The sequence below is a fragment of the Pan troglodytes genome, chromosome 17, assembly GCF_028858775.2.
Source record: "Pan troglodytes isolate AG18354 chromosome 17, NHGRI_mPanTro3-v2.0_pri, whole genome shotgun sequence".
NCBI classification, from domain to species: domain Eukaryota; kingdom Metazoa; phylum Chordata; class Mammalia; order Primates; family Hominidae; genus Pan; species Pan troglodytes.
In genome coordinates, this window is record NC_072415.2 from 15,363,092 (window position 1) to 15,507,270 (window position 144,179).

Below are 144,179 nucleotides of genomic sequence, written 5' to 3' on the forward strand. Positions count from 1 at the left end.
TGTGAGGTGAATACACACAACACAAAGAAGTTACTGAGAATTCTTCTGTCTAGCATTCTATGAAGAAATCCCGTTTCCAACGAAGGCCTCAAAGAGGTCCAAATATACACTTGCAGACTTCAAACAGAGTGTTTCCAAACTGTTCTATGAAAACAAAGGATAAACTCTGTGAGCTGAATGCACACATCACAAAGCAGTTTCTGAGAATGATTCTGTCTAGTTTTTATATGAAGATATTTCCTTTTCTACCATTGGCCTCAAATCGCTTGAAATCTTCAATTGCAAATTCCACAAAAAGAGAGTTTCAAATCTGCTCTGTCCAAAGAAAGGTTGAACTCTGTGAGTTGAATACACACAACACAGAGAAGTTACTGGGAATTCTTCTGTCTAGCATTACATGAAGAAATCCTGTTTCCAACGAAGGCCTCAAAGAGGTCCAAATATCCACTTGCAGACTTTACAAAGAGAGTGTTTCCAAACTGTTCTATGAAAAGAAAGGTTAAACCCTGTGAGCTGAACGCACATATCACAATGTAGTTTCTGAGAATGATTCTGTCTAGTTTTTATACGAAGATATTTCCTTTTCTACCAACGGCCTCAAATCGCTTGAAATCTCCACATGCAAATTCCACAAAAAGAGTGTTTCAAATCTACTCTCTCTAAAGGATGATTCAACTCTGTGAGTTGAATACACACAACACGAAGAATTTACAGAGAATTCTTCTGTCTAGCATTCTATGAAGAAATCCCGTTTCCAACGAAGGCCTCAAAGAGGTCCAAATATCCACTTGCAGACTTTACAAACAGAGTGTTTCCCAACTGTTCTATGAAAAGAAAGGTTAAACTCTGTGAGCTGAATGCACACATCACAAAGTAGTTTCTGAGAATGATTCTGTCTGGTTTTTATATGAAGATATTTCCTTTTCTACCATGGGCCTCAAATCGCTTGAAATCTCCAATTGCAAATTCCACAAAAAGAGTGTTTCAAATCTACACTGTCTAAAGGATGGTTTAATTCTGTGAGTTGAATACACACAACACAAAGAATTTACAGAGAATTCTTCTGTCTAGCATTCTATGAAGAAATCCCGTTTCCAACGAAGGCCTCAAAGAGGTCCAAATATCCACTTGCAGAATTTACAAACAGAGTGTTTCCAAACTGCTCTACGAAAACAAAGGATTAACTCTGTGAGCTGAATGCACACATCACAAAGCAGTTTCTGAGAATGATTCTGTCTGGTTTTTATATGAAGATATTTCCTTTTCTACCATGGGCCTCAAATCGCTTGAAATCTCCAATTGCAAATTCCACAAAAAGAGTGTTTCAAATCTACACTGTCTAAAGGATGGTTTAATTCTGTGAGTTGAATACACACAACACAAAGAATTTACAGAGAATTCTTCTGTCTAGCATTCTATGAAGAAATCCCGTTTCCAACGAAGGCCTCAAAGAGGTCCAAATATCCACTTGCAGAATTCACAAACAGAGTGTTTCCAAACTGCTCTACGAAAACAAAGGATTAACTCTGTGAGCTGAATGCACACATCACAAAGCAGTTTCTGAGAATGATTCTGTCTAGTTTTTATACGAAGATATTTCCTTTTCTACCAATGGCCTCAAATCGCTTGAAATCTCCAGTTGCAAATTCCACAAAAAGAGTGTTTCAAATCTACACTGTCTAAAGGATGGTTTAATTCTGTGAGGTGAATACACACAACACAAAGAAGTTACTGAGAATTCTTCTGTCTAGCATTCTATGAAGAAAACCCGTTTCCAACGAAGGACTCAAAGAGGTCCAAATATCCACTTGCAGACTTTTCAAACAGAGTGTTTCCAAACTGTTCTATGAAAACAAAGGATAAACTCTGTGAGCTGAATGCACACATCACAAAGCAGTTTCTGAGAATGATTCTGTCTAGTTTTTATATGAAGATATTTCCTTTTCTACCATTGGCCTCAAATCGCTTGAAATCTTCAATTGCAAATTCCACAAAAAGAGAGTTTCAAATCTGCTCTGTCCAAAGAAAGGTTCAATTCTGTGAGTTGAATACACACAACACAGAGAAGTTACTGGGAATTCTTCTGTCTAGCATTACATGAAGAAATCCCGTTTCCAACGAAGGCCTCAAAGAGGTCCAAATATCCACTTGCAGACTTTACAAACAGAGTGTTTCCAAACTGTTCTATGAAAAGAAAGATTAAACTCTGTGAGGTGAACGCACATATCACAATGCAGTTTCTGAGAATGATTCTGTCTAGTTTTTATACGAAGATGTTTTCTTTTCCATCATTGACCTCAAATCGCCTGAAATCTCCAGTTGCAAATTCCACAAAAAAGAGTTTCAAATCTGCTCGTTCCAAAGAAAGGTTCAACTCTGTGAGTTGAATACACACAACACAGAGAAGTTACTGGGAATTCTTCTGTCTAGCATTACATGAAGAAATCCCGTTTCCAACGAAGGCCTCAAAGAGGTCCAAATATCCACTTGCAGACTTTACAAAGAGAGTGTTTCCAAACTGCTCTATGAAAAGAAAGGTTAAACTCTGTGAGCTGAACGCACATATCACAATGTAGTTCCTGAGAATGATTCTGTCTAGTTTTTATACGAAGATATTTCCTTTTCTACCAATGGCCTCAAATCGCTTGAAATCTCCAGTTGCAAATTCCACAAAAAGAGAGTTTCAAATCTGCTCTGTCCAAAGGAAGGTTCAACTCTGTGAGTTGAATACACACAACACAAAGAAGTTACTGAGAATTCTTCTGTCTAGCATTCTATGAAGAAAACCCGTTTCCAACGAAGGACTCAAAGAGGTCCAAATATCCACTTGCAGACTTTTCAAACAGAGTGTTTCCAAACTGTTCTATGAAAACAAAGGATAAACTCTGTGAGCTGAATGCACACATCACAAAGCAGTTTCTGAGAATGATTCTGTCTAGTTTTTATATGAAGATATTTCCTTTTCTACCATTGGCCTCAAATCGCTTGAAATCTTCAATTGCAAATTCCACAAAAAGAGAGTTTCAAATCTGCTCTGTCCAAAGAAAGGTTTAACTCTGTGAGTTGAATACACACAACACAGAGAAGTTACTGGGAATTCTTCTGTCTAGCATTACATGAAGAAATCCCGTTTCCAACGAAGGCCTCAAAGAGGTCCAAATATCCACTTGCAGACTTTACAAAGAGAGTGTTTCCAAACTGCTCTATGAAAAGAAAGGTTAAACTCTGTGAGCTGAACGCACATATCACAATGTAGTTTCTGAGAATGATTCTGTCTAGTTTTTATACGAAGATATTTCCTTTTCTACCAATGGCCTCAAATCGCTTGAAATCTCCAGTTGCAAATTCCACAAAAAGAGAGTTTCAAATCTGCTCTGTCCAAAGGAAGGTTCAACTCTGTGAGTTGAATACACACAACACAAATAAGTTATTGGGAATTCTTCTGTCTAGCATTCTATGAAGAAATCCCGTTTCCAACGAAGGACTCAAAGAGGTCCAAATATCCACTTGCAGACTTTTCAAACAGAGTGTTTCCAAACTGTTCTATGAAAACAAAGGATAAACTCTGTGAGCTGAATGCACACATCACAAAGCAGTTTCTGAGAATGATTCTGTCTAGTTTTTATATGAAGATATTTCCTTTTCTACCATTGGCCTCAAATCGCTTGAAATCTTCAATTGCAAATTCCACAAAAAGAGAGTTTCAAATCTGCTCTGTCCAAAGAAAGGTTCAATTCTGTGAGTTGAATACACACAACACAGAGAAGTTACTGGGAATTCTTCTGTCTAGCATTACATGAAGAAATCCCGTTTCCAACGAAGGCCTCAAAGAGGTCCAAATATCCACTTGCAGACTTTACAAACAGAGTGTTTCCAAACTGTTCTATGAAAAGAAAGATTAAACTCTGTGAGGTGAACGCACATATCACAATGCAGTTTCTGAGAATGATTCTGTCTAGTTTTTATACGAAGATGTTTTCTTTTCCATCATTGACCTCAAATCGCCTGAAATCTCCAGTTGCAAATTCCACAAAAAGAGAGTTTCAAATCTGCTCGTTCCAAAGAAAGGTTCAACTCTGTGAGTTGAATACACACAACACAGAGAAGTTACTGGGAATTCTTCTGTCTAGCATTACATGAAGAAATCCCGTTTCCAACGAAGGCCTCAAAGAGGTCCAAATATCCACTTGCAGACTTTACAAAGAGAGTGTTTCCAAACTGCTCTATGAAAAGAAAGGTAAAACTCTGTGAGCTGAACGCACATATCACAATGTAGTTCCTGAGAATGATTCTGTCTAGTTTTTATACGAAGATATTTCCTTTTCTACCAATGGCCTCAAATCGCTTGAAATCTCCAGTTGCAAATTCCACAAAAAGAGAGTTTCAAATCTGCTCTGTCCAAAGGAAGGTTCAACTCTGTGAGTTGAATACACACAACACAAAGAAGTTACTGAGAATTCTTCTGTCTAGCATTCTATGAAGAAATCCCATTTCCAACGAAGGACTCAAAGAGGTCCAAATATCCACTTGCAGATTTTTCAAACAGAGTGTTTCCAAACTGTTCTATGAAAACAAAGGATAAACTCTGTGAGCTGAATGCACACATCACAAAGCAGTTTCTGAGAATGATTCTGTCTAGTTTTTATACGAAGATATTTCCTTTTCTAACAACGGCCTCAAATCGCTTGAAATCTCCACATGCAAATTCCACAAAAAGAGTGTTTCAAATCTACTCTGTCTAAAGGATGATTCAACTCTGTGAGTTGAATACACACAACACAAAGAATTTACAGAGAATTCTTCTGTCTAGCATTCTATGAAGAAATCCCGTTTCCAACGAAGGCCTCAAAGAGGTCCAAATATCCACTTGCAGACTTTACAAACAGAGTGTTTCCAAACTGTTCTATGAAAAGAAAGGTTAAACTCTGTGAGCTGAACGCACATATCACAACGCAGTTTCTGAGAATGATTCTGTCTAGTTTTTATACGAAGATATTTGCTTTTCTACCAATGGCCTCAAATCGCTTGAAATCTCCAATTGCAAATTCCACAAAAAGAGTGTTTCAAATCTACACTGTCTAAAGGATGGTTTAATTCTGTGAGGTGAATACACACAACACAAAGAAGTTACTGAGAATTCTTCTGTCTAGCATTCTATGAAGAAATCCCGTTTCCAACGAAGGATTCAAAGAGGTCCAAATATCCACTTGCAGACTTTTCAAACGGAGTGTTTCCAAACTGTTCTATGAAAACAAAGGATAAACTCTGTGAGCTGAATGCAGACATCACAAAGCAGTTTCTGAGAATGATTCTGTCTAGTTTTTATATGAAGATATTTCCTTTTCTACCATTGGCCTCAAATCGCTTGAAATCTTCAATTGCAAATTCCACAAAAAGAGAGTTTCAAATCTGCTCTGTCCAAAGAAAGGTTGAACTCTGTGAGTTGAATACACACAACACAGAGAAGTTACTGGGAATTCTTCTGTCTAGCATTACATGAAGAAATCCCGTTTCCAACGAAGGCCTCAAAGAGGTCCAAATATCCACTTGCAGACTTTACAAAGAGAGTGTTTCCAAACTGATCTATGAAAAGAAAGGTTAAACTCTGTGAGCTGAACGCACATATCACAATGTAGTTTCTGAGAATGATTCTGTCTAGTTTTTATACGAAGATATTACCTTTTCTAACAACGGCCTCAAATCGCTTGAAATCTCCACATGCAAATTCCACAAAAAGAGTGTTTCAAATCTACTCTCTCTAAAGGATGATTCAACTCTGTGAGTTGAATACACACAACACAAAGAATTTACAGAGAATTCTTCTGTCTAGCATTATATGAAGAAATCCCGTTTCCAACGAAGGCCTCAAAGAGGTCCAAATATCCACTTGCAGACTTTAAAAACAGAGTGTTTCCCAACTGTTCTATGAAAAGAAAGGTTAAACTCTGTGAGCTGAATGCACACATCACAAAGCAGTTTCAGAGAATGATTCTGTCTAGTTTTTATATGAAGAGATTCCCTTTTCTACCATTGGCGTCAAATCGCTTGAAATCTTCAATTGCAAATTCTACAAAAAGAGTGTTTCAAATCTACTCTGTCTAAAGGATGATTCAACTCTGTGAGTTGAATACACACAACACAAAGAATTTACAGAGAATTCTTCTGTCTAGCATTACATGAAGAAATCCCGTTTCCAACGAAGGCCTCAAAGAGGTCCAAATATCCACTTGCAGACTTTACAAACAGAGTGTTTCCAAACTGTTCTATGAAAAGAAAGGTTAAACTCTGTGAGGTGAACGCACATATCACAATGCAGTTTCTGAGAATGATTCTGTCTAGTTTTTATACGAAGATGTTTTCTTTTCCATCATTGGCCTCAAATGGCCTGAAATCTCCAGTTGCAAATTCCACAAAAAGAGAGTTTCAAATCTGCTCGGTCCAAAGAAAGGTTCAACTCTGTGAGTTGAATACACACAACACAGAGAAGTTACTGGGAATTCTTCTGTCTAGCATTACATGAAGAAATCCCGTTTCCAACGAAGGCCTCAAAGAGGTCCAAATATCCACTTGCAGACTTTACAAAGAGAGTGTTTCCAAACTGCTCTATGAAAAGAAAGGTTAAACTCTGTGAGCTGAACGCACATATCACAATGTAGTTTCTGAGAATGATTCTGTCTAGTTTTTATACGAAGATATTTCCTTTTCTACCAACGGCCTCAAATCGCTTGAAATCTCCACATGCAAATTCCACAAAAAGAGTGTTTCAAATCTACTCTCTCTAAAGGATGATTCAACTCTGTGAGTTGAATACACACAACACAAAGAATTTACAGAGAATTCTTCTGTCTAGCATTATATGAAGAAATCCCGTTTCCAACGAAGGCCTCAAAGAGGTCCAAATATCCACTTGCAGACTTTACAAACAGAGTGTTTCCCAACTGTTCTATGAAAAGAAAGGTTAAACTCTGTGAGCTGAATGCACACATCACAAAGTAGTTTCTGAGAATGATTCTGTCTGGTTTTTATATGAAGATATTTCCTTTTCTACCATGGGCCTCAAATCGCTTGAAATCTCCAATTGCAAATTCCACAAAAAGAGTGTTTCAAATCTACACTGTCTAAAGGATGGTTTAATTCTGTGAGTTGAATACACACAACACAAAGAATTTACAGAGAATTCTTCTGTCTAGCATTCTATGAAGAAATCCCGTTTCCAACGAAGGCCTCAAAGAGGTCCAAATATCCACTTGCAGAATTTACAAACAGAGTGTTTCCAAACTGCTCTACGAAAACAAAGGATTAACTCTGTGAGCTGAATGCACACATCACAAAGCAGTTTCTGAGAATGATTCTGTCTAGTTTTTATATGAAGATATTTCCTTTTCTACCATTGGCCTCAAATCGCTTGAAATCTTCAATTGCAAATTCTACAAAAAGAGTGTTTCAAATCTACTCTGTCTAAAGGATGATTCAACTCTGTGAGTTGAATACACACAACACAAAGAATTTACAGAGAATTCTTCTGTCTAGCATTATATGAAGAAATCCCGTTTCCAACGAAGGCCTCAAAGAGGTCCAAATATCCACTTGCAGACTTTACAAACAGAGTGTTTCCAAACTGTTCTATGAAAAGAAAGGTTAAACTCTGTGAGCTGAACGCACACATCACAAAGCAGTTTCTGAGAATGATTCTGTCTAGTTTTTATACGATGTTTTCTTTTCCACCATTGGCCTCAAATCGCCTGAAATCTCCAGTTGCAAATTCCACAAAAAGAGAGTTTCAAATCTGCTCTGTCCAAAGAAAGGTTCAACTCTGTGAGTTGAATACACACAACACAGAGAAGTTACTGGGAATTCTTCTGTCTAACATTACATGAAGAAATCCCGTTTCCAACGAAGGCCTCAAAGAGGTCCATATATCCACTTGCAGACTTTACAAAGAGAGTGTTTCCAAACTGCTCTATGAAAAGAAAGGTTAAACTCTGTGAGCTGAACGCACATATCACAATGCAGTTTCTGAGAATGATTCTGTCTAGTTTTTATATGAAGATATTTGCTTTTCTACCAATGGCCTCAAATCGCTTGAAATCTCCAATTGCAAATTCCACAAAAAGAGTGTTTCAAATCTACACTGTCTAAAGGATGGTTTAATTCTGTGAGGTGAATACACACAACACAAAGAAGTTACTGAGAATTCTTCTGTCTAGCATTCTATGAAGAAATCCCGTTTCCAACGAAGGCCTCAAAGAGGTCCAAATATACACTTGCAGACTTCAAACAGAGTGTTTCCAAACTGTTCTATGAAAACAAAGGATAAACTCTGTGAGCTGAATGCACACATCACAAAGCAGTTTCTGAGAATGATTCTGTCTAGTTTTTATATGAAGATATTTCCTTTTCTACCATTGGCCTCAAATCGCTTGAAATCTTCAATTGCAAATTCCACAAAAAGAGAGTTTCAAATCTGCTCTGTCCAAAGAAAGGTTGAACTCTGTGAGTTGAATACACACAACACAGAGAAGTTACTGGGAATTCTTCTGTCTAGCATTACATGAAGAAATCCTGTTTCCAACGAAGGCCTCAAAGAGGTCCAAATATCCACTTGCAGACTTTACAAAGAGAGTGTTTCCAAACTGTTCTATGAAAAGAAAGGTTAAACCCTGTGAGCTGAACGCACATATCACAATGTAGTTTCTGAGAATGATTCTGTCTAGTTTTTATACGAAGATATTTCCTTTTCTACCAACGGCCTCAAATCGCTTGAAATCTCCACATGCAAATTCCACAAAAAGAGTGTTTCAAATCTACTCTCTCTAAAGGATGATTCAACTCTGTGAGTTGAATACACACAACACAAAGAATTTACAGAGAATTCTTCTGTCTAGCATTCTATGAAGAAATCCCGTTTCCAACGAAGGCCTCAAAGAGGTCCAAATATCCACTTGCAGACTTTACAAACAGAGTGTTTCCCAACTGTTCTATGAAAAGAAAGGTTAAACTCTGTGAGCTGAATGCACACATCACAAAGTAGTTTCTGAGAATGATTCTGTCTGGTTTTTATATGAAGATATTTCCTTTTCTACCATGGGCCTCAAATCGCTTGAAATCTCCAATTGCAAATTCCACAAAAAGAGTGTTTCAAATCTACACTGTCTAAAGGATGGTTTAATTCTGTGAGTTGAATACACACAACACAAAGAATTTACAGAGAATTCTTCTGTCTAGCATTCTATGAAGAAATCCCGTTTCCAACGAAGGCCTCAAAGAGGTCCAAATATCCACTTGCAGAATTTACAAACAGAGTGTTTCCAAACTGCTCTACGAAAACAAAGGATTAACTCTGTGAGCTGAATGCACACATCACAAAGCAGTTTCTGAGAATGATTCTGTCTAGTTTTTATATGAAGATATTTCCTTTTCTACCATTGGCCTCAAATCGCTTGAAATCTTCAATTGCAAATTCTACAAAAAGAGTGTTTTAAATCTACTCTGTCTAAAGGATGATTCAACTCTGTGAGTTGAATACACACAACACAAAGAATTTACAGAGAATTCTTCTGTCTAGCATTATATGAAGAAATCCCGTTTCCAACGAAGGCCTCAAAGAGGTCCAAATATCCACTTGCAGACTTTACAAACAGAGTGTTTCCAAACTGTTCTATGAAAAGAAAGGTTAAACTCTGTGAGCTGAACGCACACATCACAAAGAAGTTTCTGAGAATGATTCTGTCTAGTTTTTATACGAAGATGTTTTCTTTTCCACCATTGGCCTCAAATCGCCTGAAATCTCCAGTTGCAAATTCCACAAAAAGAGAGTTTCAAATCTGCTCTGTCCAAAGAAAGGTTCAACTCTGTGAGTTGAATACACACAACACAGAGAAGTTACTGGGAATTCTTCTATCTAACATTACATGAAGAAATCCCGTTTCCAACGAAGGCCTCAAAGAGGTCCATATATCCACTTGCAGACTTTACAAAGAGAGTGTTTCCAAACTGCTCTATGAAAAGAAAGGTTAAACTCTGTGAGCTGAACGCACATATCACAATGCAGTTTCTGAGAATGATTCTGTCTAGTTTTTATATGAAGATATTTGCTTTTCTACCAATGGCCTCAAATCGCTTGAAATCTCCAATTGCAAATTCCACAAAAAGAGTGTTTCAAATCTACACTGTCTAAAGGATGGTTTAATTCTGTGAGGTGAATACACACAACACAAAGAAGTTACTGAGAATTCTTCTGTCTAGCATTCTATGAAGAAATCCCGTTTCCAACGAAGGCCTCAAAGAGGTCCAAATATACACTTGCAGACTTCAAACAGAGTGTTTCCAAACTGTTCTATGAAAACAAAGGATAAACTCTGTGAGCTGAATGCACACATCACAAAGCACTTTCTGAGAATGATTCTGTCTAGTTTTTATATGAAGATATTTCCTTTTCTACCATTGGCCTCAAATCGCTTGAAATCTTCAATTGCAAATTCCACAAAAAGAGAGTTTCAAATCTGCTCTGTCCAAAGAAAGGTTGAACTCTGTGAGTTGAATACACACAACACAGAGAAGTTACTGGGAATTCTTCTGTCTAGCATTACATGAAGAAATCCTGTTTCCAACGAAGGCCTCAAAGAGGTCCAAATATCCACTTGCAGACTTTACAAAGAGAGTGTTTCCAAACTGTTCTATGAAAAGAAAGGTTAAACCCTGTGAGCTGAACGCACATATCACAATGTAGTTTCTGAGAATGATTCTGTCTAGTTTTTATACGAAGATATTTCCTTTTCTACCAACGGCCTCAAATCGCTTGAAATCTCCACATGCAAATTCCACAAAAAGAGTGTTTCAAATCTACTCTCTCTAAAGGATGATTCAACTCTGTGAGTTGAATACACACAACACAAAGAATTTACAGAGAATTCTTCTGTCTAGCATTCTATGAAGAAATCCCGTTTCCAACGAAGGCCTCAAAGAGGTCCAAATATCCACTTGCAGACTTTACAAACAGAGTGTTTCCCAACTGTTCTATGAAAAGAAAGGTTAAACTCTGTGAGCTGAATGCACACATCACAAAGTAGTTTCTGAGAATGATTCTGTCTGGTTTTTATATGAAGATATTTCCTTTTCTACCATGGGCCTCAAATCGCTTGAAATCTCCAATTGCAAATTCCACAAAAAGAGTGTTTCAAATCTACACTGTCTAAAGGATGGTTTAATTCTGTGAGTTGAATACACACAACACAAAGAATTTACAGAGAATTCTTCTGTCTAGCATTCTATGAAGAAATCCCGTTTCCAACGAAGGCCTCAAAGAGGTCCAAATATCCACTTGCAGAATTTACAAACAGAGTGTTTCCAAACTGCTCTACGAAAACAAAGGATTAACTCTGTGAGCTGAATGCACACATCACAAAGCAGTTTCTGAGAATGATTCTGTCTAGTTTTTATATGAAGATATTTCCTTTTCTACCATTGGCCTCAAATCGCTTGAAATCTTCAATTGCAAATTCTACAAAAAGAGTGTTTTAAATCTACTCTGTCTAAAGGATGATTCAACTCTGTGAGTTGAATACACACAACACAAAGAATTTACAGAGAATTCTTCTGTCTAGCATTATATGAAGAAATCCCGTTTCCAACGAAGGCCTCAAAGAGGTCCAAATATCCACTTGCAGACTTTACAAACAGAGTGTTTCCAAACTGTTCTATGAAAAGAAAGGTTAAACTCTGTGAGCTGAACGCACACATCACAAAGAAGTTTCTGAGAATGATTCTGTCTAGTTTTTATACGAAGATGTTTTCTTTTCCACCATTGGCCTCAAATCGCCTGAAATCTCCAGTTGCAAATTCCACAAAAAGAGAGTTTCAAATCTGCTCTGTCCAAAGAAAGGTTCAACTCTGTGAGTTGAATACACACAACACAGAGAAGTTACTGGGAATTCTTCTATCTAACATTACATGAAGAAATCCCGTTTCCAACGAAGGCCTCAAAGAGGTCCATATATCCACTTGCAGACTTTACAAAGAGAGGGTTTCCAAACTGCTCTATGAAAAGAAAGGTTAAACTCTGTGAGCTGAACGCACATATCACAATGCAGTTTCTGAGAATGATTCTGTCTAGTTTTTATATGAAGATATTTGCTTTTCTACCAATGGCCTCAAATCGCTTGAAATCTCCAATTGCAAATTCCACAAAAAGAGTGTTTCAAATCTACACTGTCTAAAGGATGGTTTAATTCTGTGAGGTGAATACACACAACACAAAGAAGTTACTGAGAATTCTTCTGTCTAGCATTCTATGAAGAAATCCCGTTTCCAACGAAGGACTCAAAGAGGTCCAAATATCCACTTGCAGACTTTTCAAACAGAGTGTTTCCAAACTGTTCTATGAAAACAAAGGATAAACTCTGTGAGCTGAATGCACACATCACAAAGCAGTTTCTGAGAATGATTCTGTCTAGTTTTTATATGAAGATATTTCCTTTTCTACCATTGGCCTCAAATCGTTGAAATCTTCAATTGCAAATTCCACAAAAAGAGAGTTTCAAATCTGCTCTGTCCAAAGAAAGGTTCAACTCTGTGAGTTGAATACACACAACACAGAGAAGTTACTGGGAATTCTTCTGTCTAGCATTACATGAAGAAATCCCGTTTCCAACGAAGGCCTCAAAGAGGTCCAAATATCCACTTGCAGACTTTACAAAGAGAGTGTTTCCAAACTGTTCTATGAAAAGAAAGGTTAAACTCTGTGAGCTGAACGCACATATCACAATGTAGTTTCTGAGAATGATTCTGTCTAGTTTTTATACGAAGATATTTCCTTTTCTACCAACGGCCTCAAATCGCTTGAAATCTCCACATGCAAATTCCACAAAAAGAGTGTTTCAAATCTACTCTCTCTAAAGGATGATTCAACTCTGTGAGTTGAATACACACAACACAAAGAATTTACAGAGAATTCTTCTGTCTAGCATTCTATGAAGAAATCCCGTTTCCAACGAAGGCCTCAAAGAGGTCCAAATATCCACTTGCAGACTTTACAAACAGAGTGTTTCCCAACTGTTCTATGAAAAGAAAGGTTAAACTCTGTGAGCTGAATGCACACATCACAAAGTAGTTTCTGAGAATGATTCTGTCTGGTTTTTATATGAAGATATTTCCTTTTCTACCATGGGCCTCAAATCGCTTGAAATCTCCAATTGCAAATTCCACAAAAAGAGTGTTTCAAATCTACACTGTCTAAAGGATGGTTTAATTCTGTGAGTTGAATACACACAACACAAAGAATTTACAGAGAATTCTTCTGTCTAGCATTCTATGAAGAAATCCCGTTTCCAACGAAGGCCTCAAAGAGGTCCAAATATCCACTTGCAGAATTTACAAACAGAGTGTTTCCAAACTGCTCTACGAAAACAAAGGATTAACTCTGTGAGCTGAATGCACACATCACAAAGCAGTTTCTGAGAATGATTCTGTCTAGTTTTTATATGAAGATATTTCCTTTTCTACCATTGGCCTCAAATCGCTTGAAATCTTCAATTGCAAATTCTACAAAAAGAGTGTTTCAAATCTACTCTGTCTAAAGGATGATTCAACTCTGTGAGTTGAATACACACAACACAAAGAATTTACAGAGAATTCTTCTGTCTAGCATTATATGAAGAAATCCCGTTTCCAACGAAGGCCTCAAAGAGGTCCAAATATCCACTTGCAGACTTTACAAACAGAGTGTTTCCAAACTGTTCTATGAAAAGAAAGGTTAAACTCTGTGAGCTGAACGCACACATCACAAAGCAGTTTCTGAGAATGATTCTGTCTAGTTTTTATACGATGTTTTCTTTTCCACCATTGGCCTCAAATCGCCTGAAATCTCCAGTTGCAAATTCCACAAAAAGAGAGTTTCAAATCTGCTCTGTCCAAAGAAAGGTTCAACTCTGTGAGTTGAATACACACAACACAGAGAAGTTACTGGGAATTCTTCTGTCTAACATTACATGAAGAAATCCCGTTTCCAACGAAGGCCTCAAAGAGGTCCATATATCCACTTGCAGACTTTACAAAGAGAGTGTTTCCAAACTGCTCTATGAAAAGAAAGGTTAAACTCTGTGAGCTGAACGCACATATCACAATGTAGTTTCTGAGAATGATTCTGTCTAGTTTTTATACGAAGATATTTCCTTTTCTACCAATGGCCTCAAATCGCTTGAAATCTCCAGTTGCAAATTCCACAAAAAGAGAGTTTCAAATCTGCTCTGTCCAAAGGAAGGTTCAACTCTGTGAGTTGAATACACACAACACAAAGAAGTTATTGGGAATTCTTCTGTCTAGCATTCTATGAAGAAATCCCGTTTCCAACGAAGGCCTCAAAGAGATCCAAATATCCACTTGCAGACTTTACAAACAGAGTGTTTCCAAACTGCTCTATGAAAAGAAAGGTTAAACTCTGTGAGCTGAACGCACATATCACAATGCAGTTTCTGAGAATGATTCTGTCTAGTTTTTATATGAAGATATTTGCTTTTCTACCAATGGCCTCAAATCGCTTGAAATCTCCAATTGCAAATTCCACAAAAAGAGTGTTTCAAATCTACACTGTCTAAAGGATGGTTTAATTCTGTGAGGTGAATACACACAACACAAAGAAGTTACTGAGAATTCTTCTGTCTAGCATTCTATGAAGAAATCCCGTTTCCAACGAAGGATTCAAAGAGGTCCAAATATCCACTTGCAGACTTTTCAAACGGAGTGTTTCCAAACTGTTCTATGAAAACAAAGGATAAACTCTGTGAGCTGAATGCAGACATCACAAAGCAGTTTCTGAGAATGATTCTGTCTAGTTTTTATATGAAGATATTTCCTTTTCTACCATTGGCCTCAAATCGCTTGAAATCTTCAATTGCAAATTCCACAAAAAGAGAGTTTCAAATCTGCTCTGTCCAAAGAAAGGTTGAACTCTGTGAGTTGAATACACACAACACAGAGAAGTTACTGGGAATTCTTCTGTCTAGCATTACATGAAGAAATCCCGTTTCCAACGAAGGCCTCAAAGAGGTCCAAATATCCACTTGCAGACTTTACAAAGAGAGTGTTTCCAAACTGATCTATGAAAAGAAAGGTTAAACTCTGTGAGCTGAACGCACATATCACAATGTAGTTTCTGAGAATGATTCTGTCTAGTTTTTATACGAAGATATTACCTTTTCTAACAACGGCCTCAAATCGCTTGAAATCTCCACATGCAAATTCCACAAAAAGAGTGTTTCAAATCTACTCTCTCTAAAGGATGATTCAACTCTGTGAGTTGAATACACACAACACAGAATTTACAGAGAATTCTTCTGTCTAGCATTATATGAAGAAATCCCGTTTCCAACGAAGGCCTCAAAGAGGTCCAAATATCCACTTGCAGACTTTAAAAACAGAGTGTTTCCCAACTGTTCTATGAAAAGAAAGGTTAAACTCTGTGAGCTGAATGCACACATCACAAAGCAGTTTCAGAGAATGATTCTGTCTAGTTTTTATATGAAGAGATTCCCTTTTCTACCATTGGCGTCAAATCGCTTGAAATCTTCAATTGCAAATTCTACAAAAAGAGTGTTTCAAATCTACTCTGTCTAAAGGATGATTCAACTCTGTGAGTTGAATACACACAACACAAAGAATTTACAGAGAATTCTTCTGTCTAGCATTACATGAAGAAATCCCGTTTCCAACGAAGGCCTCAAAGAGGTCCAAATATCCACTTGCAGACTTTACAAACAGAGTGTTTCCAAACTGTTCTATGAAAAGAAAGGTTAAACTCTGTGAGGTGAACGCACATATCACAATGCAGTTTCTGAGAATGATTCTGTCTAGTTTTTATACGAAGATGTTTTCTTTTCCATCATTGGCCTCAAATGGCCTGAAATCTCCAGTTGCAAATTCCACAAAAAGAGAGTTTCAAATCTGCTCTGTCCAAAGAAAGGTTCAACTCTGTGAGTTGAATACACACAACACAGAGAAGTTACTGGGAATTCTTCTGTCTAGCATTACATGAAGAAATCCCGTTTCCAACGAAGGCCTCAAAGAGGTCCAAATATCCACTTGCAGACTTTACAAAGAGAGTGTTTCCAAACTGCTCTATGAAAAGAAAGGTTAAACTCTGTGAGCTGAATGCACACATCACAAAGTAGTTTCTGAGAATGATTCTGTCTGGTTTTTATATGAAGATATTTCCTTTTCTACCATGGGCCTCAAATCGCTTGAAATCTCCAATTGCAAATTCCACAAAAAGAGTGTTTCAAATCTACACTGTCTAAAGGATGGTTTAATTCTGTGAGTTGAATACACACAACACAAAGAATTTACAGAGAATTCTTCTGTCTAGCATTCTATGAAGAAATCCCGTTTCCAACGAAGGCCTCAAAGAGGTCCAAATATCCACTTGCAGAATTTACAAACAGAGTGTTTCCAAACTGCTCTACGAAAACAAAGGATTAACTCTGTGAGCTGAATGCACACATCACAAAGCAGTTTCTGAGAATGATTCTGTCTAGTTTTTATATGAAGATATTTCCTTTTCTACCATTGGCCTCAAATCGCTTGAAATCTTCAATTGCAAATTCTACAAAAAGAGTGTTTCAAATCTACTCTGTCTAAAGGATGATTCAACTCTGTGAGTTGAATACACACAACACAAAGAATTTACAGAGAATTCTTCTGTCTAGCATTATATGAAGAAATCCCGTTTCCAACGAAGGCCTCAAAGAGGTCCAAATATCCACTTGCAGACTTTACAAACAGAGTGTTTCCAAACTGTTCTATGAAAAGAAAGGTTAAACTCTGTGAGCTGAACGCACACATCACAAAGAAGTTTCTGAGAATGATTCTGTCTAGTTTTTATACGAAGATGTTTTCTTTTCCACCATTGGCCTCAAATCGCCTGAAATCTCCAGTTGCAAATTCCACAAAAAGAGAGTTTCAAATCTGCTCTGTCCAAAGAAAGGTTCAACTCTGTGAGTTGAATACACACAACACAGAGAAGTTACTGGGAATTCTTCTATCTAACATTACATGAAGAAATCCCGTTTCCAACGAAGGCCTCAAAGAGGTCCATATATCCACTTGCAGACTTTACAAAGAGAGTGTTTCCAAACTGCTCTATGAAAAGAAAGGTTAAACTCTGTGAGCTGAACGCACATATCACAATGCAGTTTCTGAGAATGATTCTGTCTAGTTTTTATATGAAGATATTTGCTTTTCTACCAATGGCCTCAAATCGCTTGAAATCTCCAATTGCAAATTCCACAAAAAGAGTGTTTCAAATCTACACTGTCTAAAGGATGGTTTAATTCTGTGAGGTGAATACACACAACACAAAGAAGTTACTGAGAATTCTTCTGTCTAGCATTCTATGAAGAAATCCCGTTTCCAACGAAGGCCTCAAAGAGGTCCAAATATACACTTGCAGACTTCAAACAGAGTGTTTCCAAACTGTTCTATGAAAACAAAGGATAAACTCTGTGAGCTGAATGCACACATCACAAAGCAGTTTCTGAGAATGATTCTGTCTAGTTTTTATATGAAGATATTTCCTTTTCTACCATTGGCCTCAAATCGCTTGAAATCTTCAATTGCAAATTCCACAAAAAGAGAGTTTCAAATCTGCTCTGTCCAAAGAAAGGTTGAACTCTGTGAGTTGAATACACACAACACAGAGAAGTTACTGGGAATTCTTCTGTCTAGCATTACATGAAGAAATCCTGTTTCCAACGAAGGCCTCAAACAGGTCCAAATATCCACTTGCAGACTTTACAAAGAGAGTGTTTCCAAACTGTTCTATGAAAAGAAAGGTTAAACCCTGTGAGCTGAACGCACATATCACAATGTAGTTTCTGAGAATGATTCTGTCTAGTTTTTATACGAAGATATTTCCTTTTCTACCAACGGCCTCAAATCGCTTGAAATCTCCACATGCAAATTCCACAAAAAGAGTGTTTCAAATCTACTCTCTCTAAAGGATGATTCAACTCTGTGAGTTGAATACACACAACACAGAGAAGTTACTGGGAATTCTTCTATCTAACATTACATGAAGAAATCCCGTTTCCAACGAAGGCCTCAAAGAGGTCCATATATCCACTTGCAGACTTTACAAACAGAGTGTTTCCCAACTGTTCTATGAAAAGAAAGGTTAAACTCTGTGAGCTGAATGCACACATCACAAAGTAGTTTCTGAGAATGATTCTGTCTGGTTTTTATATGAAGATATTTCCTTTTCTACCATGGGCCTCAAATCGCTTGAAACCTCCAATTGCAAATTCCACAAAAAGAGTGTTTCAAATCTACACTGTCTAAAGGATGGTTTAATTCTGTGAGTTGAATACACACAACACAAAGAATTTACAGAGAATTCTTCTGTCTAGCATTCTATGAAGAAATCCCGTTTCCAACGAAGGCCTCAAAGAGGTCCAAATATCCACTTGCAGAATTTACAAACAGAGTGTTTCCAAACTGCTCTACGAAAACAAAGGATTAACTCTGTGAGCTGAATGCACACATCACAAAGCAGTTTCTGAGAATGATTCTGTCTAGTTTTTATATGAAGATATTTCCTTTTCTACCATTGGCCTCAAATCGCTTGAAATCTTCAATTGCAAATTCTACAAAAAGAGTGTTTTAAATCTACTCTGTCTAAAGGATGATTCAACTCTGTGAGTTGAATACACACAACACAAAGAATTTACAGAGAATTCTTCTGTCTAGCATTATATGAAGAAATCCCGTTTCCAACGAAGGCCTCAAAGAGGTCCAAATATCCACTTGCAGACTTTACAAACAGAGTGTTTCCAAACTGTTCTATGAAAAGAAAGGTTAAACTCTGTGAGCTGAACGCACACATCACAAAGAAGTTTCTGAGAATGATTCTGTCTAGTTTTTATACGAAGATGTTTTCTTTTCCACCATTGGCCTCAAATCGCCTGAAATCTCCAGTTGCAAATTCCACAAAAAGAGAGTTTCAAATCTGCTCTGTCCAAAGAAAGGTTCAACTCTGTGAGTTGAATACACACAACACAGAGAAGTTACTGGGAATTCTTCTATCTAACATTACATGAAGAAATCCCGTTTCCAACGAAGGCCTCAAAGAGGTCCATATATCCACTTGCAGACTTTACAAAGAGAGGGTTTCCAAACTGCTCTATGAAAAGAAAGGTTAAACTCTGTGAGCTGAACGCACATATCACAATGCAGTTTCTGAGAATGATTCTGTCTAGTTTTTATATGAAGATATTTGCTTTTCTACCAATGGCCTCAAATCGCTTGAAATCTCCAATTGCAAATTCCACAAAAAGAGTGTTTCAAATCTACACTGTCTAAAGGATGGTTTAATTCTGTGAGGTGAATACACACAACACAAAGAAGTTACTGAGAATTCTTCTGTCTAGCATTCTATGAAGAAATCCCGTTTCCAACGAAGGACTCAAAGAGGTCCAAATATCCACTTGCAGACTTTTCAAACAGAGTGTTTCCAAACTGTTCTATGAAAACAAAGGATAAACTCTGTGAGCTGAATGCACACATCACAAAGCAGTTTCTGAGAATGATTCTGTCTAGTTTTTATATGAAGATATTTCCTTTTCTACCATTGGCCTCAAATCGTTGAAATCTTCAATTGCAAATTCCACAAAAAGAGAGTTTCAAATCTGCTCTGTCCAAAGAAAGGTTCAACTCTGTGAGTTGAATACACACAACACAGAGAAGTTACTGGGAATTCTTCTGTCTAGCATTACATGAAGAAATCCCGTTTCCAACGAAGGCCTCAAAGAGGTCCAAATATCCACTTGCAGACTTTACAAAGAGAGTGTTTCCAAACTGTTCTATGAAAAGAAAGGTTAAACTCTGTGAGCTGAACGCACATATCACAATGTAGTTTCTGAGAATGATTCTGTCTAGTTTTTATACGAAGATATTTCCTTTTCTACCAACGGCCTCAAATCGCTTGAAATCTCCACATGCAAATTCCACAAAAAGAGTGTTTCAAATCTACTCTCTCTAAAGGATGATTCAACTCTGTGAGTTGAATACACACAACACAAAGAATTTACAGAGAATTCTTCTGTCTAGCATTCTATGAAGAAATCCCGTTTCCAACGAAGGCCTCAAAGAGGTCCAAATATCCACTTGCAGACTTTACAAACAGAGTGTTTCCCAACTGTTCTATGAAAAGAAAGGTTAAACTCTGTGAGCTGAATGCACACATCACAAAGTAGTTTCTGAGAATGATTCTGTCTGGTTTTTATATGAAGATATTTCCTTTTCTACCATGGGCCTCAAATCGCTTGAAATCTCCAATTGCAAATTCCACAAAAAGAGTGTTTCAAATCTACACTGTCTAAAGGATGGTTTAATTCTGTGAGTTGAATACACACAACACAAAGAATTTACAGAGAATTCTTCTGTCTAGCATTCTATGAAGAAATCCCGTTTCCAACGAAGGCCTCAAAGAGGTCCAAATATCCACTTGCAGAATTTACAAACAGAGTGTTTCCAAACTGCTCTACGAAAACAAAGGATTAACTCTGTGAGCTGAATGCACACATCACAAAGCAGTTTCTGAGAATGATTCTGTCTAGTTTTTATATGAAGATATTTCCTTTTCTACCATTGGCCTCAAATCGCTTGAAATCTTGAATTGCAAATTCTACAAAAAGAGTGTTTCAAATCTACTCTGTCTAAAGGATGATTCAACTCTGTGAGTTGAATACACACAACACAAAGAATTTACAGAGAATTCTTCTGTCTAGCATTCTATGAAGAAATCCCGTTTCCAACGAAGGCCTCAAAGAGGTCCAAATATCCACTTGCAGACTTTACAAACAGAGTGTTTCCAAACTGTTCTATGAAAAGAAAGGTTAAACTCTGTGAGCTGAACGCACATATCACAATGCAGTTTCTGAGAATGATTCTGTCTAGTTTTTATATGAAGATATTTGCTTTTCTACCAATGGCCTCAAATCGCTTGAAATCTCCAATTGCAAATTCCACAAAAAGAGTGTTTCAAATCTACACTGTCTACAGGATGGTTTAATTCTGTGAGGTGAATACACACAACACAAAGAAGTTACTGAGAATTCTTCTGTCTAGCATTCTATGAAGAAATCCCGTTTCCAACGAAGGATTCAAAGAGGTCCAAATATCCACTTGCAGACTTTTCAAACGGAGTGTTTCCAAACTGTTCTATGAAAACAAAGGATAAACTCTGTGAGCTGAATGCAGACATCACAAAGCAGTTTCTGAGAATGATTCTGTCTAGTTTTTATATGAAGATATTTCCTTTTCTACCATTGGCCTCAAATCGCTTGAAATCTTCAATTGCAAATTCCACAAAAAGAGAGTTTCAAATCTGCTCTGTCCAAAGAAAGGTTGAACTCTGTGAGTTGAATACACACAACACAGAGAAGTTACTGGGAATTCTTCTGTCTAGCATTACATGAAGAAATCCCGTTTCCAACGAAGGCCTCAAAGAGGTCCAAATATCCACTTGCAGACTTTACAAAGAGAGTGTTTCCAAACTGATCTATGAAAAGAAAGGTTAAACTCTGTGAGCTGAACGCACATATCACAATGTAGTTTCTGAGAATGATTCTGTCTAGTTTTTATACGAAGATATTACCTTTTCTAACAACGGCCTCAAATCGCTTGAAATCTCCACATGCAAATTCCACAAAAAGAGTGTTTCAAATCTACTCTCTCTAAAGGATGATTCAACTCTGTGAGTTGAATACACACAACACAAAGAATTTACAGAGAATTCTTCTGTCTAGCATTATATGAAGAAATCCCGTTTCCAACGAAGGCCTCAAAGAGGTCCAAATATCCACTTGCAGACTTTAAAAACAGAGTGTTTCCCAACTGTTCTATGAAAAGAAAGGTTAAACTCTGTGAGCTGAATGCACACATCACAAAGCAGTTTCAGAGAATGATTCTGTCTAGTTTTTATATGAAGAGATTCCCTTTTCTACCATTGGCGTCAAATCGCTTGAAATCTTCAATTGCAAATTCTACAAAAAGAGTGTTTCAAATCTACTCTGTCTAAAGGATGATTCAACTCTGTGAGTTGAATACACACAACACAAAGAATTTACAGAGAATTCTTCTGTCTAGCATTACATGAAGAAATCCCGTTTCCAACGAAGGCCTCAAAGAGGTCCAAATATCCACTTGCAGACTTTACAGCAGAGTGTTTCCAAACTGTTCTATGAAAAGAAAGGTTAAACTCTGTGAGGTGAACGCACATATCACAATGCAGTTTCTGAGAATGATTCTGTCTAGTTTTTATACGAAGATGTTTTCTTTTCCATCATTGGCCTCAAATGGCCTGAAATCTCCAGTTGCAAATTCCACAAAAAGAGAGTTTCAAATCTGCTCGGTCCAAAGAAAGGTTCAACTCTGTGAGTTGAATACACACAACACAGAGAAGTTACTGGGAATTCTTCTGTCTAGCATTACATGAAGAAATCCCGTTTCCAACGAAGGCCTCAAAGAGGTCCAAATATCCACTTGCAGACTTTACAAAGAGAGTGTTTCCAAACTGCTCTATGAAAAGAAAGGTTAAACTCTGTGAGCTGAACGCACATATCACAATGTAGTTTCTGAGAATGATTCTGTCTAGTTTTTATACGAAGATATTTCCTTTTCTACCAACGGCCTCAAATCGCTTGAAATCTCCACATGCAAATTCCACAAAAAGAGTGTTTCAAATCTACTCTCTCTAAAGGATGATTCAACTCTGTGAGTTGAATACACACAACACAAATAATTTACAGAGAATTCTTCTGTCTAGCATTATATGAAGAAATCCCGTTTCCAACGAAGGCCTCAAAGAGGTCCAAATATCCACTTGCAGACTTTACAAACAGAGTGTTTCCCAACTGTTCTATGAAAAGAAAGGTTAAACTCTGTGAGCTGAATGCACACATCACAAAGTAGTTTCTGAGAATGATTCTGTCTGGTTTTTATATGAAGATATTTCCTTTTCTACCATGGGCCTCAAATCGCTTGAAATCTCCAATTGCAAATTCCACAAAAAGAGTGTTTCAAATCTACACTGTCTAAAGGATGGTTTAATTCTGTGAGTTGAATACACACAACACAAAGAATTTACAGAGAATTCTTCTGTCTAGCATTCTATGAAGAAATCCCGTTTCCAACGAAGGCCTCAAAGAGGTCCAAATATCCACTTGCAGAATTTACAAACAGAGTGTTTCCAAACTGCTCTACGAAAACAAAGGATTAACTCTGTGAGCTGAATGCACACATCACAAAGCAGTTTCTGAGAATGATTCTGTCTAGTTTTTATATGAAGATATTTCCTTTTCTACCATTGGCCTCAAATCGCTTGAAATCTTGAATTGCAAATTCTACAAAAAGAGTGTTTCAAATCTACTCTGTCTAAAGGATGATTCAACTCTGTGAGTTGAATACACACAACACAAAGAATTTACAGAGAATTCTTCTGTCTAGCATTATATGAAGAAATCCCGTTTCCAACGAAGGCCTCAAAGAGGTCCAAATATCCACTTGCAGACTTTACAAACAGAGTGTTTCCAAACTGTTCTATGAAAAGAAAGGTTAAACTCTGTGAGCTGAACGCACACATCACAAAGCAGTTTCTGAGAATGATTCTGTCTAGTTTTTATACGATGTTTTCTTTTCCACCATTGGCCTCAAATCGCCTGAAATCTCCAGTTGCAAATTCCACAAAAAGAGAGTTTCAAATCTGCTCTGTCCAAAGAAAGGTTCAACTCTGTGAGTTGAATACACACAACACAGAGAAGTTACTGGGAATTCTTCTGTCTAACATTACATGAAGAAATCCCGTTTCCAACGAAGGCCTCAAAGAGGTCCATATATCCACTTGCAGACTTTACAAAGAGAGTGTTTCCAAACTGCTCTATGAAAAGAAAGGTTAAACTCTGTGAGCTGAACGCACATATCACAATGTAGTTTCTGAGAATGATTCTGTCTAGTTTTTATACGAAGATATTTCCTTTTCTACCAATGGCCTCAAATCGCTTGAAATCTCCAGTTGCAAATTCCACAAAAAGAGAGTTTCAAATCTGCTCTGCCAAAGGAAGGTTCAACTCTGTGAGTTGAATACACACAACACAAAGAAGTTATTGGGAATTCTTCTGTCTAGCATTCTATGAAGAAATCCCGTTTCCAACGAAGGCCTCAAAGAGATCCAAATATCCACTTGCAGACTTTACAAACAGAGTGTTTCCAAACTGCTCTATGAAAAGAAAGGTTAAACTCTGTGAGCTGAACGCACATATCACAATGCAGTTTCTGAGAATGATTCTGTCTAGTTTTTATATGAAGATATTTGCTTTTCTACCAATGGCCTCAAATCGCTTGAAATCTCCAATTGCAAATTCCACAAAAAGAGTGTTTCAAATCTACACTGTCTAAAGGATGGTTTAATTCTGTGAGGTGAATACACACAACACAAAGAAGTTACTGAGAATTCTTCTGTCTAGCATTCTATGAAGAAATCCCGTTTCCAACGAAGGATTCAAAGAGGTCCAAATATCCACTTGCAGACTTTTCAAACGGAGTGTTTCCAAACTGTTCTATGAAAACAAAGGATAAACTCTGTGAGCTGAATGCAGACATCACAAAGCAGTTTCTGAGAATGATTCTGTCTAGTTTTTATATGAAGATATTTCCTTTTCTACCATTGGCCTCAAATCGCTTGAAATCTTCAATTGCAAATTCCACAAAAAGAGAGTTTCAAATCTGCTCTGTCCAAAGAAAGGTTGAACTCTGTGAGTTGAATACACACAACACAGAGAAGTTACTGGGAATTCTTCTGTCTAGCATTACATGAAGAAATCCCGTTTCCAACGAAGGCCTCAAAGAGGTCCAAATATCCACTTGCAGACTTTACAAAGAGAGTGTTTCCAAACTGCTCTATGAAAAGAAAGGTTAAACTCTGTGAGCTGAACGCACATATCACAATGTAGTTTCTGAGAATGATTCTGTCTAGTTTTTATACGAAGATATTACCTTTTCTAACAACGGCCTCAAATCGCTTGAAATCTCCACATGCAAATTCCACAAAAAGAGTGTTTCAAATCTACTCTCTCTAAAGGATGATTCAACTCTGTGAGTTGAATACACACAACACAAAGAATTTACAGAGAATTCTTCTGTCTAGCATTATATGAAGAAATCCCGTTTCCAACGAAGGCCTCAAAGAGGTCCAAATATCCACTTGCAGACTTGAAAAACAGAGTGTTTCCCAACTGTTCTATGAAAAGAAAGGTTAAACTCTGTGAGCTGAATGCACACATCACAAAGCAGTTTCAGAGAATGATTCTGTCTAGTTTTTATATGAAGAGATTCCCTTTTCTACCATTGGCGTCAAATCGCTTGAAATCTTCAATTGCAAATTCTACAAAAAGAGTGTTTCAAATCTACTCTGTCTAAAGGATGATTCAACTCTGTGAGTTGAATACACACAACACAAAGAATTTACAGAGAATTCTTCTGTCTAGCATTACATGAAGAAATCCCGTTTCCAACGAAGGCCTCAAAGAGGTCCAAATATCCACTTGCAGACTTTACAAACAGAGTGTTTCCAAACTGTTCTATGAAAAGAAAGGTTAAACTCTGTGAGGTGAACGCACATATCACAATGCAGTTTCTGAGAATGATTCTGTCTAGTTTTTATACGAAGATGTTTTCTTTTCCATCATTGGCCTCAAATGGCCTGAAATCTCCAGTTGCAAATTCCACAAAAAGAGAGTTTCAAATCTGCTCGGTCCAAAGAAAGGTTCAACTCTGTGAGTTGAATACACACAACACAGAGAAGTTACTGGGAATTCTTCTGTCTAGCATTACATGAAGAAATCCCGTTTCCAACGAAGGCCTCAAAGAGGTCCAAATATCCACTTGCAGACTTTACAAAGAGAGTGTTTCCAAACTGCTCTATGAAAAGAAAGGTTAAACTCTGTGAGCTGAACGCACATATCACAATGTAGTTTCTGAGAATGATTCTGTCTAGTTTTTATACGAAGATATTTCCTTTTCTACCAACGGCCTCAAATCGCTTGAAATCTCCACATGCAAATTCCACAAAAAGAGTGTTTCAAATCTACTCTCTCTAAAGGATGATTCAACTCTGTGAGTTGAATACACACAACACAAATAATTTACAGAGAATTCTTCTGTCTAGCATTCTATGAAGAAATCCCGTTTCCAACGAAGGCCTCAAAGAGGTCCAAATATCCACTTGCAGACTTTACAAACAGAGTGTTTCCCAACTGTTCTATGAAAAGAAAGGTTAAACTCTGTGAGCTGAATGCACACATCACAAAGTAGTTTCTGAGAATGATTCTGTCTGGTTTTTATATGAAGATATTTCCTTTTCTACCATGGGCCTCAAATCGCTTGAAATCTCCAATTGCAAATTCCACAAAAAGAGTGTTTCAAATCTACACTGTCTAAAGGATGGTTTAATTCTGTGAGTTGAATACACACAACACAAAGAATTTACAGAGAATTCTTCTGTCTAGCATTCTATGAAGAAATCCCGTTTCCAACGAAGGCCTCAAAGAGGTCCAAATATCCACTTGCAGAATTTACAAACAGAGTGTTTCCAAACTGCTCTACGAAAACAAAGGATTAACTCTGTGAGCTGAATGCACACATCACAAAGCAGTTTCTGAGAATGATTCTGTCTAGTTTTTATATGAAGATATTTCCTTTTCTACCATTGGCCTCAAATCGCTTGAAATCTTGAATTGCAAATTCTACAAAAAGAGTGTTTCAAATCTACTCTGTCTAAAGGATGATTCAACTCTGTGAGTTGAATACACACAACACAAAGAATTTACAGAGAATTCTTCTGTCTAGCATTATATGAAGAAATCCCGTTTCCAACGAAGGCCTCAAAGAGGTCCAAATATCCACTTGCAGACTTTACAAACAGAGTGTTTCCAAACTGTTCTATGAAAAGAAAGGTTAAACTCTGTGAGCTGAACGCACACATCACAAAGCAGTTTCTGAGAATGATTCTGTCTAGTTTTTATACGATGTTTTCTTTTCCACCATTGGCCTCAAATCGCCTGAAATCTCCAGTTGCAAATTCCACAAAAAGAGAGTTTCAAATCTGCTCTGTCCAAAGAAAGGTTCAACTCTGTGAGTTGAATACACACAACACAGAGAAGTTACTGGGAATTCTTCTGTCTAACATTACATGAAGAAATCCCGTTTCCAACGAAGGCCTCAAAGAGGTCCATATATCCACTTGCAGACTTTACAAAGAGAGTGTTTCCAAACTGCTCTATGAAAAGAAAGGTTAAACTCTGTGAGCTGAACGCACATATCACAATGTAGTTTCTGAGAATGATTCTGTCTAGTTTTTATACGAAGATATTTCCTTTTCTACCAATGGCCTCAAATCGCTTGAAATCTCCAGTTGCAAATTCCACAAAAAGAGAGTTTCAAATCTGCTCTGTCCAAAGGAAGGTTCAACTCTGTGAGTTGAATACACACAACACAAAGAAGTTATTGGGAATTCTTCTGTCTAGCATTCTATGAAGAAATCCCGTTTCCAACGAAGGCCTCAAAGAGATCCAAATATCCACTTGCAGACTTTACAAACAGAGTGTTTCCAAACTGCTCTATGAAAAGAAAGGTTAAACTCTGTGAGCTGAACGCACATATCACAATGCAGTTTCTGAGAATGATTCTCTCTAGTTTTTATATGAAGATATTTGCTTTTCTACCAATGGCCTCAAATCGCTTGAAATCTCCAATTGCAAATTCCACAAAAAGAGTGTTTCAAATCTACACTGTCTAAAGGATGGTTTAATTCTGTGAGGTGAATACACACAACACAAAGAAGTTACTGAGAATTCTTCTGTCTAGCATTCTATGAAGAAATCCCGTTTCCAACGAAGGCCTCAAAGAGGTCCAAATATACACTTGCAGACTTTACAAACAGAGTGTTTCCAAACTGTTCTATGAAAAGAAAGGTTAAACTCTGTGAGCTGAACGCACACATCACAAAGAAGTTTCTGAGAATGATTCTGTCTAGTTTTTATACGAAGATGTTTTCTTTTCCACCATTGGCCTCAAATCGCCTGAAATCTCCAGTTGCAAATTCCACAAAAAGAGAGTTTCAAATCTGCTCTGTCCAAAGAAAGGTTCAACTCTGTGAGTTGAATACACACAACACAGAGAAGTTACTGGGAATTCTTCTATCTAACATTACATGAAGAAATCCCGTTTCCAACGAAGGCCTCAAAGAGGTCCATATATCCACTTGCAGACTTTACAAAGAGAGGGTTTCCAAACTGCTCTATGAAAAGAAAGGTTAAACTCTGTGAGCTGAACGCACATATCACAATGCAGTTTCTGAGAATGATTCTGTCTAGTTTTTATACGAAGATATTTCCTTTTCTACCAATGGCCTCAAATCGCTTGAAATCTCCAGTTGCAAATTCCACAAAAAGAGAGTTTCAAATCTGCTCTGTCCAAAGGAAGGTTCAACTCTGTGAGTTGAATACACACAACACAAAGAAGTTACTGAGAATTCTTCTGTCTAGCATTCTATGAAGAAATCCCGTTTCCAACGAAGGCCTCAAAGAGGTCCAAATATCCACTTGCAGACTTTTCAAACAGAGTGTTTCCAAACTGTTCTATGAAAACAAAGGATAAACTCTGTGAGCTGAATGCACACATCACAAAGCAGTTTCTGAGAATGATTCTGTCTAGTTTTTATACGAAGATATTTCCTTTTCTAACAACGGCCTCAAATCGCTTGAAATCTCCACATGCAAATTCCACAAAAAGAGTGTTTCAAATCTACTCTCTCTAAAGGATGATTCAACTCTGTGAGTTGAATACACACAACACAAAGAATTTACAGAGAATTCTTCTGTCTAGCATTATATGAAGAAATCCCGTTTCCAACGAAGGCCTCAAAGAGGTCCAAATATCCACTTGCAGACTTTACAAACAGAGTGTTTCCAAACTGTTCTATGAAAAGAAAGGTTAAACTCTGTGAGCTGAACGCACATATCACAATGCAGTTTCTGAGAATGATTCTGTCTAGTTTTTTTATGAAGATATTTGCTTTTCTACCAATGGCCTCAAATCGCTTGAAATCTCCAATTGCAAATTCCACAAAAAGAGTGTTTCAAATCTACACTGTCTAAAGGATGGTTTAATTCTGTGAGGTGAATACACACAACACAAAGAAGTTACTGAGAATTCTTCTGTCTAGCATTCTATGAAGAAATCCCGTTTCCAACGAAGGACTCAAAGAGGTCCAAATATCCACTTGCAGACTTTTCAAACAGAGTGTTTCCAAACTGTTCTATGAAAACAAAGGATAAACTCTGTGAGCTGAATGCAAACATCACAAAGCAGTTTCTGAGAATGATTCTGTCTAGTTTTTATATGAAGATATTTCCTTTTCTACAATTGGCCTCAAATCGCTTGAAATCTTCAATGGCAAATTCCACAAAAAGAGAGTTTCAAATCTGCTCTGTCCAAAGAAAGGTTGAACTCTGTGAGTTGAATACACACAACACAGAGAAGTTACTGGGAATTCTTCTGTCTAGCATTACATGAAGAAATCCCGTTTCCAACGAAGGCCTCAAAGAGGTCCAAATATCCACTTGCAGACTTTACAAAGAGAGTGTTTCCAAACTGCTCTATGAAAAGAAAGCTTAAACTCTGTGAGCTGAACGCACATATCACAATGTAGTTTCTGAGAACGATTCTGTCTAGTTTTTACACGAAGATATTTCCTTTTCTACCAATGGCCTCAAATCGCTTGAAATCTCCAGTTGCAAATTCCACAAAAAGAGAGTTTCAAATCTGCTCTGTCCAAAGGAAGGTTCAACTCTGTGAGTTGAATACACACAACACAAAGAAGTTACTGGGATTTCTTCTGTCTAGCATTATATGAAGAAATCCCGTTTCCAACGAAGGCCTCAAAGAGGTCCAAATATCCACTTGCAGACTTTACAAAGAGAGTGTTTCCAAACTGCTCTATGAAAAGAAAGCTTAAACTCTGTGAGCTGAACGCACATATCACAATGTAGTTTCTGAGAATGATTCTGTCTAGTTTTTATACGAAGATATTTCCTTTTCTACCAACGGCCTCAGATCGCTTGAAATCTCCACATGCAAATTCCACAAAAAGAGTGTTTCAAATCTACTCTCTCTAAAGGATGATTCAACTCTGTGAGTTGAATACACACAACACAAAGAATTTACAGAGAATTCTTCTGTCTAGCATTCTATGAAGAAATCCCGTTTCCAACGAAGGCCTCAAAGAGGTCCAAATATCCCCTTGCAGACTTTACAAACAGAGTGTTTCCAAACTGTTCTATGAAAAGAAAGGTTAAACTCTGTGAGCTGAACGCACATATCACAATGCAGTTTCTGAGAATGATTCTGTCTAGTTTTTATATGAAGATATTTGCTTTTCTACCAATGGCCTCAAATCTCTTGAAATCTCCACATGCAAATTCCACAAAAAGAGTGTTTCAAATCTACTCTCTCTAAAGGATGATTCAACTCTGTGTGTTGAATACACACAACACAAAGAATTTACAGAGAATTCTTCTGTCTTGCATTCTATGAAGAAATCCCGTTTCCAACGAAGGCCTCAAAGAGGTCCAAATATCCACTTGCAGACTTTACAAACAGAGTGTTTCCCAACTGTTCTATGAAAAGAAAGGTTAAACTCTGTGAGCTGAATGCACACATCACAAAGTAGTTTCTGAGAATGATTCTGTCTGGTTTTTATATGAAGATATTTCTTTTTCTACCATGGGCCTCAAATCGCTTGAAATCTCCAATTGCAAATTCCACAAAAAGAGTGTTTCAAATCTACACTGTCTAAAGGATGGTTTAATTCTGTGAGTTGAATACACACAACACAAAGAATTTACAGAGAATTCTTCTGTCTAGCATTCTATGAAGAAATCCCGTTTCCAACGAAGGCCTCAAAAAGGTCCAAATATCCACTTGCAGAATTTACAAACAGAGTGTTTCCAAACTGCTCTACGAAAACAAAGGATTAACTCTGTGAGCTGAATGCACACATCACAAAGCAGTTTCTGAGAATGATTGTGTCTAGTTTTTATATGAAGATATTTCCTTTTCTACCATTGGCCTCAAATCGCTTGAAATCTTCAATTGCAAATTCCACAAAAAGAGAGTTTCAGATCTGCTCTGTCCAAAGAAAGGTTCAATTCTGTGAGTTGAATACACACAACACAGAGCAGTTACTGGGAATTCTTCTGTCTAGCATTACATGAAGAAAACCCGTTTCCAACGAAGGCCTCAAAGAGGTCCAAATATCCACTTGCAGACTTTACAAACAGAGTGTTTCCAAACTGTTCTATGAAAAGAAAGATTAAACTCTGTGAGGTGAACGCACATATCACAATGCAGTTTCTGAGAATGATTCTGTCTAGTTTTTATACGAAGATGTTTTCTTTTCCATCATTGACCTCAAATCGCCTGAAATCTCCAGTTGCAAATTCCACAAAAAGAGAGTTTCAAATCTGCTCTGTCCAAAGAAAGGTTCAACTCTGTGAGTTGAATACACACAACACTGAGAAGTTACTGGGAATTCTTCTGTCTAGCATTACATGAAGAAATCCCGTTTCCAACGAAGGCCTCAAAGAGGTCCAAATATCCACTTGCAGACTTTACAAAGAGAGTGTTTCCAAACTGCTCTATGAAAAGAAAGGTTAAACTCTGTGAGCTGAACGCACATATCACAATGTAGTTCCTGAGAATGATTCTGTCTAGTTTTTATACGAAGATATTTCCTTTTCTACCAATGGCCTCAAATCGCTTGAAATCTCCAGTTGCAAATTCCACAAAAAGAGAGTTTCAAATCTGCTCTGTCCAAAGGAAGGTTCAACTCTGTGAGTTGAATACACACAACACAAATAAGTTATTGGGAATTCTTCTGTCTAGCATTCTATGAAGAAATCCCGTTTCCAACGAAGGCCTCAAAGAGATCCAAATATCCACTTGCAGACTTTACAAACAGAGTGTTTCCAAACTGCTCTATGAAAAGAAAGGTTAAACTGTGTGAGCTGAACGCACATATCACAATGCAGTTTCTGAGAATGATTCTCTCTAGTTTTTATATGAAGATATTTGCTTTTCTACCAATGGCCTCAAATCGCTTGAAATCTCCAATTGCAAATTCCACAAAAAGAGTGTTTCAAATCTACACTGTCTAAAGGATGGTTTAATTCTGTGAGGTGAATACACACAACACAAAGAAGTTACTGAGAATTCTTCTGTCTAGCATTCTATGAAGAAATCCCGTTTCCAACGAAGGACTCAAAGAGGTCCAAATATCCACTTGCAGACTTTACAAAGAGAGTGTTTCCAAACTGCTCTATGAAAAGAAAGTTTAAACTCTGTGAGCTGAATGCACATATCACAATGTAGTTTCTGAGAATGATTCTGTCTAGTTTTTATACGAAGATATTTCCTTTTCTACCAATGGCCTCAAATCGCTTGAAATCTCCAGTTGCAAATTCCACAAAAAGAGAGTTTCAAATCTGCTCTGTCCAAAGGAAGGTTCAACTCTGTGAGTTGAATACACACAACACAAATAAGTTATTGGGAATTCTTCTGTCTAGCATTCTATGAAGAAATCCCGTTTCCAACGAAGGCCTCAAAGAGATCCAAATATCCACTTGCAGACTTTACAAACAGAGTGTTTCCAAACTGCTCTATGAAAAGAAAGGTTAAACTGTGTGAGCTGAACGCACATATCACAATGCAGTTTCTGAGAATGATTCTCTCTAGTTTTTATATGAAGATATTTGCTTTTCTACCAATGGCCTCAAATCGCTTGAAATCTCCAATTGCAAATTCCACAAAAAGAGTGTTTCAAATCTACACTGTCTAAAGGATGGTTTAATTCTGTGAGGTGAATACACACAACACAAAGAAGTTACTGAGAATTCTTCTGTCTAGCATTCTATGAAGAAATCCCGTTTCCAACGAAGGACTCAAAGAGGTCCAAATATCCACTTGCAGACTTTTCAAACAGAGTGTTTCCAAACTGTTCTATGAAAACAAAGGATAAACTCTGTGAGCTGAATGCACACATCACAAAGCAGTTTCTGAGAATGATTCTGTCTAGTTTTTATATGAAGATATTTCCTTTTCTACCATTGGCCTCAAATCGCTTGAAATCTTCAATTGCAAATTCCACAAAAAGAGAGTTTCAGATCTGCTCTGTCCAAAGAAAGGTTCAATTCTGTGAGTTGAATACACACAACACAGAGCAGTTACTGGGAATTCTTCTGTCTAGCATTACATGAAGAAAACCCGTTTCCAACGAAGGCCTCAAAGAGGTCCAAATATCCACTTGCAGACTTTACAAACAGAGTGTTTCCAAACTGTTCTATGAAAAGAAAGATTAAACTCTGTGAGGTGAACGCACATATCACAATGCAGTTTCTGAGAATGATTCTGTCTAGTTTTTATACGAAGATGTTTTCTTTTCCATCATTGACCTCAAATCGCCTGAAATCTCCAGTTGCAAATTCCACAAAAAGAGAGTTTCAAATCTGCTCGGTCCAAAGAAAGGTTCAACTCTGTGAGTTGAATACACACAACACAGAGAAGTTACTGGGAATTCTTCTGTCTAGCATTACATGAAGAAATCCCGTTTCCAACGAAGGCCTCAAAGAGGTCCAAATATCCACTTGCAGACTTTACAAACAGAGTGTTTCCAAACTGCTCTATGAAAAGAAAGCTTAAACTCTGTGAGCTGAACGCACATATCACAATGTAGTTTCTGAGAATGATTCTGTCTAGTTTTTATACGAAGATATTTCCTTTTCTACCAACGGCCTCAGATCGCTTGAAATCTCCACATGCAAATTCCACAAAAAGAGTGTTTCAAATCTACTCTCTCTAAAGGATGATTCAACTCTGTGAGTTGAATACACACAACACAAAGAATTTACAGAGAATTCTTCTGTCTAGCATTCTATGAAGAAATCCCGTTTCCAACGAAGGCCTCAAAGAGGTCCAAATATCCACTTGCAGACTTTACAAACAGAGTGTTTCCAAACTGTTCTATGAAAAGAAAGGTTAAACTATGTGAGTTGAATGCACACATCACAAAGTAGTTTCTGAGAATGATTCTGTCTGGTTTTTATACGAAGATATTTCCTTTTCTACCATGGGCGTCAAATCTCTTGAAATCTCCAATTGCAAATTCCACAAAAAGAGTGTTTCAAATCTACGCTGTCTAAAGTATGGTTCAATTCTGTGAGTTGAATACACACAACACAAAGAATTTACAGAGAATTCTTCTGTCTAGCATTCTATGAAGAAATCCCTTTTCCAACGAAGGCCTCAAAGAGGTCCAAATATCCACTTGCAGACTTTACAAACAGAGTGTTTCCAAACTGCTCTATGAAAACAAAGGATAAACTCTGTGAGCTGAATGCACACATCACAAAGCAGTTTCAGAGAATGATTCTGTCCAGTTTTTATATGAAGATATTTCCTTTTCTACCATTGGCCTCAAATCGCTTGAAATCTTCAATTGCAAATTCTACAAAAAGAGTGTTTCAAATCTACTCTGTCTAAAGGATGATTCAACTCTGTGAGTTGAATACACACAACACAAAGAATTTACAGAGAATTCTTCTGTCTAGCATTATATGAAGAAATCCCGTTTCCAACGAAGGCCTCAAAGAGGTCCAAATATCCACTTGCAGACTTTACAAAGAGAGTGTTTCCAAAATGTTCTATGAAAAGAAAGGTTAAACTCTGTGAGGTGAACGCACACATCACAAAGCAGTTTCTGCGAATGATTCTGTCTAGTTTTTATACGAAGATATTTCCTTTTCTACCAATGGCCTCAAATCGCTTGAAATCTCCAGTTGTAAATTCCACAAAAAGAGCGTTTCAAATCTGCTCTGTCCAAAGGAAGGTTCAACTCTGTGAGTTGAATACACACAACACAAAGAAGTTACTGAGAATTCTTCTGTCTAGCATTCTATGAAGAAATCCCGTTTCCAACGAAGGCCTCAAAGAGGTCCAAATATCCACTTGCAGACTTTTCAAACAGAGTGTTTCCAAACTGTTCTATGAAAACAAAGGATAAACTCTGTGAGCTGAATGCACACATCACAAAGCAGTTTCTGAGAATGATTCTGTCTAGTTTTTATATGAAGATATTTCCTTTTCTACCATTGGCCTCAAATCGCTTGAAATCTTCAATTGCAAATTCCACAAAAAGAGAGTTTCAGATCTGCTCTGTCCAAAGAAATGTTCAATTCTGTGAGTTGAATACACACAACACAGAGCAGTTACTGGGAATTCTTCTGTCTAGCATTACATGAAGAAATCCCGTTTCCAACGAAGGCCTCAAAGAGGTCCAAATATCCACTTGCAGACTTTACAAACAGAGTGTTTCCAAACTGTTCTATGAAAAGAAAGATTAAACTCTGTGAGGTGAACGCACATATCACAATGCAGTTTCTGAGAATGATTCTGTCTAGTTTTTATACGAAGATGTTTTCTTTTCCATCATTGACCTCAAATCGCCTGAAATCTCCAGTTGCAAATTCCACAAAAAGAGAGTTTCAAATCTGCTCTGTCCAAAGAAAGGTTCAACTCTGTGAGTTGAATACACACAACACAGAGAAGTTACTGGGAATTCTTCTGTCTAGCATTACATGAAGAAATCCCGTTTCCAACGAAGGCCTCAAAGAGGTCCAAATATCCACTTGCAGACTTTACAAAGAGAGTGTTTCCAAACTGTTCTATGAAAAGAAAGGTTAAACTCTGTGAGCTGAACGCACATATCACAATGTAGTTTCTGAGAATGATTCTGTCTAGTTTTTATACGAAGATATTTCCTTTTCTACCAACGGCCTCAAATCGCTTGAAATCTCCACATGCAAATTCCACAAAAAGAGTGTTTCAAATCTACTCTCTCTAAAGGATGATTCAACTCTGTGAGTTGAATACACACAACACAAAGAATTTACAGAGAATTCTTCTGTCTAGCATTCTATGAAGAAATCCCGTTTCCAACGAAGGCCTCAAAGAGGTCCAAATATCCACTTGCAGACTTTACAAACAGAGTGTTTCCCAACTGTTCTATGAAAAGAAAGGTTAAACTCTGTGAGCTGAATGCACACATCACAAAGTAGTTTCTGAGAATGATTCTGTCTGGTTTTTATATGAAGATATTTCCTTTTCTACCATGGGCCTCAAATCGCTTGAAATCTCCAATTGCAAATTCCACAAAAAGAGTGTTTCAAATCTACACTGTCTAAAGGATGGTTTAATTCTGTGAGTTGAATACACACAACACAAAGAATTTACAGAGAATTCTTCTGTCTAGCATTCTATGAAGAAATCCCGTTTCCAACGAAGGCCTCAAAGAGGTCCAAATATCCACTTGCAGAATTTACAAACAGAGTGTTTCCAAACTGCTCTACGAAAACAAAGGATTAACTCTGTGAGCTGAATGCACACATCACAAAGCAGTTTCTGATAATGATTCTGTCTAGTTTTTATATGAAGATATTTCCTTTTCTACCATTGGCCTCAAATCGCTTGAAATCTTCAATTGCAAATTCTACAAAAAGAGTGTTTTAAATCTACTCTGTCTAAAGGATGATTCAACTCTGTGAGTTGAATACACACAACACAAAGAATTTACAGAGAATTCTTCTGTCTAGCATTATATGAAGAAATCCCGTTTCCAACGAAGGCCTCAAAGAGGTCCAAATATCCACTTGCAGACTTTACAAACAGAGTGTTTCCAAACTGTTCTATGAAAAGAAAGGTTAAACTCTGTGAGCTGAACGCACACATCACAAAGAAGTTTCTGAGAATGATTCTGTCTAGTTTTTATACGAAGATGTTTTCTTTTCCACCATTGGCCTCAAATCGCCTGAAATCTCCAGTTGCAAATTCCACAAAAAGAGAGTTTCAAATCTGCTCTGTCCAAAGAAAGGTTCAACTCTGTGAGTTGAATACACACAACACAGAGAAGTTACTGGGAATTCTTCTATCTAACATTACATGAAGAAATCCCGTTTCCAACGAAGGCCTCAAAGAGGTCCATATATCCACTTGCAGACTTTACAAAGAGAGGGTTTCCAAACTGCTCTATGAAAAGAAAGGTTAAACTCTGTGAGCTGAACGCACATATCACAATGCAGTTTCTGAGAATGATTCTGTCTAGTTTTTATACGAAGATATTTCCTTTTCTACCAATGGCCTCAAATCGCTTGAAATCTCCAGTTGCAAATTCCACAAAAAGAGAGTTTCAAATCTGCTCTGTCCAAAGGAAGGTTCAACTCTGTGAGTTGAATACACACAACACAAAGAAGTTACTGAGAATTCTTCTGTCTAGCATTCTATGAAGAAATCCCGTTTCCAACGAAGGCCTCAAAGAGGTCCAAATATCCACTTGCAGACTTTTCAAACAGAGTGTTTCCAAACTGTTCTATGAAAACAAAGGATAAACTCTGTGAGCTGAATGCACACATCACAAAGCAGTTTCTGAGAATGATTCTGTCTAGTTTTTATACGAAGATATTTCCTTTTCTAACAACGGCCTCAAATCGCTTGAAATCTCCACATGCAAATTCCACAAAAAGAGTGTTTCAAATCTACTCTCTCTAAAGGATGATTCAACTCTGTGAGTTGAATACACACAACACAAAGAATTTACAGAGAATTCTTCTGTCTAGCATTATATGAAGAAATCCCGTTTCCAACGAAGGCCTCAAAGAGGTCCAAATATCCACTTGCAGACTTTACAAACAGAGTGTTTCCAAACTGTTCTATGAAAAGAAAGGTTAAACTCTGTGAGCTGAACGCACATATCACAATGCAGTTTCTGAGAATGATTCTGTCTAGTTTTTTTATGAAGATATTTGCTTTTCTACCAATGGCCTCAAATCGCTTGAAATCTCCAATTGCAAATTCCACAAAAAGAGTGTTTCAAATCTACACTGTCTAAAGGATGGTTTAATTCTGTGAGGTGAATACACACAACACAAAGAAGTTACTGAGAATTCTTCTGTCTAGCATTCTATGAAGAAATCCCGTTTCCAACGAAGGACTCAAAGAGGTCCAAATATCCACTTGCAGACTTTTCAAACAGAGTGTTTCCAAACTGTTCTATGAAAACAAAGGATAAACTCTGTGAGCTGAATGCAAACATCACAAAGCAGTTTCTGAGAATGATTCTGTCTAGTTTTTATATGAAGATATTTCCTTTTCTACAATTGGCCTCAAATCGCTTGAAATCTTCAATGGCAAATTCCACAAAAAGAGAGTTTCAAATCTGCTCTGTCCAAAGAAAGGTTGAACTCTGTGAGTTGAATACACACAACACAGAGAAGTTACTGGGAATTCTTCTGTCTAGCATTACATGAAGAAATCCCGTTTCCAACGAAGGCCTCAAAGAGGTCCAAATATCCACTTGCAGACTTTACAAAGAGAGTGTTTCCAAACTGCTCTATGAAAAGAAAGCTTAAACTCTGTGAGCTGAACGCACATATCACAATGTAGTTTCTGAGAATGATTCTGTCTAGTTTTTACACGAAGATATTTCCTTTTCTACCAATGGCCTCAAATCGCTTGAAATCTCCAGTTGCAAATTCCACAAAAAGAGAGTTTCAAATCTGCTCTGTCCAAAGGAAGGTTCAACTCTGTGAGTTGAATACACACAACACAAAGAAGTTACTGGGATTTCTTCTGTCTAGCATTATATGAAGAAATCCCGTTTCCAACGAAGGCCTCAAAGAGGTCCAAATATCCACTTGCAGACTTTACAAAGAGAGTGTTTCCAAACTGCTCTATGAAAAGAAAGCTTAAACTCTGTGAGCTGAACGCACATATCACAATGTAGTTTCTGAGAATGATTCTGTCTAGTTTTTATACGAAGATATTTCCTTTTCTACCAACGGCCTCAGATCGCTTGAAATCTCCACATGCAAATTCCACAAAAAGAGTGTTTCAAATCTACTCTCTCTAAAGGATGATTCAACTCTGTGAGTTGAATACACACAACACAAAGAATTTACAGAGAATTCTTCTGTCTAGCATTCTATGAAGAAATCCCGTTTCCAACGAAGGCCTCAAAGAGGTCCAAATATCCACTTGCAGACTTTACAAACAGAGTGTTTCCAAACTGTTCTATGAAAAGAAAGGTTAAACTCTGTGAGCTGAACGTACATATCACAATGCAGTTTCTGAGAATGATTCTGTCTAGTTTTTATATGAAGATATTTGCTTTTCTACCAATGGCCTCAAATCTCTTGAAACCTCCACATGCAAATTCCACAAAAAGAGTGTTTCAAATCTACTCTCTCTAAAGGATGATTCAACTCTGTGTGTTGAATACACACAACACAAAGAATTTACAGAGAATTCTTCTGTCTTGCATTCTATGAAGAAATCCCGTTTCCAACGAAGGCCTCAAAGAGGTCCAAATATCCACTTGCAGACTTTACAAACAGAGTGTTTCCCAACTGTTCTATGAAAAGAAAGGTTAAACTCTGTGAGCTGAATGCACACATCACAAAGTAGTTTCTGAGAATGATTCTGTCTGGTTTTTATATGAAGATATTTCTTTTTCTACCATGGGCCTCAAATCGCTTGAAATCTCCAATTGCAAATTCCACAAAAAGAGTGTTTCAAATCTACACTGTCTAAAGGATGGTTTAATTCTGTGAGTTGAATACACACAACACAAAGAATTTACAGAGAATTCTTCTGTCTAGCATTCTATGAAGAAATCCCGTTTCCAACGAAGGCCTCAAAAAGGTCCAAATATCCACTTGCAGAATTTACAAACAGAGTGTTTCCAAACTGCTCTACGAAAACAAAGGATTAACTCTGTGAGCTGAATGCACACATCACAAAGCAGTTTCTGAGAATGATTGTGTCTAGTTTTTATATGAAGATATTTCCTTTTCTACCATTGGCCTCAAATCGCTTGAAATCTTCAATTGCAAATTCCACAAAAAGAGAGTTTCAGATCTGCTCTGTCCAAAGAAAGGTTCAATTCTGTGAGTTGAATACACACAACACAGAGCAGTTACTGGGAATTCTTCTGTCTAGCATTACATGAAGAAAACCCGTTTCCAACGAAGGCCTCAAAGAGGTCCAAATATCCACTTGCAGACTTTACAAACAGAGTGTTTCCAAACTGTTCTATGAAAAGAAAGATTAAACTCTGTGAGGTGAACGCACATATCACAATGCAGTTTCTGAGAATGATTCTGTCTAGTTTTTATACGAAGATGTTTTCTTTTCCATCATTGACCTCAAATCGCCTGAAATCTCCAGTTGCAAATTCCACAAAAAGAGAGTTTCAAATCTGCTCGGTCCAAAGAAAGGTTCAACTCTGTGAGTTGAATACACACAACACAGAGAAGTTACTGGGAATTCTTCTGTCTAGCATTACATGAAGAAATCCCGTTTCCAACGAAGGCCTCAAAGAGGTCCAAATATCCACTTGCAGACTTTACAAAGAGAGTGTTTCCAAACTGCTCTATGAAAAGAAAGGTTAAACTCTGTGAGCTGAACGCACATATCACAATGTAGTTCCTGAGAATGATTCTGTCTAGTTTTTATACGAAGATATTTCCTTTTCTACCAATGGCCTCAAATCGCTTGAAATCTCCAGTTGCAAATTCCACAAAAAGAGAGTTTCAAATCTGCTCTGTCCAAAGGAAGGTTCAACTCTGTGAGTTGAATACACACAACACAAATAAGTTATTGGGAATTCTTCTGTCTAGCATTCTATGAAGAAATCCCGTTTCCAACGAAGGCCTCAAAGAGATCCAAATATCCACTTGCAGACTTTACAAACAGAGTGTTTCCAAACTGCTCTATGAAAAGAAAGGTTAAACTGTGTGAGCTGAACGCACATATCACAATGCAGTTTCTGAGAATGATTCTCTCTAGTTTTTATATGAAGATATTTGCTTTTCTACCAATGGCCTCAAATCGCTTGAAATCTCCAATTGCAAATTCCACAAAAAGAGTGTTTCAAATCTACACTGTCTAAAGGATGGTTTAATTCTGTGAGGTGAATACACACAACACAAAGAAGTTACTGAGAATTCTTCTGTCTAGCATTCTATGAAGAAATCCCGTTTCCAACGAAGGACTCAAAGAGGTCCAAATATCCACTTGCAGAATTTACAAACAGAGTGTTTCCAAACTGCTCTACGAAAACAAAGGATTAACTCTGTGAGCTGAATGCACACATCACAAAGCAGTTTCTGAGAATGATTGTGTCTAGTTTTTATATGAAGATATTTCCTTTTCTACCATTGGCCTCAAATCGCTTGAAATCTTCAATTGCAAATTCCACAAAAAGAGAGTTTCAGATCTGCTCTGTCCAAAGAAAGGTTCAATTCTGTGAGTTGAATACACACAACACAGAGCAGTTACTGGGAATTCTTCTGTCTAGCATTACATGAAGAAAACCCGTTTCCAACGAAGGCCTCAAAGAGGTCCAAATATCCACTTGCAGACTTTACAAACAGAGTGTTTCCAAACTGTTCTATGAAAAGAAAGATTAAACTCTGTGAGGTGAACGCACATATCACAATGCAGTTTCTGAGAATGATTCTGTCTAGTTTTTATACGAAGATGTTTTCTTTTCCATCATTGACCTCAAATCGCCTGAAATCTCCAGTTGCAAATTCCACAAAAAGAGAGTTTCAAATCTGCTCGGTCCAAAGAAAGGTTCAACTCTGTGAGTTGAATACACACAACACAGAGAAGTTACTGGGAATTCTTCTGTCTAGCATTACATGAAGAAATCCCGTTTCCAACGAAGGCCTCAAAGAGGTCCAAATATCCACTTGCAGACTTTACAAAGAGAGTGTTTCCAAACTGCTCTATGAAAAGAAAGGTTAAACTCTGTGAGCTGAACGCACATATCACAATGTAGTTCCTGAGAATGATTCTGTCTAGTTTTTATACGAAGATATTTCCTTTTCTACCAATGGCCTCAAATCGCTTGAAATCTCCAGTTGCAAATTCCACAAAAAGAGAGTTTCAAATCTGCTCTGTCCAAAGGAAGGTTCAACTCTGTGAGTTGAATACACACAACACAAATAAGTTATTGGGAATTCTTCTGTCTAGCATTCTATGAAGAAATCCCGTTTCCAACGAAGGCCTCAAAGAGATCCAAATATCCACTTGCAGACTTTACAAACAGAGTGTTTCCAAACTGCTCTATGAAAAGAAAGGTTAAACTGTGTGAGCTGAACGCACATATCACAATGCAGTTTCTGAGAATGATTCTCTCTAGTTTTTATATGAAGATATTTGCTTTTCTACCAATGGCCTCAAATCGCTTGAAATCTCCAATTGCAAATTCCACAAAAAGAGTGTTTCAAATCTACACTGTCTAAAGGATGGTTTAATTCTGTGAGGTGAATACACACAACACAAAGAAGTTACTGAGAATTCTTCTGTCTAGCATTCTATGAAGAAATCCCGTTTCCAACGAAGGACTCAAAGAGGTCCAAATATCCACTTGCAGACTTTACAAAGAGAGTGTTTCCAAACTGCTCTATGAAAAGAAAGTTTAAACTCTGTGAGCTGAATGCACATATCACAATGTAGTTTCTGAGAATGATTCTGTCTAGTTTTTATACGAAGATATTTCCTTTTCTACCAATGGCCTCAAATCGCTTGAAATCTCCAGTTGCAAATTCCACAAAAAGAGAGTTTCAAATCTGCTCTGTCCAAAGGAAGGTTCAACTCTGTGAGTTGAATACACACAACACAAATAAGTTATTGGGAATTCTTCTGTCTAGCATTCTATGAAGAAATCCCGTTTCCAACGAAGGCCTCAAAGAGATCCAAATATCCACTTGCAGACTTTACAAACAGAGTGTTTCCAAACTGCTCTATGAAAAGAAAGGTTAAACTGTGTGAGCTGAACGCACATATCACAATGCAGTTTCTGAGAATGATTCTCTCTAGTTTTTATATGAAGATATTTGCTTTTCTACCAATGGCCTCAAATCGCTTGAAATCTCCAATTGCAAATTCCACAAAAAGAGTGTTTCAAATCTACACTGTCTAAAGGATGGTTTAATTCTGTGAGGTGAATACACACAACACAAAGAAGTTACTGAGAATTCTTCTGTCTAGCATTCTATGAAGAAATCCCGTTTCCAACGAAGGACTCAAAGAGGTCCAAATATCCACTTGCAGACTTTTCAAACAGAGTGTTTCCAAACTGTTCTATGAAAACAAAGGATAAACTCTGTGAGCTGAATGCACACATCACAAAGCAGTTTCTGAGAATGATTCTGTCTAGTTTTTATATGAAGATATTTCCTTTTCTACCATTGGCCTCAAATCGCTTGAAATCTTCAATTGCAAATTCCACAAAAAGAGAGTTTCAGATCTGCTCTGTCCAAAGAAAGGTTCAATTCTGTGAGTTGAATACACACAACACAGAGCAGTTACTGGGAATTCTTCTGTCTAGCATTACATGAAGAAAACCCGTTTCCAACGAAGGCCTCAAAGAGGTCCAAATATCCACTTGCAGACTTTACAAACAGAGTGTTTCCAAACTGTTCTATGAAAAGAAAGATTAAACTCTGTGAGGTGAACGCACATATCACAATGCAGTTTCTGAGAATGATTCTGTCTAGTTTTTATACGAAGATGTTTTCTTTTCCATCATTGACCTCAAATCGCCTGAAATCTCCAGTTGCAAATTCCACAAAAAGAGAGTTTCAAATCTGCTCGGTCCAAAGAAAGGTTCAACTCTGTGAGTTGAATACACACAACACAGAGAAGTTACTGGGAATTCTTCTGTCTAGCATTACATGAAGAAATCCCGTTTCCAACGAAGGCCTCAAAGAGGTCCAAATATCCACTTGCAGACTTTACAAAGAGAGTGTTTCCAAACTGCTCTATGAAAAGAAAGCTTAAACTCTGTGAGCTGAACGCACATATCACAATGTAGTTTCTGAGAATGATTCTGTCTAGTTTTTATACGAAGATATTTCCTTTTCTACCAACGGCCTCAGATCGCTTGAAATCTCCACATGCAAATTCCACAAAAAGAGTGTTTCAAATCTACTCTCTCTAAAGGATGATTCAACTCTGTGAGTTGAATACACACAACACAAAGAATTTACAGAGAATTCTTCTGTCTAGCATTCTATGAAGAAATCCCGTTTCCAACGAAGGCCTCAAAGAGGTCCAAATATCCACTTGCAGACTTTACAAACAGAGTGTTTCCAAACTGTTCTATGAAAAGAAAGGTTAAACTATGTGAGTTGAATGCACACATCACAAAGTAGTTTCTGAGAATGATTCTGTCTGGTTTTTATACGAAGATATTTCCTTTTCTACCATGGGCGTCAAATCTCTTGAAATCTCCAATTGCAAATTCCACAAAAAGAGTGTTTCAAATCTACGCTGTCTAAAGTATGGTTCAATTCTGTGAGTTGAATACACACAACACAAAGAATTTACAGAGAATTCTTCTGTCTAGCATTCTATGAAGAAATCCCTTTTCCAACGAAGGCCTCAAAGAGGTCCAAATATCCACTTGCAGACTTTACAAACAGAGTGTTTCCAAACTGCTCTATGAAAACAAAGGATAAACTCTGTGAGCTGAATGCACACATCACAAAGCAGTTTCAGAGAATGATTCTGTCCAGTTTTTATATGAAGATATTTCCTTTTCTACCATTGGCCTCAAATCGCTTGAAATCTTCAATTGCAAATTCTACAAAAAGAGTGTTTCAAATCTACTCTGTCTAAAGGATGATTCAACTCTGTGAGTTGAATACACACAACACAAAGAATTTACAGAGAATTCTTCTGTCTAGCATTATATGAAGAAATCCCGTTTCCAACGAAGGCCTCAAAGAGGTCCAAATATCCACTTGCAGACTTTACAAAGAGAGTGTTTCCAAAATGTTCTATGAAAAGAAAGGTTAAACTCTGTGAGGTGAACGCACACATCACAAAGCAGTTTCTGCGAATGATTCTGTCTAGTTTTTATACGAAGATATTTCCTTTTCTACCAATGGCCTCAAATCGCTTGAAATCTCCAGTTGTAAATTCCACAAAAAGAGAGTTTCAAATCTGCTCTGTCCAAAGGAAGGTTCAACTCTGTGAGTTGAATACACACAACACAAAGAAGTTACTGAGAATTCTTCTGTCTAGCATTCTATGAAGAAATCCCGTTTCCAACGAAGGCCTCAAAGAGGTCCAAATATCCACTTGCAGACTTTTCAAACAGAGTGTTTCCAAACTGTTCTATGAAAACAAAGGATAAACTCTGTGAGCTGAATGCACACATCACAAAGCAGTTTCTAAGAATGATTCTGTCTAGTTTTTATATGAAGATATTTCCTTTTCTACCATTGGCCTCAAATCGCTTGAAATCTTCAATTGCAAATTCCACAAAAAGAGAGTTTCAGATCTGCTCTGTCCAAAGAAATGTTCAATTCTGTGAGTTGAATACACACAACACAGAGCAGTTACTGGGAATTCTTCTGTCTAGCATTACATGAAGAAATCCCGTTTCCAACGAAGGCCTCAAAGAGGTCCAAATATCCACTTGCAGACTTTACAAACAGAGTGTTTCCAAACTGTTCTATGAAAAGAAAGATTAAACTCTGTGAGGTGAACGCACATATCACAATGCAGTTTCTGAGAATGATTCTGTCTAGTTTTTATACGAAGATGTTTTCTTTTCCATCATTGACCTCAAATCGCCTGAAATCTCCAGTTGCAAATTCCACAAAAAGAGAGTTTCAAATCTGCTCGGTCCAAAGAAAGGTTCAACTCTGTGAGTTGAATACACACAACACAGAGAAGTTACTGGGAATTCTTCTGTCTAGCATTACATGAAGAAATCCCGTTTCCAACGAAGGCCTCAAAGAGGTCCAAATATCCACTTGCAGACTTTACAAAGAGAGTGTTTCCAAACTGCTCTATGAAAAGAAAGGTTAAACTCTGTGAGCTGAACGCACATATCACAATGTAGTTCCTGAGAATGATTCTGTCTAGTTTTTATACGAAGATATTTCCTTTTCTACCAATGGCCTCAAATCGCTTGAAATCTCCAGTTGCAAATTCCACAAAAAGAGAGTTTCAAATCTGCTCTGTCCAAAGGAAGGTTCAACTCTGTGAGTTGAATACACACAACACAAAGAAGTTACTGAGAATTCTTCTGTCCAGCATTCTATGAAGAAATCCCGTTTCCAACGAAGGCCTCAAAGAGGTCCAAATATCCACTTGCAGACTTTTCAAACAGAGTGTTTCCAAACTGTTCTATGAAAACAAAGGATAAACTCTGTGAGCTGAATGCACACATCACAAAGCAGTTTCTGAGAATGATTCTGTCTAGTTTTTATACGAAGATATTTCCTTTTCTAACAACGGCCTCAAATCGCTTGAAATCTCCACATGCAAATTCCACAAAAAGAGTGTTTCAAATCTACTCTCTCTAAAGTTTGATTCAACTCTGTGAGTTGAATACACACAACACAAAGAATTTACAGAGAATTCTTCTGTCTAGCATTATATGAAGAAATCCCGTTTCCAACGAAGGCCTCAAAGAGGTCCAAATATCCACTTGCAGACTTTACAAACAGAGTGTTTCCAAACTGTTCTATGAAAAGAAAGGTTAAACTCTGTGAGCTGAACGCACATATCACAATGCAGTTTCTGAGAATGATTCTGTCTGGTTTTTATATGAAGATATTTGCTTTTCTACCAATGGCCTCAAATCGCTTGAAATCTCCAATTGCAAATTCCACAAAAAGAGTGTTTCAAATCTACACTGTCTAAAGGATGGTTTAATTCTGTGAGGTGAATACACACAACACAAAGAAGTTACTGAGAATTCTTCTGTCTAGCATTCTATGAAGAAATCCCGTTTCCAACGAAGGACTCAAAGAGGTCCAAATATCCACTTGCAGACTTTTCAAACAGAGTGTTTCCAAACTGTTCTATGAAAACAAAGGATAAACTCTGTGAGCTGAATGCAAACATCACAAAGCAGTTTCTGAGAATGATTCTGTCTAGTTTTTATATGAAGATATTTCCTTTTCTACCATTGGCCTCAAATAGCTTGAAATCTTCAATGGCAAATTCCACAAAAAGAGAGTTTCAAATCTGCTCTGTCCAAAGAAAGGTTGAACTCTGTGAGTTGAATACACACAACACAGAGAAGTTACTGGGAATTCTTCTGTCTAGCATTACATGAAGAAATCCCGTTTCCAACGAAGGACTCAAAGAGGTCCAAATATCCACTTGCAGACTTTACAAAGAGAGTGTTTCCAAACTGCTCTATGAAAAGAAAGCTTAAACTCTGTGAGCTGAACGCACATATCACAATGTAGTTTCTGAGAATGATTCTGTCTAATTTTTACAAGAAGATATTTCCTTTTCTACCAATGGCCTCAAATCGGTTGAAATCTCCAGTTGCAAATTCCACAAAAAGAGTGTTTCAAATCTACACTGTCTAAAGGATGGTTTAATTCTGTGAGGTGAATACACACAACACAAAGAAGTTACTGAGAATTCTTCTGTCTAGCATTCTATGAAGAAATCCCGTTTCCAACGAAGGCCTCAAAGAGGTCCAAATATAAACTTGCAGACTTTTCAAACAGAGTGTTTCCAAACTGTTCTATGAAAACAAAGGATAAACTCTGTGAGCTGAATGCACACATCACAAAGCAGTTTCTGAGAATGATTCTGTCTAGTTTTTATATGAAGATATTTCCTTTTCTACCATTGGCCTCAAATCGCTTGAAATCTTCAATTGCAAATTCCACAAAAAGAGAGTTTCAAATCTGCTCTGTCCAAAGAAAGGTTGAACTCTGTGAGTTGAATACACACAACACAGAGAAGTTACTGGGAATTCTTCTGTCTAGCATTCTATGAAGAAATCCCGTTTCCAACGAAGGCCTCAAAGAGGTCCAAATATCCACTTGCAGACTTTACAAAGAGAGTGTTTCCAAACTGCTCTATGAAAAGAAAGGTTAAACTCTGTGAGCTGAACGCACATATCACAATGTAGTTTCTGAGAATGATTCTGTCTAGTTTTTATACGAAGATATTTCCTTTTCTACCAATGGCCTCAAATCGCTTGAAATCTCCAGTTGCAAATTCCACAAAAAGAGAGTTTCAAATCTGCTCTGTCCAAAGGAAGGTTCAACTCTGTGAGTTGAATACACACAACACAAATAAGTTATTGGGAATTCTTCTGTCTAGCATTCTATGAAGAAATCCCGTTTCCAACGAAGGCCTCAAAGAGATCCAAATATCCACTTGCAGACTTTACAAACAGAGTGTTTCCAAACTGCTCTATGAAAAGAAAGGTTAAACTGTGTGAGCTGAACGCACATATCACAATGCAGTTTCTGAGAATGATTCTCTCTAGTTTTTATATGAAGATATTTGCTTTTCTACCAATGGCCTCAAATCGCTTGAAATCTCCAATTGCAAATTCCACAAAAAGAGTGTTTCAAATCTACACTGTCTAAAGGATGGTTTAATTCTGTGAGGTGAATACACACAACACAAAGAAGTTACTGAGAATTCTTCTGTCTAGCATTCTATGAAGAAATCCCGTTTCCAACGAAGGACTCAAAGAGGTCCAAATATCGACTTGCAGACTTTTCAAACAGAGTGTTTCCAAACTGTTCTATGAAAACAAAGGATAAACTCTGTGAGCTGAATGCACACATCACAAAGCAGTTTCTGAGAATGATTCTGTCTAGTTTTTATATGAAGATATTTCCTTTTCTACCATTGGCCTCAAATCGCTTGAAATCTTCAATTGCAAATTCCACAAAAAGAGAGTTTCAGATCTGCTCTGTCCAAAGAAAGGTTCAATTCTGTGAGTTGAATACACACAACACAGAGCAGTTACTGGGAATTCTTCTGTCTAGCATTACATGAAGAAAACCCGTTTCCAACGAAGGCCTCAAAGAGGTCCAAATATCCACTTGCAGACTTTACAAACAGAGTGTTTCCAAACTGTTCTATGAAAAGAAAGATTAAACTCTGTGAGGTGAACGCACATATCACAATGCAGTTTCTGAGAATGATTCTGTCTAGTTTTTATACGAAGATGTTTTCTTTTCCATCATTGACCTCAAATCGCCTGAAATCTCCAGTTGCAAATTCCACAAAAAGAGAGTTTCAAATCTGCTCGGTCCAAAGAAAGGTTCAACTCTGTGAGTTGAATACACACAACACAGAGAAGTTACTGGGAATTCTTCTGTCTAGCATTACATGAAGAAATCCCGTTTCCAACGAAGGCCTCAAAGAGGTCCAAATATCCACTTGCAGACTTTACAAAGAGAGTGTTTCCAAACTGCTCTATGAAAAGAAAGGTTAAACTCTGTGAGCTGAACGCACATATCACAATGTAGTTCCTGAGAATGATTCTGTCTAGTTTTTATACGAAGATATTTCCTTTTCTACCAATGGCCTCAAATCGCTTGAAATCTCCAGTTGCAAATTCCACAAAAAGAGAGTTTCAAATCTGCTCTGTCCAAAGGAAGGTTCAACTCTGTGAGTTGAATACACACAACACAAAGAAGTTACTGAGAATTCTTCTGTCTAGCATTCTATGAAGAAATCCCGTTTCCAACGAAGAACTCAAAGAGGTCCAAATATCCACTTGCAGACTTTTCAAACAGAGTGTTTCCAAACTGTTCTATGAAAACAAAGGATAAACTCTGTGAGCTGAATGCACACATCACAAAGCAGTTTCTGAGAATGATTCTGTCTAGTTTTTATATGAAGATATTTCCTTTTCTACCATTGGCCTCAAATCGCTTGAAATCTTCAATTGCAAATTCCACAAAAAGAGAGTTTCAGATCTGCTCTGTCCAAAGAAAGGTTCAATTCTGTGAGTTGAATACACACAACACAGAGCAGTTACTGGGAATTCTTCTGTCTAGCATTACATGAAGAAAACCCGTTTCCAACGAAGGCCTCAAAGAGGTCCAAATATCCACTTGCAGACTTTACAAACAGAGTGTTTCCAAACTGTTCTATGAAAAGAAAGATTAAACTCTGTGAGGTGAACGCACATATCACAATGCAGTTTCTGAGAATGATTCTGTCTAGTTTTTATACGAAGATGTTTTCTTTTCCATCATTGACCTCAAATCGCCTGTAATCTCCAGTTGCAAATTCCACAAAAAGAGAGTTTCAAATCTGCTCGGTCCAAAGAAAGGTTCAACTCTGTGAGTTGAATACACACAACACAGAGAAGTTACTGGGAATTCTTCTGTCTAGCATTACATGAAGAAATCCCGTTTCCAACGAAGGCCTCAAAGAGGTCCAAATATCCACTTGCAGACTTTACAAAGAGAGTGTTTCCAAACTGCTCTATGAAAAGAAAGGTTAAACTCTGTGAGCTGAACGCACATATCACAATGTAGTTCCTGAGAATGATTCTGTCTAGTTTTTATACGAAGATATTTCCTTTTCTACCAATGGCCTCAAATCGCTTGAAATCTCCAGTTGCAAATTCCACAAAAAGAGAGTTTCAAATCTGCTCTGTCCAAAGGAAGGTTCAACTCTGTGAGTTGAATACACACAACACAAAGAAGTTACTGAGAATTCTTCTGTCTAGCATTCTATGAAGAAATCCCGTTTCCAACGAAGAACTCAAAGAGGTCCAAATATCCACTTGCAGACTTTTCAAACAGAGTGTTTCCAAACTGTTCTATGAAAACAAAGGATAAACTCTGTGAGCTGAATGCACACATCACAAAGCAGTTTCTGAGAATGATTCTGTCTAGTTTTTATATGAAGATATTTCCTTTTCTACCATTGGCCTCAAATCGCTTGAAATCTTCAATTGCAAATTGCACAAAAAGAGAGTTTCAGATCTGCCCTGTCCAAAGAAAGGTTCAATTCTGTGAGTTGAATACACACAACACAGAGCAGTTACTGGGAATTCTTCTGTCTAGCATTACATGAAGAAATCCCGTTTCCAACGAAGGCCTCAAAGAGGTCCAAATATCCACTTGCAGACTTTACAAACAGAGTGTTTCCAAACTGTTCTATGAAAAGAAAGATTAAACTCTGTGAGGTGAACGCACATATCACAAAGCAGTTTCTGAGAATGATTCTGTCTAGTTTTTATACGAAGATGTTTTCTTTTCCATCATTGACCTCAAATCGCCTGAAATCTCCAGTTGCAAATTCCACAAAAAGAGAGTTTCAAATCTGCTCTGTCCAAAGGAAGGTTCAGCTCTGTGAGTTGCATACACACAACACAAAGAAGTTATTGGGAATTCTTCTGTCTAGCATTCTATGAAGAAATCCCGTTTCCAACGAAGGCCTCAAAGAGATCGAAATATCCACTTGCAGACTTTACAAACAGAGTGTTTCCAAACTGCTCTATGAAAAGAAAGGTTAAACTCTGTGAGCTGAACGCACATATCACAATGCAGTTTCTGAGAATGATTCTCTCTAGTTTTTATATGAAGATATTTGCTTTTCTACCAATGGCCTCAAATCGCTTGAAATCTCCAATTGCAAATTCCACAAAAAGAGTGTTTCAAATCGACACTGTCTAAAGGATGGTTTAATTCTGTGAGGTGAATACACACAACACAAAGAAGTTACTGAGAATTCTTCTGTCTAGCATTCTATGAAGAAATCCCGTTTCCAACGAAGGCCTCAAAGAGGTCCAAATATAAACTTGCAGACTTTTCAAACAGAGTGTTTCCAAACTGTTCTATGAAAACAAAGGATAAACTCTGTGAGCTGAATGCACACATCACAAAGCAGTTTCTGAGAATGATTCTGTCTAGTTTTTATATGAAGATATTTCCTTTTCTACCATTGGCCTCAAATCGCTTGAAATCTTCAATTGCAAATTCCACAAAAAGAGAGTTTCAAATCTGCTCTGTCCAAAGAAAGGTTGAACTCTGTGAGTTGAATACACACAACACAGAGAAGTTACTGGGAATTCTTCTGTCTAGCATTACATGAAGAAATCCCGTTTCCAACGAAGGCCTCAAAGAGGTCCAAATATCCACTTGCAGACTTTACAAAGAGAGTGTTTCCAAACTGCTCTATGAAAAGAAAGGTTAAACTCTGTGAGCTGAACGCACATATCACAATGTAGTTTCTGAGAATGATTCTGTCTAGTTTTTATACGAAGATATTTCCTTTTCTACCAATGGCCTCAAATCGCTTGAAATCTCCAGTTGCAAATTCCACAAAAAGAGAGTTTCAAATCTGCTCTGTCCAAAGGAAGGTTCAACTCTGTGAGTTGAATACACACAACACAAATAAGTTATTGGGAATTCTTCTGTCTAGCATTCTATGAAGAAATCCCGTTTCCAACGAAGGCCTCAAAGAGATCCAAATATCCACTTGCAGACTTTACAAACAGAGTGTTTCCAAACTGCTCTATGAAAAGAAAGGTTAAACTGTGTGAGCTGAACGCACATATCACAATGCAGTTTCTGAGAATGATTCTCTCTAGTTTTTATATGAAGATATTTGCTTTTCTACCAATGGACTCAAATCGCTTGAAATCTCCAATTGCAAATTCCACAAAAAGAGTGTTTCAAATCTACACTGTCTAAAGGATGGTTTAATTCTGTGAGGTGAATACACACAACACAAAGAAGTTACTGAGAATTCTTCTGTCTAGCATTCTATGAAGAAATCCCGTTTCCAACGAAGGACTCAAAGAGGTCCAAATATCCACTTGCAGACTTTTCAAACAGAGTGTTTCCAAACTGTTCTATGAAAACAAAGGATAAACTCTGTGAGCTGAATGCACACATCACAAAGCAGTTTCTGAGAATGATTCTGTCTAGTTTTTATATGAAGATATTTCCTTTTCTACCATTGGCCTCAAATCGCTTGAAATCTTCAATTGCAAATTCCACAAAAAGAGAGTTTCAGATCTGCCCTGTCCAAAGAAAGGTTCAATTCTGTGAGTTGAATACACACAACACAGAGCAGTTACTGGGAATTCTTCTGTCTAGCATTACATGAAGAAATCCCGTTTCCAACGAAGGCCTCAAAGAGGTCCAAATATCCACTTGCAGACTTTACAAACAGAGTGTTTCCAAACTGTTCTATGAAAAGAAAGATTAAACTCTGTGAGGTGAACGCACATATCACAATGCAGTTTCTGAGAATGATTCTGTCTAGTTTTTATACGAAGATGTTTTCTTTTCCATCATTGACCTCAAATCGCCTGAAATCTCCAGTTGCAAATTCCACAAAAAGAGAGTTTCAAATCTGCTCTGCCCAAAGGAAGGTTCAGCTCTGTGAGTTGCATACACACAACACAAAGAAGTTATTGGGAATTCTTCTGTCTAGCATTCTATGAAGAAATCCCGTTTCCAACGAAGGCCTCAAAGAGATCGAAATATCCACTTGCAGACTTTACAAACAGAGTGTTTCCAAACTGCTCTATGAAAAGAAAGGTTAAACTCTGTGAGCTGAACGCACATATCACAATGCAGTTTCTGAGAATGATTCTCTCTAGTTTTTATATGAAGATATTTGCTTTTCTACCAATGGCCTCAAATCGCTTGAAATCTCCAATTGCAAATTCCACAAAAAGAGTGTTTCAAATCGACACTGTCTAAAGGATGGTTTAATTCTGTGAGGTGAATACACACAACACAAAGAAGTTACTGAGAATTCTTCTGTCTAGCATTCTATGAAGAAATCCCGTTTCCAACGAAGGCCTCAAAGAGGTCCAAATATAAACTTGCAGACTTTTCAAACAGAGTGTTTCCAAACTGTTCTATGAAAACAAAGGATAAACTCTGTGAGCTGAATGCACACATCACAAAGCAGTTTCTGAGAATGATTCTGTCTAGTTTTTATATGAAGATATTTCCTTTTCTACCATTGGCCTCAAATCGCTTGAAATCTTCAATTGCAAATTCCACAAAAAGAGAGTTTCAAATCTGCTCTGTCCAAAGAAAGGTTGAACTCTGTGAGTTGAATACACACAACACAGAGCAGTTACTGGGAATTCTTCTGTCTAGCATTACATGAAGAAATCCCGTTTCCAACGAAGGCCTCAAAGAGGTCCAAATATCCACTTGCAGACTTTACAAAGAGAGTGTTTCCAAACTGCTCTATGAAAAGAAAGGTTAAACTCTGTGAGCTGAACGCACATATCACAATGTAGTTTCTGAGAATGATTCTGTCTAGTTTTTATACGAAGATATTTCCTTTTCTACCAATGGCCTCAAATCGCTTGAAATCTCCAGTTGCAAATTCCACAAAAAGAGAGTTTCAAATCTGCTCTGTCCAAAGGAAGGTTCAACTCTGTGAGTTGAATACACACAACACAAATAAGTTATTGGGAATTCTTCTGTCTAGCATTCTATGAAGAAATCCCGTTTCCAACGAAGGCCTCAAAGAGATCCAAATATCCACTTGCAGACTTTACAAACAGAGTGTTTCCAAACTGCTCTATGAAAAGAAAGGTTAAACTGTGTGAGCTGAACGCACATATCACAATGCAGTTTCTGAGAATGATTCTCTCTAGTTTTTATATGAAGATATTTGCTTTTCTACCAATGGACTCAAATCGCTTGAAATCTCCAATTGCAAATTCCACAAAAAGAGTGTTTCAAATCTACACTGTCTAAAGGATGGTTTAATTCTGTGAGGTGAATACACACAACACAAAGAAGTTACTGAGAATTCTTCTGTCTAGCATTCTATGAAGAAATCCCGTTTCCAACGAAGGACTCAAAGAGGTCCAAATATCCACTTGCAGACTTTTCAAACAGAGTGTTTCCAAACTGTTCTATGAAAACAAAGGATAAACTCTGTGAGCTGAATGCACACATCACAAAGCAGTTTCTGAGAATGATTCTGTCTAGTTTTTATATGAAGATATTTCCTTTTCTACCATTGGCCTCAAATCGCTTGAAATCTTCAATTGCAAATTCCACAAAAAGAGAGTTTCAGATCTGCTCTGTCCAAAGAAAGGTTCAATTCTGTGAGTTGAATACACACAACACAGAGCAGTTACTGGGAATTCTTCTGTCTAGCATTACATGAAGAAAACCCGTTTCCAACGAAGGCCTCAAAGAGGTCCAAATATCCACTTGCAGACTTTACAAACAGAGTGTTTCCAAACTGTTCTATGAAAAGAAAGATTAAACTCTGTGAGGTGAACGCACATATCACAATGCAGTTTCTGAGAATGATTCTGTCTAGTTTTTATACGAAGATGTTTTCTTTTCCATCATTGACCTCAAATCGCCTGAAATCTCCAGTTGCAAATTCCACAAAAAGGGAGTTTCAAATCTGCTCTGTCCAAAGAAAGGTTGAACTCTGTGAGTTGAATACACACAACACAGAGAAGTTACTGGGAATTCTTCTGTCTAGCATTACATGAAGAAATCCCGTTTCCAACGAAGGCCTCAAAGAGGTCCAAATATCCACTTGCAGACTTTACAAAGAGAGTGTTTCCAAACTGCTCTATGAAAAGAAAGGTTAAACTCTGTGAGCTGAACGCACATATCACAATGTAGTTTCTGAGAATGATTCTGTCTAGTTTTTATACGAAGATATTTCCTTTTCTACCAATGGCCTCAAATCGCTTGAAATCTCCAGTTGCAAATTCCACAAAAAGAGAGTTTCAAATCTGCTCTGTCCAAAGGAAGGTTCAACTCTGTGAGTTGAATACACACAACACAAATAAGTTATTGGGAATTCTTCTGTCTAGCATTCTATGAAGAAATCCCGTTTCCAACGAAGGCCTCAAAGAGATCCAAATATCCACTTGCAGACTTTACAAACAGAGTGTTTCCAAACTGCTCTATGAAAAGAAAGGTTAAACTGTGTGAGCTGAACGCACATATCACAATGCAGTTTCTGAGAATGATTCTCTCTAGTTTTTATATGAAGATATTTGCTTTTCTACCAATGGCCTCAAATCGCTTGAAATCTCCAATTGCAAATTCCACAAAAAGAGTGTTTCAAATCTACACTGTCTAAAGGATGGTTTAATTCTGTGAGGTGAATACACACAACACAAAGAAGTTACTGAGAATTCTTCTGTCTAGCATTCTATGAAGAAATCCCGTTTCCAACGAAGGACTCAAAGAGGTCCAAATATCGACTTGCAGACTTTTCAAACAGAGTGTTTCCAAACTGTTCTATGAAAACAAAGGATAAACTCTGTGAGCTGAATGCACACATCACAAAGCAGTTTCTGAGAATGATTCTGTCTAGTTTTTATATGAAGATATTTCCTTTTCTACCATTGGCCTCAAATCGCTTGAAATCTTCAATTGCAAATTCCACAAAAAGAGAGTTTCAGATCTGCTCTGTCCAAAGAAAGGTTCAATTCTGTGAGTTGAATACACACAACACAGAGCAGTTACTGGGAATTCTTCTGTCTAGCATTACATGAAGAAAACCCGTTTCCAACGAAGGCCTCAAAGAGGTCCAAATATCCACTTGCAGACTTTACAAACAGAGTGTTTCCAAACTGTTCTATGAAAAGAAAGATTAAACTCTGTGAGGTGAACGCACATATCACAATGCAGTTTCTGAGAATGATTCTGTCTAGTTTTTATACGAAGATGTTTTCTTTTCCATCATTGACCTCAAATCGCCTGAAATCTCCAGTTGCAAATTCCACAAAAAGAGAGTTTCAAATCTGCTCGGTCCAAAGAAAGGTTCAACTCTGTGAGTTGAATACACACAACACAGAGAAGTTACTGGGAATTCTTCTGTCTAGCATTACATGAAGAAATCCCGTTTCCAACGAAGGCCTCAAAGAGGTCCAAATATCCACTTGCAGACTTTACAAAGAGAGTGTTTCCAAACTGCTCTATGAAAAGAAAGGTTAAACTCTGTGAGCTGAACGCACATATCACAATGTAGTTCCTGAGAATGATTCTGTCTAGTTTTTATACGAAGATATTTCCTTTTCTACCAATGGCCTCAAATCGCTTGAAATCTCCAGTTGCAAATTCCACAAAAAGAGAGTTTCAAATCTGCTCTGTCCAAAGGAAGGTTCAACTCTGTGAGTTGAATACACACAACACAAAGAAGTTACTGAGAATTCTTCTGTCTAGCATTCTATGAAGAAATCCCGTTTCCAACGAAGAACTCAAAGAGGTCCAAATATCCACTTGCAGACTTTTCAAACAGAGTGTTTCCAAACTGTTCTATGAAAACAAAGGATAAACTCTGTGAGCTGAATGCACACATCACAAAGCAGTTTCTGAGAATGATTCTGTCTAGTTTTTATATGAAGATATTTCCTTTTCTACCATTGGCCTCAAATCGCTTGAAATCTTCAATTGCAAATTCCACAAAAAGAGAGTTTCAGATCTGCTCTGTCCAAAGAAAGGTTCAATTCTGTGAGTTGAATACACACAACACAGAGCAGTTACTGGGAATTCTTCTGTCTAGCATTACATGAAGAAAACCCGTTTCCAACGAAGGCCTCAAAGAGGTCCAAATATCCACTTGCAGACTTTACAAACAGAGTGTTTCCAAACTGTTCTATGAAAAGAAAGATTAAACTCTGTGAGGTGAACGCACATATCACAATGCAGTTTCTGAGAATGATTCTGTCTAGTTTTTATACGAAGATGTTTTCTTTTCCATCATTGACCTCAAATCGCCTGTAATCTCCAGTTGCAAATTCCACAAAAAGAGAGTTTCAAATCTGCTCGGTCCAAAGAAAGGTTCAACTCTGTGAGTTGAATACACACAACACAGAGAAGTTACTGGGAATTCTTCTGTCTAGCATTACATGAAGAAATCCCGTTTCCAACGAAGGCCTCAAAGAGGTCCAAATATCCACTTGCAGACTTTACAAAGAGAGTGTTTCCAAACTGCTCTATGAAAAGAAAGGTTAAACTCTGTGAGCTGAACGCACATATCACAATGTAGTTCCTGAGAATGATTCTGTCTAGTTTTTATACGAAGATATTTCCTTTTCTACCAATGGCCTCAAATCGCTTGAAATCTCCAGTTGCAAATTCCACAAAAAGAGAGTTTCAAATCTGCTCTGTCCAAAGGAAGGTTCAACTCTGTGAGTTGAATACACACAACACAAAGAAGTTACTGAGAATTCTTCTGTCTAGCATTCTATGAAGAAATCCCGTTTCCAACGAAGAACTCAAAGAGGTCCAAATATCCACTTGCAGACTTTACAAAGAGAGTGTTTCCAAACTGCTCTATGAAAAGAAAGGTTAAACTCTGTGAGCTGAACGCACATATCACAATGCAGTTTCTGAGAATGATTCTGTCTAGTTTTTATATGAAGATATTTGCTTTTCTACCAATGGCCTCAAATCGCTTGAAATCTCCAATTGCAAATTCCACAAAAAGAGTGTTTCAAATCGACACTGTCTAAAGGATTCTTTAATTCTGTGAGGTGAATACACACAACACAAAGAAGTTACTGAGAATTCTTCTGTCTAGCATTCTATGAAGAAATCCCGTTTCCAACGAAGGCCTCAAAGAGGTCCAAATATAAACTTGCAGACTTTTCAAACAGAGTGTTTCCAAACTGTTCTATGAAAACAAAGGATAAACTCTGTGAGCTGAATGCACACATCACAAAGCAGTTTCTGAGAATGATTCTGTCTAGTTTTTATATGAAGATATTTCCTTTTCTACCATTGGCCTCAAATCGCTTGAAATCTTCAATTGCAAATTCCACAAAAAGAGAGTTTCAAATCTGCTCTGTCCAAAGAAAGGTTGAACTCTGTGAGTTGAATACACACAACACAGAGAAGTTACTGGGAATTCTTCTGTCTAGCATTACATGAAGAAATCCCGTTTCCAACGAAGGCCTCAAAGAGGTCCAAATATCCACTTGCAGACTTTACAAAGAGAGTGTTTCCAAACTGCTCTATGAAAAGAAAGGTTAAACTCTGTGAGCTAAACGCACATATCACAATGTAGTTTCTGAGAATGATTCTGTCTAGTTTTTATACGAAGATATTTCCTTTTCTACCAATGGCCTCAAATCGCTTGAAATCTCCAGTTGCAAATTCCACAAAAAGAGAGTTTCAAATCTGCTCTGTCCAAAGGAAGGTTCAACTCTGTGAGTTGAATACACACAACACAAATAAGTTATTGGGAATTCTTCTGTCTAGCATTCTATGAAGAAATCCCGTTTCCAACGAAGGCCTCAAAGAGATCCAAATATCCACTTGCAGACTTTACAAACAGAGTGTTTCCAAACTGCTCTATGAAAAGAAAGGTTAAACTGTGTGAGCTGAACGCACATATCACAATGCAGTTTCTGAGAATGATTCTCTCTAGTTTTTATATGAAGATATTTGCTTTTCTACCAATGGACTCAAATCGCTTGAAATCTCCAATTGCAAATTCCACAAAAAGAGTGTTTCAAATCTACACTGTCTAAAGGATGGTTTAATTCTGTGAGGTGAATACACACAACACAAAGAAGTTACTGAGAATTCTTCTGTCTAGCATTCTATGAAGAAATCCCGTTTCCAACGAAGGACTCAAAGAGGTCCAAATATCCACTTGCAGACTTTTCAAACAGAGTGTTTCCAAACTGTTCTATGAAAACAAAGGATAAACTCTGTGAGCTGAATGCACACATCACAAAGCAGTTTCTGAGAATGATTCTGTCTAGTTTTTATATGAAGATATTTCCTTTTCTACCATTGGCCTCAAATCGCTTGAAATCTTCAATTGCAAATTCCACAAAAAGAGAGTTTCAGATCTGCTCTGTCCAAAGAAAGGTTCAATTCTGTGAGTTGAATACACACAACACAGAGCAGTTACTGGGAATTCTTCTGTCTAGCATTACATGAAGAAAACCCGTTTCCAACGAAGGCCTCAAAGAGGTCCAAATATCCACTTGCAGACTTTACAAACAGAGTGTTTCCAAACTGTTCTATGAAAAGAAAGATTAAACTCTGTGAGGTGAACGCACATATCACAATGCAGTTTCTGAGAATGATTCTGTCTAGTTTTTATACGAAGATGTTTTCTTTTCCATCATTGACCTCAAATCGCCTGTAATCTCCAGTTGCAAATTCCACAAAAAGAGAGTTTCAAATCTGCTCGGTCCAAAGAAAGGTTCAACTCTGTGAGTTGAATACACACAACACAGAGAAGTTACTGGGAATTCTTCTGTCTAGCATTACATGAAGAAATCCCGTTTCCAACGAAGGCCTCAAAGAGGTCCAAATATCCACTTGCAGACTTTACAAAGAGAGTGTTTCCAAACTGCTCTATGAAAAGAAAGGTTAAACTCTGTGAGCTGAACGCACATATCACAATGTAGTTCCTGAGAATGATTCTGTCTAGTTTTTATACGAAGATATTTCCTTTTCTACCAATGGCCTCAAATCGCTTGAAATCTCCAGTTGCAAATTCCACAAAAAGAGAGTTTCAAATCTGCTCTGTCCAAAGGAAGGTTCAACTCTGTGAGTTGAATACACACAACACAAAGAAGTTACTGAGAATTCTTCTGTCTAGCATTCTATGAAGAAATCCCGTTTCCAACGAAGAACTCAAAGAGGTCCAAATATCCACTTGCAGACTTTTCAAACAGAGTGTTTCCAAACTGTTCTATGAAAACAAAGGATAAACTCTGTGAGCTGAATGCACACATCACAAAGCAGTTTCTGAGAATGATTCTGTCTAGTTTTTATATGAAGATATTTCCTTTTCTACCATTGGCCTCAAATCGCTTGAAATCTTCAATTGCAAATTCCACAAAAAGAGAGTTTCAGATCTGCCCTGTCCAAAGAAAGGTTCAATTCTGTGAGTTGAATACACACAACACAGAGCAGTTACTGGGAATTCTTCTGTCTAGCATTACATGAAGAAATCCCGTTTCCAACGAAGGCCTCAAAGAGGTCCAAATATCCACTTGCAGACTTTACAAACAGAGTGTTTCCAAACTGTTCTATGAAAAGAAAGATTAAACTCTGTGAGGTGAACGCACATATCACAATGCAGTTTCTGAGAATGATTCTGTCTAGTTTTTATACGAAGATGTTTTCTTTTCCATCATTGACCTCAAATCGCCTGAAATCTCCAGTTGCAAATTCCACAAAAAGAGAGTTTCAAATCTGCTCTGTCCAAAGGAAGGTTCAGCTCTGTGAGTTGCATACACACAACACAAAGAAGTTATTGGGAATTCTTCTGTCTAGCATTCTATGAAGAAATCCCGTTTCCAACGAAGGCCTCAAAGAGATCGAAATATCCACTTGCAGACTTTACAAACAGAGTGTTTCCAAACTGCTCTATGAAAAGAAAGGTTAAACTCTGTGAGCTGAACGCACATATCACAATGCAGTTTCTGAGAATGATTCTGTCTAGTTTTTTATGAAGATATTTGCTTTTCTACCAATGGCCTCAAATCGCTTGAAATCTCCAATTGCAAATTCCACAAAAAGAGTGTTTCAAATCGACACTGTCTAAAGGATGGTTTAATTCTGTGAGGTGAATACACACAACACAAAGAAGTTACTGAGAATTCTTCTGTCTAGCATTCTATGAAGAAATCCCGTTTCCAACGAAGGCCTCAAAGAGGTCCAAATATAAACTTGCAGACTTTTCAAACAGAGTGTTTCCAAACTGTTCTATGAAAACAAAGGATAAACTCTGTGAGCTGAATGCACACATCACAAAGCAGTTTCTGAGAATGATTCTGTCTAGTTTTTATATGAAGATATTTCCTTTTCTACCATTGGCCTCAAATCGCTTGAAATCTTCAATTGCAAATTCCACAAAAAGAGAGTTTCAAATCTGCTCTGTCCAAAGAAAGGTTGAACTCTGTGAGTTGAATACACACAACACAGAGAAGTTACTGGGAATTCTTCTGTCTAGCATTACATGAAGAAATCCCGTTTCCAACGAAGGCCTCAAAGAGGTCCAAATATCCACTTGCAGACTTTACAAAGAGAGTGTTTCCAAACTGCTCTATGAAAAGAAAGCTTAAACTCTGTGAGCTGAACGCACATATCACAATGTAGTTTCTGAGAATGATTCTGTCTAGTTTTTATACGAAGATATTTCCTTTTCTACCAATGGCCTCAAATCGCTTGAAATCTCCAGTTGCAAATTCCACAAAAAGAGAGTTTCAAATCTGCTCTGTCCAAAGGAAGGTTCAACTCTGTGAGTTGAATACACACAACACAAATAAGTTATTGGGAATTCTTCTGTCTAGCATTCTATGAAGAAATCCCGTTTCCAACGAAGGCCTCAAAGAGATCCAAATATCCACTTGCAGACTTTACAAACAGAGTGTTTCCAAACTGCTCTATGAAAAGAAAGGTTAAACTGTGTGAGCTGAACGCACATATCACAATGCAGTTTCTGAGAATGATTCTCTCTAGTTTTTATATGAAGATATTTGCTTTTCTACCAATGGCCTCAAATCGCTTGAAATCTCCAATTGCAAATTCCACAAAAAGAGTGTTTCAAATCTACACTGTCTAAAGGATGGTTTAATTCTGTGAGGTGAATACACACAACACAAAGAAGTTACTGAGAATTCTTCTGTCTAGCATTCTATGAAGAAATCCCGTTTCCAACGAAGGACTCAAAGAGGTCCAAATATCCACTTGCAGACTTTTCAAACAGAGTGTTTCCAAACTGTTCTATGAAAACAAAGGATAAACTCTGTGAGCTGAATGCACACATCACAAAGCAGTTTCTGAGAATGATTCTGTCTAGTTTTTATATGAAGATATTTCCTTTTCTACCATTGGCCTCAAATCGCTTGAAATCTTCAATTGCAAATTCCACAAAAAGAGAGTTTCAGATCTGCTCTGTCCAAAGAAAGGTTCAATTCTGTGAGTTGAATACACACAACACAGAGCAGTTACTGGGAATTCTTCTGTCTAGCATTACATGAAGAAAACCCGTTTCCAACGAAGGCCTCAAAGAGGTCCAAATATCCACTTGCAGACTTTACAAACAGAGTGTTTCCAAACTGTTCTATGAAAAGAAAGATTAAACTCTGTGAGGTGAACGCACATATCACAATGCAGTTTCTGAGAATGATTCTGTCTAGTTTTTATACGAAGATGTTTTCTTTTCCATCATTGACTTCAAATCGCCTGAAATCTCCAGTTGCAAATTCCACAAAAAGAGAGTTTCAAATCTGCTCGGTCCAAAGAAAGGTTCAACTCTGTGAGTTGAATACACACAACACAGAGAAGTTACTGGGAATTCTTCTGTCTAGCATTACATGAAGAAATCCCGTTTCCAACGAAGGCCTCAAAGAGGTCCAAATATCCACTTGCAGACTTTACAAAGAGAGTGTTTCCAAACTGCTCTATGAAAAGAAAGGTTAAACTCTGTGAGCTGAACGCACATATCACAATGTAGTTCCTGAGAATGATTCTGTCTAGTTTTTATACGAAGATATTTCCTTTTCTACCAATGGCCTCAAATCGCTTGAAATCTCCAGTTGCAAATTCCACAAAAAGAGAGTTTCAAATCTGCTCTGTCCAAAGGAAGGTTCAACTCTGTGAGTTGAATACACACAACACAAAGAAGTTACTGAGAATTCTTCTGTCTAGCATTCTATGAAGAATTCCCGTTTCCAACGAAGAACTCAAAGAGGTCCAAATATCCACTTGCAGACTTTTCAAACAGAGTGTTTCCAAACTGTTCTATGAAAACAAAGGATAAACTCTGTGAGCTGAACGCACATATCACAATGTAGTTTCTGAGAATGATTCTGTCTAATTTTTACAAGAAGATATTTCCTTTTCTACCAATGGCCTCAAATCGGTTGAAATCTCCAGTTGCAAATTCCACAAAAAGAGTGTTTCAAATCTACACTGTCTAAAGGATGGTTTAATTCTGTGAGGTGAATACACACAACACAAAGAAGTTACTGAGAATTCTTCTGTCTAGCATTCTATGAAGAAATCCCGTTTCCAACGAAGGCCTCAAAGAGATCCAAATATCCACTTGCAGACTTTACAAACAGAGTGTTTCCAAACTGCTCTATGAAAAGAAAGGTTAAACTGTGTGAGCTGAACGCACATATCACAATGCAGTTTCTGAGAATGATTCTCTCTAGTTTTTATATGAAGATATTTGCTTTTCTACCAATGGCCTCAAATCGCTTGAAATCTCCAATTGCAAATTCCACAAAAAGAGTCTTTCAAATCTACACTGTCTAAAGGGTGGTTTAATTCTGTGAGGTGAATACACACAACACAAAGAAGTTACTGAGAATTCTTCTGTCTAGCATTCTATGAAGAAATCCCGTTTCCAACGAAGGACTCAAAGAGGTCCAAATATCGACTTGCAGACTTTTCAAACAGAGTGTTTCCAAACTGTTCTATGAAAACAAAGGATAAACTCTGTGAGCTGAATGCACACATCACAAAGCAGTTTCTGAGAATGATTCTGTCTAGTTTTTATATGAAGATATTTCCTTTTCTACCATTGGCCTCAAATCGCTTGAAATCTTCAATTGCAAATTCCACAAAAAGAGAGTTTCAGATCTGCTCTGTCCAAAGAAAGGTTCAATTCTGTGAGTTGAATACACACATCACAGAGCAGTTACTGGGAATTCTTCTGTCTAGCATTACATGAAGAAAACCCGTTTCCAACGAAGGCCTCAAAGAGGTCCAAATATCCACTTGCAGACTTTACAAACAGAGTGTTTCCAAACTGTTCTATGAAAAGAAAGATTAAACTCTGTGAGGTGAACGCACATATCACAATGCAGTTTCTGAGAATGATTCTGTCTAGTTTTTATACGAAGATGTTTTCTTTTCCATCATTGACCTCAAATCGCCTGTAATCTCCAGTTGCAAATTCCACAAAAAGAGAGTTTCAAATCTGCTCGGTCCAAAGAAAGGTTCAACTCTGTGAGTTGAATACACACAACACAGAGAAGTTACTGGGAATTCTTCTGTCTAGCATTACATGAAGAAATCCCGTTTCCAACGAAGGCCTCAAAGAGGTCCAAATATCCACTTGCAGACTTTACAAAGAGAGTGTTTCCAAACTGCTCTATGAAAAGAAAGGTTAAACTCTGTGAGCTGAACGCACATATCACAATGTAGTTCCTGAGAATGATTCTGTCTAGTTTTTATACGAAGATATTTCCTTTTCTACCAATGGCCTCAAATCGCTTGAAATCTCCAGTTGCAAATTCCACAAAAAGAGAGTTTCAAATCTGCTCTGTCCAAAGGAAGGTTCAACTCTGTGAGTTGAATACACACAACACAAAGAAGTTACTGAGAATTCTTCTGTCTAGCATTCTATGAAGAAATCCCGTTTCCAACGAAGAACTCAAAGAGGTCCAAATATCCACTTGCAGACTTTTCAAACAGAGTGTTTCCAAACTGTTCTATGAAAACAAAGGATAAACTCTGTGAGCTGAATGCACACATCACAAAGCAGTTTCTGAGAATGATTCTGTCTAGTTTTTATATGAAGATATTTCCTTTTCTACCATTGGCCTCAAATCGCTTGAAATCTTCAATTGCAAATTCCACAAAAAGAGAGTTTCAGATCTGCTCTGTCCAAAGAAAGGTTCAATTCTGTGAGTTGAATACACACAACACAGAGCAGTTACTGGGAATTCTTCTGTCTAGCATTACATGAAGAAAACCCGTTTCCAACGAAGGCCTCAAAGAGGTCCAAATATCCACTTGCAGACTTTACAAACAGAGTGTTTCCAAACTGTTCTATGAAAAGAAAGATTAAACTCTGTGAGGTGAACGCACATATCACAATGCAGTTTCTGAGAATGATTCTGTCTAGTTTTTATACGAAGATGTTTTCTTTTCCATCATTGACCTCAAATCGCCTGTAATCTCCAGTTGCAAATTCCACAAAAAGAGAGTTTCAAATCTGCTCGGTCCAAAGAAAGGTTCAACTCTGTGAGTTGAATACACACAACACAGAGAAGTTACTGGGAATTCTTCTGTCTAGCATTACATGAAGAAATCCCGTTTCCAACGAAGGCCTCAAAGAGGTCCAAATATCCACTTGCAGACTTTACAAAGAGAGTGTTTCCAAACTGCTCTATGAAAAGAAAGGTTAAACTCTGTGAGCTGAACGCACATATCACAATGTAGTTCCTGAGAATGATTCTGTCTAGTTTTTATACGAAGATATTTCCTTTTCTACCAATGGCCTCAAATCGCTTGAAATCTCCAGTTGCAAATTCCACAAAAAGAGAGTTTCAAATCTGCTCTGTCCAAAGGAAGGTTCAACTCTGTGAGTTGAATACACACAACACAAAGAAGTTACTGAGAATTCTTCTGTCTAGCATTCTATGAAGAAATCCCGTTTCCAACGAAGAACTCAAAGAGGTCCAAATATCCACTTGCAGACTTTACAAAGAGAGTGTTTCCAAACTGCTCTATGAAAAGAAAGGTTAAACTCTGTGAGCTGAACGCACATATCACAATGCAGTTTCTGAGAATGATTCTGTCTAGTTTTTATATGAAGATATTTGCTTTTCTACCAATGGCCTCAAATCGCTTGAAATCTCCAATTGCAAATTCCACAAAAAGAGTGTTTCAAATCGACACTGTCTAAAGGATGGTTTAATTCTGTGAGGTGAATACACACAACACAAAGAAGTTACTGAGAATTCTTCTGTCTAGCATTCTATGAAGAAATCCCGTTTCCAACGAAGGCCTCAAAGAGGTCCAAATATAAACTTGCAGACTTTTCAAACAGAGTGTTTCCAAACTGTTCTATGAAAACAAAGGATAAACTCTGTGAGCTGAATGCACACATCACAAAGCAGTTTCTGAGAATGATTCTGTCTAGTTTTTATATGAAGATATTTCCTTTTCTACCATTGGCCTCAAATCGCTTGAAATCTTCAATTGCAAATTCCACAAAAAGAGAGTTTCAAATCTGCTCTGTCCAAAGAAAGGTTGAACTCTGTGAGTTGAATACACACAACACAGAGAAGTTACTGGGAATTCTTCTGTCTAGCATTACATGAAGAAATCCCGTTTCCAACGAAGGCCTCAAAGAGGTCCAAATATCCACTTGCAGACTTTACAAAGAGAGTGTTTCCAAACTGCTCTATGAAAAGAAAGGTTAAACTCTGTGAGCTAAACGCACATATCACAATGTAGTTTCTGAGAATGATTCTGTCTAGTTTTTATACGAAGATATTTCCTTTTCTACCAATGGCCTCAAATCGCTTGAAATCTCCAGTTGCAAATTCCACAAAAAGAGAGTTTCAAATCTGCTCTGTCCAAAGGAAGGTTCAACTCTGTGAGTTGAATACACACAACACAAATAAGTTATTGGGAATTCTTCTGTCTAGCATTCTATGAAGAAATCCCGTTTCCAACGAAGGCCTCAAAGAGATCCAAATATCCACTTGCAGACTTTACAAACAGAGTGTTTCCAAACTGCTCTATGAAAAGAAAGGTTAAACTGTGTGAGCTGAACGCACATATCACAATGCAGTTTCTGAGAATGATTCTCTCTAGTTTTTATATGAAGATATTTGCTTTTCTACCAATGGACTCAAATCGCTTGAAATCTCCAATTGCAAATTCCACAAAAAGAGTGTTTCAAATCTACACTGTCTAAAGGATGGTTTAATTCTGTGAGGTGAATACACAGAACACAAAGAAGTTACTGAGAATTCTTCTGTCTAGCATTCTATGAAGAAATCCCGTTTCCAACGAAGGACTCAAAGAGGTCCAAATATCCACTTGCAGACTTTTCAAACAGAGTGTTTCCAAACTGTTCTATGAAAACAAAGGATAAACTCTGTGAGCTGAATGCACACATCACAAAGCAGTTTCTGAGAATGATTCTGTCTAGTTTTTATATGAAGATATTTCCTTTTCTACCATTGGCCTCAAATCGCTTGAAATCTTCAATTGCAAATTCCACAAAAAGAGAGTTTCAGATCTGCTCTGTCCAAAGAAAGGTTCAATTCTGTGAGTTGAATACACACAACACAGAGCAGTTACTGGGAATTCTTCTGTCTAGCATTACATGAAGAAAACCCGTTTCCAACGAAGGCCTCAAAGAGGTCCAAATATCCACTTGCAGACTTTACAAACAGAGTGTTTCCAAACTGTTCTATGAAAAGAAAGATTAAACTCTGTGAGGTGAACGCACATATCACAATGCAGTTTCTGAGAATGATTCTGTCTAGTTTTTATACGAAGATGTTTTCTTTTCCATCATTGACCTCAAATCGCCTGAAATCTCCAGTTGCAAATTCCACAAAAAGAGAGTTTCAAATCTGCTCGGTCCAAAGAAAGGTTCAACTCTGTGAGTTGAATACACACAACACAGAGAAGTTACTGGGAATTCTTCTGTCTAGCATTACATGAAGAAATCCCGTTTCCAACGAAGGCCTCAAAGAGGTCCAAATATCCACTTGCAGACTTTACAAAGAGAGTGTTTCCAAACTGCTCTATGAAAAGAAAGGTTAAACTCTGTGAGCTGAACGCACATATCACAATGTAGTTCCTGAGAATGATTCTGTCTAGTTTTTATACGAAGATATTTCCTTTTCTACCAATGGCCTCAAATCGCTTGAAATCTCCAGTTGCAAATTCCACAAAAAGAGAGTTTCAAATCTGCTCTGTCCAAAGGAAGGTTCAACTCTGTGAGTTGAATACACACAACACAAAGAAGTTACTGAGAATTCTTCTGTCTAGCATTCTATGAAGAAATCCCGTTTCCAACGAAGAACTCAAAGAGGTCCAAATATCCACTTGCAGACTTTTCAAACAGAGTGTTTCCAAACTGTTCTATGAAAACAAAGGATAAACTCTGTGAGCTGAATGCACACATCACAAAGCAGTTTCTGAGAATGATTCTGTCTAGTTTTTATATGAAGATATTTCCTTTTCTACCATTGGCCTCAAATCGCTTGAAATCTTCAATTGCAAATTCCACAAAAAGAGAGTTTCAGATCTGCTCTGTCCAAAGAAAGGTTCAATTCTGTGAGTTGAATACACACAACACAGAGCAGTTACTGGGAATTCTTCTGTCTAGCATTACATGAAGAAAACCCGTTTCCAACGAAGGCCTCAAAGAGGTCCAAATATCCACTTGCAGACTTTACAAACAGAGTGTTTCCAAACTGTTCTATGAAAAGAAAGATTAAACTCTGTGAGGTGAACGCACATATCACAATGCAGTTTCTGAGAATGATTCTGTCTAGTTTTTATACGAAGATGTTTTCTTTTCCATCATTGACCTCAAATCGCCTGTAATCTCCAGTTGCAAATTCCACAAAAAGAGAGTTTCAAATCTGCTCGGTCCAAAGAAAGGTTCAACTCTGTGAGTTGAATACACACAACACAGAGAAGTTACTGGGAATTCTTCTGTCTAGCATTACATGAAGAAATCCCGTTTCCAACGAAGGCCTCAAAGAGGTCCAAATATCCACTTGCAGACTTTACAAAGAGAGTGTTTCCAAACTGCTCTATGAAAAGAAAGGTTAAACTCTGTGAGCTGAACGCACATATCACAATGTAGTTCCTGAGAATGATTCTGTCTAGTTTTTATACGAAGATATTTCCTTTTCTACCAATGGCCTCAAATCGCTTGAAATCTCCAGTTGCAAATTCCACAAAAAGAGAGTTTCAAATCTGCTCTGTCCAAAGGAAGGTTCAACTCTGTGAGTTGAATACACACAACACAAAGAAGTTACTGAGAATTCTTCTGTCTAGCATTCTATGAAGAAATCCCGTTTCCAACGAAGAACTCAAAGAGGTCCAAATATCCACTTGCAGACTTTTCAAACAGAGTGTTTCCAAACTGTTCTATGAAAACAAAGGATAAACTCTGTGAGCTGAATGCACACATCACAAAGCAGTTTCTGAGAATGATTCTGTCTAGTTTTTATATGAAGATATTTCCTTTTCTACCATTGGCCTCAAATCGCTTGAAATCTTCAATTGCAAATTCCACAAAAAGAGAGTTTCAGATCTGCCCTGTCCAAAGAAAGGTTCAATTCTGTGAGTTGAATACACACAACACAGAGCAGTTACTGGGAATTCTTCTGTCTAGCATTACATGAAGAAATCCCGTTTCCAACGAAGGCCTCAAAGAGGTCCAAATATCCACTTGCAGACTTTACAAACAGAGTGTTTCCAAACTGTTCTATGAAAAGAAAGATTAAACTCTGTGAGGTGAACGCACATATCACAATGCAGTTTCTGAGAATGATTCTGTCTAGTTTTTATACGAAGATGTTTTCTTTTCCATCATTGACCTCAAATCGCCTGAAATCTCCAGTTGCAAATTCCACAAAAAGAGAGTTTCAAATCTGCTCTGTCCAAAGGAAGGTTCAGCTCTGTGAGTTGCATACACACAACACAAGGAAGTTATTGGGAATTCTTCTGTCTAGCATTCTATGAAGAAATCCCGTTTCCAACGAAGGCCTCAAAGAGATCGAAATATCCACTTGCAGACTTTACAAACAGAGTGTTTCCAAACTGCTCTATGAAAAGAAAGGTTAAACTCTGTGAGCTGAACGCACATATCACAATGCAGTTTCTGAGAATGATTCTGTCTAGTTTTTTATGAAGATATTTGCTTTTCTACCAATGGCCTCAAATCGCTTGAAATCTCCAATTGCAAATTCCACAAAAAGAGTGTTTCAAATCTACACTGTCTAAAGGATGGTTTAATTCTGTGAGGTGAATACACACAACACAAAGAAGTTACTGAGAATTCTTCTGTCTAGCATTCTATGAAGAAATCCCGTTTCCAACGAAGGCCTCAAAGAGGTCCAAATATAAACTTGCAGACTTTTCAAACAGAGTGTTTCCAAACTGTTCTATGAAAACAAAGGATAAACTCTGTGAGCTGAATGCACACATCACAAAGCAGTTTCTGAGAATGATTCTGTCTAGTTTTTATATGAAGATATTTCCTTTTCTACCATTGGCCTCAAATCGCTTGAAATCTTCAATTGCAAATTCCACAAAAAGAGAGTTTCAAATCTGCTCTGTCCAAAGAAAGGTTGAACTCTGTGAGTTGAATACACACAACACAGAGAAGTTACTGGGAATTCTTCTGTCTAGCATTACATGAAGAAATCCCGTTTCCAACGAAGGCCTCAAAGAGGTCCAAATATCCACTTGCAGACTTTACAAAGAGAGTGTTTCCAAACTGCTCTATGAAAAGAAAGCTTAAACTCTGTGAGCTGAACGCACATATCACAATGTAGTTTCTGAGAATGATTCTGTCTAGTTTTTATACGAAGATATTTCCTTTTCTACCAATGGCCTCAAATCGCTTGAAATCTCCAGTTGCAAATTCCACAAAAAGAGAGTTTCAAATCTGCTCTGTCCAAAGGAAGGTTCAACTCTGTGAGTTGAATACACACAACACAAATAAGTTATTGGGAATTCTTCTGTCTAGCATTCTATGAAGAAATCCCGTTTCCAACGAAGGCCTCAAAGAGATCCAAATATCCACTTGCAGACTTTACAAACAGAGTGTTTCCAAACTGCTCTATGAAAAGAAAGGTTAAACTGTGTGAGCTGAACGCACATATCACAATGCAGTTTCTGAGAATGATTCTCTCTAGTTTTTATATGAAGATATTTGCTTTTCTACCAATGGCCTCAAATCGCTTGAAATCTCCAATTGCAAATTCCACAAAAAGAGTGTTTCAAATCTACACTGTCTAAAGGATGGTTTAATTCTGTGAGGTGAATACACACAACACAAAGAAGTTACTGAGAATTCTTCTGTCTAGCATTCTATGAAGAAATCCCGTTTCCAACGAAGGACTCAAAGAGGTCCAAATATCCACTTGCAGACTTTTCAAACAGAGTGTTTCCAAACTGTTCTATGAAAACAAAGGATAAACTCTGTGAGCTGAATGCACACATCACAAAGCAGTTTCTGAGAATGATTCTGTCTAGTTTTTATATGAAGATATTTCCTTTTCTACCATTGGCCTCAAATCGCTTGAAATCTTCAATTGCAAATTCCACAAAAAGAGAGTTTCAGATCTGCTCTGTCCAAAGAAAGGTTCAATTCTGTGAGTTGAATACACACAACACAGAGCAGTTACTGGGAATTCTTCTGTCTAGCATTACATGAAGAAAACCCGTTTCCAACGAAGGCCTCAAAGAGGTCCAAATATCCACTTGCAGACTTTACAAACAGAGTGTTTCCAAACTGTTCTATGAAAAGAAAGATTAAACTCTGTGAGGTGAACGCACATATCACAATGCAGTTTCTGAGAATGATTCTGTCTAGTTTTTATACGAAGATGTTTTCTTTTCCATCATTGACTTCAAATCGCCTGAAATCTCCAGTTGCAAATTCCACAAAAAGAGAGTTTCAAATCTGCTCGGTCCAAAGAAAGGTTCAACTCTGTGAGTTGAATACACACAACACAGAGAAGTTACTGGGAATTCTTCTGTCTAGCATTACATGAAGAAATCCCGTTTCCAACGAAGGCCTCAAAGAGGTCCAAATATCCACTTGCAGACTTTACAAAGAGAGTGTTTCCAAACTGCTCTATGAAAAGAAAGGTTAAACTCTGTGAGCTGAACGCACATATCACAATGTAGTTCCTGAGAATGATTCTGTCTAGTTTTTATACGAAGATATTTCCTTTTCTACCAATGGCCTCAAATCGCTTGAAATCTCCAGTTGCAAATTCCACAAAAAGAGAGTTTCAAATCTGCTCTGTCCAAAGGAAGGTTCAACTCTGTGAGTTGAATACACACAACACAAAGAAGTTACTGAGAATTCTTCTGTCTAGCATTCTATGAAGAATTCCCGTTTCCAACGAAGAACTCAAAGAGGTCCAAATATCCACTTGCAGACTTTTCAAACAGAGTGTTTCCAAACTGTTCTATGAAAACAAAGGATAAACTCTGTGAGCTGAACGCACATATCACAATGTAGTTTCTGAGAATGATTCTGTCTAATTTTTACAAGAAGATATTTCCTTTTCTACCAATGGCCTCAAATCGGTTGAAATCTCCAGTTGCAAATTCCACAAAAAGAGTGTTTCAAATCTACACTGTCTAAAGGATGGTTTAATTCTGTGAGGTGAATACACACAACACAAAGAAGTTACTGAGAATTCTTCTGTCTAGCATTCTATGAAGAAATCCCGTTTCCAACGAAGGCCTCAAAGAGGTCCAAATATAAACTTGCAGACTTTTCAAACAGAGTGTTTCCAAACTGTTCTATGAAAACAAAGGATAAACTCTGTGAGCTGAATGCACACATCACAAAGCAGTTTCTGAGAATGATTCTGTCTAGTTTTTATATGAAGATGTTTCCTTTTCTACCATTGGCCTCAAATCGCTTGAAATCTTCAATTGCAAATTCCACAAAAAGAGAGTTTCAAATCTGCTCTGTCCAAAGAAAGGTTGAACTCTGTGAGTTGAATACACACAACACAGAGAAGTTACTGGGAATTCTTCTGTCTAGCATTACATGAAGAAATCCCGTTTCCAACGAAGGCCTCAAAGAGGTCCAAATATCCACTTGCAGACTTTACAAAGAGAGTGTTTCCAAACTGCTCTATGAAAAGAAAGGTTAAACTCTGTGAGCTGAACGCACATATCACAATGTAGTTTCTGAGAATGATTCTGTGTAGTTTTTATACGAAGATATTTCCTTTTCTACCAATGGCCTCAAATCGCTTGAAATCTCCAGTTGCAAATTCCACAAAAAGAGAGTTTCAAATCTGCTCTGTCCAAAGGAAGGTTCCACTCTGTGAGTTGAATACACACAACACAAATAAGTTATTGGGAATTCTTCTGTCCAGCATTCTATGAAGAAACCCCGTTTCCAACGAAGGCCTCAAAGAGATCCAAATATCCACTTGCAGACTTTACAAACAGAGTGTTTCCAAACTGCTCTATGAAAAGAAAGGTTAAACTCTGTGAGCTGAACGCACATATCACAATGCAGTTTCTGAGAATGATTCTGTCTAGTTTTTATATGAAGATATTTGCTTTTCTACCAATGGCCTCAAATCGCTTGAAATCTCCAATTGCAAATTCCACAAAAAGAGTGTTTCAAATCTACACTGTCTAAAGGATGGTTTAATTCTGTGAGGTGAATACACACAACACAAAGAAGTTACTGAGAATTCTTCTGTCTAGCATTCTATGAAGAAATCCCGTTTCCAACGAAGGACTCAAAGAGGTCCAAATATCCACTTGCAGACTTTTCAAACAGAGTGTTTCCAAACTGTTCTATGAAAACAAAGGATAAACTCTGTGAGCTGAATGCACACATCACAAAGCAGTTTCTGAGAATGATTCTGTCTAGTTTTTATATGAAGATATTTCCTTTTCTACCATTGGCCTCAAATCGCTTGAAATCTTCAATTGCAAATTCCACAAAAAGAGAGTTTCAGATCTGCTCTGTCCAAAGAAAGGTTCAATTCTGTGAGTTGAATACACACAACACAGAGCAGTTACTGGGAATTCTTCTGTCTAGCATTACATGAAGAAAACCCGTTTCCAACGAAGGCCTCAAAGAGGTCCAAATATCCACTTGCAGACTTTACAAACAGAGTGTTTCCAAACTGTTCTATGAAAAGAAAGATTAAACTCTGTGAGGTGAACGCACATATCACAATGCAGTTTCTGAGAATGATTCTGTCTAGTTTTTATACGAAGATGTTTTCTTTTCCATCATTGACCTCAAATCGCCTGAAATCTCCAGTTGCAAATTCCACAAAAAGGGAGTTTCAAATCTGCTCGGTCCAAAGAAAGGTTCAACTCTGTGAGTTGAATACACACAACACAGAGAAGTTACTGGGAATTCTTCTGTCTAGCATTACATGAAGAAATCCCGTTTCCAACGAAGGCCTCAAAGAGGTCCAAATATCCACTTGCAGACTTTACAAAGAGAGTGTTTCCAAACTGCTCTATGAAAAGAAAGGTTAAACTCTGTGAGCTGAACGCACATATCACAATGTAGTTCCTGAGAATGATTCTGTCTAGTTTTTATACGAAGATATTTCCTTTTCTACCAATGGCCTCAAATCGCTTGAAATCTCCAGTTGCAAATTCCACAAAAAGAGAGTTTCAAATCTGCTCTGTCCAAAGGAAGGTTCAACTCTGTGAGTTGAATACACACAACACAAAGAAGTTACTGAGAATTCTTCTGTCTAGCATTCTATGAAGAATTCCCGTTTCCAACGAAGAACTCAAAGAGGTCCAAATATCCACTTGCAGACTTTTCAAACAGAGTGTTTCCAAACTGTTCTATGAAAACAAAGGATAAACACTGTGAGCTGAATGCAAACATCACAAAGCAGTTTCTGAGAATGATTCTGTCTAGTTTTTATATGAAGATATTTCCTTTCTTACCATTGGCCTCAAATCGCTTGAAATCTTCAATGGCAAATTCCACAAAAAGAGAGTTTCAAATCTGCTCTGTCCAAAGAAAGGTTGAACTCTGTGAGTTGAATACACACAACACAGAGAAGTTACTGGGAATTCTTCTGTCTAGCATTACATGAAGAAATCCCGTTTCCAACGAAGGACTCAAAGAGGTCCAAATATCCACTTGCAGACTTTACAAAGAGAGTGTTTCCAAACTGCTCTATGAAAAGAAAGCTTAAACTCTGTGAGCTGAACGCACATATCACAATGTAGTTTCTGAGAATGATTCTGTCTAATTTTTACAAGAAGATATTTCCTTTTCTACCAATGGCCTCAAATCGGTTGAAATCTCCAGTTGCAAATTCCACAAAAAGAGTGTTTCAAATCTACACTGTCTAAAGGATGGTTTAATTCTGTGAGGTGAATACACACAACACAAAGAAGTTACTGAGAATTCTTCTGTCTAGCATTCTATGAAGAAATCCCGTTTCCAACGAAGGCCTCAAAGAGGTCCAAATATAAACTTGCAGACTTTTCAAACAGAGTGTTTCCAAACTGTTCTATGAAAACAAAGGATAAACTCTGTGAGCTGAATGCACACATCACAAAGCAGTTTCTGAGAATGATTCTGTCTAGTTTTTATATGAAGATATTTCCTTTTCTACCATTGGCCTCAAATCGCTTGAAATCTTCAATTGCAAATTCCACAAAAAGAGAGTTTCAAATCTGCTCTGTCCAAAGAAAGGTTGAACTCTGTGAGTTGAATACACACAACACAGAGAAGTTACTGGGAATTCTTCTGTCTAGCATTACATGAAGAAATCCCGTTTCCAACGAAGGCCTCAAAGAGGTCCAAATATCCACTTGCAGACTTTACAAAGAGAGTGTTTCCAAACTGCTCTATGAAAAGAAAGGTTAAACTCTGTGAGCTGAACGCACATATCACAATGTAGTTTCTGAGAATGATTCTGTCTAGTTTTTATACGAAGATATTTCCTTTTCTACCAATGGCCTCAAATCGCTTGAAATCTCCAGTTGCAAATTCCACAAAAAGAGAGTTTCAAATCTGCTCTGTCCAAAGGAAGGTTCAACTCTGTGAGTTGAATACACACAACACAAATAAGTTATTGGGAATTCTTCTGTCTAGCATTCTATGAAGAAATCCCGTTTCCAACGAAGGCCTCAAAGAGGTCCAAATATCCACTTGCAGACTTTACAAACAGAGTGTTTCCAAACTGCTCTATGAAAAGAAAGGTTAAACTGTGTGAGCTGAACGCACATATCACAATGCAGTTTCTGAGAATGATTCTGTCTAGTTTTTATATGAAGATATTTGCTTTTCTACCAATGGCCTCAAATCGCTTGAAATCTCCAATTGCAAATTCCACAAAAAGAGTGTTTCAAATCTACACTGTCTAAAGGATGGTTTAATTCTGTGAGGTGAATACACACAACACAAAGAAGTTACTGAGAATTCTTCTGTCTAGCATTCTATGAAGAAATCCCGTTTCCAACGAAGGACTCAAAGAGGTCCAAATATCCACTTGCAGACTTTTCAAACAGAGTGTTTCCAAACTGTTCTATGAAAACAAAGGATAAACTCTGTGAGCTGAATGCACACATCACAAAGCAGTTTCTGAGAATGATTCTGTCTAGTTTTTATATGAAGATATTTCCTTTTCTACCATTGGCCTCAAATCGCTTGAAATCTTCAATTGCAAATTCCACAAAAAGAGAGTTTCAGATCTGCTCTGTCCAAAGAAAGGTTCAATTCTGTGAGTTGAATACACACAACACAGAGAAGTTACTGGGAATTCTTCTGTCTAGCATTACATGAAGAAAACCCGTTTCCAACGAAGGCCTCAAAGAGGTCCAAATATCCACTTGCAGACTTTACAAACAGAGTGTTTCCAAACTGTTCTATGAAAAGAAAGATTAAACTCTGTGAGGTGAACGCACATATCACAATGCAGTTTCTGAGAATGATTCTGTCTAGTTTTTATACGAAGATGTTTTCTTTTCCATCATTGACCTCAAATCGCCTGAAATCTCCAGTTGCAAATTCCACAAAAAGAGAGTTTCAAATCTGCTCGGTCCAAAGAAAGGTTCAACTCTGTGAGTTGAATACACACAACACAGAGAAGTTACTGGGAATTCTTCTGTCTAGCATTACATGAAGAAATCCCGTTTCCAACGAAGGCCTCAAAGAGGTCCAAATATCCACTTGCAGACTTTACAAAGAGAGTGTTTCCAAACTGCTCTATGAAAAGAAAGGTTAAACTCTGTGAGCTGAACGCACATATCACAATGTAGTTCCTGAGAATGATTCTGTCTAGTTTTTATACGAAGATATTTCCTTTTCTACCAATGGCCTCAAATCGCTTGAAATCTCCAGTTGCAAATTCCACAAAAAGAGAGTTTCAAATCTGCTCTGTCCAAAGGAAGGTTCAACTCTGTGAGTTGAATACACACAACACAAAGAAGTTACTGAGAATTCTTCTGTCTAGCATTCTATGAAGAAATCCCGTTTCCAACGAAGAACTCAAAGAGGTCCAAATATCCACTTGCAGACTTTTCAAACAGAGTGTTTCCAAACTGTTCTATGAAAACAAAGGATAAACTCTGTGAGCTGAATGCACACATCACAAAGCAGTTTCTGAGAATGATTCTGTCTAGTTTTTATATGAAGATATTTCCTTTTCTACCATTGGCCTCAAATCGCTTGAAATCTTCAATTGCAAATTCCACAAAAAGAGAGTTTCAGATCTGCTCTGTCCAAAGAAAGGTTCAATTCTGTGAGTTGAATACACACAACACAGAGCAGTTACTGGGAATTCTTCTGTCTAGCATTACATGAAGAAAACCCGTTTCCAACGAAGGCCTCAAAGAGGTCCAAATATCCACTTGCAGACTTTACAAACAGAGTGTTTCCAAACTGTTCTATGAAAAGAAAGATTAAACTCTGTGAGGTGAACGCACATATCACAATGCAGTTTCTGAGAATGATTCTGTCTAGTTTTTATACGAAGATGTTTTCTTTTCCATCATTGACCTCAAATCGCCTGAAATCTCCAGTTGCAAATTCCACAAAAAGAGAGTTTCAAATCTGCTCTGTCCAAAGGAAGGTTCAGCTCTGTGAGTTGCATACACACAACACAAAGAAGTTATTGGGAATTCTTCTGTCTAGCATTCTATGAAGAAATCCCGTTTCCAACGAAGGCCTCAAAGAGATCGAAATATCCACTTGCAGACTTTACAAACAGAGTGTTTCCAAACTGCTCTATGAAAAGAAAGGTTAAACTCTGTGAGCTGAACGCACATATCACAATGCAGTTTCTGAGAATGATTCTGTCTAGTTTTTATATGAAGATATTTGCTTTTCTACCAATGGCCTCAAATCGCTTGAAATCTCCAATTGCAAATTCCACAAAAAGAGTGTTTCAAATCGACACTGTCTAAAGGATGGTTTAATTCTGTGAGGTGAATACACACAACACAAAGAAGTTACTGAGAATTCTTCTGTCTAGCATTCTATGAAGAAATCCCGTTTCCAACGAAGGCCTCAAAGAGGTCCAAATATAAACTTGCAGACTTTTCAAACAGAGTGTTTCCAAACTGTTCTATGAAAACAAAGGATAAACTCTGTGAGCTGAATGCACACATCACAAAGCAGTTTCTGAGAATGATTCTGTCTAGTTTTTATATGAAGATATTTCCTTTTCTACCATTGGCCTCAAATCGCTTGAAATCTTCAATTGCAAATTCCACAAAAAGAGAGTTTCAAATCTGCTCTGTCCAAAGAAAGGTTGAACTCTGTGAGTTGAATACACACAACACAGAGAAGTTACTGGGAATTCTTCTGTCTAGCATTACATGAAGAAATCCCGTTTCCAACGAAGGCCTCAAAGAGGTCCAAATATCCACTTGCAGACTTTACAAAGAGAGTGTTTCCAAACTGCTCTATGAAAAGAAAGGTTAAACTCTGTGAGCTGAACGCACATATCACAATGTAGTTTCTGAGAATGATTCTGTCTAGTTTTTATACGAAGATATTTCCTTTTCTACCAATGGCCTCAAATCGCTTGAAATCTCCAGTTGCAAATTCCACAAAAAGAGAGTTTCAAATCTGCTCTGTCCAAAGGAAGGTTCAACTCTGTGAGTTGAATACACACAACACAAATAAGTTATTGGGAATTCTTCTGTCTAGCATTCTATGAAGAAATCCCGTTTCCAACGAAGGCCTCAAAGAGATCCAAATATCCACTTGCAGACTTTACAAACAGAGTGTTTCCAAACTGCTCTATGAAAAGAAAGGTTAAACTGTGTGAGCTGAACGCACATATCACAATGCAGTTTCTGAGAATGATTCTCTCTAGTTTTTATATGAAGATATTTGCTTTTCTACCAATGGACTCAAATCGCTTGAAATCTCCAATTGCAAATTCCACAAAAAGAGTGTTTCAAATCTACACTGTCTAAAGGATGGTTTAATTCTGTGAGGTGAATACACACAACACAAAGAAGTTACTGAGAATTCTTCTGTCTAGCATTCTATGAAGAAATCCCGTTTCCAACGAAGGACTCAAAGAGGTCCAAATATCCACTTGCAGACTTTTCAAACAGAGTGTTTCCAAACTGTTCTATGAAAACAAAGGATAAACTCTGTGAGCTGAATGCACACATCACAAAGCAGTTTCTGAGAATGATTCTGTCTAGTTTTTATATGAAGATATTTCCTTTTCTACCATTGGCCTCAAATCGCTTGAAATCTTCAATTGCAAATTCCACAAAAAGAGAGTTTCAGATCTGCTCTGTCCAAAGAAAGGTTCAATTCTGTGAGTTGAATACACACAACACAGAGCAGTTACTGGGAATTCTTCTGTCTAGCATTACATGAAGAAAACCCGTTTCCAACGAAGGCCTCAAAGAGGTCCAAATATCCACTTGCAGACTTTACAAACAGAGTGTTTCCAAACTGTTCTATGAAAAGAAAGATTAAACTCTGTGAGGTGAACGCACATATCACAATGCAGTTTCTGAGAATGATTCTGTCTAGTTTTTATACGAAGATGTTTTCTTTTCCATCATTGACCTCAAATCGCCTGAAATCTCCAGTTGCAAATTCCACAAAAAGGGAGTTTCAAATCTGCTCGGTCCAAAGAAAGGTTCAACTCTGTGAGTTGAATACACACAACACAGAGAAGTTACTGGGAATTCTTCTGTCTAGCATTACATGAAGAAATCCCGTTTCCAACGAAGGCCTCAAAGAGGTCCAAATATCCACTTGCAGACTTTACAAAGAGAGTGTTTCCAAACTGCTCTATGAAAAGAAAGGTTAAACTCTGTGAGCTGAACGCACATATCACAATGTAGTTCCTGAGAATGATTCTGTCTAGTTTTTATACGAAGATATTTCCTTTTCTACCAATGGCCTCAAATCGCTTGAAATCTCCAGTTGCAAATTCCACAAAAAGAGAGTTTCAAATCTGCTCTGTCCAAAGGAAGGTTCAACTCTGTGAGTTGAATACACACAACACAAAGAAGTTACTGAGAATTCTTCTGTCTAGCATTCTATGAAGAATTCCCGTTTCCAACGAAGAACTCAAAGAGGTCCAAATATCCACTTGCAGACTTTTCAAACAGAGTGTTTCCAAACTGTTCTATGAAAACAAAGGATAAACTCTGTGAGCTGAATGCAAACATCACAAAGCAGTTTCTGAGAATGATTCTGTCTAGTTTTTATATGAAGATATTTCCTTTCTTACCATTGGCCTCAAATCGCTTGAAATCTTCAATGGCAAATTCCACAAAAAGAGAGTTTCAAATCTGCTCTGTCCAAAGAAAGGTTGAACTCTGTGAGTTGAATACACACAACACAGAGAAGTTACTGGCAATTCTTCTGTCTAGCATTACATGAAGAAATCCCGTTTCCAACGAAGGACTCAAAGAGGTCCAAATATCCACTTGCAGACTTTACAAAGAGAGTGTTTCCAAACTGCTCTATGAAAATAAAGCTTAAACTCTGTGAGCTGAACGCACATATCACAATGTAGTTTCTGAGAATGATTCTGTCTAATTTTTACAAGAAGATATTTCCTTTTCTACCAATGGCCTCAAATCGGTTGAAATCTCCAGTTGCAAATTCCACAAAAAGAGTGTTTCAAATCTACACTGTCTAAAGGATGGTTTAATTCTGTGAGGTGAATACACACAACACAAAGAAGTTACTGAGAATTCTTCTGTCTAGCATTCTATGAAGAAATCCCGTTTCCAACGAAGGCCTCAAAGAGGTCCAAATATAAACTTGCAGACTTTTCAAACAGAGTGTTTCCAAACTGTTCTATGAAAACAAAGGATAAACTCTGTGAGCTGAATGCACACATCACAAAGCAGTTTCTGAGAATGATTCTGTCTAGTTTTTATATGAAGATATTTCCTTTTCTACCATTGGCCTCAAATCGCTTGAAATCTTCAATTGCAAATTCCACAAAAAGAGAGTTTCAAATCTGCTCTGTCCAAAGAAAGGTTGAACTCTGTGAGTTGAATACACACAACACAGAGAAGTTACTGGGAATTCTTCTGTCTAGCATTACATGAAGAAATCCCGTTTCCAACGAAGGCCTCAAAGAGGTCCAAATATCCACTTGCAGACTTTACAAAGAGAGTGTTTCCAAACTGCTCTATGAAAAGAAAGGTTAAACTCTGTGAGCTGAACGCACATATCACAATGTAGTTTCTGAGAATGATTCTGTCTAGTTTTTATACGAAGATATTTCCTTTTCTACCAATGGCCTCAAATCGCTTGAAATCTCCAGTTGCAAATTCCACAAAAAGAGAGTTTCAAATCTGCTCTGTCCAAAGGAAGGTTCAACTCTGTGAGTTGAATACACACAACACAAATAAGTTATTGGGAATTCTTCTGTCTAGCATTCTATGAAGAAATCCCGTTTCCAACGAAGGCCTCAAAGAGGTCCAAATATCCACTTGCAGACTTTACAAACAGAGTGTTTCCAAACTGCTCTATGAAAAGAAAGGTTAAACTGTGTGAGCTGAACGCACATATCACAATGCAGTTTCTGAGAATGATTCTCTCTAGTTTTTATATGAAGATATTTGCTTTTCTACCAATGGCCTCAAATCGCTTGAAATCTCCAATTGCAAATTCCACAAAAAGAGTGTTTCAAATCTACACTGTCTAAAGGATGGTTTAATTCTGTGAGGTGAATACACACAACACAAAGAAGTTACTGAGAATTCTTCTGTCTAGCATTCTATGAAGAAATCCCGTTTCCAACGAAGGACTCAAAGAGGTCCAAATATCCACTTGCAGACTTTTCAAACAGAGTGTTTCCAAACTGTTCTATGAAAACAAAGGATAAACTCTGTGAGCTGAATGCACACATCACAAAGCAGTTTCTGAGAATGATTCTGTCTAGTTTTTATATGAAGATATTTCCTTTTCTACCATTGGCCTCAAATCGCTTGAAATCTTCAATTGCAAATTCCACAAAAAGAGAGTTTCAGATCTGCTCTGTCCAAAGAAAGGTTCAATTCTGTGAGTTGAATACACACAACACAGAGCAGTTACTGGGAATTCTTCTGTCTAGCATTACATGAAGAAAACCCGTTTCCAACGAAGGCCTCAAAGAGGTCCAAATATCCACTTGCAGACTTTACAAACAGAGTGTTTCCAAACTGTTCTATGAAAAGAAAGATTAAACTCTGTGAGGTGAACGCACATATCACAATGCAGTTTCTGAGAATGATTCTGTCTAGTTTTTATACGAAGATGTTTTCTTTTCCATCATTGACCTCAAATCGCCTGAAATCTCCAGTTGCAAATTCCACAAAAAGGGAGTTTCAAATCTGCTCGGTCCAAAGAAAGGTTCAACTCTGTGAGTTGAATACACACAACACAGAGAAGTTACTGGGAATTCTTCTGTCTAGCATTACATGAAGAAATCCCGTTTCCAACGAAGGCCTCAAAGAGGTCCAAATATCCACTTGCAGACTTTACAAAGAGAGTGTTTCCAAACTGCTCTATGAAAAGAAAGGTTAAACTCTGTGAGCTGAACGCACATATCACAATGTAGTTCCTGAGAATGATTCTGTCTAGTTTTTATACGAAGATATTTCCTTTTCTACCAATGGCCTCAAATCGCTTGAAATCTCCAGTTGCAAATTCCACAAAAAGAGAGTTTCAAATCTGCTCTGTCCAAAGGAAGGTTCAACTCTGTGAGTTGAATACACACAACACAAAGAAGTTACTGAGAATTCTTCTGTCTAGCATTCTATGAAGAATTCCCGTTTCCAACGAAGAACTCAAAGAGGTCCAAATATCCACTTGCAGACTTTTCAAACAGAGTGTTTCCAAACTGTTCTATGAAAACAAAGGATAAACTCTGTGAGCTGAATGCAAACATCACAAAGCAGTTTCTGAGAATGATTCTGTCTAGTTTTTATATGAAGATATTTCCTTTTCTACCATTGGCCTCAAATCGTTGAAATCTTCAATTGCAAATTCCACAAAAAGGGAGTTTCAAATCTGCTCGGTCCAAAGAAAGGTTCAACTCTGTGAGTTGAATACACACAACACAGAGAAGTTACTGGGAATTCTTCTGTCTAGCATTACATGAAGAAATCCCGTTTCCAACGAAGGCCTCAAAGAGGTCCAAATATCCACTTGCAGACTTTACAAAGAGAGTGTTTCCAAACTGCTCTATGAAAAGAAAGGTTAAACTCTGTGAGCTGAACGCACATATCACAATGTAGTTCCTGAGAATGATTCTGTCTAGTTTTTATACGAAGATATTTCCTTTTCTACCAATGGCCTCAAATCGCTTGAAATCTCCAGTTGCAAATTCCACAAAAAGAGAGTTTCAAATCTGCTCTGTCCAAAGGAAGGTTCAACTCTGTGAGTTGAATACACACAACACAAAGAAGTTACTGAGAATTCTTCTGTCTAGCATTCTATGAAGAATTCCCGTTTCCAACGAAGAACTCAAAGAGGTCCAAATATCCACTTGCAGACTTTTCAAACAGAGTGTTTCCAAACTGTTCTATGAAAACAAAGGATAAACACTGTGAGCTGAATGCAAACATCACAAAGCAGTTTCTGAGAATGATTCTGTCTAGTTTTTATATGAAGATATTTCCTTTCTTACCATTGGCCTCAAATCGCTTGAAATCTTCAATGGCAAATTCCACAAAAAGAGAGTTTCAAATCTGCTCTGTCCAAAGAAAGGTTGAACTCTGTGAGTTGAATACACACAACACAGAGAAGTTACTGGGAATTCTTCTGTCTAGCATTACATAAAGAAATCCCGTTTCCAACGAAGGACTCAAAGAGGTCCAAATATCCACTTGCAGACTTTACAAAGAGAGTGTTTCCAAACTGCTCTATGAAAAGAAAGCTTAAACTCTGTGAGCTGAACGCACATATCACAATGTAGTTTCTGAGAATGATTCTGTCTAATTTTTACAAGAAGATATTTCCTTTTCTACCAATGGCCTCAAATCGGTTGAAATCTCCAGTTGCAAATTCCACAAAAAGAGTGTTTCAAATCTACACTGTCTAAAGGATGGTTTAATTCTGTGAGGTGAATACACACAACACAAAGAAGTTACTGAGAATTCTTCTGTCTAGCATTCTATGAAGAAATCCCGTTTCCAACGAAGGCCTCAAAGAGGTCCAAATATAAACTTGCAGACTTTTCAAACAGAGTGTTTCCAAACTGTTCTATGAAAACAAAGGATAAACTCTGTGAGCTGAATGCACACATCACAAAGCAGTTTCTGAGAATGATTCTGTCTAGTTTTTATATGAAGATATTTCCTTTTCTACCATTGGCCTCAAATCGCTTGAAATCTTCAATTGCAAATTCCACAAAAAGAGAGTTTCAAATCTGCTCTGTCCAAAGAAAGGTTGAACTCTGTGAGTTGAATACACACAACACAGAGAAGTTACTGGGAATTCTTCTGTCTAGCATTACATGAAGAAATCCCGTTTCCAACGAAGGCCTCAAAGAGGTCCAAATATCCACTTGCAGACTTTACAAAGAGAGTGTTTCCAAACTGCTCTATGAAAAGAAAGGTTAAACTCTGTGAGCTGAACGCACATATCACAATGTAGTTTCTGAGAATGATTCTGTCTAGTTTTTATACGAAGATATTTCCTTTTCTACCAATGGCCTCAAATCGCTTGAAATCTCCAGTTGCAAATTCCACAAAAAGAGAGTTTCAAATCTGCTCTGTCCAAAGGAAGGTTCAACTCTGTGAGTTGAATACACACAACACAAATAAGTTATTGGGAATTCTTCTGTCTAGCATTCTATGAAGAAATCCCGTTTCCAACGAAGGCCTCAAAAAGGTCCAAATATCCACTTGCAGACTTTACAAACAGAGTGTTTCCAAACTGCTCTATGAAAAGAAAGGTTAAACTGTGTGAGCTGAACGCACATATCACAATGCAGTTTCTGAGAATGATTCTCTCTAGTTTTTATATGAAGATATTTGCTTTTCTACCAATGGCCTCAAATCGCTTGAAATCTCCAATTGCAAATTCCACAAAAAGAGTGTTTCAAATCTACACTGTCTAAAGGATGGTTTAATTCTGTGAGGTGAATACACACAACACAAAGAAGTTACTGAGAATTCTTCTGTCTAGCATTCTATGAAGAAATCCCGTTTCCAACGAAGGACTCAAAGAGGTCCAAATATCCACTTGCAGACTTTTCAAACAGAGTGTTTCCAAACTGTTCTATGAAAACAAAGGATAAACTCTGTGAGCTGAATGCACACATCACAAAGCAGTTTCTGAGAATGATTCTGTCTAGTTTTTATATGAAGATATTTCCTTTTCTACCATTGGCCTCAAATCGCTTGAAATCTTCAATTGCAAATTCCACAAAAAGAGAGTTTCAGATCTGCTCTGTCCAAAGAAAGGTTCAATTCTGTGAGTTGAATACACACAACACAGAGAAGTTACTGGGAATTCTTCTGTCTAGCATTACATGAAGAAAACCCGTTTCCAACGAAGGCCTCAAAGAGGTCCAAATATCCACTTGCAGACTTTACAAACAGAGTGTTTCCAAACTGTTCTATGAAAAGAAAGATTAAACTCTGTGAGGTGAACGCACATATCACAATGCAGTTTCTGAGAATGATTCTGTCTAGTTTTTATACGAAGATGTTTTCTTTTCCATCATTGACCTCAAATCGCCTGAAATCTCCAGTTGCAAATTCCACAAAAAGAGAGTTTCAAATCTGCTCGGTCCAAAGAAAGGTTCAACTCTGTGAGTTGAATACACACAACACAGAGAAGTTACTGGGAATTCTTCTGTCTAGCATTACATGAAGAAATCCCGTTTCCAACGAAGGCCTCAAAGAGGTCCAAATATCCACTTGCAGACTTTACAAAGAGAGTGTTTCCAAACTGCTCTATGAAAAGAAAGGTTAAACTCTGTGAGCTGAACGCACATATCACAATGTAGTTCCTGAGAATGATTCTGTCTAGTTTTTATACGAAGATATTTCCTTTTCTACCAATGGCCTCAAATCGCTTGAAATCTCCAGTTGCAAATTCCACAAAAAGAGAGTTTCAAATCTGCTCTGTCCAAAGGAAGGTTCAACTCTGTGAGTTGAATACACACAACACAAAGAAGTTACTGAGAATTCTTCTGTCTAGCATTCTATGAAGAAATCCCGTTTCCAACGAAGAACTCAAAGAGGTCCAAATATCCACTTGCAGACTTTTCAAACAGAGTGTTTCCAAACTGTTCTATGAAAACAAAGGATAAACTCTGTGAGCTGAATGCACACATCACAAAGCAGTTTCTGAGAATGATTCTGTCTAGTTTTTATATGAAGATATTTCCTTTTCTACCATTGGCCTCAAATCGCTTGAAATCTTCAATTGCAAATTCCACAAAAAGAGAGTTTCAGATCTGCTCTGTCCAAAGAAAGGTTCAATTCTGTGAGTTGAATACACACAACACAGAGCAGTTACTGGGAATTCTTCTGTCTAGCATTACATGAAGAAAACCCGTTTCCAACGAAGGCCTCAAAGAGGTCCAAATATCCACTTGCAGACTTTACAAACAGAGTGTTTCCAAACTGTTCTATGAAAAGAAAGATTAAACTCTGTGAGGTGAACGCACATATCACAATGCAGTTTCTGAGAATGATTCTGTCTAGTTTTTATACGAAGATGTTTTCTTTTCCATCATTGACCTCAAATCGCCTGAAATCTCCAGTTGCAAATTCCACAAAAAGAGAGTTTCAAATCTGCTCTGTCCAAAGGAAGGTCCAGCTCTGTGAGTTGCATACACACAACACAAAGAAGTTATTGGGAATTCTTCTGTCTAGCATTCTATGAAGAAATCCCGTTTCCAACGAAGGCCTCAAAGAGATCGAAATATCCACTTGCAGACTTTACAAACAGAGTGTTTCCAAACTGCTCTATGAAAAGAAAGGTTAAACTCTGTGAGCTGAACGCACATATCACAATGCAGTTTCTGAGAATGATTCTGTCTAGTTTTTATATGAAGATATTTGCTTTTCTACCAATGGCCTCAAATCGCTTGAAATCTCCAATTGCAAATTCCACAAAAAGAGTGTTTCAAATCGACACTGTCTAAAGGATGGTTTAATTCTGTGAGGTGAATACACACAACACAAAGAAGTTACTGAGAATTCTTCTGTCTAGCATTCTATGAAGAAATCCCGTTTCCAACGAAGGCCTCAAAGAGGTCCAAATATAAACTTGCAGACTTTTCAAACAGAGTGTTTCCAAACTGTTCTATGAAAACAAAGGATAAACTCTGTGAGCTGAATGCACACATCACAAAGCAGTTTCTGAGAATGATTCTGTCTAGTTTTTATATGAAGATATTTCCTTTTCTACCATTGGCCTCAAATCGCTTGAAATCTTCAATTGCAAATTCCACAAAAAGAGAGTTTCAAATCTGCTCTGTCCAAAGAAAGGTTGAACTCTGTGAGTTGAATACACACAACACAGAGAAGTTACTGGGAATTCTTCTGTCTAGCATTACATGAAGAAATCCCGTTTCCAACGAAGGCCTCAAAGAGGTCCAAATATCCACTTGCAGACTTTACAAAGAGAGTGTTTCCAAACTGCTCTATGAAAAGAAAGGTTAAACTCTGTGAGCTGAACGCACATATCACAATGTAGTTTCTGAGAATGATTCTGTCTAGTTTTTATACGAAGATATTTCCTTTTCTACCAATGGCCTCAAATCGCTTGAAATCTCCAGTTGCAAATTCCACAAAAAGAGAGTTTCAAATCTGCTCTGTCCAAAGGAAGGTTCAACTCTGTGAGTTGAATACACACAACACAAATAAGTTATTGGGAATTCTTCTGTCTAGCATTCTATGAAGAAATCCCGTTTCCAACGAAGGCCTCAAAGAGATCCAAATATCCACTTGCAGACTTTACAAACAGAGTGTTTCCAAACTGCTCTATGAAAAGAAAGGTTAAACTGTGTGAGCTGAACGCACATATCACAATGCAGTTTCTGAGAATGATTCTCTCTAGTTTTTATATGAAGATATTTGCTTTTCTACCAATGGACTCAAATCGCTTGAAATCTCCAATTGCAAATTCCACAAAAAGAGTGTTTCAAATCTACACTGTCTAAAGGATGGTTTAATTCTGTGAGGTGAATACACACAACACAAAGAAGTTACTGAGAATTCTTCTGTCTAGCATTCTATGAAGAAATCCCGTTTCCAACGAAGGACTCAAAGAGGTCCAAATATCCACTTGCAGACTTTTCAAACAGAGTGTTTCCAAACTGTTCTATGAAAACAAAGGATAAACTCTGTGAGCTGAATGCACACATCACAAAGCAGTTTCTGAGAATGATTCTGTCTAGTTTTTATATGAAGATATTTCCTTTTCTACCATTGGCCTCAAATCGCTTGAAATCTTCAATTGCAAATTCCACAAAAAGAGAGTTTCAGATCTGCTCTGTCCAAAGAAAGGTTCAATTCTGTGAGTTGAATACACACAACACAGAGCAGTTACTGGGAATTCTTCTGTCTAGCATTACATGAAGAAAACCCGTTTCCAACGAAGGCCTCAAAGAGGTCCAAATATCCACTTGCAGACTTTACAAACAGAGTGTTTCCAAACTGTTCTATGAAAAGAAAGATTAAACTCTGTGAGGTGAACGCACATATCACAATGCAGTTTCTGAGAATGATTCTGTCTAGTTTTTATACGAAGATGTTTTCTTTTCCATCATTGACCTCAAATCGCCTGAAATCTCCAGTTGCAAATTCCACAAAAAGGGAGTTTCAAATCTGCTCGGTCCAAAGAAAGGTTCAACTCTGTGAGTTGAATACACACAACACAGAGAAGTTACTGGGAATTCTTCTGTCTAGCATTACATGAAGAAATCCCGTTTCCAACGAAGGCCTCAAAGAGGTCCAAATATCCACTTGCAGACTTTACAAAGAGAGTGTTTCCAAACTGCTCTATGAAAAGAAAGGTTAAACTCTGTGAGCTGAACGCACATATCACAATGTAGTTCCTGAGAATGATTCTGTCTAGTTTTTATACGAAGATATTTCCTTTTCTACCAATGGCCTCAAATCGCTTGAAATCTCCAGTTGCAAATTCCACAAAAAGAGAGTTTCAAATCTGCTCTGTCCAAAGGAAGGTTCAACTCTGTGAGTTGAATACACACAACACAAAGAAGTTACTGAGAATTCTTCTGTCTAGCATTCTATGAAGAATTCCCGTTTCCAACGAAGAACTCAAAGAGGTCCAAATATCCACTTGCAGACTTTTCAAACAGAGTGTTTCCAAACTGTTCTATGAAAACAAAGGATAAACTCTGTGAGCTGAATGCAAACATCACAAAGCAGTTTCTGAGAATGATTCTGTCTAGTTTTTATATGAAGATATTTCCTTTCTTACCATTGGCCTCAAATCGCTTGAAATCTTCAATGGCAAATTCCACAAAAAGAGAGTTTCAAATCTGCTCTGTCCAAAGAAAGGTTGAACTCTGTGAGTTGAATACACACAACACAGAGAAGTTACTGGGAATTCTTCTGTCTAGCATTACATGAAGAAATCCCGTTTCCAACGAAGGACTCAAAGAGGTCCAAATATCCACTTGCAGACTTTACAAAGAGAGTGTTTCCAAACTGCTCTATGAAAATAAAGCTTAAACTCTGTGAGCTGAACGCACATATCACAATGTAGTTTCTGAGAATGATTCTGTCTAATTTTTACAAGAAGATATTTCCTTTTCTACCAATGGCCTCAAATCGGTTGAAATCTCCAGTTGCAAATTCCACAAAAAGAGTGTTTCAAATCTACACTGTCTAAAGGATGGTTTAATTCTGTGAGGTGAATACACACAACACAAAGAAGTTACTGAGAATTCTTCTGTCTAGCATTCTATGAAGAAATCCCGTTTCCAACGAAGGCCTCAAAGAGGTCCAAATATAAACTTGCAGACTTTTCAAACAGAGTGTTTCCAAACTGTTCTATGAAAACAAAGGATAAACTCTGTGAGCTGAATGCACACATCACAAAGCAGTTTCTGAGAATGATTCTGTCTAGTTTTTATATGAAGATATTTCCTTTTCTACCATTGGCCTCAAATCGCTTGAAATCTTCAATTGCAAATTCCACAAAAAGAGAGTTTCAAATCTGCTCTGTCCAAAGAAAGGTTGAACTCTGTGAGTTGAATACACACAACACAGAGAAGTTACTGGGAATTCTTCTGTCTAGCATTACATGAAGAAATCCCGTTTCCAACGAAGGCCTCAAAGAGGTCCAAATATCCACTTGCAGACTTTACAAAGAGAGTGTTTCCAAACTGCTCTATGAAAAGAAAGGTTAAACTCTGTGAGCTGAACGCACATATCACAATGTAGTTTCTGAGAATGATTCTGTCTAGTTTTTATACGAAGATATTTCCTTTTCTACCAATGGCCTCAAATCGCTTGAAATCTCCAGTTGCAAATTCCACAAAAAGAGAGTTTCAAATCTGCTCTGTCCAAAGGAAGGTTCAACTCTGTGAGTTGAATACACACAACACAAATAAGTTATTGGGAATTCTTCTGTCTAGCATTCTATGAAGAAATCCCGTTTCCAACGAAGGCCTCAAAGAGGTCCAAATATCCACTTGCAGACTTTACAAACAGAGTGTTTCCAAACTGCTCTATGAAAAGAAAGGTTAAACTGTGTGAGCTGAACGCACATATCACAATGCAGTTTCTGAGAATGATTCTCTCTAGTTTTTATATGAAGATATTTGCTTTTCTACCAATGGCCTCAAATCGCTTGAAATCTCCAATTGCAAATTCCACAAAAAGAGTGTTTCAAATCTACACTGTCTAAAGGATGGTTTAATTCTGTGAGGTGAATACACACAACACAAAGAAGTTACTGAGAATTCTTCTGTCTAGCATTCTATGAAGAAATCCCGTTTCCAACGAAGGACTCAAAGAGGTCCAAATATCCACTTGCAGACTTTTCAAACAGAGTGTTTCCAAACTGTTCTATGAAAACAAAGGATAAACTCTGTGAGCTGAATGCACACATCACAAAGCAGTTTCTGAGAATGATTCTGTCTAGTTTTTATATGAAGATATTTCCTTTTCTACCATTGGCCTCAAATCGCTTGAAATCTTCAATTGCAAATTCCACAAAAAGAGAGTTTCAGATCTGCTCTGTCCAAAGAAAGGTTCAATTCTGTGAGTTGAATACACACAACACAGAGCAGTTACTGGGAATTCTTCTGTCTAGCATTACATGAAGAAAACCCGTTTCCAACGAAGGCCTCAAAGAGGTCCAAATATCCACTTGCAGACTTTACAAACAGAGTGTTTCCAAACTGTTCTATGAAAAGAAAGATTAAACTCTGTGAGGTGAACGCACATATCACAATGCAGTTTCTGAGAATGATTCTGTCTAGTTTTTATACGAAGATGTTTTCTTTTCCATCATTGACCTCAAATCGCCTGAAATCTCCAGTTGCAAATTCCACAAAAAGAGAGTTTCAAATCTGCTCGGTCCAAAGAAAGGTTCAACTCTGTGAGTTGAATACACACAACACAGAGAAGTTACTGGGAATTCTTCTGTCTAGCATTACATGAAGAAATCCCGTTTCCAACGAAGGCCTCAAAGAGGTCCAAATATCCACTTGCAGACTTTACAAAGAGAGTGTTTCCAAACTGCTCTATGAAAAGAAAGGTTAAACTCTGTGAGCTGAACGCACATATCACAATGTAGTTCCTGAGAATGATTCTGTCTAGTTTTTATACGAAGATATTTCCTTTTCTACCAATGGCCTCAAATCGCTTGAAATCTCCAGTTGCAAATTCCACAAAAAGAGAGTTTCAAATCTGCTCTGTCCAAAGGAAGGTTCAACTCTGTGAGTTGAATACACACAACACAAAGAAGTTACTGAGAATTCTTCTGTCTAGCATTCTATGAAGAAATCCCGTTTCCAACGAAGAACTCAAAGAGGTCCAAATATCCACTTGCAGACTTTTCAAACAGAGTGTTTCCAAACTGTTCTATGAAAACAAAGGATAAACTCTGTGAGCTGAATGCACACATCACAAAGCAGTTTCTGAGAATGATTCTGTCTAGTTTTTATATGAAGATATTTCCTTTTCTACCATTGGCCTCAAATCGCTTGAAATCTTCAATTGCAAATTCCACAAAAAGAGAGTTTCAGATCTGCCCTGTCCAAAGAAAGGTTCAATTCTGTGAGTTGAATACACACAACACAGAGCAGTTACTGGGAATTCTTCTGTCTAGCATTACATGAAGAAATCCCGTTTCCAACGAAGGCCTCAAAGAGGTCCAAATATCCACTTGCAGACTTTACAAACAGAGTGTTTCCAAACTGTTCTATGAAAAGAAAGATTAAACTCTGTGAGGTGAACGCACATATCACAATGCAGTTTCTGAGAATGATTCTGTCTAGTTTTTATACGAAGATGTTTTCTTTTCCATCATTGACCTCAAATCGCCTGAAATCTCCAGTTGCAAATTCCACAAAAAGAGAGTTTCAAATCTGCTCTGTCCAAAGGAAGGTTCAGCTCTGTGAGTTGCATACACACAACACAAAGAAGTTATTGGGAATTCTTCTGTCTAGCATTCTATGAAGAAATCCCGTTTCCAACGAAGGCCTCAAAGAGATCCAAATATCCACTTGCAGACTTTACAAACAGAGTGTTTCCAAACTGCTCTATGAAAAGAAAGGTTAAACTGTGTGAGCTGAACGCACATATCACAATGCAGTTTCTGAGAATGATTCTCTCTAGTTTTTATATGAAGATATTTGCTTTTCTACCAATGGACTCAAATCGCTTGAAATCTCCAATTGCAAATTCCACAAAAAGAGTGTTTCAAATCTACACTGTCTAAAGGATGGTTTAATTCTGTGAGGTGAATACACACAACACAAAGAAGTTACTGAGAATTCTTCTGTCTAGCATTCTATGAAGAAATCCCGTTTCCAACGAAGGACTCAAAGAGGTCCAAATATCCACTTGCAGACTTTTCAAACAGAGTGTTTCCAAACTGTTCTATGAAAACAAAGGATAAACTCTGTGAGCTGAATGCACACATCACAAAGCAGTTTCTGAGAATGATTCTGTCTAGTTTTTATATGAAGATATTTCCTTTTCTACCATTGGCCTCAAATCGCTTGAAATCTTCAATTGCAAATTCCACAAAAAGAGAGTTTCAGATCTGCTCTGTCCAAAGAAAGGTTCAATTCTGTGAGTTGAATACACACAACACAGAGCAGTTACTGGGAATTCTTCTGTCTAGCATTACATGAAGAAAACCCGTTTCCAACGAAGGCCTCAAAGAGGTCCAAATATCCACTTGCAGACTTTACAAACAGAGTGTTTCCAAACTGTTCTATGAAAAGAAAGATTAAACTCTGTGAGGTGAACGCACATATCACAATGCAGTTTCTGAGAATGATTCTGTCTAGTTTTTATACGAAGATGTTTTCTTTTCCATCATTGACCTCAAATCGCCTGAAATCTCCAGTTGCAAATTCCACAAAAAGGGAGTTTCAAATCTGCTCGGTCCAAAGAAAGGTTCAACTCTGTGAGTTGAATACACACAACACAGAGAAGTTACTGGGAATTCTTCTGTCTAGCATTACATGAAGAAATCCCGTTTCCAACGAAGGCCTCAAAGAGGTCCAAATATCCACTTGCAGACTTTACAAAGAGAGTGTTTCCAAACTGCTCTATGAAAAGAAAGGTTAAACTCTGTGAGCTGAACGCACATATCACAATGTAGTTCCTGAGAATGATTCTGTCTAGTTTTTATACGAAGATATTTCCTTTTCTACCAATGGCCTCAAATCGCTTGAAATCTCCAGTTGCAAATTCCACAAAAAGAGAGTTTCAAATCTGCTCTGTCCAAAGGAAGGTTCAACTCTGTGAGTTGAATACACACAACACAAAGAAGTTACTGAGAATTCTTCTGTCTAGCACTCTATGAAGAATTCCCGTTTCCAACGAAGAACTCAAAGAGGTCCAAATATCCACTTGCAGACTTTTCAAACAGAGTGTTTCCAAACTGTTCTATGAAAACAAAGGATAAACTCTGTGAGCTGAATGCAAACATCACAAAGCAGTTTCTGAGAATGATTCTGTCTAGTTTTTATATGAAGATATTTCCTTTCTTACCATTGGCCTCAAATCGCTTGAAATCTTCAATGGCAAATTCCACAAAAAGAGAGTTTCAAATCTGCTCTGTCCAAAGAAAGGTTGAACTCTGTGAGTTGAATACACACAACACAGAGAAGTTACTGGGAATTCTTCTGTCTAGCATTACATGAAGAAATCCCGTTTCCAACGAAGGACTCAAAGAGGTCCAAATATCCACTTGCAGACTTTACAAAGAGAGTGTTTCCAAACTGCTCTATGAAAAGAAAGCTTAAACTCTGTGAGCTGAACGCACATATCACAATGTAGTTTCTGAGAATGATTCTGTCTAATTTTTACAAGAAGATATTTCCTTTTCTACCAATGGCCTCAAATCGGTTGAAATCTCCAGTTGCAAATTCCACAAAAAGAGTGTTTCAAATCTACACTGTCTAAAGGATGGTTTAATTCTGTGAGGTGAATACACACAACACAAAGAAGTTACTGAGAATTCTTCTGTCTAGCATTCTATGAAGAAATCCCGTTTCCAACGAAGGCCTCAAAGAGGTCCAAATATAAACTTGCAGACTTTTCAAACAGAGTGTTTCCAAACTGTTCTATGAAAACAAAGGATAAACTCTGTGAGCTGAATGCACACATCACAAAGCAGTTTCTGAGAATGATTCTGTCTAGTTTTTATATGAAGATATTTCCTTTTCTACCATTGGCCTCAAATCGCTTGAAATCTTCAATTGCAAATTCCACAAAAAGAGAGTTTCAAATCTGCTCTGTCCAAAGGAAGGTTGAACTCTGTGAGTTGAATACACACAACACAGAGAAGTTACTGGGAATTCTTCTGTCTAGCATTACATGAAGAAATCCCGTTTCCAACGAAGGCCTCAAAGAGGTCCAAATATCCACTTGCAGACTTTACAAAGAGAGTGTTTCCAAACTGCTCTATGAAAAGAAAGGTTAAACTCTGTGAGCTGAACGCACATATCACAATGTAGTTTCTGAGAATGATTCTGTCTAGTTTTTATACGAAGATATTTCCTTTTCTACCAATGGCCTCAAATCGCTTGAAATCTCCAGTTGCAAATTCCACAAAAAGAGAGTTTCAAATCTGCTCTGTCCAAAGGAAGGTTCAACTCTGTGAGTTGAATACACACAACACAAATAAGTTATTGGGAATTCTTCTGTCTAGCATTCTATGAAGAAATCCCGTTTCCAACGAAGGCCTCAAAGAGGTCCAAATATCCACTTGCAGACTTTACAAACAGAGTGTTTCCAAACTGCTCTATGAAAAGAAAGGTTAAACTGTGTGAGCTGAACGCACATATCACAATGCAGTTTCTGAGAATGATTCTCTCTAGTTTTTATATGAAGATATTTGCTTTTCTACCAATGGCCTCAAATCGCTTGAAATCTCCAATTGCAAATTCCACAAAAAGAGTGTTTCAAATCTACACTGTCTAAAGGATGGTTTAATTCTGTGAGGTGAATACACACAACACAAAGAAGTTACTGAGAATTCTTCTGTCTAGCATTCTATGAAGAAATCCCGTTTCCAACGAAGGACTCAAAGAGGTCCAAATATCCACTTGCAGACTTTTCAAACAGAGTGTTTCCAAACTGTTCTATGAAAACAAAGGATAAACTCTGTGAGCTGAATGCACACATCACAAAGCAGTTTCTGAGAATGATTCTGTCTAGTTTTTATATGAAGATATTTCCTTTTCTACCATTGGCCTCAAATCGCTTGAAATCTTCAATTGCAAATTCCACAAAAAGAGAGTTTCAGATCTGCTCTGTCCAAAGAAAGGTTCAATTCTGTGAGTTGAATACACACAACACAGAGCAGTTACTGGGAATTCTTCTGTCTAGCATTACATGAAGAAAACCCGTTTCCAACGAAGGCCTCAAAGAGGTCCAAATATCCACTTGCAGACTTTACAAACAGAGTGTTTCCAAACTGTTCTATGAAAAGAAAGATTAAACTCTGTGAGGTGAACGCACATATCACAATGCAGTTTCTGAGAATGATTCTGTCTAGTTTTTATACGAAGATGTTTTCTTTTCCATCATTGACCTCAAATCGCCTGAAATCTCCAGTTGCAAATTCCACAAAAAGAGAGTTTCAAATCTGCTCGGTCCAAAGAAAGGTTCAACTCTGTGAGTTGAATACACACAACACAGAGAAGTTACTGGGAATTCTTCTGTCTAGCATTACATGAAGAAATCCCGTTTCCAACGAAGGCCTCAAAGAGGTCCAAATATCCACTTGCAGACTTTACAAAGAGAGTGTTTCCAAACTGCTCTATGAAAAGAAAGGTTAAACTCTGTGAGCTGAACGCACATATCACAATGTAGTTCCTGAGAATGATTCTGTCTAGTTTTTATACGAAGATATTTCCTTTTCTACCAATGGCCTCAAATCGCTTGAAATCTCCAGTTGCAAATTCCACAAAAAGAGAGTTTCAAATCTGCTCTGTCCAAAGGAAGGTTCAACTCTGTGAGTTGAATACACACAACACAAAGAAGTTACTGAGAATTCTTCTGTCTAGCATTCTATGAAGAAATCCCGTTTCCAACGAAGAACTCAAAGAGGTCCAAATATCCACTTGCAGACTTTTCAAACAGAGTGTTTCCAAACTGTTCTATGAAAACAAAGGATAAACTCTGTGAGCTGAATGCACACATCACAAAGCAGTTTCTGAGAATGATTCTGTCTAGTTTTTATATGAAGATATTTCCTTTTCTACCATTGGCCTCAAATCGCTTGAAATCTTCAATTGCAAATTCCACAAAAAGAGAGTTTCAGATCTGCTCTGTCCAAAGAAAGGTTCAATTCTGTGAGTTGAATACACACAACACAGAGCAGTTACTGGGAATTCTTCTGTCTAGCATTACATGAAGAAAACCCGTTTCCAACGAAGGCCTCAAAGAGGTCCAAATATCCACTTGCAGACTTTACAAACAGAGTGTTTCCAAACTGTTCTATGAAAAGAAAGATTAAACTCTGTGAGGTGAACGCACATATCACAATGCAGTTTCTGAGAATGATTCTGTCTAGTTTTTATACGAAGATGTTTTCTTTTCCATCATTGACCTCAAATCGCCTGTAATCTCCAGTTGCAAATTCCACAAAAAGAGAGTTTCAAATCTGCTCGGTCCAAAGAAAGGTTCAACTCTGTGAGTTGAATACACACAACACAGAGAAGTTACTGGGAATTCTTCTGTCTAGCATTACATGAAGAAATCCCGTTTCCAACGAAGGCCTCAAAGAGGTCCAAATATCCACTTGCAGACTTTACAAAGAGAGTGTTTCCAAACTGCTCTATGAAAAGAAAGGTTAAACTCTGTGAGCTGAACGCACATATCACAATGTAGTTCCTGAGAATGATTCTGTCTAGTTTTTATACGAAGATATTTCCTTTTCTACCAATGGCCTCAAATCGCTTGAAATCTCCAGTTGCAAATTCCACAAAAAGAGAGTTTCAAATCTGCTCTGTCCAAAGGAAGGTTCAACTCTGTGAGTTGAATACACACAACACAAAGAAGTTACTGAGAATTCTTCTGTCTAGCATTCTATGAAGAAATCCCGTTTCCAACGAAGAACTCAAAGAGGTCCAAATATCCACTTGCAGACTTTTCAAACAGAGTGTTTCCAAACTGTTCTATGAAAACAAAGGATAAACTCTGTGAGCTGAATGCACACATCACAAAGCAGTTTCTGAGAATGATTCTGTCTAGTTTTTATATGAAGATATTTCCTTTTCTACCATTGGCCTCAAATCGCTTGAAATCTTCAATTGCAAATTCCACAAAAAGAGAGTTTCAGATCTGCCCTGTCCAAAGAAAGGTTCAATTCTGTGAGTTGAATACACACAACACAGAGCAGTTACTGGGAATTCTTCTGTCTAGCATTACATGAAGAAATCCCGTTTCCAACGAAGGCCTCAAAGAGGTCCAAATATCCACTTGCAGACTTTACAAACAGAGTGTTTCCAAACTGTTCTATGAAAAGAAAGATTAAACTCTGTGAGGTGAACGCACATATCACAATGCAGTTTCTGAGAATGATTCTGTCTAGTTTTTATACGAAGATGTTTTCTTTTCCATCATTGACCTCAAATCGCCTGAAATCTCCAGTTGCAAATTCCACAAAAAGAGAGTTTCAAATCTGCTCTGTCCAAAGGAAGGTTCAGCTCTGTGAGTTGCATACACACAACACAAAGAAGTTATTGGGAATTCTTCTGTCTAGCATTCTATGAAGAAATCCCGTTTCCAACGAAGGCCTCAAAGAGATCGAAATATCCACTTGCAGACTTTACAAACAGAGTGTTTCCAAACTGCTCTATGAAAAGAAAGGTTAAACTCTGTGAGCTGAACGCACATATCACAATGCAGTTTCTGAGAATGATTCTGTCTAGTTTTTATATGAAGATATTTGCTTTTCTACCAATGGCCTCAAATCGCTTGAAATCTCCAATTGCAAATTCCACAAAAAGAGTGTTTCAAATCTACACTGTCTAAAGGATGGTTTAATTCTGTGAGGTGAATACACACAACACAAAGAAGTTACTGAGAATTCTTCTGTCTAGCATTCTATGAAGAAATCCCGTTTCCAACGAAGGCCTCAAAGAGGTCCAAATATAAACTTGCAGACTTTTCAAACAGAGTGTTTCCAAACTGTTCTATGAAAACAAAGGATAAACTCTGTGAGCTGAATGCACACATCACAAAGCAGTTTCTGAGAATGATTCTGTCTAGTTTTTATATGAAGATATTTCCTTTTCTACCATTGGCCTCAAATCGCTTGAAATCTTCAATTGCAAATTCCACAAAAAGAGAGTTTCAAATCTGCTCTGTCCAAAGAAAGGTTGAACTCTGTGAGTTGAATACACACAACACAGAGAAGTTACTGGGAATTCTTCTGTCTAGCATTACATGAAGAAATCCCGTTTCCAACGAAGGCCTCAAAGAGGTCCAAATATCCACTTGCAGACTTTACAAAGAGAGTGTTTCCAAACTGCTCTATGAAAAGAAAGCTTAAACTCTGTGAGCTGAACGCACATATCACAATGTAGTTTCTGAGAATGATTCTGTCTAGTTTTTATACGAAGATATTTCCTTTTCTACCAATGGCCTCAAATCGCTTGAAATCTCCAGTTGCAAATTCCACAAAAAGAGAGTTTCAAATCTGCTCTGTACAAAGGAAGGTTCAACTCTGTGAGTTGAATACACACAACACAAATAAGTTATTGGGAATTCTTCTGTCTAGCATTCTATGAAGAAATCCCGTTTCCAACGAAGGCCTCAAAGAGATCCAAATATCCACTTGCAGACTTTACAAACAGAGTGTTTCCAAACTGCTCTATGAAAAGAAAGGTTAAACTGTGTGAGCTGAACGCACATATCACAATGCAGTTTCTGAGAATGATTCTCTCTAGTTTTTATATGAAGATATTTGCTTTTCTACCAATGGCCTCAAATCGCTTGAAATCTCCAATTGCAAATTCCACAAAAAGAGTGTTTCAAATCTACACTGTCTAAAGGATGGTTTAATTCTGTGAGGTGAATACACACAACACAAAGAAGTTACTGAGAATTCTTCTGTCTAGCATTCTATGAAGAAATCCCGTTTCCAACGAAGGACTCAAAGAGGTCCAAATATCCACTTGCAGACTTTTCAAACAGAGTGTTTCCAAACTGTTCTATGAAAACAAAGGATAAACTCTGTGAGCTGAATGCACACATCACAAAGCAGTTTCTGAGAATGATTCTGTCTAGTTTTTATATGAAGATATTTCCTTTTCTACCATTGGCCTCAAATCGCTTGAAATCTTCAATTGCAAATTCCACAAAAAGAGAGTTTCAGATCTGCTCTGTCCAAAGAAAGGTTCAATTCTGTGAGTTGAATACACACAACACAGAGCAGTTACTGGGAATTCTTCTGTCTAGCATTACATGAAGAAAACCCGTTTCCAACGAAGGCCTCAAAGAGGTCCAAATATCCACTTGCAGACTTTACAAACAGAGTGTTTCCAAACTGTTCTATGAAAAGAAAGATTAAACTCTGTGAGGTGAACGCACATATCACAATGCAGTTTCTGAGAATGATTCTGTCTAGTTTTTATACGAAGATGTTTTCTTTTCCATCATTGACTTCAAATCGCCTGAAATCTCCAGTTGCAAATTCCACAAAAAGAGAGTTTCAAATCTGCTCGGTCCAAAGAAAGGTTCAACTCTGTGAGTTGAATACACACAACACAGAGAAGTTACTGGGAATTCTTCTGTCTAGCATTACATGAAGAAATCCCGTTTCCAACGAAGGCCTCAAAGAGGTCCAAATATCCACTTGCAGACTTTACAAAGAGAGTGTTTCCAAACTGCTCTATGAAAAGAAAGGTTAAACTCTGTGAGCTGAACGCACATATCACAATGTAGTTCCTGAGAATGATTCTGTCTAGTTTTTATACGAAGATATTTCCTTTTCTACCAATGGCCTCAAATCGCTTGAAATCTCCAGTTGCAAATTCCACAAAAAGAGAGTTTCAAATCTGCTCTGTCCAAAGGAAGGTTCAACTCTGTGAGTTGAATACACACAACACAAAGAAGTTACTGAGAATTCTTCTGTCTAGCATTCTATGAAGAATTCCCGTTTCCAACGAAGAACTCAAAGAGGTCCAAATATCCACTTGCAGACTTTTCAAACAGAGTGTTTCCAAACTGTTCTATGAAAACAAAGGATAAACTCTGTGAGCTGAACGCACATATCACAATGTAGTTTCTGAGAATGATTCTGTCTAATTTTTACAAGAAGATATTTCCTTTTCTACCAATGGCCTCAAATCGGTTGAAATCTCCAGTTGCAAATTCCACAAAAAGAGTGTTTCAAATCTACACTGTCTAAAGGATGGTTTAATTCTGTGAGGTGAATACACACAACACAAAGAAGTTACTGAGAATTCTTCTGTCTAGCATTCTATGAAGAAATCCCGTTTCCAACGAAGGCCTCAAAGAGGTCCAAATATAGACTTGCAGACTTTTCAAACAGAGTGTTTCCAAACTGTTCTATGAAAACAAAGGATAAACTCTGTGAGCTGAATGCACACATCACAAAGCAGTTTCTGAGAATGATTCTGTCTAGTTTTTATATGAAGATGTTTCCTTTTCTACCATTGGCCTCAAATCGCTTGAAATCTTCAATTGCAAATTCCACAAAAAGAGAGTTTCAAATCTGCTCTGTCCAAAGAAAGGTTGAACTCTGTGAGTTGAATACACACAACACAGAGAAGTTACTGGGAATTCTTCTGTCTAGCATTACATGAAGAAATCCCGTTTCCAACGAAGGCCTCAAAGAGGTCCAAATATCCACTTGCAGACTTTACAAAGAGAGTGTTTCCAAACTGCTCTATGAAAAGAAAGGTTAAACTCTGTGAGCTGAACGCACATATCACAATGTAGTTTCTGAGAATGATTCTGTGCAGTTTTTATACGAAGATATTTCCTTTTCTACCAATGGCCTCAAATCGCTTGAAATCTCCAGTTGCAAATTCCACAAAAAGAGAGTTTCAAATCTGCTCTGTCCAAAGGAAGGTTCCACTCTGTGAGTTGAATACACACAACACAAATAAGTTATTGGGAATTCTTCCGTCCAGCATTCTATGAAGAAACCCCGTTTCCAACGAAGGCCTCAAAGAGATCCAAATATCCACTTGCAGACTTTACAAACAGAGTGTTTCCAAACTGCTCTATGAAAAGAAAGGTTAAACTCTGTGAGCTGAACGCACATATCACAATGCAGTTTCTGAGAATGATTCTGTCTAGTTTTTATATGAAGATATTTGCTTTTCTACCAATGGCCTCAAATCGCTTGAAATCTCCAATTGCAAATTCCACAAAAAGAGTGTTTCAAATCTACACTGTCTAAAGGATGGTTTAATTCTGTGAGGTGAATACACACAACACAAAGAAGTTACTGAGAATTCTTCTGTCTAGCATTCTATGAAGAAATCCCGTTTCCAACGAAGGACTCAAAGAGGTCCAAATATCCACTTGCAGACTTTTCAAACAGAGTGTTTCCAAACTGTTCTATGAAAACAAAGGATAAACTCTGTGAGCTGAATGCACACATCACAAAGCAGTTTCTGAGAATGATTCTGTCTAGTTTTTATATGAAGATATTTCCTTTTCTACCATTGGCCTCAAATCGCTTGAAATCTTCAATTGCAAATTCCACAAAAAGAGAGTTTCAGATCTGCTCTGTCCAAAGAAAGGTTCAATTCTGTGAGTTGAATACACACAACACAGAGCAGTTACTGGGAATTCTTCTGTCTAGCATTACATGAAGAAAACCCGTTTCCAACGAAGGCCTCAAAGAGGTCCAAATATCCACTTGCAGACTTTACAAACAGAGTGTTTCCAAACTGTTCTATGAAAAGAAAGATTAAACTCTGTGAGGTGAACGCACATATCACAATGCAGTTTCTGAGAATGATTCTGTCTAGTTTTTATACGAAGATGTTTTCTTTTCCATCATTGACCTCAAATCGCCTGAAATCTCCAGTTGCAAATTCCACAAAAAGGGAGTTTCAAATCTGCTCGGTCCAAAGAAAGGTTCAACTCTGTGAGTTGAATACACACAACACAGAGAAGTTACTGGGAATTCTTCTGTCTAGCATTACATGAAGAAATCCCGTTTCCAACGAAGGCCTCAAAGAGGTCCAAATATCCACTTGCAGACTTTACAAAGAGAGTGTTTCCAAACTGCTCTATGAAAAGAAAGGTTAAACTCTGTGAGCTGAACGCACATATCACAATGTAGTTCCTGAGAATGATTCTGTCTAGTTTTTATACGAAGATATTTCCTTTTCTACCAATGGCCTCAAATCGCTTGAAATCTCCAGTTGCAAATTCCACAAAAAGAGAGTTTCAAATCTGCTCTGTCCAAAGGAAGGTTCAACTCTGTGAGTTGAATACACACAACACAAAGAAGTTACTGAGAATTCTTCTGTCTAGCATTCTATGAAGAATTCCCGTTTCCAACGAAGAACTCAAAGAGGTCCAAATATCCACTTGCAGACTTTTCAAACAGAGTGTTTCCAAACTGTTCTATGAAAACAAAGGATAAACTCTGTGAGCTGAATGCAAACATCACAAAGCAGTTTCTGAGAATGATTCTGTCTAGTTTTTATATGAAGATATTTCCTTTCTTACCATTGGCCTCAAATCGCTTGAAATCTTCAATGGCAAATTCCACAAAAAGAGAGTTTCAAATCTGCTCTGTCCAAAGAATGGTTGAACTCTGTGAGTTGAATACACACAACACAGAGAAGTTACTGGGAATTCTTCTGTCTAGCATTACATGAAGAAATCCCGTTTCCAACGAAGGACTCAAAGAGGTCCAAATATCCACTTGCAGACTTTACAAAGAGAGTGTTTCCAAACTGCTCTATGAAAAGAAAGCTTAAACTCTGTGAGCTGAACGCACATATCACAATGTAGTTTCTGAGAATGATTCTGTCTAATTTTTACAAGAAGATATTTCCTTTTCTACCAATGGCCTCAAATCGGTTGAAATCTCCAGTTGCAAATTCCACAAAAAGAGTGTTTCAAATCTACACTGTCTAAAGGATGGTTTAATTCTGTGAGGTGAATACACACAACACAAAGAAGTTACTGAGAATTCTTCTGTCTAGCATTCTATGAAGAAATCCCGTTTCCAACGAAGGCCTCAAAGAGGTCCAAATATAAACTTGCAGACTTTTCAAACAGAGTGTTTCCAAACTGTTCTATGAAAACAAAGGATAAACTCTGTGAGCTGAATGCACACATCACAAAGCAGTTTCTGAGAATGATTCTGTCTAGTTTTTATATGAAGATATTTCCTTTTCTACCATTGGCCTCAAATCGCTTGAAATCTTCAATTGCAAATTCCACAAAAAGAGAGTTTCAAATCTGCTCTGTCCAAAGAAAGGTTGAACTCTGTGAGTTGAATACACACAACACAGAGAAGTTACTGGGAATTCTTCTGTCTAGCATTACATGAAGAAATCCCGTTTCCAACGAAGGCCTCAAAGAGGTCCAAATATCCACTTGCAGACTTTACAAAGAGAGTGTTTCCAAACTGCTCTATGAAAAGAAAGGTTAAACTCTGTGAGCTGAACGCACATATCACAATGTAGTTTCTGAGAATGATTCTGTCTAGTTTTTATACGAAGATATTTCCTTTTCTACCAATGGCCTCAAATCGCTTGAAATCTCCAGTTGCAAATTCCACAAAAAGAGAGTTTCAAATCTGCTCTGTCCAAAGGAAGGTTCAACTCTGTGAGTTGAATACACACAACACAAATAAGTTATTGGGAATTCTTCTGTCTAGCATTCTATGAAGAAATCCCGTTTCCAACGAAGGCCTCAAAGAGGTCCAAATATCCACTTGCAGACTTTACAAACAGAGTGTTTCCAAACTGCTCTATGAAAAGAAAGGTTAAACTGTGTGAGCTGAACGCACATATCACAATGCAGTTTCTGAGAATGATTCTCTCTAGTTTTTATATGAAGATATTTGCTTTTCTACCAATGGCCTCAAATCGCTTGAAATCTCCAATTGCAAATTCCACAAAAAGAGTGTTTCAAATCTACACTGTCTAAAGGATGGTTTAATTCTGTGAGGTGAATACACACAACACAAAGAAGTTACTGAGAATTCTTCTGTCTAGCATTCTATGAAGAAATCCCGTTTCCAACGAAGGACTCAAAGAGGTCCAAATATCCACTTGCAGACTTTTCAAACAGAGTGTTTCCAAACTGTTCTATGAAAACAAAGGATAAACTCTGTGAGCTGAATGCACACATCACAAAGCAGTTTCTGAGAATGATTCTGTCTAGTTTTTATATGAAGATATTTCCTTTTCTACCATTGGCCTCAAATCGCTTGAAATCTTCAATTGCAAATTCCACAAAAAGAGAGTTTCAGATCTGCTCTGTCCAAAGAAAGGTTCAATTCTGTGAGTTGAATACACACAACACAGAGCAGTTACTGGGAATTCTTCTGTCTAGCATTACATGAAGAAAACCCGTTTCCAACGAAGGCCTCAAAGAGGTCCAAATATCCACTTGCAGACTTTACAAACAGAGTGTTTCCAAACTGTTCTATGAAAAGAAAGATTAAACTCTGTGAGGTGAACGCACATATCACAATGCAGTTTCTGAGAATGATTCTGTCTAGTTTTTATACGAAGATGTTTTCTTTTCCATCATTGACCTCAAATCGCCTGAAATCTCCAGTTGCAAATTCCACAAAAAGAGAGTTTCAAATCTGCTCGGTCCAAAGAAAGGTTCAACTCTGTGAGTTGAATACACACAACACAGAGAAGTTACTGGGAATTCTTCTGTCTAGCATTACATGAAGAAATCCCGTTTCCAACGAAGGCCTCAAAGAGGTCCAAATATCCACTTGCAGACTTTACAAAGAGAGTGTTTCCAAACTGCTCTATGAAAAGAAAGGTTAAACTCTGTGAGCTGAACGCACATATCACAATGTAGTTCCTGAGAATGATTCTGTCTAGTTTTTATACGAAGATATTTCCTTTTCTACCAATGGCCTCAAATCGCTTGAAATCTCCAGTTGCAAATTCCACAAAAAGAGAGTTTCAAATCTGCTCTGTCCAAAGGAAGGTTCAACTCTGTGAGTTGAATACACACAACACAAAGAAGTTACTGAGAATTCTTCTGTCTAGCATTCTATGAAGAAATCCCGTTTCCAACGAAGAACTCAAAGAGGTCCAAATATCCACTTGCAGACTTTTCAAACAGAGTGTTTCCAAACTGTTCTATGAAAACAAAGGATAAACTCTGTGAGCTGAATGCACACATCACAAAGCAGTTTCTGAGAATGATTCTGTCTAGTTTTTATATGAAGATATTTCCTTTTCTACCATTGGCCTCAAATCGCTTGAAATCTTCAATTGCAAATTCCACAAAAAGAGAGTTTCAGATCTGCTCTGTCCAAAGAAAGGTTCAATTCTGTGAGTTGAATACACACAACACAGAGCAGTTACTGGGAATTCTTCTGTCTAGCATTACATGAAGAAAACCCGTTTCCAACGAAGGCCTCAAAGAGGTCCAAATATCCACTTGCAGACTTTACAAACAGAGTGTTTCCAAACTGTTCTATGAAAAGAAAGATTAAACTCTGTGAGGTGAACGCACATATCACAATGCAGTTTCTGAGAATGATTCTGTCTAGTTTTTATACGAAGATGTTTTCTTTTCCATCATTGACCTCAAATCGCCTGTAATCTCCAGTTGCAAATTCCACAAAAAGAGAGTTTCAAATCTGCTCGGTCCAAAGAAAGGTTCAACTCTGTGAGTTGAATACACACAACACAGAGAAGTTACTGGGAATTCTTCTGTCTAGCATTACATGAAGAAATCCCGTTTCCAACGAAGGCCTCAAAGAGGTCCAAATATCCACTTGCAGACTTTACAAAGAGAGTGTTTCCAAACTGCTCTATGAAAAGAAAGGTTAAACTCTGTGAGCTGAACGCACATATCACAATGTAGTTCCTGAGAATGATTCTGTCTAGTTTTTATACGAAGATATTTCCTTTTCTACCAATGGCCTCAAATCGCTTGAAATCTCCAGTTGCAAATTCCACAAAAAGAGAGTTTCAAATCTGCTCTGTCCAAAGGAAGGTTCAACTCTGTGAGTTGAATACACACAACACAAAGAAGTTACTGAGAATTCTTCTGTCTAGCATTCTATGAAGAAATCCCGTTTCCAACGAAGAACTCAAAGAGGTCCAAATATCCACTTGCAGACTTTTCAAACAGAGTGTTTCCAAACTGTTCTATGAAAACAAAGGATAAACTCTGTGAGCTGAATGCACACATCACAAAGCAGTTTCTGAGAATGATTCTGTCTAGTTTTTATATGAAGATATTTCCTTTTCTACCATTGGCCTCAAATCGCTTGAAATCTTCAATTGCAAATTCCACAAAAAGAGAGTTTCAGATCTGCCCTGTCCAAAGAAAGGTTCAATTCTGTGAGTTGAATACACACAACACAGAGCAGTTACTGGGAATTCTTCTGTCTAGCATTACATGAAGAAATCCCGTTTCCAACGAAGGCCTCAAAGAGGTCCAAATATCCACTTGCAGACTTTACAAACAGAGTGTTTCCAAACTGTTCTATGAAAAGAAAGATTAAACTCTGTGAGGTGAACGCACATATCACAATGCAGTTTCTGAGAATGATTCTGTCTAGTTTTTATACGAAGATGTTTTCTTTTCCATCATTGACCTCAAATCGCCTGAAATCTCCAGTTGCAAATTCCACAAAAAGAGAGTTTCAAATCTGCTCTGTCCAAAGGAAGGTTCAGCTCTGTGAGTTGCATACACACAACACAAAGAAGTTATTGGGAATTCTTCTGTCTAGCATTCTATGAAGAAATCCCGTTTCCAACGAAGGCCTCAAAGAGATCGAAATATCCACTTGCAGACTTTACAAACAGAGTGTTTCCAAACTGCTCTATGAAAAGAAAGGTTAAACTCTGTGAGCTGAACGCACATATCACAATGCAGTTTCTGAGAATGATTCTGTCTAGTTTTTATATGAAGATATTTGCTTTTCTACCAATGGCCTCAAATCGCTTGAAATCTCCAATTGCAAATTCCACAAAAAGAGTGTTTCAAATCTACACTGTCTAAAGGATGGTTTAATTCTGTGAGGTGAATACACACAACACAAAGAAGTTACTGAGAATTCTTCTGTCTAGCATTCTATGAAGAAATCCCGTTTCCAACGAAGGCCTCAAAGAGGTCCAAATATAAACTTTTAGACTTTTCAAACAGAGTGTTTCCAAACTGTTCTATGAAAACAAAGGATAAACTCTGTGAGCTGAATGCACACATCACAAAGCAGTTTCTGAGAATGATTCTGTCTAGTTTTTATATGAAGATATTTCCTTTTCTACCATTGGCCTCAAATCGCTTGAAATCTTCAATTGCAAATTCCACAAAAAGAGAGTTTCAAATCTGCTCTGTCCAAAGAAAGGTTGAACTCTGTGAGTTGAATACACACAACACAGAGAAGTTACTGGGAATTCTTCTGTCTAGCATTACATGAAGAAATCCCGTTTCCAACGAAGGCCTCAAAGAGGTCCAAATATCCACTTGCAGACTTTACAAAGAGAGTGTTTCCAAACTGCTCTATGAAAAGAAAGGTTAAACTCTGTGAGCTGAACGCACATATCACAATGTAGTTTCTGAGAATGATTCTGTCTAGTTTTTATACGAAGATATTTCCTTTTCTACCAATGGCCTCAAATCGCTTGAAATCTCCAGTTGCAAATTCCACAAAAAGAGAGTTTCAAATCTGCTCTGTCCAAAGGAAGGTTCAACTCTGTGAGTTGAATACACACAACACAAATAAGTTATTGGGAATTCTTCTGTCTAGCATTCTATGAAGAAATCCCGTTTCCAACGAAGGCCTCAAAGAGATCCAAATATCCACTTGCAGACTTTACAAACAGAGTGTTTCCAAACTGCTCTATGAAAAGAAAGGTTAAACTGTGTGAGCTGAACGCACATATCACAATGCAGTTTCTGAGAATGATTCTCTCTAGTTTTTATATGAAGATATTTGCTTTTCTACCAATGGCCTCAAATCGCTTGAAATCTCCAATTGCAAATTCCACAAAAAGAGTCTTTCAAATCTACACTGTCTAAAGGATGGTTTAATTCTGTGAGGTGAATACACACAACACAAAGAAGTTACTGAGAATTCTTCTGTCTAGCATTCTATGAAGAAATCCCGTTTCCAACGAAGGACTCAAAGAGGTCCAAATATCCACTTGCAGACTTTTCAAACAGAGTGTTTCCAAACTGTTCTATGAAAACAAAGGATAAACTCTGTGAGCTGAATGCACACATCACAAAGCAGTTTCTGAGAATGATTCTGTCTAGTTTTTATATGAAGATATTTCCTTTTCTACCATTGGCCTCAAATCGCTTGAAATCTTCAATTGCAAATTCCACAAAAAGAGAGTTTCAGATCTGCTCTGTCCAAAGAAAGGTTCAATTCTGTGAGTTGAATACACACAACACAGAGCAGTTACTGGGAATTCTTCTGTCTAGCATTACATGAAGAAAACCCGTTTCCAACGAAGGCCTCAAAGAGGTCCAAATATCCACTTGCAGACTTTACAAACAGAGTGTTTCCAAACTGTTCTATGAAAAGAAAGATTAAACTCTGTGAGGTGAACGCACATATCACAATGCAGTTTCTGAGAATGATTCTGTCTAGTTTTTATATGAAGATATTTCCTTTTCTACCATTGGCCTCAAATCGCTTGAAATCTTCAATGGCAAATTCCACAAAAAGAGAGTTTCAAATCTGCTCTGTCCAAAGAAAGGTTGAACTCTGTGAGTTGAATACACACAACACAGAGAAGTTACTGGGAATTCTTCTGTCTAGCATTACATGAAGAAATCCCGTTTCCAACGAAGGCCTCAAAGAGGTCCAAATATCCACTTGCAGACTTTACAAAGAGAGTGTTTCCAAACTGCTCTATGAAAAGAAAGCTTAAACTCTGTGAGCTGAACGCACATATCACAATGTAGTTTCTGAGAATGATTCTGTCTAATTTTTACAAGAAGATACTTCCTTTTCTACCAATGGCCTCAAATCGGTTGAAATCTCCAGTTGCAAATTCCACAAAAAGAGAGTTTCAAATCTGCTCTGTCCAAAGGAAGGTTCAACTCTGTGAGTTGAATACACACAACACAAAGAAGTTACTGGGATTTCTTCTGTCTAGCATTATATGAAGAAATCCCGTTTCCAACGAAGGCCTCAAAGAGGTCCAAATATCCACTTGCAGACTTTACAAAGAGAGTGTTTCCAAACTGCTCTATGAAAAGAAAGCTTAAACTCTGTGAGCTGAACGCACATATCACAATGTAGTTTCTGAGAATGATTCTGTCTAGTTTTTATACGAAGATATTTCCTTTTCTACCAACGGCCTCAGATCGCTTGAAATCTCCACATGCAAATTCCACAAAAAGAGTGTTTCAAATCTACTCTCTCTAAAGGATGATTCAACTCTGTGAGTTGAATACACACAACACAAAGAATTTACAGAGAATTCTTCTGTCTAGCATTATATGAAGAAATCCCGTTTCCAACGAAGGCCTCAAAGAGGTCCAAATATCCACTTGCAGACTTTACAAACAGAGTGTTTCCCAACTGTTCTATGAAAAGAAAGGTTAAACTCTGTGAGTTGAATGCACACATCACAAAGTAGTTTCTGAGAATGATTCTGTCTGGTTTTTATACGAAGATATTTCCTTTTCTACCATGGGCGTCAAATCTCTTGAAATCTCCAATTGCAAATTCCACAAAAAGAGTGTTTCAAATCTACGCTGTCTAAAGTATGTTTTAATTCTGTGAGTTGAATACACACAACACAAAGAATTTACAGAGAATTCTTCTGTCTAGCATTCTATGAAGAAATCCCGTTTCCAACGAAGGCCTCAAAGAGGTCCAAATATCCACTTGCAGACTTTACAAACAGAGTGTTTCCAAACTGCTCTATGAAAACAAAGGATAAACTCTGTGAGCTGAATGCACACATCACAAAGCAGTTTCAGAGAATGATTCTGTCCAGTTTTTATATGAAGATATTTCCTTTTCTACCATTGGCCTCAAATCGCTTGAAATCTTCAATTGCAAATTCTACAAAAAGAGTGTTTCAAATCTACTCTGTCTAAAGGATGATTCAACTCTGTGAGTTGAATACACACAACACAAAGAATTTACAGAGAATTCTTCTGTCTAGCATTATATGAAGAAATCCCGTTTCCAACGAAGGCCTCAAAGAGGTCCAAATATCCACTTGCAGACTTTACAAAGAGAGTGTTTCCAAAATGTTCTATGAAAAGAAAGGTTAAACTCTGTGAGGTGAACGCACACATCACAAAGCAGTTTCTGCGAATGATTCTGTCTAGTTTTTATACGAAGATGTTTTCTTTTCCACCATTGGCCTCAAATCGCCTGAAATCTCCAGTTGCAAATTCCACAAAAAGAGAGTTTCAAATCTGCTCTGTCCAAAGAAAGGTTCAACTCTGTGAGTTGAATACACACAACACAGAGAAGTTACTGGGAATTCTTCTGTCTAGCATTACATGAAGAAATCCCGTTTCCAACGAAGGCCTCAAAGAGGTCCAAATATCCACTTGCAGACTTTACAAACAGAGTGTTTCCAAACTGTTCTATGAAAAGAAAGGTTAAACTCTGTGAGCTGAATGCACACATCACAAAGTAGTTTCTGAGAATGATTCTGTCTGGTTTTGATACGAAGATATTTCCTTTTCTACCATGGGCCTCAAATCGCTTGAAATCTCCAATTGCAAATTCCACAAAAAGAGTGTTTCAAATCTACACTGTCTAAAGGATGGTTTAATTCTGTGAGGTGAATACACACAACACAAAGAAGTTACTGAGAATTCTTCTGTCTAGCATTCTACGAAGAAATCCCGTTTCCAACGAAGGCCTCAAAGAGGTCCAAATATCCACTTGCAGAATTTACAAACAGAGTGTTTCCAAACTGCTCTATGAAAACAAAGGATTAACTCTGTGAGCTGAATGCACACATCACAAAGCAGTTTCTGAGAATGATTCTGTCTAGTTTTTATATGAAGATATTTCCTTTTCTACCATTGGCCTCAAATCGCTTGAAATCTTCAATTGCAAATTCTACAAAAAGAGTGTTTCAAATCTACTCTGTCTAAAGGATGATTCAACTCTGTGAGTTGAATACACACAACACAAAGAATTTACAGAGAATTCTTCTGTCTAGCATTCTATGAAGAAATCCCGTTTCCAACGAAGGCCTCAAAGAGGTCCAAATATCCACTTGCAGACTTTACAAACAGAGTGTTTCCAAACTGTTCTATGAAAAGAAAGGTTAAACTCTGTGAGCTGAACGCACACATCACAAAGCAGTTTCTGAGAATGATTCTGTCTAGTTTTTATACGAAGATGTTTTCTTTTCCACCATTGGCCTCAAATCGCCTGAAATCTCCAGTTGCAAATTCCACAAAAAGAGAGTTTCAAATCTGCTCTGTCCAAAGAAAGGTTCAACTCTGTGAGTTGAATACACACAACACAGAGAAGTTACTGGGAATTCTTCTGTCTAGCATTACATGAAGAAATCCCGTTTCCAACGAAGGCCTCAAAGAGGTCCAAATATCCACTTGCAGACTTTACAAAGAGAGTGTTTCCAAACTGCTCTATGAAAAGAAAGCTTAAACTCTGTGAGCTGAACGCACATATCACAATGTAGTTTCTGAGAATGATTCTGTCTAGTTTTTATACGAAGATATTTCCTTTTCTACCAATGGCCTCAAATCGGTTGAAATCTCCAGTTGCAAATTCCACAAAAAGAGAGTTTCAAATCTGCTCTCTCCAAAGGAAGGTTCAACTCTGTGAGTTGAATACACACAACACAAAGAAGTTTCTGGTATTTCTTCTGTCTAGCATTATATGAAGAAATCCCGTTTCCAACGAAGGCCTCAAAGAGGTCCAAATATCCACTTGCAGACTTCACAAACAGAGTGTTTCCAAACTGCTCTATGAAAACAAAGGTTAAACTCTGTGAGCTGAACGCACATATCACAATGCAGTTTCTGAGAATGATTCTGTCTAGTTTTTATATGAAGATATTTGCTTTTCTACCAATGGCCTCAAATCGCTTTAAATCTCCAATTGCAAATTCCACAAAAAGAGTGTTTCAAATCTACACTGTCTAAAGGATGGTTTAATTCTGTGAGGTGAATACACACAACACAAAGAAGTTACTGAGAATTCTTCTGTCTAGCATTCTATGAAGAAATCCCGTTTCCAACGAAGGACACAAAGAGGTCCAAATATCCACTTGCAGACTTTTCAAACAGAGTGTTTCCAAACTGTTCTATGAAAAGAAAGGTTAAACTCTGTGAGCTGAACGCACACATCACAAAGCAGTTTCTGAGAATGATTCTGTCTAGTTTTTATACGAAGATGTTTTCTTTTCCACCATTGGCCTCAAATCGCCTGAAATCTCCAGTTGCAAATTCCACAAAAAGAGAGTTTCAAATCTGCTCTGTCCAAAGAAAGGTTCAACTCTGTGAGTTGAATACACACAACACAGAGAAGTTACTGGGAATTCTTCTGTCTAAAATTACATGAAGAAATCCCGTTTCCAACGAAGGCCTCAAAGAGGTCCATATATCCACTTGCAGACTTTACAAAGAGAGTGTTTCCAAACTGCTCTATGAAAAGAAAGGTTAAACTCTGTGAGCTGAACGCACATATCACAATGTAGTTTCTGAGAATGATTCTGTCTAGTTTTTATACGAAGATATTTCCTTTTCTACCAATGGCCTCAAATCGCTTGAAATCTCCAGTTGCAAATTCCACAAAAAGAGAGTTTCAAATCTGCTCTGTCCAAAGGAAGGTTCCACTCTGTGAGTTGAATACACACAACACAAATAAGTTATTGGGAATTCTTCTGTCCAGCATTCTATGAAGAAACCCCGTTTCCAACGAAGGCCTCAAAGAGATCCAAATATCCACTTGCAGACTTTACAAACAGAGTGTTTCCAAACTGCTCTATGAAAAGAAAGGTTAAACTCTGTGAGCTGAACGCACATATCACAATGCAGTTTCTGAGAATGATTCTGTCTAGTTTTTATATGAAGATATTTGCTTTTCTACCAATGGCCTCAAATCGCTTGAAATCTCCAATTGAAAATTCCACAAAAAGAGTGTTTCAAATCTACACTGTCTAAAGGATGGTTTAATTCTGTGAGGTGAATACACACAACACAAAGAAGTTACTGAGAATTCTTCTGTCTAGCATTCTATGAAGAAATCCCGTTTCCAACGAAGGACTCAAAGAGGTCCAAATATCCACTTGCAGACTTTTCAAACAGAGTGTTTCCAAACTGTTCTATGAAAACAAAGGATAAACTCTGTGAGCTGAATGCAAACATCACAAAGCAGTTTCTGAGAATGATTCTGTCTAGTTTTTATATGAAGATATTTCCTTTTCTACCATTGGCCTCAAATCGCTTGAAATCTTCAATGGCAAATTCCACAAAAAGAGAGTTTCAAATCTGCTCTGTCCAAAGAAAGGTTGAACTCTGTGAGTTGAATACACACAACACAGAGAAGTTACTGGGAATTCTTCTGTCTAGCATTACATGAAGAAATCCCGTTTCCAACGAAGGCCTCAAAGAGGTTCAAATATCCACTTGCAGACTTTACAAAGAGAGTGTTTCCAAACTGCTCTATGAAAAGAAAGCTTAAACTCTGTGAGCTGAACGCACATATCACAATGTAGTTTCTGAGAATGATTCTGTCTAATTTTTACAAGAAGATACTTCCTTTTCTACCAATGGCCTCAAATCGGTTGAAATCTCCAGTTGCAAATTCCACAAAAAGAGAGTTTCAAATCTGCTCTGTCCAAAGGAAGGTTCAACTCTGTGAGTTGAATACACACAACACAAAGAAGTTACTGGGATTTCTTCTGTCTAGCATTATATGAAGAAATCCCGTTTCCAACGAAGGCCTCAAAGAGGTCCAAATATCCACTTGCAGACTTTACAAAGAGAGTGTTTCCAAACTGCTCTATGAAAAGAAAGCTTAAACTCTGTGAGCTGAACGCACATATCACAATGTAGTTTCTGAGAATGATTCTGTCTAGTTTTTATACGAAGATATTTCCTTTTCTACCAACGGCCTCAGATCGCTTGAAATCTCCACATGCAAATTCCACAAAAAGAGTGTTTCAAATCTACTGTCTCTAAAGGATGATTCAACTCTGTGAGTTGAATACACACAACACAAAGAATTTACAGAGAATTCTTCTGTCTAGCATTATATGAAGAAATCCCGTTTCCAACGAAGGCCTCAAAGAGGTCCAAATATCCACTTGCAGACTTTACAAGCAGAGTGTTTCCCAACTGTTCTATGAAAAGAAAGGTTAAACTCTGTGAGTTGAATGCACACATCACAAAGTAGTTTCTGAGAATGATTCTGTCTGGTTTTTATACGAAGATATTTCCTTTTCTACCATGGGCGTCAAATCTCTTGAAATCTCCAATTGCAAATTCCACAAAAAGAGTGTTTCAAATCTACGCTGTCTAAAGTATGGTTTAATTCTGTGAGTTGAATACACACAACACAAAGAATTTACAGAGAATTCTTCTGTCTAGCATTCTATGAAGAAATCCCGTTTCCAACGAAGGCCTCAAAGAGGTCCAAATATCCACTTGCAGACTTTACAAACAGAGTGTTTCCAAACTGCTCTATGAAAACAAAGGATAAACTCTGTGAGCTGAATGCACACATCACAAAGCAGTTTCAGAGAATGATTCTGTCCAGTTTTTATATGAAGATATTTCCTTTTCTACCATTGGCCTCAAATCGCTTGAAATCTTCAATTGCAAATTCTACAAAAAGAGTGTTTCAAATCTACTCTGTCTAAAGGATGATTCAACTCTGTGAGTTGAATACACACAACACAAAGAATTTACAGAGAATTCTTCTGTCTAGCATTATATGAAGAAATCCCGTTTCCAACGAAGGCCTCAAAGAGGTCCAAATATCCACTTGCAGACTTTACAAAGAGAGTGTTTCCAAAATGTTCTATGAAAAGAAAGGTTAAACTCTGTGAGGTGAACGCACACATCACAAAGCAGTTTCTGCGAATGATTCTGTCTAGTTTTTATACGAAGATGTTTTCTTTTCCACCATTGGCCTCAAATCGCCTGAAATCTCCAGTTGCAAATTCCACAAAAAGAGAGTTTCAAATCTGCTCTGTCCAAAGAAAGGTTCAACTCTGTGAGTTGAATACACACAACACAGAGAAGTTACTGGGAATTCTTCTGTCTAGCATTACATGAAGAAATCCCGTTTCCAACGAAGGCCTCAAAGAGGTCCAAATATCCACTTGCAGACTTTACAAACAGAGTGTTTCCAAACTGTTCTATGAAAAGAAAGGTTAAACTCTGTGAGCTGAATGCACACATCACAAAGTAGTTTCTGAGAATGATTCTGTCTGGTTTTGATACGAAGATATTTCCTTTTCTACCATGGGCCTCAAATCGCTTGAAATCTCCAATTGCAAATTCCACAAAAAGAGTGTTTCAAATCTACACTGTCTAAAGGATGGTTTAATTCTGTGAGGTGAATACACACAACACAAAGAAGTTACTGAGAATTCTTCTGTCTAGCATTCTACGAAGAAATCCCGTTTCCAACGAAGGCCTCAAAGAGGTCCAAATATCCACTTCCAGAATTTACAAACAGAGTGTTTCCAAACTGCTCTATGAAAACAAAGGATTAACTCTGTGAGCTGAATGCACACATCACAAAGCAGTTTCTGAGAATGATTCTGTCTAGTTTTTATATGAAGATATTTCCTTTTCTACCATTGGCCTCAAATCGCTTGAAATCTTCAATTGCAAATTCTACAAAAAGAGTGTTTCAAATCTACTCTGTCTAAAGGATGATTCAACTCTGTGAGTTGAATACACACAACACAAAGAATTTACAGAGAATTCTTCTGTCTAGCATTCTATGAAGAAATCCCGTTTCCAACGAAGGCCTCAAAGAGGTCCAAATATCCACTTGCAGACTTTACAAACAGAGTGTTTCCAAACTGTTCTATGAAAAGAAAGGTTAAACTCTGTGAGCTGAACGCACACATCACAAAGCAGTTTCTGAGAATGATTCTGTCTAGTTTTTATACGAAGATGTTTTCTTTTCCACCATTGGCCTCAAATCGCCTGAAATCTCCAGTTGCAAATTCCACAAAAAGAGAGTTTCAAATCTGCTCTGTCCAAAGAAAGGTTCAACTCTGTGAGTTGAATACACACAACACAGAGAAGTTACTGGGAATTCTTCTGTCTAGCATTACATGAAGAAATCCCGTTTCCAACGAAGGCCTCAAAGAGGTCCAAATATCCACTTGCAGACTTTACAAAGAGAGTGTTTCCAAACTGCTCTATGAAAAGAAAGCTTAAACTCTGTGAGCTGAACGCACATATCACAATGTAGTTTCTGAGAATGATTCTGTCTAGTTTTTATACGAAGATATTTCCTTTTCTACCAATGGCCTCAAATCGGTTGAAATCTCCAGTTGCAAATTCCACAAAAAGAGAGTTTCAAATCTGCTCTCTCCAAAGGAAGGTTCAACTCTGTGAGTTGAATACACACAACACAAAGAAGTTTCTGGTATTTCTTCTGTCTAGCATTATATGAAGAAATCCCGTTTCCAACGAAGGCCTCAAAGAGGTCCAAATATCCACTTGCAGACTTCACAAACAGAGTGTTTCCAAACTGCTCTATGAAAACAAAGGTTAAACTCTGTGAGCTGAACGCACATATCACAATGCAGTTTCTGAGAATGATTCTGTCTAGTTTTTATATGAAGATATTTGCTTTTCTACCAATGGCCTCAAATCGCTTTAAATCTCCAATTGCAAATTCCACAAAAAGAGTGTTTCAAATCTACACTGTCTAAAGGATGGTTTAATTCTGTGAGGTGAATACACACAACACAAAGAAGTTACTGAGAATTCTTCTGTCTAGCATTCTATGAAGAAATCCCGTTTCCAACGAAGGACACAAAGAGGTCCAAATATCCACTTGCAGACTTTTCAAACAGAGTGTTTCCAAACTGTTCTATGAAAACAAAGGATAAACTCTGTGAGCTGAATGCACACATCACAAAGCAGTTTCTGAGAATGATTCTGTCTAGTTTTTATATGAAGATATTTCCTTTTCTACCATTGGCCTCAAATCGCTTGAAATCTTCAATTGCAAATTCCACAAAAAGAGAGTTTCAAATCTGCTCTGTCCAAAGAAAGGTTGAACTCTGTGAGTTGAATACACACAACACAGAGAAGTTACTGGGAATTCTTCTGTCTAGCATTACATGAAGAAATCCCGTTTCCAACGAAGGCCTCAAAGAGGTCCAAATATCCACTTGCAGACTTTACAAAGAGAGTGTTTCCAAACTGCTCTATGAAAAGAAAGCTTAAACTCTGTGAGCTGAACGCACATATCACAATGTAGTTTCTGAGAATGATTCTGTCTAGTTTTTATACGAAGATATTTCCTTTTCTACCAACGGCCTCAAATAGCTTGAAATCTCCACATGCAAATTCCACAAAAAGAGTCTTTCAAATCTACTCTCTCTAAAGGATGATTCAACTCTGTGAGTTGAATACACACAACACAAAGAATTTACAGAGAATTCTTCTGTCTAGCATTATATGAAGAAATCCCGTTTCCAACGAAGGCCTCAAAGAGGTCCAAATATCCACTTGCAGACTTTACAAACAGAGTGTTTCCCAACTGTTCTATGAAAAGAAAGGTTAAACTCTGTGAGCTGAATGCACACATCACAAAGTAGTTTCTGAGAATGATTCTGTCTGGTTTTGATACGAAGATATTTCCTTTTCTACCATGGGCCTCAAATCGCTTGAAATCTCCAATTGCAAATTCCACAAAAAGAGTGTTTCAAATCTACACTGTCTAAAGGATGGTTTAATTCTGTGAGTTGAATACACACAACACAAAGAATTTACAGAGAATTCTTCTGTCTAGCATTCTACGAAGAAATCCCGTTTCCAACGAAGGCCTCAAAGAGGTCCAAATATCCACTTGCAGAATTTACAAACAGAGTGTTTCCAAACTGCTCTATGAAAACAAAGGATTAACTCTGTGAGCTGAATGCACACATCACAAAGCAGTTTCTGAGAATGATTCTGTCTAGTTTTTATATGAAGATATTTCCTTTTCTACCATTGGCCTCAACTCGCTTGAAATCTTCAATTGCAAATTCTACAAAAAGAGTGTTTCAAATCTACTCTGTCTAAAGGATGATTCAACTCTGTGAGTTGAATACACACAACACAAAGAATTTACAGAGAATTCTTCTGTCTAGCATTATATGAAGAAATCCCGTTTCCAACGAAGGCCTCAAAGAGGTCCAAATATCCACTTGCAGACTTTACAAACAGAGTGTTTCCAAACTGTTCTATGAAAAGAAAGGTTAAACTCTGTGAGCTGAACGCACACATCACAAAGCAGTTTCTGAGAATGATTCTGTCTAGTTTTTATACGAAGATGTTTTCTTTTCCACCATTGGCCTCAAATCGCCTGAAATCTCCAGTTGCAAATTCCACAAAAAGAGAGTTTCAAATCTGCTCTGTCCAAAGAAAGGTTCAACTCTGTGAGTTGAATACACACAACACAGAGAAGTTACTGGGAATTCTTCTGTCTAAAATTACATGAAGAAATCCCGTTTCCAACGAAGGCCTCAAAGAGGTCCATATATCCACTTGCAGACTTTACAAAGAGAGTGTTTCCAAACTGCTCTATGAAAAGAAAGGTTAAACTCTGTGAGCTGAACGCACATATCACAATGTAGTTTCTGAGAATGATTCTGTCTAGTTTTTATACGAAGATATTTCCTTTTCTACCAATGGCCTCAAATCGCTTGAAATCTCCAGTTGCAAATTCCACAAAAAGAGAGTTTCAAATCTGCTCTGTCCAAAGGAAGGTTCCACTCTGTGAGTTGAATACACACAACACAAATAAGTTATTGGGAATTCTTCTGTCCAGCATTCTATGAAGAAACCCCGTTTCCAACGAAGGCCTCAAAGAGATCCAAATATCCACTTGCAGACTTTACAAACAGAGTGTTTCCAAACTGCTCTATGAAAAGAAAGGTTAAACTCTGTGAGCTGAACGCACATATCACAATGCAGTTTCTGAGAATGATTCTGTCTAGTTTTTATATGAAGATATTTGCTTTTCTACCAATGGCCTCAAATCGCTTGAAATCTCCAATTGAAAATTCCACAAAAAGAGTGTTTCAAATCTACACTGTCTAAAGGATGGTTTAATTCTGTGAGGTGAATACACACAACACAAAGAAGTTACTGAGAATTCTTCTGTCTAGCATTCTATGAAGAAATCCCGTTTCCAACGAAGGACTCAAAGAGGTCCAAATATCCACTTGCAGACTTTTCAAACAGAGTGTTTCCAAACTGTTCTATGAAAACAAAGGATAAACTCTGTGAGCTGAATGCAAACATCACAAAGCAGTTTCTGAGAATGATTCTGTCTAGTTTTTATATGAAGATATTTCCTTTTCTACCATTGGCCTCAAATCGCTTGAAATCTTCAATGGCAAATTCCACAAAAAGAGAGTTTCAAATCTGCTCTGTCCAAAGAAAGGTTGAACTCTGTGAGTTGAATACACACAACACAGAGAAGTTACTGGGAATTCTTCTGTCTAGCATTACATGAAGAAATCCCGTTTCCAACGAAGGCCTCAAAGAGGTTCAAATATCCACTTGCAGACTTTACAAAGAGAGTGTTTCCAAACTGCTCTATGAAAAGAAAGCTTAAACTCTGTGAGCTGAACGCACATATCACAATGTAGTTTCTGAGAATGATTCTGTCTAATTTTTACAAGAAGATACTTCCTTTTCTACCAATGGCCTCAAATCGGTTGAAATCTCCAGTTGCAAATTCCACAAAAAGAGAGTTTCAAATCTGCTCTGTCCAAAGGAAGGTTCAACTCTGTGAGTTGAATACACACAACACAAAGAAGTTACTGGGATTTCTTCTGTCTAGCATTATATGAAGAAATCCCGTTTCCAACGAAGGCCTCAAAGAGGTCCAAATATCCACTTGCAGACTTTACAAAGAGAGTGTTTCCAAACTGCTCTATGAAAAGAAAGCTTAAACTCTGTGAGCTGAACGCACATATCACAATGTAGTTTCTGAGAATGATTCTGTCTAGTTTTTATACGAAGATATTTCCTTTTCTACCAACGGCCTCAGATCGCTTGAAATCTCCACATGCAAATTCCACAAAAAGAGTGTTTCAAATCTACTCTCTCTAAAGGATGATTCAACTCTGTGAGTTGAATACACACAACACAAAGAATTTACAGAGAATTCTTCTGTCTAGCATTATATGAAGAAATCCCGTTTCCAACGAAGGCCTCAAAGAGGTCCAAATATCCACTTGCAGACTTTACAAGCAGAGTGTTTCCCAACTGTTCTATGAAAAGAAAGGTTAAACTCTGTGAGTTGAATGCACACATCACAAAGTAGTTTCTGAGAATGATTCTGTCTGGTTTTTATACGAAGATATTTCCTTTTCTACCATGGGCGTCAAATCTCTTGAAATCTCCAATTGCAAATTCCACAAAAAGAGTGTTTCAAATCTACGCTGTCTAAAGTATGGTTTAATTCTGTGAGTTGAATACACACAACACAAAGAATTTACAGAGAATTCTTCTGTCTAGCATTCTATGAAGAAATCCCGTTTCCAACGAAGGCCTCAAAGAGGTCCAAATATCCACTTGCAGACTTTACAAACAGAGTGTTTCCAAACTGCTCTATGAAAACAAAGGATAAACTCTGTGAGCTGAATGCACACATCACAAAGCAGTTTCAGAGAATGATTCTGTCCAGTTTTTATATGAAGATATTTCCTTTTCTACCATTGGCCTCAAATCGCTTGAAATCTTCAATTGCAAATTCTACAAAAAGAGTGTTTCAAATCTACTCTGTCTAAAGGATGATTCAACTCTGTGAGTTGAATACACACAACACAAAGAATTTACAGAGAATTCTTCTGTCTAGCATTCTATGAAGAAATCCCGTTTCCAACGAAGGCCTCAAAGAGGTCCAAATATCCACTTGCAGACTTTACAAAGAGAGTGTTTCCAAAATGTTCTATGAAAAGAAAGGTTAAACTCTGTGAGGTGAACGCACACATCACAAAGCAGTTTCTGCGAATGATTCTGTCTAGTTTTTATACGAAGATGTTTTCTTTTCCACCATTGGCCTCAAATCGCCTGAAATCTCCAGTTGCAAATTCCACAAAAAGAGAGTTTCAAATCTGCTCTGTCCAAAGAAAGGTTCAACTCTGTGAGTTGAATACACACAACACAGAGAAGTTACTGGGAATTCTTCTGTCTAGCATTACATGAAGAAATCCCGTTTCCAACGAAGGCCTCAAAGAGGTCCAAATATCCACTTGCAGACTTTACAAACAGAGTGTTTCCAAACTGTTCTATGAAAAGAAAGGTTAAACTCTGTGAGCTGAATGCACACATCACAAAGTAGTTTCTGAGAATGATTCTGTCTGGTTTTGATACGAAGATATTTCCTTTTCTACCATGGGCCTCAAATCGCTTGAAATCTCCAATTGCAAATTCCACAAAAAGAGTGTTTCAAATCTACACTGTCTAAAGGATGGTTTAATTCTGTGAGTTGAATACACACAACACAAAGAATTTACAGAGAATTCTTCTGTCTAGCATTCTACGAAGAAATCCCGTTTCCAACGAAGGCCTCAAAGAGGTCCAAATATCCACTTGCAGAATTTACAAACAGAGTGTTTCCAAACTGCTCTATGAAAACAAAGGATTAACTCTGTGAGCTGAATGCACACATCACAAAGCAGTTTCTGAGAATGATTCTGTCTAGTTTTTATATGAAGATATTTCCTTTTCTACCATTGGCCTCAAATCGCTTGAAATCTTCAATTGCAAATTCTACAAAAAGAGTGTTTCAAATCTACTCTGTCTAAAGGATGATTCAACTCTGTGAGTTGAATACACACAACACAAAGAATTTACAGAGAATTCTTCTGTCTAGCATTCTATGAAGAAATCCCGTTTCCAACGAAGGCCTCAAAGAGGTCCAAATATCCACTTGCAGACTTTACAAACAGAGTGTTTCCAAACTGTTCTATGAAAAGAAAGGTTAAACTCTGTGAGCTGAACGCACACATCACAAAGCAGTTTCTGAGAATGATTCTGTCTAGTTTTTATACGAAGATGTTTTCTTTTCCACCATTGGCCTCAAATCGCCTGAAATCTCCAGTTGCAAATTCCACAAAAAGAGAGTTTCAAATCTGCTCTGTCCAAAGAAAGGTTCAACTCTGTGAGTTGAATACACACAACACAGAGAAGTTACTGGGAATTCTTCTGTCTAGCATTACATGAAGAAATCCCGTTTCCAACGAAGGCCTCAAAGAGGTCCAAATATCCACTTGCAGACTTTACAAAGAGAGTGTTTCCAAACTGCTCTATGAAAAGAAAGCTTAAACTCTGTGAGCTGAACGCACATATCACAATGTAGTTTCTGAGAATGATTCTGTCTAGTTTTTATACGAAGATATTTCCTTTTCTACCAATGGCCTCAAATCGGTTGAAATCTCCAGTTGCAAATTCCACAAAAAGAGAGTTTCAAATCTGCTCTCTCCAAAGGAAGGTTCAACTCTGTGAGTTGAATACACACAACACAAAGAAGTTTCTGGTATTTCTTCTGTCTAGCATTATATGAAGAAATCCCGTTTCCAACGAAGGCCTCAAAGAGGTCCAAATATCCACTTGCAGACTTCACAAACAGAGTGTTTCCAAACTGCTCTATGAAAACAAAGGTTAAACTCTGTGAGCTGAACGCACATATCACAATGCAGTTTCTGAGAATGATTCTGTCTAGTTTTTATATGAAGATATTTGCTTTTCTACCAATGGCCTCAAATCGCTTTAAATCTCCAATTGCAAATTCCACAAAAAGAGTGTTTCAAATCTACACTGTCTAAAGGATGGTTTAATTCTGTGAGGTGAATACACACAACACAAAGAAGTTACTGAGAATTCTTCTGTCTAGCATTCTATGAAGAAATCCCGTTTCCAACGAAGGACACAAAGAGGTCCAAATATCCACTTGCAGACTTTTCAAACAGAGTGTTTCCAAACTGTTCTATGAAAACAAAGGATAAACTCTGTGAGCTGAATGCACACATCACAAAGCAGTTTCTGAGAATGATTCTGTCTAGTTTTTATATGAAGATATTTCCTTTTCTACCATTGGCCTCAAATCGCTTGAAATCTTCAATTGCAAATTCCACAAAAAGAGAGTTTCAAATCTGCTCTGTCCAAAGAAAGGTTGAACTCTGTGAGTTGAATACACACAACACAGAGAAGTTACTGGGAATTCTTCTGTCTAGCATTACATGAAGAAATCCCGTTTCCAACGAAGGCCTCAAAGAGGTCCAAATATCCACTTGCAGACTTTACAAAGAGAGTGTTTCCAAACTGCTCTATGAAAAGAAAGCTTAAACTCTGTGAGCTGAACGCACATATCACAATGTAGTTTCTGAGAATGATTCTGTCTAGTTTTTATACGAAGATATTTCCTTTTCTACCAACGGCCTCAAATAGCTTGAAATCTCCACATGCAAATTCCACAAAAAGAGTCTTTCAAATCTACTCTCTCTAAAGGATGATTCAACTCTGTGAGTTGAATACACACAACACAAAGAATTTACAGAGAATTCTTCTGTCTAGCATTATATGAAGAAATCCCGTTTCCAACGAAGGCCTCAAAGAGGTCCAAATATCCACTTGCAGACTTTACAAACAGAGTGTTTCCCAACTGTTCTATGAAAAGAAAGGTTAAACTCTGTGAGCTGAATGCACACATCACAAAGTAGTTTCTGAGAATGATTCTGTCTGGTTTTGATACGAAGATATTTCCTTTTCTACCATGGGCCTCAAATCGCTTGAAATCTCCAATTGCAAATTCCACAAAAAGAGTGTTTCAAATCTACACTGTCTAAAGGATGGTTTAATTCTGTGAGTTGAATACACACAACACAAAGAATTTACAGAGAATTCTTCTGTCTAGCATTCTACGAAGAAATCCCGTTTCCAACGAAGGCCTCAAAGAGGTCCAAATATCCACTTGCAGAATTTACAAACAGAGTGTTTCCAAACTGCTCTATGAAAACAAAGGATTAACTCTGTGAGCTGAATGCACACATCACAAAGCAGTTTCTGAGAATGATTCTGTCTAGTTTTTATATGAAGATATTTCCTTTTCTACCATTGGCCTCAACTCGCTTGAAATCTTCAATTGCAAATTCTACAAAAAGAGTGTTTCAAATCTACTCTGTCTAAAGGATGATTCAACTCTGTGAGTTGAATACACACAACACAAAGAATTTACAGAGAATTCTTCTGTCTAGCATTATATGAAGAAATCCCGTTTCCAACGAAGGCCTCAAAGAGGTCCAAATATCCACTTGCAGACTTTACAAAGAGAGTGTTTCCAAAATGTTCTATGAAAAGAAAGGTTAAACTCTGTGAGGTGAACGCACACATCACAAAGCAGTTTCTGCGAATGATTCTGTCTAGTTTTTATACGAAGATGTTTTCTTTTCCACCATTGGCCTCAAATCGCCTGAAATCTCCAGTTGCAAATTCCACAAAAAGAGAGTTTCAAATCTGCTCTGTCCAAAGAAAGGTTCAACTCTGTGAGTTGAATACACACAACACAGAGAAGTTACTGGGAATTCTTCTGTCTAGCATTACATGAAGAAATCCCGTTTCCAACGAAGGCCTCAAAGAGGTCCAAATATCCACTTGCAGACTTTACAAACAGAGTGTTTCCAAACTGTTCTATGAAAAGAAAGGTTAAACTCTGTGAGCTGAATGCACACATCACAAAGTAGTTTCTGAGAATGATTCTGTCTGGTTTTGATACGAAGATATTTCCTTTTCTACCATGGGCCTCAAATCGCTTGAAATCTCCAATTGCAAATTCCACAAAAAGAGTGTTTCAAATCTACACTGTCTAAAGGATGGTTTAATTCTGTGAGTTGAATACACACAACACAAAGAATTTACAGAGAATTCTTCTGTCTAGCATTCTACGAAGAAATCCCGTTTCCAACGAAGGCCTCAAAGAGGTCCAAATATCCACTTGCAGAATTTACAAACAGAGTGTTTCCAAACTGCTCTATGAAAACAAAGGATTAACTCTGTGAGCTGAATGCACACATCACAAAGCAGTTTCTGAGAATGATTCTGTCTAGTTTTTATATGAAGATATTTCCTTTTCTACCATTGGCCTCAAATCGCTTGAAATCTTCAATTGCAAATTCTACAAAAAGAGTGTTTCAAATCTACTCTGTCTAAAGGATGATTCAACTCTGTGAGTTGAATACACACAACACAAAGAATTTACAGAGAATTCTTCTGTCTAGCATTCTATGAAGAAATCCCGTTTCCAACGAAGGCCTCAAAGAGGTCCAAATATCCACTTGCAGACTTTACAAACAGAGTGTTTCCAAACTGTTCTATGAAAAGAAAGGTTAAACTCTGTGAGCTGAACGCACACATCACAAAGCAGTTTCTGAGAATGATTCTGTCTAGTTTTTATACGAAGATGTTTTCTTTTCCACCATTGGCCTCAAATCGCCTGAAATCTCCAGTTGCAAATTCCACAAAAAGAGAGTTTCAAATCTGCTCTGTCCAAAGAAAGGTTCAACTCTGTGAGTTGAATACACACAACACAGAGAAGTTACTGGGAATTCTTCTGTCTAGCATTACATGAAGAAATCCCGTTTCCAACGAAGGCCTCAAAGAGGTCCAAATATCCACTTGCAGACTTTACAAAGAGAGTGTTTCCAAACTGCTCTATGAAAAGAAAGCTTAAACTCTGTGAGCTGAACGCACATATCACAATGTAGTTTCTGAGAATGATTCTGTCTAGTTTTTATACGAAGATATTTCCTTTTCTACCAATGGCCTCAAATCGGTTGAAATCTCCAGTTGCAAATTCCACAAAAAGAGAGTTTCAAATCTGCTCTCTCCAAAGGAAGGTTCAACTCTGTGAGTTGAATACACACAACACAAAGAAGTTTCTGGTATTTCTTCTGTCTAGCATTATATGAAGAAATCCCGTTTCCAACGAAGGCCTCAAAGAGGTCCAAATATCCACTTGCAGACTTCACAAACAGAGTGTTTCCAAACTGCTCTATGAAAACAAAGGTTAAACTCTGTGAGCTGAACGCACATATCACAATGCAGTTTCTGAGAATGATTCTGTCTAGTTTTTATATGAAGATATTTGCTTTTCTACCAATGGCCTCAAATCGCTTTAAATCTCCAATTGCAAATTCCACAAAAAGAGTGTTTCAAATCTACACTGTCTAAAGGATGGTTTAATTCTGTGAGGTGAATACACACAACACAAAGAAGTTACTGAGAATTCTTCTGTCTAGCATTCTATGAAGAAATCCCGTTTCCAACGAAGGCCTCAAAGAGGTCCAAATATCCACTTGCAGACTTTACAAAGAGAGTGTTTCCAAACTGCTCTATGAAAAGAAAGCTTAAACTCTGTGAGCTGAACGCACATATCACAATGTAGTTTCTGAGAATGATTCTGTCTAGTTTTTATACGAAGATATTTCCTTTTCTACCAACGGCCTCAAATAGCTTGAAATCTCCACATGCAAATTCCACAAAAAGAGTCTTTCAAATCTACTCTCTCTAAAGGATGATTCAACTCTGTGAGTTGAATACACACAACACAAAGAATTTACAGAGAATTCTTCTGTCTAGCATTATATGAAGAAATCCCGTTTCCAACGAAGGCCTCAAAGAGGTCCAAATATCCACTTGCAGACTTTACAAACAGAGTGTTTCCCAACTGTTCTATGAAAAGAAAGGTTAAACTCTGTGAGCTGAATGCACACATCACAAAGTAGTTTCTGAGAATGATTCTGTCTGGTTTTGATACGAAGATATTTCCTTTTCTACCATGGGCCTCAAATCGCTTGAAATCTCCAATTGCAAATTCCACAAAAAGAGTGTTTCAAATCTACACTGTCTAAAGGATGGTTTAATTCTGTGAGTTGAATACACACAACACAAAGAATTTACAGAGAATTCTTCTGTCTAGCATTCTACGAAGAAATCCCGTTTCCAACGAAGGCCTCAAAGAGGTCCAAATATCCACTTGCAGAATTTACAAACAGAGTGTTTCCAAACTGCTCTATGAAACCAAAGGATTAACTCTGTGAGCTGAATGCACACATCACAAAGCAGTTTCTGAGAATGATTCTGTCTAGTTTTTATATGAAGATATTTCCTTTTCTACCATTGGCCTCAACTCGCTTGAAATCTTCAATTGCAAATTCTACAAAAAGAGTGTTTCAAATCTACTCTGTCTAAAGGATGATTCAACTCTGTGAGTTGAATACACACAACACAAAGAATTTACAGAGAATTCTTCTGTCTAGCATTATATGAAGAAATCCCGTTTCCAACGAAGGCCTCAAAGAGGTCCAAATATCCACTTGCAGACTTTACAAAGAGAGTGTTTCCAAAATGTTCTATGAAAAGAAAGGTTAAACTCTGTGAGGTGAACGCACACATCACAAAGCAGTTTCTGCGAATGATTCTGTCTAGTTTTTATACGAAGATGTTTTCTTTTCCACCATTGGCCTCAAATCGCCTGAAATCTCCAGTTGCAAATTCCACAAAAAGAGAGTTTCAAATCTGCTCTGTCCAAAGAAAGGTTCAACTCTGTGAGTTGAATACACACAACACAGAGAAGTTACTGGGAATTCTTCTGTCTAGCATTACATGAAGAAATCCCGTTTCCAACGAAGGCCTCAAAGAGGTCCAAATATCCACTTGCAGACTTTACAAACAGAGTGTTTCCAAACTGTTCTATGAAAAGAAAGGTTAAACTCTGTGAGCTGAATGCACACATCACAAAGTAGTTTCTGAGAATGATTCTGTCTGGTTTTGATACGAAGATATTTCCTTTTCTACCATGGGCCTCAAATCGCTTGAAATCTCCAATTGCAAATTCCACAAAAAGAGTGTTTCAAATCTACACTGTCTAAAGGATGGTTTAATTCTGTGAGTTGAATACACACAACACAAAGAATTTACAGAGAATTCTTCTGTCTAGCATTCTACGAAGAAATCCCGTTTCCAACGAAGGCCTCAAAGAGGTCCAAATATCCACTTGCAGAATTTACAAACAGAGTGTTTCCAAACTGCTCTATGAAAACAAAGGATTAACTCTGTGAGCTGAATGCACACATCACAAAGCAGTTTCTGAGAATGATTCTGTCTAGTTTTTATATGAAGATATTTCCTTTTCTACCATTGGCCTCAAATCGCTTGAAATCTTCAATTGCAAATTCTACAAAAAGAGTGTTTCAAATCTACTCTGTCTAAAGGATGATTCAACTCTGTGAGTTGAATACACACAACACAAAGAATTTACAGAGAATTCTTCTGTCTAGCATTCTATGAAGAAATCCCGTTTCCAACGAAGGCCTCAAAGAGGTCCAAATATCCACTTGCAGACTTTACAAACAGAGTGTTTCCAAACTGTTCTATGAAAAGAAAGGTTAAACTCTGTGAGCTGAACGCACACATCACAAAGCAGTTTCTGAGAATGATTCTGTCTAGTTTTTATACGAAGATGTTTTCTTTTCCACCATTGGCCTCAAATCGCCTGAAATCTCCAGTTGCAAATTCCACAAAAAGAGAGTTTCAAATCTGCTCTGTCCAAAGAAAGGTTCAACTCTGTGAGTTGAATACACACAACACAGAGAAGTTACTGGGAATTCTTCTGTCTAGCATTACATGAAGAAATCCCGTTTCCAACGAAGGCCTCAAAGAGGTCCAAATATCCACTTGCAGACTTTACAAAGAGAGTGTTTCCAAACTGCTCTATGAAAAGAAAGCTTAAACTCTGTGAGCTGAACGCACATATCACAATGTAGTTTCTGAGAATGATTCTGTCTAGTTTTTATACGAAGATATTTCCTTTTCTACCAATGGCCTCAAATCGGTTGAAATCTCCAGTTGCAAATTCCACAAAAAGAGAGTTTCAAATCTGCTCTCTCCAAAGGAAGGTTCAACTCTGTGAGTTGAATACACACAACACAAAGAAGTTTCTGGTATTTCTTCTGTCTAGCATTATATGAAGAAATCCCGTTTCCAACGAAGGCCTCAAAGAGGTCCAAATATCCACTTGCAGACTTCACAAACAGAGTGTTTCCAAACTGCTCTATGAAAACAAAGGTTAAACTCTGTGAGCTGAACGCACATATCACAATGCAGTTTCTGAGAATGATTCTGTCTAGTTTTTATATGAAGATATTTGCTTTTCTACCAATGGCCTCAAATCGCTTTAAATCTCCAATTGCAAATTCCACAAAAAGAGTGTTTCAAATCTACACTGTCTAAAGGATGGTTTAATTCTGTGAGGTGAATACACACAACACAAAGAAGTTACTGAGAATTCTTCTGTCTAGCATTCTATGAAGAAATCCCGTTTCCAACGAAGGACACAAAGAGGTCCAAATATCCACTTGCAGACTTTTCAAACAGAGTGTTTCCAAACTGTTCTATGAAAACAAAGGATAAACTCTGTGAGCTGAATGCACACATCACAAAGCAGTTTCTGAGAATGATTCTGTCTAGTTTTTATATGAAGATATTTCCTTTTCTACCATTGGCCTCAAATCGCTTGAAATCTTCAATTGCAAATTCCACAAAAAGAGAGTTTCAAATCTGCTCTGTCCAAAGAAAGGTTGAACTCTGTGAGTTGAATACACACAACACAGAGAAGTTACTGGGAATTCTTCTGTCTAGCATTACATGAAGAAATCCCGTTTCCAACGAAGGCCTCAAAGAGGTCCAAATATCCACTTGCAGACTTTACAAAGAGAGTGTTTCCAAACTGCTCTATGAAAAGAAAGCTTAAAGTCTGTGAGCTGAACGCACATATCACAATGTAGTTTCTGAGAATGATTCTGTCTAGTTTTTATACGAAGATATTTCCTTTTCTACCAACGGCCTCAAATAGCTTGAAATCTCCACATGCAAATTCCACAAAAAGAGTGTTTCAAATCTACTCTCTCTAAAGGATGATTCAACTCTGTGAGTTGAATACACACAACACAAAGAATTTACAGAGAATTCTTCTGTCTAGCATTATATGAAGAAATCCCGTTTCCAACGAAGGCCTCAAAGAGGTCCAAATATCCACTTGCAGACTTTACAAACAGAGTGTTTCCCAACTGTTCTATGAAAAGAAAGGTTAAACTCTGTGAGCTGAATGCACACATCACAAAGTAGTTTCTGAGAATGATTCTGTCTGGTTTTGATACGAAGATATTTCCTTTTCTACCATGGGCCTCAAATCGCTTGAAATCTCCAATTGCAAATTCCACAAAAAGAGTGTTTCAAATCTACACTGTCTAAAGGATGGTTTAATTCTGTGAGTTGAATACACACAACACAAAGAATTTACAGAGAATTCTTCTGTCTAGCATTCTACGAAGAAATCCCGTTTCCAACGAAGGCCTCAAAGAGGTCCAAATATCCACTTGCAGAATTTACAAACAGAGTGTTTCCAAACTGCTCTATGAAAACAAAGGATTAACTCTGTGAGCTGAATGCACACATCACAAAGCAGTTTCTGAGAATGATTCTGTCTAGTTTTTATATGAAGATATTTCCTTTTCTACCATTGGCCTCAACTCGCTTGAAATCTTCAATTGCAAATTCTACAAAAAGAGTGTTTCAAATCTACTCTGTCTAAAGGATGATTCAACTCTGTGAGTTGAATACACACAACACAAAGAATTTACAGAGAATTCTTCTGTCTAGCATTATATGAAGAAATCCCGTTTCCAACGAAGGCCTCAAAGAGGTCCAAATATCCACTTGCAGACTTTACAAAGAGAGTGTTTCCAAAATGTTCTATGAAAAGAAAGGTTAAACTCTGTGAGGTGAACGCACACATCACAAAGCAGTTTCTGCGAATGATTCTGTCTAGTTTTTATACGAAGATGTTTTCTTTTCCACCATTGGCCTCAAATCGCCTGAAATCTCCAGTTGCAAATTCCACAAAAAGAGAGTTTCAAATCTGCTCTGTCCAAAGAAAGGTTCAACTCTGTGAGTTGAATACACACAACACAGAGAAGTTACTGGGAATTCTTCTGTCTAGCATTACATGAAGAAATCCCGTTTCCAACGAAGGCCTCAAAGAGGTCCAAATATCCACTTGCAGACTTTACAAACAGAGTGTTTCCAAACTGTTCTATGAAAAGAAAGGTTAAACTCTGTGAGCTGAATGCACACATCACAAAGTAGTTTCTGAGAATGATTCTGTCTGGTTTTGATACGAAGATATTTCCTTTTCTACCATGGGCCTCAAATCGCTTGAAATCTCCAATTGCAAATTCCACAAAAAGAGTGTTTCAAATCTACACTGTCTAAAGGATGGTTTAATTCTGTGAGTTGAATACACACAACACAAAGAATTTACAGAGAATTCTTCTGTCTAGCATTCTACGAAGAAATCCCGTTTCCAACGAAGGCCTCAAAGAGGTCCAAATATCCACTTGCAGAATTTACAAACAGAGTGTTTCCAAACTGCTCTATGAAAACAAAGGATTAACTCTGTGAGCTGAATGCACACATCACAAAGCAGTTTCTGAGAATGATTCTGTCTAGTTTTTATATGAAGATATTTCCTTTTCTACCATTGGCCTCAAATCGCTTGAAATCTTCAATTGCAAATTCTACAAAAAGAGTGTTTCAAATCTACTCTGTCTAAAGGATGATTCAACTCTGTGAGTTGAATACACACAACACAAAGAATTTACAGAGAATTCTTCTGTCTAGCATTCTATGAAGAAATCCCGTTTCCAACGAAGGCCTCAAAGAGGTCCAAATATCCACTTGCAGACTTTACAAACAGAGTGTTTCCAAACTGTTCTATGAAAAGAAAGGTTAAACTCTGTGAGCTGAACGCACACATCACAAAGCAGTTTCTGAGAATGATTCTGTCTAGTTTTTATACGAAGATGTTTTCTTTTCCACCATTGGCCTCAAATCGCCTGAAATCTCCAGTTGCAAATTCCACAAAAAGAGAGTTTCAAATCTGCTCTGTCCAAAGAAAGGTTCAACTCTGTGAGTTGAATACACACAACACAGAGAAGTTACTGGGAATTCTTCTGTCTAGCATTACATGAAGAAATCCCGTTTCCAACGAAGGCCTCAAAGAGGTCCAAATATCCACTTGCAGACTTTACAAAGAGAGTGTTTCCAAACTGCTCTATGAAAAGAAAGCTTAAACTCTGTGAGCTGAACGCACATATCACAATGTAGTTTCTGAGAATGATTCTGTCTAGTTTTTATACGAAGATATTTCCTTTTCTACCAATGGCCTCAAATCGGTTGAAATCTCCAGTTGCAAATTCCACAAAAAGAGAGTTTCAAATCTGCTCTCTCCAAAGGAAGGTTCAACTCTGTGAGTTGAATACACACAACACAAAGAAGTTTCTGGTATTTCTTCTGTCTAGCATTATATGAAGAAATCCCGTTTCCAACGAAGGCCTCAAAGAGGTCCAAATATCCACTTGCAGACTTCACAAACAGAGTGTTTCCAAACTGCTCTATGAAAACAAAGGTTAAACTCTGTGAGCTGAACGCACATATCACAATGCAGTTTCTGAGAATGATTCTGTCTAGTTTTTATATGAAGATATTTGCTTTTCTACCAATGGCCTCAAATCGCTTTAAATCTCCAATTGCAAATTCCACAAAAAGAGTGTTTCAAATCTACACTGTCTAAAGGATGGTTTAATTCTGTGAGGTGAATACACACAACACAAAGAAGTTACTGAGAATTCTTCTGTCTAGCATTCTATGAAGAAATCCCGTTTCCAACGAAGGACACAAAGAGGTCCAAATATCCACTTGCAGACTTTTCAAACAGAGTGTTTCCAAACTGTTCTATGAAAACAAAGGATAAACTCTGTGAGCTGAATGCACACATCACAAAGCAGTTTCTGAGAATGATTCTGTCTAGTTTTTATATGAAGATATTTCCTTTTCTACCATTGGCCTCAAATCGCTTGAAATCTTCAATTGCAAATTCCACAAAAAGAGAGTTTCAAATCTGCTCTGTCCAAAGAAAGGTTGAACTCTGTGAGTTGAATACACACAACACAGAGAAGTTACTGGGAATTCTTCTGTCTAGCATTACATGAAGAAATCCCGTTTCCAACGAAGGCCTCAAAGAGGTCCAAATATCCACTTGCAGACTTTACAAAGAGAGTGTTTCCAAACTGCTCTATGAAAAGAAAGCTTAAACTCTGTGAGCTGAACGCACATATCACAATGTAGTTTCTGAGAATGATTCTGTCTAGTTTTTATACGAAGATATTTCCTTTTCTACCAACGGCCTCAAATAGCTTGAAATCTCCACATGCAAATTCCACAAAAAGAGTCTTTCAAATCTACTCTCTCTAAAGGATGATTCAACTCTGTGAGTTGAATACACACAACACAAAGAATTTACAGAGAATTCTTCTGTCTAGCATTATATGAAGAAATCCCGTTTCCAACGAAGGCCTCAAAGAGGTCCAAATATCCACTTGCAGACTTTACAAACAGAGTGTTTCCCAACTGTTCTATGAAAAGAAAGGTTAAACTCTGTGAGCTGAATGCACACATCACAAAGTAGTTTCTGAGAATGATTCTGTCTGGTTTTGATACGAAGATATTTCCTTTTCTACCATGGGCCTCAAATCGCTTGAAATCTCCAATTGCAAATTCCACAAAAAGAGTGTTTCAAATCTACACTGTCTAAAGGATGGTTTAATTCTGTGAGTTGAATACACACAACACAAAGAATTTACAGAGAATTCTTCTGTCTAGCATTCTACGAAGAAATCCCGTTTCCAACGAAGGCCTCAAAGAGGTCCAAATATCCACTTGCAGAATTTACAAACAGAGTGTTTCCAAACTGCTCTATGAAAACAAAGGATTAACTCTGTGAGCTGAATGCACACATCACAAAGCAGTTTCTGAGAATGATTCTGTCTAGTTTTTATATGAAGATATTTCCTTTTCTACCATTGGCCTCAACTCGCTTGAAATCTTCAATTGCAAATTCTACAAAAAGAGTGTTTCAAATCTACTCTGTCTAAAGGATGATTCAACTCTGTGAGTTGAATACACACAACACAAAGAATTTACAGAGAATTCTTCTGTCTAGCATTATATGAAGAAATCCCGTTTCCAACGAAGGCCTCAAAGAGGTCCAAATATCCACTTGCAGACTTTACAAACAGAGTGTTTCCAAACTGTTCTATGAAAAGAAAGGTTAAACTCTGTGAGCTGAACGCACACATCACAAAGCAGTTTCTGAGAATGATTCTGTCTAGTTTTTATACGAAGATGTTTTCTTTTCCACCATTGGCCTCAAATCGCCTGAAATCTCCAGTTGCAAATTCCACAAAAAGAGAGTTTCAAATCTGCTCTGTCCAAAGAAAGGTTCAACTCTGTGAGTTGAATACACACAACACAGAGAAGTTACTGGGAATTCTTCTGTCTAAAATTACATGAAGAAATCCCGTTTCCAACGAAGGCCTCAAAGAGGTCCATATATCCACTTGCAGACTTTACAAAGAGAGTGTTTCCAAACTGCTCTATGAAAAGAAAGGTTAAACTCTGTGAGCTGAACGCACATATCACAATGTAGTTTCTGAGAATGATTCTGTCTAGTTTTTATACGAAGATATTTCCTTTTCTACCAATGGCCTCAAATCGCTTGAAATCTCCAGTTGCAAATTCCACAAAAAGAGAGTTTCAAATCTGCTCTGTCCAAAGGAAGGTTCCACTCTGTGAGTTGAATACACACAACACAAATAAGTTATTGGGAATTCTTCTGTCCAGCATTCTATGAAGAAACCCCGTTTCCAACGAAGGCCTCAAAGAGATCCAAATATCCACTTGCAGACTTTACAAACAGAGTGTTTCCAAACTGCTCTATGAAAAGAAAGGTTAAACTCTGTGAGCTGAACGCACATATCACAATGCAGTTTCTGAGAATGATTCTGTCTAGTTTTTATATGAAGATATTTGCTTTTCTACCAATGGCCTCAAATCGCTTGAAATCTCCAATTGAAAATTCCACAAAAAGAGTGTTTCAAATCTACACTGTCTAAAGGATGGTTTAATTCTGTGAGGTGAATACACACAACACAAAGAAGTTACTGAGAATTCTTCTGTCTAGCATTCTATGAAGAAATCCCGTTTCCAACGAAGGACTCAAAGAGGTCCAAATATCCACTTGCAGACTTTTCAAACAGAGTGTTTCCAAACTGTTCTATGAAAACAAAGGATAAACTCTGTGAGCTGAATGCAAACATCACAAAGCAGTTTCTGAGAATGATTCTGTCTAGTTTTTATATGAAGATATTTCCTTTTCTACCATTGGCCTCAAATCGCTTGAAATCTTCAATGGCAAATTCCACAAAAAGAGAGTTTCAAATCTGCTCTGTCCAAAGAAAGGTTGAACTCTGTGAGTTGAATACACACAACACAGAGAAGTTACTGGGAATTCTTCTGTCTAGCATTACATGAAGAAATCCCGTTTCCAACGAAGGCCTCAAAGAGGTTCAAATATCCACTTGCAGACTTTACAAAGAGAGTGTTTCCAAACTGCTCTATGAAAAGAAAGCTTAAACTCTGTGAGCTGAACGCACATATCACAATGTAGTTTCTGAGAATGATTCTGTCTAATTTTTACAAGAAGATACTTCCTTTTCTACCAATGGCCTCAAATCGGTTGAAATCTCCAGTTGCAAATTCCACAAAAAGAGAGTTTCAAATCTGCTCTGTCCAAAGGAAGGTTCAACTCTGTGAGTTGAATACACACAACACAAAGAAGTTACTGGGATTTCTTCTGTCTAGCATTATATGAAGAAATCCCGTTTCCAACGAAGGCCTCAAAGAGGTCCAAATATCCACTTGCAGACTTTACAAAGAGAGTGTTTCCAAACTGCTCTATGAAAAGAAAGCTTAAACTCTGTGAGCTGAACGCACATATCACAATGTAGTTTCTGAGAATGATTCTGTCTAGTTTTTATACGAAGATATTTCCTTTTCTACCAACGGCCTCAGATCGCTTGAAATCTCCACATGCAAATTCCACAAAAAGAGTGTTTCAAATCTACTCTCTCTAAAGGATGATTCAACTCTGTGAGTTGAATACACACAACACAAAGAATTTACAGAGAATTCTTCTGTCTAGCATTATATGAAGAAATCCCGTTTCCAACGAAGGCCTCAAAGAGGTCCAAATATCCACTTGCAGACTTTACAAGCAGAGTGTTTCCCAACTGTTCTATGAAAAGAAAGGTTAAACTCTGTGAGTTGAATGCACACATCACAAAGTAGTTTCTGAGAATGATTCTGTCTGGTTTTTATACGAAGATATTTCCTTTTCTACCATGGGCGTCAAATCTCTTGAAATCTCCAATTGCAAATTCCACAAAAAGAGTGTTTCAAATCTACGCTGTCTAAAGTATGGTTTAATTCTGTGAGTTGAATACACACAACACAAAGAATTTACAGAGAATTCTTCTGTCTAGCATTCTATGAAGAAATCCCGTTTCCAACGAAGGCCTCAAAGAGGTCCAAATATCCACTTGCAGACTTTACAAACAGAGTGTTTCCAAACTGCTCTATGAAAACAAAGGATAAACTCTGTGAGCTGAATGCACACATCACAAAGCAGTTTCAGAGAATGATTCTGTCCAGTTTTTATATGAAGATATTTCCTTTTCTACCATTGGCCTCAAATCGCTTGAAATCTTCAATTGCAAATTCTACAAAAAGAGTGTTTCAAATCTACTCTGTCTAAAGGATGATTCAACTCTGTGAGTTGAATACACACAACACAAAGAATTTACAGAGAATTCTTCTGTCTAGCATTATATGAAGAAATCCCGTTTCCAACGAAGGCCTCAAAGAGGTCCAAATATCCACTTGCAGACTTTACAAAGAGAGTGTTTCCAAAATGTTCTATGAAAAGAAAGGTTAAACTCTGTGAGGTGAACGCACACATCACAAAGCAGTTTCTGCGAATGATTCTGTCTAGTTTTTATACGAAGATGTTTTCTTTTCCACCATTGGCCTCAAATCGCCTGAAATCTCCAGTTGCAAATTCCACAAAAAGAGAGTTTCAAATCTGCTCTGTCCAAAGAAAGGTTCAACTCTGTGAGTTGAATACACACAACACAGAGAAGTTACTGGGAATTCTTCTGTCTAGCATTACATGAAGAAATCCCGTTTCCAACGAAGGCCTCAAAGAGGTCCAAATATCCACTTGCAGACTTTACAAACAGAGTGTTTCCAAACTGTTCTATGAAAAGAAAGGTTAAACTCTGTGAGCTGAATGCACACATCACAAAGTAGTTTCTGAGAATGATTCTGTCTGGTTTTGATACGAAGATATTTCCTTTTCTACCATGGGCCTCAAATCGCTTGAAATCTCCAATTGCAAATTCCACAAAAAGAGTGTTTCAAATCTACACTGTCTAAAGGATGGTTTAATTCTGTGAGTTGAATACACACAACACAAAGAATTTACAGAGAATTCTTCTGTCTAGCATTCTACGAAGAAATCCCGTTTCCAACGAAGGCCTCAAAGAGGTCCAAATATCCACTTGCAGAATTTACAAACAGAGTGTTTCCAAACTGCTCTATGAAAACAAAGGATTAACTCTGTGAGCTGAATGCACACATCACAAAGCAGTTTCTGAGAATGATTCTGTCTAGTTTTTATATGAAGATATTTCCTTTTCTACCATTGGCCTCAAATCGCTTGAAATCTTCAATTGCAAATTCTACAAAAAGAGTGTTTCAAATCTACTCTGTCTAAAGGATGATTCAACTCTGTGAGTTGAATACACACAACACAAAGAATTTACAGAGAATTCTTCTGTCTAGCATTCTATGAAGAAATCCCGTTTCCAACGAAGGCCTCAAAGAGGTCCAAATATCCACTTGCAGACTTTACAAACAGAGTGTTTCCAAACTGTTCTATGAAAAGAAAGGTTAAACTCTGTGAGCTGAACGCACACATCACAAAGCAGTTTCTGAGAATGATTCTGTCTAGTTTTTATACGAAGATGTTTTCTTTTCCACCATTGGCCTCAAATCGCCTGAAATCTCCAGTTGCAAATTCCACAAAAAGAGAGTTTCAAATCTGCTCTGTCCAAAGAAAGGTTCAACTCTGTGAGTTGAATACACACAACACAGAGAAGTTACTGGGAATTCTTCTGTCTAAAATTACATGAAGAAATCCCGTTTCCAACGAAGGCCTCAAAGAGGTCCATATATCCACTTGCAGACTTTACAAAGAGAGTGTTTCCAAACTGCTCTATGAAAAGAAAGGTTAAACTCTGTGAGCTGAACGCACATATCACAATGTAGTTTCTGAGAATGATTCTGTCTAGTTTTTATACGAAGATATTTCCTTTTCTACCAATGGCCTCAAATCGCTTGAAATCTCCAGTTGCAAATTCCACAAAAAGAGAGTTTCAAATCTGCTCTGTCCAAAGGAAGGTTCCACTCTGTGAGTTGAATACACACAACACAAATAAGTTATTGGGAATTCTTCTGTCCAGCATTCTATGAAGAAACCCCGTTTCCAACGAAGGCCTCAAAGAGATCCAAATATCCACTTGCAGACTTTACAAACAGAGTGTTTCCAAACTGCTCTATGAAAAGAAAGGTTAAACTCTGTGAGCTGAACGCACATATCACAATGCAGTTTCTGAGAATGATTCTGTCTGGTTTTTATATGAAGATATTTGCTTTTCTACCAATGGCCTCAAATCGCTTGAAATCTCCAATTGCAAATTCCACAAAAAGAGTGTTTCAAATCTACACTGTCTAAAGGATGGTTTAATTCTGTGAGGTGAATACACACAACACAAAGAAGTTACTGAGAATTCTTCTGTCTAGCATTCTATGAAGAAAACCCGTTTCCAACGAAGGACTCAAAGAGGTCCAAATATCCACTTGCAGACTTTTCAAACAGAGTGTTTCCAAACTGTTCTATGAAAACAAAGGATAAACTCTGTGAGCTGAATGCACACATCACAAAGCAGTTTCTGAGAATGATTCTGTCTAGTTTTTATATGAAGATATTTCCTTTTCTACCATTGGCCTCAAATCGCTTGAAATCTTCAATTGCAAATTCCACAAAAAGAGAGTTTCAAATCTGCTCTGTCCAAAGAAAGGTTCAATTCTGTGAGTTGAATACACACAACACAGAGAAGTTACTGGGAATTCTTCTGTCTAGCATTACATGAAGAAATCCCGTTTCCAACGAAGGCCTCAAAGAGGTCCAAATATCCACTTGCAGACTTTACAAACAGAGTGTTTCCAAACTGTTCTATGAAAAGAAAGATTAAACTCTGTGAGGTGAACGCACATATCACAATGCAGTTTCTGAGAATGATTCTGTCTAGTTTTTATACGAAGATGTTTTCTTTTCCATCATTGACCTCAAATCGCCTGAAATCTCCAGTTGCAAATTCCACAAAAAAGAGTTTCAAATCTGCTCGTTCCAAAGAAAGGTTCAACTCTGTGAGTTGAATACACACAACACAGAGAAGTTACTGGGAATTCTTCTGTCTAGCATTACATGAAGAAATCCCGTTTCCAACGAAGGCCTCAAAGAGGTCCAAATATCCACTTGCAGACTTTACAAAGAGAGTGTTTCCAAACTGCTCTATGAAAAGAAAGGTTAAACTCTGTGAGCTGAACGCACATATCACAATGTAGTTCCTGAGAATGATTCTGTCTAGTTTTTATACGAAGATATTTCCTTTTCTACCAATGGCCTCAAATCGCTTGAAATCTCCAGTTGCAAATTCCACAAAAAGAGAGTTTCAAATCTGCTCTGTCCAAAGGAAGGTTCAACTCTGTGAGTTGAATACACACAACACAAAGAAGTTACTGAGAATTCTTCTGTCTAGCATTCTATGAAGAAAACCCGTTTCCAACGAAGGACTCAAAGAGGTCCAAATATCCACTTGCAGACTTTTCAAACAGAGTGTTTCCAAACTGTTCTATGAAAACAAAGGATAAACTCTGTGAGCTGAATGCACACATCACAAAGCAGTTTCTGAGAATGATTCTGTCTAGTTTTTATATGAAGATATTTCCTTTTCTACCATTGGCCTCAAATCGCTTGAAATCTTCAATTGCAAATTCCACAAAAAGAGAGTTTCAAATCTGCTCTGTCCAAAGAAAGTTTAACTCTGTGAGTTGAATACACACAACACAGAGAAGTTACTGGGAATTCTTCTGTCTAGCATTACATGAAGAAATCCCGTTTCCAACGAAGGCCTCAAAGAGGTCCAAATATCCACTTGCAGACTTTACAAAGAGAGTGTTTCCAAACTGCTCTATGAAAAGAAAGGTTAAACTCTGTGAGCTGAACGCACATATCACAATGTAGTTTCTGAGAATGATTCTGTCTAGTTTTTATACGAAGATATTTCCTTTTCTACCAATGGCCTCAAATCGCTTGAAATCTCCAGTTGCAAATTCCACAAAAAGAGAGTTTCAAATCTGCTCTGTCCAAAGGAAGGTTCAACTCTGTGAGTTGAATACACACAACACAAATAAGTTATTGGGAATTCTTCTGTCTAGCATTCTATGAAGAAATCCCGTTTCCAACGAAGGACTCAAAGAGGTCCAAATATCCACTTGCAGACTTTTCAAACAGAGTGTTTCCAAACTGTTCTATGAAAACAAAGGATAAACTCTGTGAGCTGAATGCACACATCACAAAGCAGTTTCTGAGAATGATTCTGTCTAGTTTTTATATGAAGATATTTCCTTTTCTACCATTGGCCTCAAATCGCTTGAAATCTTCAATTGCAAATTCCACAAAAAGAGAGTTTCAAATCTGCTCTGTCCAAAGAAAGGTTCAATTCTGTGAGTTGAATACACACAACACAGAGAAGTTACTGGGAATTCTTCTGTCTAGCATTACATGAAGAAATCCCGTTTCCAACGAAGGCCTCAAAGAGGTCCAAATATCCACTTGCAGACTTTACAAACAGAGTGTTTCCAAACTGTTCTATGAAAAGAAAGATTAAACTCTGTGAGGTGAACGCACATATCACAATGCAGTTTCTGAGAATGATTCTGTCTAGTTTTTATACGAAGATGTTTTCTTTTCCATCATTGACCTCAAATCGCCTGAAATCTCCAGTTGCAAATTCCACAAAAAGAGAGTTTCAAATCTGCTCGTTCCAAAGAAAGGTTCAACTCTGTGAGTTGAATACACACAACACAGAGAAGTTACTGGGAATTCTTCTGTCTAGCATTACATGAAGAAATCCCGTTTCCAACGAAGGCCTCAAAGAGGTCCAAATATCCACTTGCAGACTTTACAAAGAGAGTGTTTCCAAACTGCTCTATGAAAAGAAAGGTAAAACTCTGTGAGCTGAACGCACATATCACAATGTAGTTCCTGAGAATGATTCTGTCTAGTTTTTATACGAAGATATTTCCTTTTCTACCAATGGCCTCAAATCGCTTGAAATCTCCAGTTGCAAATTCCACAAAAAGAGAGTTTCAAATCTGCTCTGTCCAAAGGAAGGTTCAACTCTGTGAGTTGAATACACACAACACAAAGAAGTTACTGAGAATTCTTCTGTCTAGCATTCTATGAAGAAATCCCATTTCCAACGAAGGACTCAAAGAGGTCCAAATATCCACTTGCAGACTTTTCAAACAGAGTGTTTCCAAACTGTTCTATGAAAACAAAGGATAAACTCTGTGAGCTGAATGCACACATCACAAAGCAGTTTCTGAGAATGATTCTGTCTAGTTTTTATACGAAGATATTTCCTTTTCTAACAACGGCCTCAAATCGCTTGAAATCTCCACATGCAAATTCCACAAAAAGAGTGTTTCAAATCTACTCTGTCTAAAGGATGATTCAACTCTGTGAGTTGAATACACACAACACAAAGAATTTACAGAGAATTCTTCTGTCTAGCATTCTATGAAGAAATCCCGTTTCCAACGAAGGCCTCAAAGAGGTCCAAATATCCACTTGCAGACTTTACAAACAGAGTGTTTCCAAACTGTTCTATGAAAAGAAAGGTTAAACTCTGTGAGCTGAACGCACACATCACAAAGCAGTTTCTGAGAATGATTCTGTCTAGTTTTTATACGAAGATGTTTTCTTTTCCACCATTGGCCTCAAATCGCCTGAAATCTCCAGTTGCAAATTCCACAAAAAGAGAGTTTCAAATCTGCTCTGTCCAAAGAAAGGTTCAACTCTGTGAGTTGAATACACACAACACAGAGAAGTTACTGGGAATTCTTCTGTCT